This window comes from Chelonia mydas, chromosome 10 (assembly GCF_015237465.2).
Source record: "Chelonia mydas isolate rCheMyd1 chromosome 10, rCheMyd1.pri.v2, whole genome shotgun sequence".
Taxonomy (NCBI): domain Eukaryota; kingdom Metazoa; phylum Chordata; order Testudines; family Cheloniidae; genus Chelonia; species Chelonia mydas.
The window spans coordinates 23,306,057-23,409,910 of record NC_051250.2 but is presented as its reverse complement, the minus strand read 5'-3'; the positions used below and the strand labels follow the sequence as shown (position 1 = coordinate 23,409,910).

The window sequence follows — 103,854 nt, the reverse complement described above, 5'->3', positions numbered from 1 at the left end:
AGATCATACAGTACCATGTAACAAATCTCTAAAATAGTGGATGCAATATGACTTAGCTAAAAATTAAAACAACGAGGAGTCAGGTGTCACCTTAAAGACAAACAGATGTATTTGGGCATAAGTTTTTGTGGATAAAAAACCCCACTTCTTTAGATGCATGGAGTGAAAATTACAGGTAAAGGCATAAATGTACTGACACATGAAGAGAAGGGAGTTACAAAGTTTGCAGATTATACTAAACTGCTCAAGATAGTTAAGACCAAAGCAGACTGTGAAGAACTTCAAAAAAAATCTCACAAAACTAAGTGATTGGGCAACTAAATGGCAAATTAAATTTAATGTAGATAAATGTAAAGTGATGCACACTGGAAAAAATAACCCCAACTATACATACAATATGATGGGGGCTAATTTAGCGACAACTAATCAGAAGAAAGATCTTGGAGTCATCGTGGATAGTTCTCTGAAGACATCCACGCAGTGTGCAGTGGCAGTCAAAAAAGCAAACGGGATGTTAGGAATCATTTAAAAAGGGATAGAGAATAAGACAGAGAATATTGTCCTTATATATAAATATATTTTCCTTATATAAATCCATGGTACTCCCACATCTTGAATACTGCGTACAGATGTGGTCCCCTCATCTCAGAAAAGATATACTGGCATTAGAAAAGGTTCAGAAAAGGGCAACGAAAATGATTAGGGGATTGGAACGGATCCCGTATGAGGAGAGATTAAAGAGGCTAGGACTTTTCAGCTTGGAAAAGAGGAGACTAAGGGAGGATATGATAGAGGTATATAAATCATGAGTGGTGTGGAGAAAGTGAAGAAGGAAACGTTATTTACTTGTTCCCATAATATAAGAACGAGGGGCCACCAAATGAAATTAATGGGTAGCAGGTTTAAAACAAATAAAACAAAGTTCTTCTTCACTGAGCGCACTGTCAACCTGTGGAACTCCTTGCCTGAGGAGGTTGTGAAGGCTAGGACTATAACAGAGTTTAAAAGAGAACTGGATAAATTCATGGAGGTTAAGTCCATTAATGGCTATTAGCCAGGATGGGTAAGGAATAGTGTCCCTAGCCTCTGTTTGTCGGAGGGTGGAGATCGATGGCAGGAGAGAGATCACTAGATCATTACCTGTTAGGTTCACTCCCTCTGGGGCACCTGGCATTGGCCACTGTCGGTAGACAGGATACTGGGCTGGATGGACCTTTGGTCTGACCCAGTATGGCCATTCTTATGTTCTTACCTTATAAGTGGAGAACCAGTGTTAACAAGGCCAATTTAGCACCCTGACTGAATTGGCCTTGTTAACACTTTTCAGAGTAACAGCCGTGTTAGTCTGTATTCGCAAAAAGAAAAGGAGTACTTGTGGCACCTTAGAGACTAACCAATTTATTTGAGCATAAGCTTTCGTGAGCTAGAGCTCACTTCATCGGATGCATTCTGTGGAAACTGCAGAAGACATTATATACACAGAGACCATGAAACAATACCTCCTCCCACCCCACTCTCCTGCTGGTAATAGCTTATCTAAAGTGATCACTCTCCTTACAATGTGTATGATAATCAAGCTGGGCCATTTCCAGCACAAATCCAGGTTTTCTCCCCCCCCACCTTTTTTCCAAAAACCACACACACAAACTCACTCTCCTGCTGGTAATAGCTTATCCAAAGTGACCACTCTCCTTACAATGTGTATGAAAATCAAGGTGGGCCATTTCCAGCACAAATCCAGGTTTTCTCACCCCCCCACCCCCATACACACACAAACTCACTCTGCTGCTGGTAATAGCTCATCCAAACTGACCACCCTCCTTACAATGTGTATGATAATCAAGGTGGGCCATTTCCAGCATAAATCCAAGTTTAACCAGAACGTCTGGGGGAGGGGGGGTAGGAAAAAACAAGGGGAAATAGGCTACCTTGCATAATGACTTAGCCACTTCCAGTCTCTATTTAAGCCTAAATTAATAGTATCCAATTTGCAAATGAATTCCAATTCAGCAGTTTCTCGCTGGAGTCTGGATTTGAAGTTTTTTTGTTGTAAGATAGCGACCTTCATGTCTGTGATTGCGTGACCAGAGAGATTGAAGTGTTCTCCGACTGGTTTATGAATGTTATAATTCTTGACATCTGACTTGTGTCCATTTATTCTTTTACGTAGAGACTGTCCAGTTTGCCCAATGTACATGGCAGAGGGGCATTGCTGGCACATGATGGCATATATCACATTGGTGGATGTGCAGGTGAACGAGCCTCTGATAGTGTGGCTGATGTTATTAGGCCCTGTGATGGTGTCCCCTGAATAGATATGTGGGCACAGTTGGCAACGGGCTTTGTTGCAAGGATAGGTTCCTGGGTTAGTGGTTCTGTTGTGTGGTATGTGGTTGTTGGTGAATATTTGCTTCAGGTTGGGGGGCTGTCTGTAGGCAAGGACTGGCCTGTCTCCCAAGATTTGTGAGAGTGTTGGGTCATCCTTCAGGATAGGTTGTAGGTCCTTAATAATGCGTTGGAGGGGTTTTAGTTGGGGGCTTTAGGTGACGGCTAGTGGCGTTCTGTTATTTTCTTTGTTAGGCCTGTCCTGTAGTAGGTGACTTCTGGGAACTCTTCTGGCTCTATCAATCTGTTTCTTCACTTCCGCAGGTGGGTATTGTAGTTGTAAGAATGCTTGATAGAGATCTTGTAGGTGTTTGTCTCTGTCTGAGGGGTTGGAACAAATGCGGTTGTATCGCAGAGCTTGGCTGTAGACGATGGATCGTGTGGTGTGGTCAGGGTGAAAGCTGGAGGCATGTAGCCCAGCAGAAGCAGCTGTCCTATCTCAGGGCCTCTCTTTCTGCCCCTCCACCCCCACGAACATGATACAGTTCTGTGGTGACCTAGAATCCTATTTTCGACGTCTCCGACTCAAGGAATATTTCCAAAATACCTCTGAACAACATAATGATCCACAGAGGCCTGCCTACCAACATTACAAAAAGAAGGATTCTAGGTGGACTCCTCCTGAAGGTCGAAACAGCAGACTGGACTTCTACATAGAGTGCTTCCGCCGACGTGCACGGGCTGAAATTGTGGAAAAGCAGCATCACTTGCCCCATAACCTCAATAGTGCAGAACACAATGCCATCCACAGCCTCAGAAACAACTCTGACATCATAATCAAAAAGGCTGACAAAGGAGGTGCTGTTGTCATCACGAATAGGTCGGAATATGAACAAGAGGCTGCTCGGCAGCTCTCCAACACCACTTTCTACAAGCCATTACCCTATGATCCCACTGAGAGTTACCAAAAGCAACTACAGCATTTGCTCAAGAAACTTCCTGAAAAAGCACAAGATCAAATCCGCACAGACACACCTCTGGAACCCCGACCTGGGATATTCTATCTACTACCCAAGATCCATAAACCTGGAAATCCTGGGCGCCCCATCATCTCAGGCATTGGCACCCTGACAGCAGGATTGTCTGGCTATGTAGACTCCCTCCTCAGGCCCTACGCTACCAGCACTCCCAGCTACCTTCGAGACACCACTGACTTCCTGAGGAAACTACAATCCATCGGCGATCTTCCTGATAACACCATCCTGGCCACTATGGATGTAGAAGCCCTCTACACCAACATTCCACACAAAGATGGACTACAAGCCGTCAAGAACACTATCCCCGATAATGTCACGGCTAACCTGGTGGCTGAACTTTGTGACTTTGTCCTTATCCATAACTATTTTACATTTGGGGACAATGTATACCTTCAGATCAGCGGCACTGCTATGGGTACCCGCATGGCCCCACAGTATGCCAACATTTTTATGGCTGATTTAGAACAACGCTTCCTCAGCTCTCGTCCCCTAACGCCCCTACTCTACTTGCGCTATATTGATGACATCTTCATTATCTGGACCCATGGAAAAGAACCCCTTGAGGAATTCCACCGTGATTTCAACAATTTCCATCCCACCATCAACCTCAGCCTGGTCCACACAAAAGATCCACACAAAAGATCCACTTCCTGGACACTACAGTGCTAATAAACAATGGTCACATAAACACCACCCTATACCGGAAACTTACTGACCGCTATTCCTACCTACATGCCTCCAGCTTTCACCCTGACCACACCACACGATCCATCGTCTACAGCCAAGCTCTGCGATACAACCGCATTTGCTCCAACCCCTCAGACAGAGACAAACACCTACAAGATCTCTATCAAGCATTCTTACAACTACAATACCCACCTGCGGAAGTGAAGAAACAGATTGATAGAGCCAGAAGAGTTCCCAGAAGTCACCTACTACAGGACAGGCCTAACAAAGAAAATAACAGAACGCCACTAGCCGTCACCTAAAGCCCCCAACTAAAACCCCTCCAACGCATTATTAAGGATCTACAACCTATCCTGAAGGATGACCCAACACTCTCACAAATCTTGGGAGACAGGCCAGTCCTTGCCTACAGACAGCCCCCCAACCTGAAGCAAATACTCACCAACAACCACATACCACACAACAGAACCACTAACCCGGGAACCTATCCTTGCAACAAAGCCCGTTGCCAACTGTGCCCACATATCTATTCAGGGGACACCATCACAGGGCCTAATAACATCAGCCACACTATCAGAGGCTCATTCACCTGCACATCCACCAATGTGATATATGCTATCATGTGCCAGCAATGCCCCTCTGCCATGTACATTGGGCAAACTGGACAGTCTCTACGTAAAAGAATAAATGGACACAAGTCAGATGTCAAGAATTATAACATTCATAAACCAGTCGGAGAACACTTCAATCTCTCTGGTCACGCAATCACAGACATGAAGATCGCTATCTTACAACAAAAAAACTTCAAATCCAGACTCCAGCGAGAAACTGCTGAATTGGAATTCATTTGCAAATTGGATACTATTAATTTAGACTTAAATAGAGACTGGGAGTGGCTAAGTCATTATGCAAGGTAGCCTATTTCCCCTTGTTTTTTCCTACCCCCCCCCCCCCGACGTTCTGGTTAAACTTGGATTTATGCTGGAAATGGCCCACCTTGATTATCATACACATTATAAGGAGAGTGGTCAGTTTGGATGAGCTATTACCAGCAGGAGAGTGAGTTTGTGGGGGGGGGGGGGAGGGCGGGGGTTGAGAAAACCTGGATTTGTGCTGGAAATGGCCCACCTTGATTATCATGCACATTGTAGGGAGAGTGGTCACTTTGGATGAGCTATTACCAGCAGGAGAGTGAGTTTGTGTGTGTGTGTTTGGGGGGGGCGGGGTGAGAAAACCTGGATTTGTGCTGGAAATGGCTCACCTTGATTATCATGCACATTGTAGGGAGAGTGGTCACTTTGGATAAGCTATTACCAGCAAGAGAGTGAGTTTGTGTGTGTGTGTTTTGGGGGGGGTGAGAAAACCTGGATTTGTGCTGGAAATGGCCCAACTTGATTATCATACACATTGTAAAGAGAGTGGTCACTTTGGATGGGCTATTACCAGCAGGAGAGTGAGTTTGTGTGTGTGTGGGGGGGGGGGCAGAGGGTGAGAAAACCTGGATTTGTGCTGGAAATGGCCCAACTTGATTATCATACACATTGTAAGGAGAGTGATCACTTTAGATAAGCTATTACCAGCAGGAGAGTGGGGTGGGAGGAGGTATTGTTTCATGGTCTCTGTGTACATAATGTCTTCTGCAGTTTCCACAGTATGCATCCGATGAAGTGAGCTCTAGCTCACGAAAGCTTATGCTCAAATAAATTGGTTAGTCTCTAAGGTGCCACAAGTACTCCTTCTTGTTAACACTGGTTCTCCACTTGTAAGCCATTCTCAGACTGTAGTCCATACACCAATTGCTAATGTTTACATATCTGGCTTGGTACATGACATAGTCTCTCCTTTTCCCAGCTGCTAAATTGCCTTAAAAGACCACTACAACTTAAGGAAATCTTACTCAATTGTGTATGGCGTGAGGAAGGGATATTCTCTGAGACTATGTCCTCTGAACCAGAAAGTATTGGTTTGGGGCTCCGTCAGGCTATCTTGGCAGCAGGTCAGTGTGGAGGGAGCCAGGGAAGCTGCAGCTGGGACCAGGAAAAGGGACACATGGACAGAGGTGCCGGGAGCCTAGGGCAGAGCAGAAGCTAGGTAGCAGGCTCCCTGGACTGTGTAGCCCCCTTCCAGGCACAGGTAGGGGGTGGTGGGGATGGGACAGGCTCTGGGGGGAGCCACCCCACTGCTCCCCTAGGTCTCCCCCAGCATCCTCTACAACCTCCCAACTCCCCTCTGTTCCCTCCTGGGGCCTTCCCTTGCCCCCCACGTTTCCCACATTCAGAGCAAGCTTCCACCACCTCCCAGGTTCCAGCACTTCCTTTTTCAGGACTCCAACACTGCTTACATAGCACTTTCCATCAGTAGCTCTCAAAGCACTTTACAAAGCAGGTCAGTATTGTTATCCCCATTTTACAGATGCAGGAAAACAAGCCCAGGAAAGGGAAAGTGACTTGCCCAAAGTCACCCAGCAGGCCAGTGGCAGAGCCCAGTCTTCTGAGTCCCGGTCCAGTGCTTTATCCACTAGCCCACATTCCCTCCCTCCTGTGGTAAAAGGCTCACGGTAGATGATTTTCTAAGTTAAAAATATGATGTAAAGAAAAAACAGGAAAGAGAAATAAGCTGGTGTTGGTAAATTGGCGATGTCATGAAATGAGAAAATTCATCTTGTAGTCCTATGTAAGCAACATTCTTGTGTGCCTAAAGACTGTGGTATCTGGTCCTATACCCATGCCTGGACAAGTAGGTATGCTATTCTGTTGATATTACCAATGTGGTTCTCGACAAGTCCAGTGATTCCTGGTATTCAGCCAAAGACAACTTGAATTGGGAGGGGGTGTAATTTTTTAAACTTTTGTATCGGTGTTGTATAGCATGCTGGTCAGATCACAGGCCCTGGTCCAGCATATAGTTATGCATGTGCTTAACTTTAATCAAATTATTCACGTGTATAACTTGTCACAGGAATGGGGCCTTAGTTTAGAAGCAATATACAATATTTATGTGAAGACACACCTTCTTCATTCACTAGTCTTTTTTAATCACATTTCTAATTTTCACTAGCTTAATCATGGAGTCAAAATCCAAAAATCCTTTGTTCTTGGAGTATCTGTTAATTAACAGTTGAGATCACTGTTTGCTCTTTATGGTATTCAAAAGATCACAGCATTTCCCATACAGAGGTATTCTCTCTACATCAGTGGTTCTCAAACTTTTGTACTGGTGACACCTTTCACACAGCAAGCCTCTGAGTGAGACCCTCCCCCTTATAAATGTATAACACTTTTAAAATATATTTAACACCATTATAAATGCTGGAGGCAAATCGGGGTTTGGGGTGGAGGCTGACAGCTCGCGACCCCCCGTATAATAACCCCACGACCCCTGAGGGTCCAGACCCCCAGTTTGAGAACTCGTGTTCTACATCCAGTTCAAATGATGTAGCAATAGATTAACATGAAGTTAACTGTGTCTGGGTGGGTTGGTGTGTGCACACACACGCAACCTTTGTATTTCTAGACCAGTTGTGGTTCCATGAGAACATGTTCCTGCCTCTTCATTGCCACAACTTCTGACCGTACGACTGGTTAAAACGCATTTTTCGGTTTCCAGTGTGTTCCTTTTTCTTTGTCTCTCTGTGTATTTCTGCCCAGTGTCCCAAATGCCCTATTGGTACCTTCTCGGAAAGGGTATCTCTGTACTGCTCTCATTGGGTGTGACGTCAGTTTGTGTATATTTGCCCAATTTAGCTTTGATCTAGCTAATGTGGATACTACAGCAGTGAAGCCTTGGCAGGATGCACTTCAGAGCAGGCGAAACAAGCCCACCTAGGAATGCTGCATGCACTGATGCAGCTTCACAGCTACCAGACCAGTACCTGAACTAGCTAGATTAAAGTTAACTCAGGTATGTCCATACCTTGTGATTGCAATGCAAGCATATCTGCCAACTCTTTCTCCACTAAAGGGGCCCGAGTTCTCATTTCTTTGTTTTCTCTAGTGCTTGCGATTGTTCAAGATCCTACTGCAGTTTTTATAACAGTGGTATGTTCAGTGGTAACAAACAGCGTCATTTCATTTCGGTCTCCCAGCCAAACTCCAACTCGGGTAACTTACATTCTGTCTCCCTAAAATCCTCGTGCACTTTCAGTCTAATCTGGTATTGTTCATTTCCTTCCCTGTAACTGTTAATGTTGCTATGAGCTGTTAAACCACAGAGGGGGATTCCATGCTGTAAAAGGGGGTAGTAGTAGACAAAGTGATGCCTACATACAGTGATGAGCTGCCAAAATCTTAACAACCGGTTCCCTATAAAAAGTTCTGATTTAAGGGATGTGCCACAGTGTGTATTTTTTTGTACCTTTCTCCATAAGAAGTGGCAATGCATTGAGTCATTGAGAGTCATACTTAACAATAAAAAAAATTAAAAAAACATTTTTACATGTTTATTACAATAGAAACAAAGTATTGCTTTATTAAATGTATATCAACAAAATGAATGAGGCAAGTGCGACCCCTGTTAATAAAATAATAAACAAGACAGGGGTGGGCAAACATTTTGGCCCAAGGGCCACATCGGGGTTGCAAAATTGTATCGGAGGCCGGGTAGGGAAGGCTCTGCCCCCCCAAACAGCCTTTCCTGCCCCAATCCGACTCCCACCCACTTCCTGCCGCCGACTGCCCTCCTCAGAACCTGCAACCCATCAACCCCCCCCCCCGCTCCTTGTCCCCTGACCACCCCCTTCTGAGACCCCCCCCACCCTAACTGCCCCCCAGAACCCCACCCCCTACCCAACTTGCCCGGCTCCCTGGCTGCCCTGACCCCATCCACCACCACACTGACAGACCCCCGGAACTCCCATGCCTACCCCACCCCGTTCCCCGTCCCCTGACCGCCCCCCCCAGAACCTCTGCCCCCTCCAACTACTCCCTGCCCCTTATCCAATGCCTCCTCCCAGCCCTGGCCCAGCCCCCTTACCATGCTGCTCAAGGCAGTGTGTATGGATGCCATGTGGCCCGCTGGAGCTCGCAGCCCCACCCCCTTACCATGCCGCTCAAAGTGGCAGGAGCTGCAGAGCTGCCCAGGAGCGGTCCAGAGTGCTGGATAGGGGCCAGGGGAGCCTCCCTGGCCGGGAGCTCAGGGAGCCGTAACAATTTTTAAAAACCGGTTCTAAAACTGCTTCAAAATTTAACAACCAGTTTGCATGAACTGGTGCGAACAAGCTGCAGCTCACCATTGCCTGTATACCCCTCACAACTGCACAAGGGTGTGTTGCTGCAAGACTTCCAGTCATTAAAGGCCCTGTAGAAGTGCAAAACCTTATCTGCCATTTGGACGAGACCTCTGAACGCAAAACATTAGGGTCATTTCTTTCACCCAGCCTCTTGCCTGACTTGTCTCACTGACTAAAGTTTTAATGTGAGGTAGAAAAAATGGGGCTGAAAGGTCAGGGTGACTGTTATTTACTTACAAAATGAAGACTTAATCCTAAAATTTCAGGGACCGCTGGGTAATTACGTAACTTCAGGAAAAAAGCTTTGTGTTGTGTAAGTGAGGGTAAGGATGTCTATAGAACAGGGCAGTTTATCTGTATAATAACATGCGCATTGTGTCTAGTCTGAACTTGAGTAACTAACCAAATATAGTGAAGGCCAAGTCCTCATTCTAGTGTGAAGTCAAGGAAAGATTAGCCCTTTCTGCACACCATAAAACATGGTAACTGGGGAGTATCATCTCTTGTAAAAGATGTGCTAACTTAACTAACTGGTTCAAACAATGCTGACTCCTCCACCAATAACACAGCCTACTAACACTAATTACTTGGTGGTTAACCCTTTAGATATAAGTTGTACATTTCCTCATAGTTTAAGTTGTGAAAGCTAATTGTCATTGCACCCTGGGATAGCATGCACAGGTCTACTGCTGCCATAGGTGGAGACCCAGTTCCCTGGCTGCACACCAGTTGAATCCTTCAGGAGGAGGCCCTGCTGAACAACACAGTGAGCAGGCATTTTGGGGGTTAAAACCCAGCCAAGATTTAGTCAGCTCAGGGAGGCACAGCCCATCTACAGCTAATTACAAGCTGTAGAAACCACTTAAACTTCTCTCTGTAAAGAAAGGCTGGGGTCAGGCCAGATTAACCCATAGGCTAATAAGGCTATAGTCTTAGGACCTCCTATTTTTAGCTGTAGGCCCTCCATTCCATATTGAAGTAACAGCTGAGCGACGGTAGCGGGGCCATTGGAATTTTTTTGTCTTTGCACAAATGAATCCATCAAGATTGTGAATTCAATTTATGGTGGTTGTGATTTTCAATTTGTGGGCTAAGTAAGTGTTTGTGGGCCCAAGCAATATTGAACTTTGTACACAGAAGGCCTACATTGGACAATAGAAACCATATCGAAGAAAGGAGGATGGCAGAAATTGAAGGAGGCCAAAGATGGCAAAGACAAGATATAGTGCTGAAAGGTACTCCTTTTCTCTTAACGTTTTTTCCTCCCACTAAGTCCAGTGGTGAGGAAGTCCAGGCGAATACCAGCCCAAGTGAACCTGCTGCACCTGCGCCTGATGAAAAGGAACGGCCTCCTGTGATTTCTCTAGCTGCAGTCTCGCCCCACCCCTCTGAAGACTTTCCCAGTGATAGTAATATAAAAATGTCCTTCTCCAATGACCCAGGCGAGTGGGACATGACTTCTCAAGATCTCATGGCATATTGGACCAAGAAGGGTCCACAGAAATGCCAGAATCTAGATGCTGACTTTTCATTGACAAAGCGAGAGTACACCAATCAGAATCGTTATCTGACCAAATCAATGTTTGAATATGTGAAGCCTAACAAACAGACTGGCAAGCGAGAATGGCTCATCTCTTCACCTTCTAAGAAGAAAGTGCGCTGTTTTTATTGCCGCCTGTTTTCTGATACCAAAAAGTGGGGAATGTTCTGCGAAGGCTTCAGTGATTGGAAGAGTATTGCATACATTACCAATCATGCAATGAGTGAGCAGCATGTATTGTCAGTAAGCACCTACCATGCCCGAAAGAAACTTAGTGGCAGAATTGATACCCAAATGGAAAACCAGTTTTTGGAAAAGCGGCAGAGAGTCCTGTGGCACCTTATAGACTAACAGACGTATTGGAGCATGAGCTTTCGTGGGTGAATACCCACTTCGTCGGATGCATGTAGTGGAAATTTCCAGAGGCAGGTATAAATATGCAAGCAAGAATCAGGCTAGGGATAACGAGGTTAGTTCAATCAGGGAGGATGAGGCCCTCTTCTAGCAGTCGAGGCGTGAACACCAAGGGAGGAGAAACTGCTTTTGTAGTTGGCTAGCCATTCACAGTCTTTGTTTAATCCTGAGCTGATGGTGTCAAATTTGCAAATGAACTGAAGCTCAGCAGTTTCTCTTTGAAGTCTGGTCCTGAAGTTTTTTTGCTGCAGGATGGCTACCTTTAAATCTGCTATTGTGTGTCCAGCGAGATTGAAGTGTTCTCCTACAGGTTTTTGTATATTGCCATTCCTAATATCTGATTTGTGTCCATTTATCCTTTTACGTAGGGACTGTCCAGTTTGGCCGATGTACATAGCAGAGGGGCATTGCTGGCACATGATGGCGTATATTACATTGGTGGACGTGCAGGTGAATGAACTGGTGATGGTGTGGCTGATCTGGTTAGGTCCTGTGATGGTGTCGCTGGTGTAGATATGTGGGCAGAGCTGGCGTCGAGGTTTGTTGCATGGATTGGTTCCTGAGTTAGAGTTACTATGGTGCAGTGAAGTGAGCTGTAGCTCACGAAAGCTTATGCTCAAATAAATTTGTTAGTCTCTAAGGTGCCACAAGTACTCCTTTTCTTTTTGCGAATACAGACTAACACGGCTGCTACTCTGAAATCTGTTATGGTGCGGTGTGTAGTTGCTGGTGAGAATATGCTTCAGGTGGGCAGGCTGTCTGTGGGCGAGCATTGGCCTGCCTCCCAAGGCCTGTGAAAGTGAGGGATCATTGTCCAGAATGGGTTGTAGATCAGTGATGATGTGTTGGAAAGGTTTTAGCTGAGGACTGTATGTGATGGCCAGGGGAGTTCTGTTGGTTTCTTTCTTGGGCTTGTCTTGCAGCAGGAGGCTTCTGGGTACACGTCTGGCTCTGTTGATCTGTTTCCTTATTTCCTTATGTGGGTATCGTAGTTTTGAGAATGCTTGGTGAAGATCTTGTAGGTGTTAGTCTCTGTCTGAGGGGTTGGAGCAAATGCTGTTGTACCTCAGCGCTTGGCTGTAGTCAATGGATCGTGTGCTGTGTCCGGGATGGAAGCTGGAGGCATGAAGGTAGGCATAGCGGTTGGTGGGTTTTCGGTATAGGGTGGTGTTAACGTGACCGTCACTTATTTACACCATGGTGTCTTCTAGGAACTGGACCTCCCGTGTAGATTGTTCCAAGCTGAGGTTGATGGTGGGGTGGAAGCTCTTGAAATCGTGGTGGAATTCTTCCAGGGTTTCCTTACCATGGGTCCAGATGATGAAGATGTCATCAATGTAACGTAGGTGGAGAAGGGGCGTGAGTGTACGAGAGCTGAGGAAGCGTTGTTCCAGGTCAGCCATAAAAATGTTGGCATATTGTGGGGCCATGTGGGTGCCCTTAGCAGTGCCACTGGTCTGGAGGTATATATTGTCACCAAATTTGAAATAATTGTGCGTGAGGATAAAGTTACAGAGCTCAGCAACCAGTTGTGCTGTGGCATCATCAGGGATACTGTTCCAGACAGCTTGTATTCCATCTGTGTGTGAGATGTTTGTGTAGAGAGCCTCTACATCCATGGTGGCTAGGATGGTGTTTTCTGGAAGATCACCAATGCATTGTAGTTTTCTCAGGAAATCAGTGGTGTCACAGAGATAGCTGGGAGTGCTGGCGGCGTAGGGTCTGAGTAGAGCGTCCAAATATCTGGACAATCCTTCAGTGAGAGTACCAATGCCCGAGATGATGGGGCATCCAGGGTTTCCGGGTTTGTGGATCTTGGGTAGTAGATAGAATAACCCCGGTCAGGACTCTAAGGGTATGTTGATTTGTTCTGGTGTTAGTGCAGGAAATTTTTGGAAGCTTGTGCTTATTCGAAGAACGTTCTCAGACACATAGTTGATACCATAGTTTTTCTTGCTGAGCACGGTCTGCCATTCCGTGACTCAGATGAGACTGTTGGATCGAAACTCAGTGGCAATTACCTTGGTGTTCTAGAGCTAATCACTAAGTTGGACCCTTTCTTAGCTCAGCACATCAATGAACACGCAAATCTTGGAAAAGGCCATACATCATATCTATCAAAGATTATTTGTGATGAATTCATTGCACTGCTGGCAAAGAAGATGCTATCAGCCATTGTAGAGGAGATCAAAGATGTGGGATCTTTTTCAGGGTCCATTTACTCAACACCAGATGTGTCACGTGTATATCAGCTGACTGTCATCTTGTGTTATGTGCTACCCAGCGGCCTAGTTGAGCATTTCATAGAATCATAGAATATCAGGGTTGGAAGGGACTTCAGGAGGTCATCTAGTCCAACTCCCTGCTCAAAGCAGGACCAATCCCCAACTAAATCATCCCAGCCAGGACTTTGTCAAGCCTGACCTTAAAAACCTCGAAGGAAGGAGATTCCACCACCACCCTAGGTAACCCATTCCAGTGCTTCACCACCCTCCTAGAGAAAATGTTTTTCCTAATATCCAACCTAAACCTTCCCCACTGCAACTTGAGACCATTACTCCTTGTTCTGTCATCTGCTACCACTGAGAACAGTCTAGATCCATCCTCTTTGGAACCCCCTTTCAGGTAGTTGAAAGTAGCTATCAAATCCCCCCTCATTCTTCTCTTCTGCAGACTAAATAATCCCAGTCCCTTCAGTCTCTCCTCATAAATCATGTGCTCCAGCCCCCTAATCATTGTTGTTGCCCTCTGCTGTACTCTTTCCAATTTTTCCACTTCCTTCTTGTAGTGTGGAGCCCAAAACTGGACACAGTACTCCAGATGAGGCCTCACCAATGCCGAATAGAGGGGAATTATCATGTCCCTCCATCTGCTGGCAATGCTCCTACTTATACAGCCCAAAATGCCGTTCGCCTTCTTGGGGACAAGGGCACACTGTTGGCTCATATCCAGCTTCTCGTCCACTGTAACCCCTAGGTCCTTTTCTGCAGAACTGCTGCCTAGCCACTCGGTCTCTAGTCTTTAATGGTACATGGGATTCTTCCATCCTAAGTGCAGGACTCTGCACTTGTCCTTGTTGAACCTCATCAGATTTCTTTTGGCCCAATCCTCTAATTTGTCTAGGTCCCTCTGTATCCTATCCCTACCCTCCGGCATATCTACCACTCCTCCCAGTTTAGTGTCATCTGCAAACTTGCTAAGGGTGCAATCTGCGCCATCCTCCAGATCATTAATGAAGATATTGAACAAAACTGTCCCCAGGACCAACCCTTGGGGCACTCCGTTTGATACCGGCTGCCAACAAGACCTGGAGCCATCGATCACTACCCATCGAGCCTGATGATCTAGCAAGCTTTCTAACCACCTTATAGTCCATTCATGCAGCCCATACTTCTTTAACTTGCTGGCAAGAATACTGTGGGAGACCGTATCAAAAGCTTTGCTAAAGTCAAGGAATAACATGTCCACTGCTTTCCCCTCCATCCATAGAGCCAGTTATCTCGTCATAGAAGGCAATTAGGTTAGTCAGGCATGACTTGCCCTTGGTGAATCCATGCTGACTGTTCCTGATCACTTTCCTCTCCTCTAAGTGCTTCAAAATTGATTCCTTGAGGACCTGCTCCATGATTTTTCCAGGGACTGAGGTGAGGCTGACTGGCCTGTAGTTCCCCGGATCCTCCTCCTTCCCTTTTTTAAAGATGGGCACTACATTAGCCTACATCAGGGACCTCCGCCGATTGCCATGAGTTTTCAAAGATAATGGCCAATGGCTCTGCAATCACATGTGCCAACTCCTTTAGCACCCTTGGATGCAGTGCATCCGGCCCCATGGACTTGTGCTTGTCCAGCTTTTCTAAATAGTCCTGAACTACTTCTTTCTCCACAGAGGGTTGGTCACCTCCTCCCTATACTATGGTGCCCAGTGCAGTAGTCTGGGAGCTGACCTTGTTCATAAAGACAGAGGCAAAAAAAGCACTGAGTACATTAGCTTTTTCCACATCTTCTGTCACTAGTTTGCCTCCCCCATTCAGTAAGGGGCCCACACTTTCCTTGACCTTCTTCTTGTTGCTAACATACATGAAGAAACCCTTCTTGTTACTCTGAACATCCCTTGCTAGCTACAACTCCAAGCGTGATTTGGCCTTCCTAATTTCACTCCTGCATGCCTGAGCAATATTTTTATACTCCTCCCTTGTCATTTGTCCAATCTTCCACTTCTTGTAAGCTTCTTTTTTGTGTTTAAGATCAGCAAGGATTTCACTGTTAAGCCAAGCTGGCCGCCTGCCATATTTACTAATCTTTCGACACATCTGGGTGGTTTGTTCCTGCAACCTCAATAAGGATTCCTTAAAATACAGCCAGCTCTCCTGGAGTCCTTCCCCCCTCATGTTATTCTCCCAGGGGATCCTGCCCATCAGTTCCCTGAGGGAGTCAAAGTCTGCTTTTCTGAAGTCCAGGGACCATATTCTGCTGCTCTCCTTTCTTCCTTGTGTCAGGATCCTGAACTCGACCATCTCATGGTCACTGCCTCCCAGGTTCCCATACACTTTTGCTTCCCCTACTAATGCTTTCCTGTTTGTGAGCAGCAGGTCAAGAAGAGCTCTGCTCCTAGTTCGTTCCTCCAGCACTTGCACCAGGAAATTGTCCCCTACACTTTCCAAAATCTTCCTGGATTGTCTGTGCACTTCTGTATTGCTCTCCCAGCAGATACTGGGGTGATTGAAGTCCCCCATGAGAACCAGGGCCTGTGATCTAGTAACTTCTGTTAGTTGCCTGAAGAAAGCCTCGTCCACCGCATCCCCCTGGTCTTTTGGTCTATAGCAGACTTCCACCACAACATCACCCTTGTTGCTCATACTTCTAAACTTAATCCAGAGACTCTCAGGTTTTTCTGCAGTTTCATACTGGAGCTCTGAGCAGTCATACTGCTCTTACATACAATGCAACTCCCCCACCTCTTCTGCCCTGCCTGTCCTTCCTGAACATTTATATCCATCCATGACAGTACTCCAGTCATGTGAGTTATCCCACCAAGTCTCTGTTATTCCAATCACATCATAATTGCCTGTGCCAGGACTTCCCGTTCTCCCTGCTTGTTTCCCAGGCTTCTTGCATTTGTGTGTAGGCACTTAAGATAACTCGCTGATTGTCCTGCTTTCTCAGTATGAGGCAGGAGTCCTCCCCTCTTGCACTCTCCTGCTTGTGCTTCCTCCTGGTATCCCACTTCCCCACTTACCTCAGGGCTTTTATCTCCTTGCCCTGGTGAACCTAGTTTAAAGCCCTCCTCACTAGATTAGCCAGCCTGCTTGAGAAGATGCTCTTCCCTCTCCTCGTTAGGTGGAGCCCATTTATTCCTAGCAATCCTTCTTCTTGGAACAGCATCCCATGGTCAAAGAATCCAAAGCCTTCTGTCCAACCCCACCTGGGTAGCCATTAGTTGACTTCCACGATTCAATGGTCTCTACCTGGGCCTTTTCCTTCCACAGGGAGGATGGACGAGAACACCATGATCATGATCTTCATAAACATCTTCATAAAGATCACCAGCCACACAGGGGAGAAACTTGCCTCGTACCTGCTCAATTTCCTAACCAAAAATGGGATTGGCATCAGCCTTTGTCATGGCCAAAGCTATAACAATGCAATTAATAGGAGTGGCAAATATTCAGGGATACCGGCAAAGATAAAAGAGCACAATGCTTTGGTTGATTACATACCATGTGCTGCACACTCACTCAACCTGGTTGGCCAGTCTGCCATGGATGGTTGTGTTGAAGTAGTTTCTTTCTTTGGATTTGTCCAACAATTGTACAATTTTTTTCTCTGCATCAACCAGCCATCAGATGATTCTTAGAGATTTACTACCAAAGGGATGCCCAGTGCCCAAATCACTCTCAGGGGCATGGTGGAGTGCCAATGCTGATGCTGTGAATGCAGTTGTTCTGGGATACCCCAACATCCTTGAAGCACTAGAGAGCTTCAAGGATGATGAATCTCAAAAATCAGCAACAAGAAAAGATGCAAAGATCCTGAGTGATGCAATGCACACTTTGGAAAATGGTATTTTGTGTAACGTCTGGAATGATATACATTATCCATTTGGCAGGTGCAGTCTAAGCTTGCAAATTGCTCAGATTGACCTTTGCACTGCTTTAAACCTAATGAGGAGTCTTGGAACTGTTCTTCAAAAAATGCGGAATAGATTTGATGAGTATGAAATTCAGGGGGCTGCAAGGACTTCTAACCATGAGTATAAGTCAGCCAAATGCCACAAAAGACAGTGCAACTGCCCACTCATTCAGTGACAAGGAGGCCTTCAGAGTTAATACCTCCACCACAAACATTGACAAACTGAAGAGTTCATTAGAACATCGGATCGAGGCTTACAAAAATATTGACAAAACCTTTAGTGTACTGACAAATTTTTCACCTAACATTTCAAGTTCCAAAGTCAGTGAAGGTACCAAATATCTGTGTCAGAAGTAGCCAGACGATATCCTAGTAGATTTCACTAAAGAATGTCTTCAATTTGTTGAATTCACGTCACTCTCAAATACAGTGAGAAAAGATGACAAAAGCAAATGTATTTGGATGTACCGAGTTATCACTGAATCCAGTGTGATAGAATGTTTCCCAAATATTGTAACTGCCTTGCGGCTGTATTTGTCACTAATGATCATTACCTATAGTGGAAAACGTTCCTTCTCTCTTCTAACAAGGGTCAAAAATATCCTCCGATCCACCAGGACTCGAGCATTTCAGGGCTTTGTCCCTCTTGAGCACTGAGAATGAAATTGTCAGGTCTTTCAATTAGGATGACATCATTCATGACTTTGCCACCACTAAAGCTAGAGGAAAAAATTGTTTGAAGAATTGAGTGTAAAGAGAATAGAATAAACACATAAATAATATGTAAATATGTATGTAGATAAATGTTTGATGACTTCATAATTTTTTTTGCAATCTGTAATTCATACTTAGGCCCTTCCCTCCCATTAGCCTTAGGCCCCTCATAACCTTAATCTGGCCCTGGCTGGGGTGCTTCTATAGAAATAGAAAGATATCTACTGAGTTAGAAGCCCGGGGAACCAAATACCTGTTCTGCTTGGGTTTTGGTTTTGAAGCTTTCTGGCTGTGACATTCCATTGACATAATGCAATGCCAATGACTTTTTGCCTTGTTTGCTTAAACTAGAACTGCTGAAATGAATCCAAAGCCTCAGAGAGGCTATTTGTATGACACTCTGATGCTCTTGTTTAGACTCCTCTCACCATTCAGGCCCACCCTTGCTCCTGCCACATCCTTCGAAAACTTTTATCTGGGGTGTTGGTACAGACTGTTTCTGTGTCCAGAGATGGCTGCATTTTAGTGATGAATGAATCGCCCCACTATGGACAAGCAATAAAACAATTAGATGGCTGTGACAATCTTCTGGGGTTTCCAGAATTGTGAGTTACTGGGTTACCCCTCTCAGCCTCAGTAAGTGAGAGTTTTGATACTGCTAAGCTATGTGACAACTCCCTGACACACCAGCTTGTCTGCCCTGCCAGAAAACTCTTCAGGACTCTGCCAGTCCAAACCTTGCCTTGCAGGTAACAGATAGTGAGCCCTGACACAATACACTGCAGCTTGTTAGCTTAGTTGGAGTTAATAACCCTTCCTTTCTATCAGTGCACTGAACTGGTTTATGGTACAAATCAATTAAGTAAACAAAGTGTCAAAGGTTTAAGTGATACCAAGTACAAGGAGTAAAGATAGAAAGGTTTTGGTTTCTAGTTCCAGATGGCAATCTCTGGGAGTGCTGCAGAAGAAATGATCTCAACTGAAGGAAGGGAGAGGGAACCTCATGTTGCTTTCAGTCAAGATTGTTCTTACTAGATTTAACAGCTTGTGTCTAGCCTTTCTGACCAAAGAGATGTCTATGAGGGAAAACTTCCTCATAAGGGGAGAGACTCTTAATGTATTAGAATATTTTTTTAATTTAAATGTATGTGGGAAACTAGAGAACAACACCTTCCTGATGTTTAAATCTCCTAAATTCTGTATTTAAACTGGAAGTGGTCTGAAGGTGAAGAGATTTGGCTTTCATGTGTGTACAGGTTCCTTTTTTGTAGAAATAAAACCAGAGTTAGGGCTGGTTTGGATCTGGAGTCCATCTTGTGAACCACCAAAGTTCTCTGTATGAGCAGGATTTGGGTAAACAATGTCTGTGTTGGTCCATTTCTAACTAAACCGTTTGCATTATGAGTTGTGTCAGTACTGGAGCTGGAAGAATAACTTGTGCAAACAAAGAGATTGTCTGTTTTTTGTGATCTGCTTAAGATTTTCCCAGTGGAAATGTCCAAAGCTGTTTGCTCAGTAGGTTCTTCATATGATTCTTGTTCTGTAGATAGTTCATAAGCAGTTTGTTGTAAATGTTTTCATTTACATAGAAATCTGAGCTGTTTGGTAGTTTTGAGTGGGCACACCCATCATTTGACATGCTTCTACGAAAGTGTCCCTTAGGTCAGGGATCTCAAACATGCAGCCCGCGGGGTTATTTCCTGTGGCCTGCCAAGCTTCCCGCACCTGCCCCCCTGCCCCCGCCTACCTCCCGGAGTTATTTTCTGCGGGCCGCCAACCTCCCCTCCTCCCAGCACGCTGCGTCCCCGCTCCTCTGCCTACCTCCAGATGCTTCGCGCCGCCAAACAGCTGTTTGGCGGCGCTTAGCACTTTCCAGGAGGGAGGGGGGAGAAGCGTGGAGCCGCGCGCTCAGGGGAGGAGGCGAAGAAGAGGCGGGGCCGGGGCGTGGATTTGGGGAAGGGGTTGGAAAAGGGGCAGGGAGGGGGCGGAGTTGGGGTGGTGACTTTGGGGAAAGGGTGAGAAGAGGTGAGGCAGGGGCAGGGCCTCATGGAAGGGGTGGAGTGGGGGCAGGGCAGGGGAGGGGTGGTCAGTGATGTGACCTTCAGGCCAATATACTAGTCCTCATGTGGCCCTCCTGGTGATTCAAGTTTGAGATCCCTGCCTTAGGCTATGTCTACGCAGCAGCTGGGAGGTGTACTTCTCCACATACAAGCCCTAGCTCTGCTTGAACTAGTGTGCTAAAAATAGCAATGTGGGCTCAGCAGCTCTAGATAGCCACCTGGGTACATATCCGGAAGGTCTGCTGGGTTTGTACATGGGCAACTAGCCTGATCCGCTGCTGCCACTACAGCCACACTTCCATTTTTAGGCACTAGCTCGAGCAGAGCTAGCATGTATATGTCTGCCCCCGCTGGGAAATACATCTCCCAGCTGCAAGGTAGACATGCCCTTAGAATCAGCTAATTCACGCTGGCGTTCAAAATCTGTTGTGCCAAATACAGGTGAAGGAAATTCCCTTTTCTTATTACAGCAAATGTTCAAAAACTTATTTGGAAATATCCCTCCAGCTCAATACAAAGTATGACGAGAATGGTGCATGCTTTTTTACAAACCAGTATGAAACCATGCTCTCAGGCACTTTCCAATCTAGAATGAAAGCAGCAAGGGCTGCATCTTTTCTACTACAGTGAATGGAGCTATGCTAAGCCAAAGTACAGTACGTTATGTGAAATATTTACACCTCTAAAACAGTACAAGTCTGAAAGCCCCAGTCTCTTTTGTGTCTAGTACATATTTCAGGGGGTTTCCAAGCATGTTTCTCATTTTTGTTGTCCTTTACACAATTTGTGCCTCTTTCAGAGCTTCTGCTTAGTCTGTGCAATTCTGAAACTCAACGCGGCACTGTGGTTGTGCATGTCCCTTTCTTCGGCTATTTGAGTTTGGCCTTTTTACTGCATTTCCCTTTCTGATTTTGTCAGACATCAGTATGATAGTAATCTCCAGCTTAAGTGACAATTTGCAATTGACTGTACTTACACTATTTATACTCTATTGGTCACAGAATCTTATTAATTTCTCTGACCTTTTTCCTAATATCAGCAGTTATTCAAGTATCTATTTTAAAGCATTTTGTCTTAAGTTAGGTAACTCATATGTCAGATAAATGAGTCCATTTGTCTTGTTAACAAGATGATCTTCAAGCATTGGTTCACTCCGAGTATGGTGGTAAGAGACTTTTGCCACTTGCTATTGATTTATGTACAGCCTAGATCTGTAGTGAGATGATTTACATGAAATGAATGTGTGCAGAAGTTGCTACATCAGATACCACCCTTATTGGTGTCTTAGTAAAGAAGTAAAAATATTGACTTCTATGAGATCTTAACTCACCATCTCATGAGAACAGCCCACCTGTCTAAATGTGTCACTTCTTATGGCTTTCACTTGTTTCCCTAGTAGGGCCAACCCCAGCACTGGAAAATTATGATTAGGCCCCCAAAATCAGGAGACCAAAAAACTCCAAACAAACATTTTGGGTTCATTTTATTGGCCTTCTAGTTTCCGAGCCCTTGGGGAACACACCGGGAGCATCCTCACCTACATATGCATTGATATCTTCCCATCTTCCTGCCTAATGCCTTTCACACCGGGAGGAACCGCCTCAACTCCTTCCTTCCAAACCTACCATTCCTCTTTCCGACTTCACCCACCAGCTGGGGCTTTCCCTCCCCTCAGTGAGTGCCACCGTCCCCTCTGCTACTGGGGCCTACCATGGTCCTTCCCTTAACCCAATGCAATGAAACCCACAAAGGGTGGGGTCTGGGGTGGAGAGCTGGGGCAGAGGCATGTAGTCCTAGAAGTTACCTCCTAGAAAAAAAGCAACTCTTGGCTTATATCATCTTCAGTAAAAACACCTGAGTTTACACCAGACTTCTCAGAGCATGGGCAGATTGGCCGGTCAGAGTCAGGAAGCTCTTGTTGTTCCTGCCCATCTTGTGAATGAGATGGAGTCATCTCCTCCAGAGATGACTGTCAGGTGGCTTTCACAAGAACTAAAGTCACTCTAGAAATGTGTTAGCTAGGGATGGCCTTCATTCAGGATTGCAGTCTGGCCCAGTCCACGCTCACTGACCAGAAAGTATGTGATGCAATGTAAGACCGTCACTTTCTCCAGGAACTAGAAGAGAGCCTAAAATCTCCTTTATACTGTCTGAGCTCCCACGGGTCTTGATTCTTCTTTATAGTGAGGCCATATCTGGATGGCTCTAATCAAATGTGTTTGCTGCTGGTGCTATAAAAAAAAACTAGCCTCTGCGTGTAACTGTTAAAAACTGGAGGTCATAAAGCATTTTCCACTCTCAGAAGCAGAAGGGGGATTTAGAAAGGGTATGTCTCCAGGGCATTATATCCCCTTCCTACACAGAACTTCTGAGCACTCTGCCGGTAAGTTGAGAGCAGACTGCAGATGGAGTTAGACGGGTCTGGAAACTCTTTATGGCAGGATTATTGCCTCCACTGCCCCTGCTCCACCTTCCCCAGCCACTTTTCTAGGGACAGCAAAGGGCTACGTTGCCCAGAAGTGTGAGAGGACTGGGCTGGGGAAGGCAATGAGAAATTACAGGGCTACTGTGCAGATTGTTTAGTGGGTTGTCCTTCCCTTACTCCTGCCACATAGCACAGATCCACTGGGGATGTGGAGAGAATCCGTTGGAAGTTAGATGAGGGGGCCCCGGCATAAATAAAAGTATTGAATATTTATAAGTGAGTTACTCTTGCTCTTTGGGACACCAGCCCCAAAAGTGTGAGACTAAGGAGCATTTGGCATACAAGCACTGTTCTATTTTCTGTTTAGATCCCCTTCAGTTATTCTAGGCAGCTCCCACGTTACTGTGACACCCCAGTGTATACCATAGAGCAACCAGGATGCTGATGCTAGCGAAAGGAATGGATTCCAGGTGTTTGGGTAAGTGGCAGGCTGGATGACTTTATGCTCTTTGAAGTGTGCGTATTCCACTAGCAGGATATTTTAAGAAAAACACTGTATACCTTGCCAGCTTTAAAATGGCTGTTTATCTGTGCCCTCCGAAATTGGATCCATTCTCCACAGAGGACTTCTGGTAGCTGTAATATCACAGCATGGTGCTGAGTCCACAAAGTGCAGAGCAGGCCAGCATGTGTGCACTTCCCTTTCTCTGAGTTATTCAACTTGCAGGAAGGCTGGGATTTTGAAAGGCAAACGAAAGTTGGGTGCCTAAATCCCACAGAACTTCAATGAGTTAGGCACCTAGCTTCCTTGAACTCCTTTGAAAACCCCTACCTAACACACACAAAAAAACCCAAGCTTTGCCAGATCACCTTAAAACTTAAACACTGTCATCATTTTGCAGTGCCCCGATATGTGACCTGTTTTATAAGCTGATGGATGAAAGGGCCAAATTCAGCCTCCTGAGGCATGTTTACCTCCCATTGCTTTCAACAAAGAGCTGTATGCACAGCCTTCCAAGGGCAGAATTTGACGCTAGGCTTTTTTCGGATGGTAACTACTTACATAGGAGGGTTTTCATTTTTGTTCTGTAGCATCTACAAAACTAAAACCAGAAGCTGCTACTAAATAACCCATGCTGTAGCTCTGGGGGATGAGTGACGAAGGGAAGCTTGCCACCCGAAAAGGGAGAATGAAAGACAATAATTAAAGATTGGCAGTGCCCTCTTCAGCTCTATTTCTTATTCTCAGGTTTGATTTTCAGTTAGAGGTACAATTTAAATACATGTTGGAAATAAAACCCTGCATATGTGGTAATATTGCCCCCTTTTTACTCATGCCTATCCCTTTGGGTCTCAAGCTTATCCCAAATGCAGCCCACGCCCGTGGGTATTGTTCTGAAGTAGAAGTCACAAGAGACAAGAACTTCCTGATTACAAATTAGTTCTATTATTACTCTCACAGCTCTCTTATTACTCTCTTAGTCACCTGACTTGTCATTTCGCCCATGCAAACCCTGCTGGGAGGTCTTGGTTTGCAAACCCAGACAGATGCTTAACGTCAGTGATTTTATTAATATTCTTTATGTTGCATACAAAGCAAATGTCTTAGGGCTCAGAATCACAGCAGTGCCTCTGACTGGGGGACTCTGGCTCTGGTTAGTCATCAGTTTACCTTAAGGCTGCCTGTTGAAACTGTCTCTGTCAACCGCTTGGGGGCTGGTCATGAAAACACCCCTGCTTTTTCAGGATGTTCCATGGGATGTTGAATTGACCCTATGTGGTCAGTGCTTTCATTTTACTTGTTGTATTCTAGATGCCACCAGAAGCAACACTGGCAATGTGGGGGGTCGGGCGGGGGGGGGGAATGAGACAAAAATGATTGTGCTACAATCTGTTGCTAGAAAGGGATCTGGGCATCCGAGGGAAGGAAGTGGAGAGAAGTAATAGTCCAGGGAGCCGTGAAGAGAAGAGTTGAGGGGGGAAAAATAAATATATTCTAAACAGTAGGTTCACTAGGTTTCAGATACTTTCCCTACCATTGTATCTTGCCCTTCAACTGGAAACTATATTTCATAGTGGATTGTGCTGGTGTATCACTGTCCATCCCCATGAGGTTTTTAATTAAGGAGCCATTCACTAACCGCAGCAAATCATAGTGCGGTGGTGCTGGAAATACTGCTTGGCCGTGTGCTTTGCAATGCCCCCAGAAGCATGTATCAAACACTAATGCTTGCCCTGCTGTGGCTTATTGCTGTAATCAGCTGGCAGGGTGGTGGCAGTGGTCATGGTAAATATGCCAAGTTTCATCCACAGTAAATTCATATCAAATTTTCAGTGGTAGTACTAATAGAGCCTTAACTAGACCTGTGATTAGGATTACTGCAAAGGCATCTTCCAGTGCCCAGGGAAATCAGCGGGATTTTTTTCTCTATTGTCTTCAGTGGACATTGGTTCAGGCACTCATTCCTTGAGAATGACCTTTGTGTGTTAATGTAAGCTACTGCACAACTTGATGCCTTTTGTGTGATGCATAGAATCATAGGACTAGAAGGGACCTTGAGCGGTCATCTAGTCCAGTCCCCTTCACTCATGACAGGACTAAGTATTATCTAGACCATTCCTGACAGGTGTTTGTCTAAGCTGCTCTTAAAAATCTCTAATGATGGAGATTCCACAACCTCCCTAGGAAATTTATTCCTGTGCCTAATCACCCTGAGAGCTAGGAAATTTTTCCTAATGTCCAACCTAAACCTCCCTTGCTGCAATTTAACCCCATTGCTTCTTGTCCTATCCTCAGAGGTTAAGAACAATTTTTCTCCCTCCTTCTTGTAACAACCTTTTATGTACTTGAAAACTATTATCATGTCCCCCTCAGTCTTCTCTTTTCCAGACTAAACAAATCCAATTTTTTCTATCTTCCCTCATAGGTCATGTTTTCTAGATCTTTAATAATTTTTGTTGCTCTTCTCTGGACTTTCTCCAATTTGTCTACATCTTTCTTGAAATGTGGCACCCAGAACTGGACACAATACTCCACTTGAGGCCTACTCAGCACGGAGTAGAGCGGAAAAATTACTTCTCGTGTCTTGCTTACAACATTCCTGCTAATACATCCCAGAAGGATGTTCGGTTTTTTTGCAACAGTTACACTGTTGACTCATATTTAGCTTATGGTCCGCTATGACCCCCAGATCCCGTTCCGCAGTACTCCTTCCTAGGCAGTCATTTCCCATTTTGTATGCGCAACGGATTGTTCCTTCCTAAGTAGAGTACTTTGCATTTGTCCTTATTGAATTTCATCTTATTTACTTCAGACCATTTCTCCAGTTTGTCCAGATCATCTTGAATTTTAATCCTGTTCTCCAAATCACTTGCAACCCCTCCCAGCCTGGTATCATCCACAAACTTTATAAGTGTACTCTCTATGCCATTATCTAAATCATTGATGAAGATATTGAACAGAACCAGACCCAGAACTGATCCCTGCGGTACCCCGCTCATTATGCCCTTCCAGCATGATTGTGGACCACTGATAAATACTCTCTGGGGAACAATTTTCCAACCAGTTTTGCACCCACCTTATAGTAGCTCCATCTAGGTTGCATTTGCCTAGTTCCCTAGTTCCCATAGCTTGCACTATTTTTTATCTCAAAGTCAGAAACTGAGGGACATAGCGCTCCACCTCAGGCACAGAATAAACCCTTTTAAAAATGCACTGATTTAGATGAGAGGAATGCAATGAGTAATAAGAAGCAAAAATCGGATTTAGGACTTTTCTACATGGCACGGCAAAGCGAGCTGGAGGGGTGTGATTTGTAAAAGTCACTAATATGCTGCTCTCTAACTGCCCCCATAGACCCTACTAGCCCAGTCTAGATACCTACTTCACATTAGCGTGTTGAAACAGGACTATGTTAACACAAATTCGATACCTTTTAGAGCATAGCAGGGTCTACATGGGGCAGTTAGAGTACAGCTCATTAAAGCGCTTACAAATCACACCCCGCTGGTGTGCTTTACCTGCACTATGTAGACAAGGCCTTAGTTCCCTTTTTCACACGCTTTGTTTTTGCCGTGCTTGTTAAAAAAAATTCCAGCCATTGGAAAAGGAGAACTTGTGTTTTTGAATTCTCTGTATTCAGAGGAAGTGCCGGTTCTAAGTAAATCTGATATTAACATTTTAAAAATAGTCTTGAAATTAGAGCTGGACTTTAGATAATCTTGTTAAAGACAAAGCAGTCCATTTTATTCTTCAGAGGAAAACTATGCATGCAAGATTATGTCCATCTAGGTATTATATGTCACTAATTCCCATTTTGTCTGCACATCACAATCATGGGGTTTATCCTCAACATCATGGTTGTAAGGAAGCTGTTATCTGCATTTCACAGATGGGGAACTGAGGCACAGGGTAGATGAGGTAACTTTTTCAAGGTCACATAGGAAGACTGTGGTAGAGCTGGGAATGGACCATAGTCTCCAGAGTCCCAGTTCAGTGCCCTACCCACTGGACCATACTCTCCCCTCTCCCCCTCCCCCCTGCAATTCCTTGTTTTTACTATAGTGAATACTATTTTTTATGTTCAAGATAGACAGACTGCCCTGCAAAACTTTCTGGAAAAGCCTTGTAAAAGTAGCCTTGAAAACAACCTTGGAAAGGTTGTGATTCAAAAGTTAACCTTAATATTTTATCTATATGCATTTACAGTGTACAGTGCTTACTTTAATAGCAAGACTTGCTTTTAATCTAAGGTTCTCAGATCTTGGTCTGACAAAGGAAGCAAAACTATTTTTGCTGTTCAAAGCCTTCTGGTAAACCACTCAAAAGTCTCTCTGGGTGTTTCAATTTCCCCTGGACACATTGCATTTAGAAACTGCTCAAGGTGTTGGCTGATGAGACACCTACCAAAAAGTGAGCTCTTTTTGTGCCTGAATAGTACATAACTAAGTATTCTGGAACCACTTGTTCACCTGCCCTTCTGCATATGGAGGGGACTATCCACTTGGGCATTGTTCTCTGCCTGTGTGGCTAGCCACCACCACAGAACTGTATCTCCACCAGACCGGGCTCTCTAGATCCCAGTGTAAAGGAAGCGATGTTCACTGATCAATGAACTACATCTTAAGGGTAGAGACTGAGATGACAGCTTTAGAAAAGGCATCTCAGTTTAACAGTCTCAACAGACTGGAAGACTGAGGACACTCCCTCTCCCCCCAGGAAAGACTGTCAGTTAGTCAGCAGGAGTTCTCTGAGCTGCTGCCCAGCTGTGTCCTGACTTTCACTTCATTCTCTTTAAATAAGGGGTTTCTGAAGGGCTCCCTAGCAGAAGTGGGCAGGGACTCCACATGGTATGTATGATACCGTACAAGGACACAAATTCAGCAGAGAAGAACTTGAGATGAAGTCTTAAGCCCTCTCCCAAACCTGGGGTGAATCTATTCAGAATGTAATGCAGCCTGAAGATGTCGTTTTCCGAAGCAGAGCTTCTGGCATGGCAGTCCCTCACTCTGTTTCCCTCCCTGCCAGTCCCTTTGTTGGAAGAATTTGGAGGAAACCCATGACTGACCTTACTGCATGGCTTACTCTGAAATGTGACGATGTAAAAGTGGGCTCAGCTTACTCAATAGGCCTGTTCCTTGTGTACATTCAGCCTCATCTGCTTACTTCCATGACAAAAGCAGGGAAAAGTTTTTACTCTCCTTAACACTGCAGAGCTGGTGTGGCTATGAGAGAATGAGTTGAAGTCTATTCCTGCTCATGCATCAGCAGGATTGCCATGCAAACTTCAAATGGGCCAAATTCTGTCCTCACTTAACTCTCAGCAGCCACATTGAAGACAGTGGGATTGCATACATGTAATTAAGCCAAACTTGGCCTGCAAATTTTTAGTGGTGAATGATGTTTGAGAAATAAAGAAGCAGCCTTCAGGCTCTTGAGTTTGCAGGGCTGGCAGTTTAGAACAAACCAGCTTGGAAGATGAGCAGGCTTGATCTGGTGTTGCTGGGTATGTCTACACCGCAAAGAAATCCTGCAGCAGTGAATCTCAGAGCCTGGGTCAACTGACTTGGGCTTGTGGGGCTTTCACTAGGGGGCTAAAAGTAGCAGTGTAGATTTGGGCTGGAGCCCAAGCTCTGAGGCCCTCCCCCCTTGTCGGGCTTCAGAGCCCAGGCTCCAGACTGAGCAGGAATGTCTACACTGCTATTTTTCGCCCTGTAGTGCAAGCTCAAGTTAGTTGACCCAGGCTCTCAGACTTGCTGCAACAGGGTTCTTTTATTTGTTTGTGCTGGGCAGACATACCCATTGAGACCAAATAAGCTTGGAACACGTCACCCTTTCTAAGTCAGATGAAACCTACACTCCATAGGTACACACAGGGCCAGATTTAGGAGCAGGAGACCCAGGTGACCACCTGCCAGGGTCGGGGGGCACTCGAGGTGCAGTATTTGTTGTTAGCGACAAAAGGGAAAATAGACTGTTTGAATTAACATGTTTCAGGTATTCTGTGTTTGGATTCATTTTTCACTAACCTCCTAGAATGTTCTGAACCTTCGTAGAATCTTGTGAAACCTTCCAGACTTTCTGAGAACTACATTTCCTTGAACCTCCTAGAACGTTGTCAGCCATGATCTCGTCAGTATATAAGGGGCAGGGCATCGCCAGTCAGTCTGTGAGATATAAGAACGAACTGAAGTGAAGTGAGAGCCCAGCAAAAGTGAGAAAAGCGATCTTTTGAACTAAAGGACTAGGGTTAACATTCTAACCATCTATTGCCCCTCCGCAGTTAGGGAAGCCCACTTGTGCAAAGGTATTTAATTCTGTTCCACCCCGTATTGGTGCACAGTTCAATTTCTTAATGTTAGTACATTTCAGTTATTCTTAACAATAAAAATTTCTATAAAGCTTAGAGGAAACTAATTATTTTTATTTGCTTATATATGGCATGAATAAATACAGATTTACAGATCCTAGAGTACAAATTTATCATCTTATATGACAAGGCTAAATCATGCATCAAAGTTGTGAAATGGGCTACAAATGCAATAAAAAACAAGGTATTCAAAAGTTTAATAAATGGAGGTGGGGAGCACTGAAGATGCTCCTTGCCTGGGGTGCTATTTGGTCTAGGGCCGGCCCTGGGTACACATTTGCCTCCTTGCTCCCCTCCGAACTACAAATTGAGAGTGTGACACAGAAGTTTCACAGAACAAGTACCAAACTGTACTGACCTCTTACCTCCTCCCGTGCTTTGAGCCCAGCTACATCTGCACTTAATTTTATACTACTGGCTGTATACAACAGGGAATCAACGAGAGATCCAGTGGGAAAACCCCTGAATGTTTGTAAGGAAAAGTAAAACCAATTAACTGCATACTTTCCCCAGTTGCCAAGTTAAATACCTTCACTGAAACATATTATCTAATGCCAATGCAGCTGGAATGAATGCTGCTAGCTAGTAATCTCTTGATTATGTATCTTTCCGATATTATGAATTCATTTCTGGTAAATTATGTGTTCTGCCAACACCCTAACAATAAATGTTCGTCACTCCTTCAAAATACAAAGTACGTGATTAATGGAAAATTGCCATCAGCATATCAAATCCACTTATAAGATGTGGTGGAAATTCCTCTTGCTATACTAGTAGCAGCAAACTGAGTCTACAGACTCTTACGACTCTGAGTAGTCATATTTGAAATCAGTGGGAATATTCATAATACCAAACACTAAGCCCAGCAGTAGTTGTATGCAGAATTGGACTCTAAGTAGCTGGGAAACAAATTAGGTTAGTTTTTATTGCTTTTTCTTAAATGCCACCAGTTTTATTCTATAGCACTACAGCACTTCGCACAACACTATGAAACCACAGAGATCAATAAACTGGAAGGTATAAAAGGGGAGCAGGGTGAGGGACTGAACGGAAAACGAGCCAAGCTTTCTCAAAAAATGGGTGTCGTCAGTCCATGCTGAGCTTTAGGCACCTATTTTTGTAAATCTGTGCCTGATACAGTGATTTTCACCTTCGAAGATCATAAAGGGCAAAATAGATATATATAAATAAAAATATAATATAAATGGTTTATAAATATTTGTATAAATTGTACAAGTTCTCAATTACAGCATTTCAATATTTTACTAAAATTGTTAACTTACTTTGCACCTTTAAGTCATCGCTGACAAAAGTAGTTACTACTAGAAGTAGAACAATATGTGTAGTAAACTGGTTTGGTTAAATCATACTAATTGGCATATAAATTTAAAATACTGTTGTCTCATTTTTTTTTAATTATTGTAAGATATAGGCTAATATTTGGTTGAGAGGCATGAGTCTGAAACACTTAATAGATATTCTAGTAATCAGTTACTAAGCATTCACCAAAGGGAGAATGTAGAAGTATTTATTTTGTGCAGTGCATGGAAAGGGTACATTTACTTATGTAAAGTATAAATCTATAGCTACACCCTTAATATTAGAATTCCTTACTCCACCTGTAGAAGCATTCAATTTGGGATGCTTTAAACTGGCTCTTGGTGAGTATCTCACATTATGCTCTCATGCAGACTTGCTCTTTCTTTCTGAAATTAAAGGTGTCCAAGCTGAAAGTACATGTTTGGGTTTTTTTATCCATAGACGTTAGTTACAAGACAATTGGTAGGACAAAAGATTTTATGGACCGTTTTTAGATATCCAGGGTGAAAGTACATGTGTAATTTTTTCATAGATATTGTTTACAACATACTAGACATTTGTAAGGACAAAGGTAAAACTTTGTTGATTGTGTTTACATGTGTCTTTAAGTGTTGCCAGTCTATTCCTTTCCACCAGGGCCATTACCAGGGTGGGGCAAGCAGGGAAGCCGCCCACGGCACAAAGTCGTGGGAGCAAAGCCCTGAGGCATGGAAAAATGAGGGGGGAAGAGGTAGGGGGCGCAAATATGCTTGTTTGCCTCAGGCACCTAAATGCCTGCTTACAGTGATGCTTTCCAAGTATACATGAGAAATTCTAAACTTTTGAAGAAAATACCATATAATTTCTGCAGATCATTCCATGCTGTAATTTACTGGAGCTAAGCCAAGATGGCAGTACTAAAAATGAATCCTTATTAGGCTGAAGTTTCTAGGGCTCAGGTTTTAGTCTCATTTGGAGCTAGATCTCAGGTTGAAATTTGATGGGGCTACCATCTGGGAATATTTCATCTGTAGATTCCAAGATGATCTAGTCTGACCATCTGTATAACACAGACCATAGAACTGCCTTGAAATAATTCCTGTTTGAACTGGAGTATCTAAAAGAATTCACACTGTTGGAGAATGTTTTGGATTGGAGGGTCCAAATCAGCTCCTTTAACTTTGGTAGGGAGGGAAAGGAGTTTGGTTTTAAGTTATGATTTTGGCTCCTCTTGAATTTATAGGTAACTTTTTTATGTCTGACTGGGAGCATGGTTTTTATTTTTGTATTCTCCTGGCAAATACAGGGCCTGATTCTACCCCCTTACTTAAGCTGAGTAATTACCTTACTTTCCCCTCCATGTATTAGAGACGTAGCCTGCGCAATACCTTAATCCATCTAGATGCCTATCTGTGCTAATTTGCCAACATGTTTTCTTGAAGCAACACAGGGTGAAATCCTGTCCCCATTGAAGTTGATGGGAGTTTTGTCACTGACTTTAATAGGGTCAGGATTTCCTCTAGGTGATTTCTCCTATTAGATATAATTGCCTAAGAACAGACCACGTATCAAAATGCTCCTACTTGTACCTATGGGTAAGTTAGAAGATGGAGCTGTGCTAAAGAGGCTACTGATAGGAGGGTAACGGCTTCCAACATCCTTAGATTTCTGTATGATCTCTCAAGCTTTGGTGTCTGGTAACTCTGTGGTAAGGTGAGCATATTGTTATGGAAGTAAAAATGAATGCTTTAAAACTCTTTATAACTCTCTGTAACTTTATAACTCTTCAGTGCTCCTGAATGCTGTCCCAAATTCCCAGTCACCCTGGCTGAGCATGAGACTGAAGTGAGTTACATTGGAGTCAGCATATGCCCAAATTTCAGACCTCTCCTAGGCGGAGCCAACTCTCCCAAAGCTCTACATTTGTTCTGCTTTGAAAGGAAGGTTAGGCTGAGAAACAGTCTTGGAGTGCATCACTAATGGGCACAACATATGCCTATAGCCAGCTGTCACACAATTTCTAGTTGGGCAAAGGATCCAACTCCCTTATGGTCAGGTAGTCCCATGTTAATACCTCTCCTTAATTACTGAACATAATGTGGCCTTTAAAACTGCCTATTTTGGAATGTGTTTTGGAAACAACGGTTGCAGTGAGTTTTGTGTGACCACATCAAGAAGTTGTTTGTTGGAAACTTGAATCATAACTTTCATTGAATGAGGAAACACCTCAACAATGACACAAACCAAACTATTGTGTTAAAAAAAATTTCACTTCATCTTTTTTTGATGCTGACTGAGTGGATTTTTTTTATTTAACCAGTCGAGATTTTGGCTGAAATCTCTTTAAAACTCTTTAGGCTGCTGTTATGAATCTTTTCAAAGAGATCCTGCCTGAAGTCAGGGAAATTCTCTCCAGTGCCACAACGTCTGATGTCCATGCATTGCTCAGCTCCATGCTGGAGAAAGATGTTATATCCAAGGAATACCATCAGACCTTACTCCAGGAAAAAGACAGAGAAGACCTAGCAAGGAAGATATCTCTAACGCTTGTGGAAAAATGGGACTTGTGTTTGAACACCTTAGTTCCTCTCCGTTGTTTAAAACTGTACCGTAAGATGCCACAAGACATCACAGATAATGAGTCATCTCTGAACAGGGGTATAGCTGGTAAGTTTGCTTTTTATTTTACATTTATTAAACAATACTTTTCAATATTTCTTCCCTTTAAAATATTTACTGTATGGCTGTTTGATTTGGTACAGTGATGTAGATGAGCATAGTAACATAATAGATGTAGGACATGGGAGAGAGACCAAAATGCCATGTGACAATAATTTGAGTTTTTAAAATAAACACTCCCTAGGGTAGCTAAGCAGATAACAATTTTTATAATCAAGACCTATTGAAAACTTCTCATTTGTGCCCCTTTGCAGGATCAGAGACAGTGTGCAATGGGAGTAGAAAGAAGATATTGGAGACTATGATTAGGGCCGTACTTCTCAAACTGGTACACAGATTCAGGAGCATTTGCTGTGGTGGTCCATGGTGCCTTGGGCACATGGTGCAAGCTCCATCTCCTCTAAGTTTCTAGGTTCTTTACTGCAGAACCAGGATGCCTGTTAGGGGCAAACCTAATAACCTTCTCCAGGGACTGATGTGACCACAATTGGGGGAGGAGAGGAGTGCATAAGCACCCATGGGGCTAGAGTCAAAAACTTCATCAATTCGGCTATGTCTACACTATGGACCTTACAGCGGCACAGCTGTACTGCCACAGCGGTGCCTCTGTTAGGTTTCCTATGTAACTGCTCTTTGCCGGTGGGAGAGAGCTCTCCTGACAGCGTAATTAAGCCACCCGAAACGAGTGGCGTTAGCTATGTCACCAGGGGAGTGACATAGCACTTTCCTCACCAGCACTTTTGCTGGAGAAACTTATGTCGGTCGGGGTGTGTTTTTTTTCCACACCCCTGACTGACAAATGCTTTACTGACAAAAGCGGTAGTGTAGACAAAGCCATCATCAGTGAGCAGCAGGGGGAGACAAAACAAAGAGACCCAGTGGATTTGGGAAAGTTAACTAATGTGACTTTCAAGGTTGACCCATCACAGGGGTGGTGTGCTGTAGGATGGTAGATAGAAGTTGCTCAGGTGCTCATTCTCCTCACCAGTGGTCCCTACTATACGAAAACTAGATAAGCCTGGTGTAAGGAATAAAGAATGATAGCATCCTGGCAAACTTCAAATGTATACAAAGGGGAAAGACAAATTCACTTTGTAGTAGAAACATCAACTATGAGAGAACATAAAAGGAACAAACAAAATATTTGATGGAATCAGTGCTACCACTGCTGAAAGCACCTTCATCCGTGCGGAGTATAGCTGGGTAAATCATTGCCTCAGCAGGGCATCATTTTGGATACCATTTCTGAGGATGGGATAAAAGTACCAGCTGAGAACAAATTACCGGAGGAGCTGCAGTCCTCAAGAAGAACGAGCCAATCCCTTTACTCTGACAGAATTATTATTTTACAGATTGTTCGTGAGAAAGGAAATATTAGGTTCCTAATAGGAAATTCTTAAATATGTACTTATACACACAATCAGACTGAATGCAGAGGATTCACACTTGAAATGTAAAGTGCCTACAATAAATGAAAGGAAAAGGTATATTAAGGTTAGCCATTTGGGTTTCTGTTTTTTAGCACTTTAATTAATGGGTCTGCACACTTCATTCCCCAAACAATTTTCTAGCAAAGATCCTATAACTGGCCCCCAATTCTCCTGCCGAAATAATGGCACTTGAAGCTGCTGGACAAGAAAACTTTGCAGCTTCTCGACTTCTAAAAATGTCAGACAATCTCCCCATGTTTGTTCTGACTCTTGCTTTATTGACAACCTCATTGATAGCATTTCACAACTTTCTTTTTCCTGAATGAGTGTACTATCATAGCCGGTGCATATATATTCTAGAACAATTAGCTTAATGTCTGTCCCATATGGCCTCCAGAGAAAAAGTTTCAATTTTCTGTATAGAATTATAGAAATGTAGGGTTGGAAGGGACCTCAAGAAATCCTCATGTCCAGCCCCCTTTGCTGAGGCAGGACCAAGTAAACCTCTAGATGCATTAGCTAATATTTTAAATAAAGCTCAGCTTTTATGCACTAAATCTAAACTCCACATCTTCCAAATTAAGGAGTTCTGTCTTTCAGCCAGAGGCAGCAGCACCTACAGTAGTTCTCATGGGGGATCTGAATCTTGATATCCAGTCCTTTGGGGCTGAAAAAATAATCTTTTGATAGCTGGGTGGTCTTCTTTGTAGCCTTAGCTCTGCCTTCCAGAGCTCTAATTCAACCCGTGAGGTACAGCTACAGCATTCATTACTGTCACTATTTTACCAAAATTGGGGTGCAGATCTGCATCCTAGTTTTGGTTAAAAAAACAAGATCCTAGTCTATTTAAGCCAAAATAATAATAATTTCCAAAGTGGGCAGCCAGCACAAGCGAAGCCAATAGAATACGTGCGGAAACAATGGCAGGTCAGATGTAAGATAGACTAGGAGAGTTAAGAACAGAATTCACAAAACCTAGTTAGAGAAGTGTTTTAGGAGCATGTCTGAAATAGAAAGTTATGGGCCCACTAATTTACCAGGGGAGTAAAAGGATCAATCAAAGAATCATAGACTTTAAGGTCAGAAGGGACCATTTTAGGATCATCTAGTCTGACCTCCTGCACAAAGCAGGCCACGGAATCTCACCCACCTGTAACAAACCCCTAACTTATGTCTGAGCTATCGAAGTCCTCAAATCATGGTTTAAAGACTTCAAGGTGCAGAGAATCCTCCAGCAAGTGACCCGTGCCCCACGCTGCAGAGGAAAGCGAAAAACCCCCAGGGCCTCTGCCAATCTGCCCTGGGGGAAAATTCCTTCCCGACCCCAAATATGGCGATCAGCTAAACCCTGAGCATGTGGGCAAGACTCACCAGCCAGACGCCCAGGAAAGAATTCTCTGTAGTAACTCAGATCCCACCCCATCTAACATCCCATCATAGGCCATTGGGCATATCTACTGCTAGTAGTCTAAGATCAATTAATTGCCAAAATTAGGCTATCCCATCATATCATCTCCTCCATAAACTTATCAAACTTTGTCTTGAAGCCAGATATGTCTTTTGCCCCCACTGCTTCCCTTGGAAGGCTGTTCCAGAACTTCACTCCAAAATTTTTTCCAAGACCTTGCATACAACAGATGTCAAACTAACAGGCCTGTAGTTACCCGGATCGTTTTTTTTACCTTTCTTAAAAATAGGAACTATGTTAGCAATTCTCCGGTCATACGGTACAACCCCTGAATTTACACATTGATTAAAAGAGGATAAGGGCACAGAAGAGAAGGGGAAAAACTTATTAGACATGGAAGGAATTCCCTGCCAGATTTAAAAGATTAGGACTGTTAAACAGGAGATGAATAGGAGTTGACCTAACTGACACTATATTGTTTTTGACATTCTTCTATTGAGCGTTCCCTGTTTATTTCATAATGAAAGTAAAAGGGGACACTTATTGAAACTGAAAGGTAACAAATTTCAGAGTGATAAAAGGAATTTTTTTAAATATAAATTACCCTGTGGAATTCACTGACCAGACATTAGGGGAAAGAGCTTAGTAGGATTTAAAGAAAAGATCATTTCTTAAGGAGAAAAATATCTGCATTTACACTTGTCAGGATAAACTTATAAGGGGGAGCACCCTTTCTTTTTCAGGATGTAAGTCAACCCTTGCCCCGCACAAACACTGTTTGTGAAACAGACTTCCCCATGGACATGTCATCATGTAACTGACCACTATGGAGGTCTGACTCCTTCCTCTGAAGTGCCTGGTGCTGGCCACTGTTGGACATAGGATCTTTCTAGATCTTGGGAATATCCATCACCATTGAATCCAAGCGCCTCTAGTGCTAACAGATTTATCCTCTTCCACATCTGTGAGGTATGGTTGCATTATCACCATTTTACAAATGGAAGAATTGAGGCACAGATGATGAGCAACTTGCCTACGGTTACTTCGGAAGTTTGGAATTCAGTTCCCAGCTCTGTCACAATCTCCTGATTACCAGTTCAGTGCCTTAATCATAAAACCATCCCCAGACTGGTAGACCATTAATCTGATCTCAGCAACTCCCTTCTGCATTTCTGAGTGCATACTGCTTTGTATCAAAATAGGGCATAGGGCCTGCAAACAGCAATCAATTACCATTAGCTTGAGCAGTTCAGTGCCACGCTGTTTGATTATTATGCGCTTTTGTTCTCAGTTAGCCCTTGTAATAATGTTTTTCTCTCAATTTCTAGTGTCTGCCCAGCAGTTCCCTTTTCCGTGGTTTCCTGTGTAAGGGACTTCTCTCTTTATCTCCCATCCACACAGGCATAGCTATAAAATATAAAATAGCTGTATTTGGGGAAGTTGTAGCAGCAGCAGGGTATGGTTGCACTGGGATGTTTATCTCCTTCCAAAGCTGGGTAGAGCAGAAGCATGTAGGAAGCTGCTGGCCTGTCCCCTATCCCCAGCTTGTCACACTGCGCCCAGAGTTTTTCAAGCCCTTGCCTAAGGGCCTGGTTTATTAATTCGAATACAAAACTGGCAACCAAAGTAGGCTGCAGGGACCCCCAGCAGCCTTTCCCTCTGCTCCAGGGACTTCTGCAGGAGTCCACTTGCTTCCTGTGGCTTCTCTACAACTGCGGTTTCTCAGTCCTGTATAGAAAACACCCTGCTGAGAAGGGGCAAATCTGATACTCAAACATGGCTGCCCCAGGCCCTTAAAGGGGCAGATCATCCTGTTACATCTGTGTCTAACACATCTGTGCTCAGAGAGCCAGAAAAAAAGGCTTAGTTTGATTGGAAAGTGGGAGATACTTCTAGGCATCTGGTTGAGGTCCACAGCAGCTGACACAACTGTTACAGGGCAATACGATATGGGCTCACCAAACTGCCCTGGGGCTGGGACTCACCGGAAGTAGGAGTCCTGGTTACCCTGAAACCTGCTCTGGGTTGGCTTTAGTTTCAAGTGGGGGAGCTGCTAGGGTTGGGTGCCTGAAAGGGGCAGCTGACTGGTCAAGTGAAGGAAAGGCTGTCAGATCCCGCAGCTGCATGGATGGCAAAGGAGATGCTGAGGGCAGGGGAACTAGTGCTGCAAATCCAAGGCTGGCCCCATCTCTCTGCTTTTAATATTCTGTGTGGTGCGGTAAGCCTTCCTCCCTGATGTATCTAGTTGGCCTGCCCTGGGAATCTAAAATTTACTGTATTTGCCAGTTTGGGAGCATAAATTCAAATCAATAAAGGAATATAGTCATCTTAAAAAATGACATTACTCCCTGAAAATTTACATGTTCCAGATTCTATTCTAGTATTGTAACATTAGATGGAGAAAAAATTTATGCACTGGTACTTTTAAGGATTGTCAGTTTCCCATCTGGGTGGGTCTTTCATACAGAACAGGAAACAAAACAATTAACGAAATAGGAAAACACAATTGCAAAAATCACGCAGCACCACAGAGGTACCATGGGGCTGTTGTAGGTCCTGAAACCACCTTTAACTAGATTTCAAGACTGTGTCCCTCAAACCTGATTGTTGTGTGTTTTTGCCTTCCAGTGGCTGTGATGAGCCTGAAATCCAGTAGATACAAGTAGTTTCATAGATTCATAGATATTTAGGTCAGAAGGGACCATTATGATAATCTAGTCTGACCACCTGCACAACGCAGGCCACAGAATTTCACCCACCACTCCTGCAAAAAACCTCACACCTATATCTGTGCTATTGAAGTCCTCAAATCGTAGTTTAAAGACTTCAAGGAGCAGAGAATCCTCCAGCAAGTGACCCGTGCCCCATGCTACAGAGAAAGGCGAAAAACCTCCAGGGCCTCTTCCAATCCAATTTTCCTGGAGGAAAATTCCTTCCCGACCCCAAATATGGCGATCAGCTAAACCCTGAGCATATGGGAAAGATTCATCAGCCAGATACTACAGAAAATTCTTTCCTGGGTAACTCAGATCCCACCCCATCTAATATCCCATCACAGGCCATTGGGCCTATTTACCATTAATATTTAATTACCAAAACCATGTTATCCCATCATACCATCTCCTCCATAAACTTATCGAGTTTAATCTTAAAGCCAGATAGATCTTTTGCCCCCACTACTTCTCTTGGAAGGTTATTCCAAAACTTCATTCCTCTGATGGTTAGAAACCTTTGTCTAATTTCTAGTCTACATTTCTGGTGGCCAGTTTATGTCCATTTGTTCTTGTGTCCACATTGGTACTGAGCTTAAATAATTCCTCTCCCTCTCCGGTATTTATCCCTCTGATATATTTATAGAGAGCAATCATATCTCCCCTCAACCTTCTTTTAGTTAGGCTAAACAAGCCAAGCTCCTTGAATCTCCTTTCATAAGACAAGTTTTCCATTCCTTGGATCATCCTAGTAGCCCTTCTCTGTACCTGTTCCAGTTTGAATTCATCCTTCTTAAACATGGGAGACCAGAACTGCACACAGTATTCCAGGTGAGGTCTCACCAGTGCCTTGTATAAGGGTACTAAAACCTCCTTATCCCTACTGGAAATACCTCTCCTGATGCATCCCAAGACCGCATTAGCTTTTTTCACGGCCATATCACATTGGCGGCTCATAGTCATCCTATGATCAACCAATACTCCAAGGTCCTTCTCCTCCTCCGTTACTTCTAATTGATGCGTCCCTAGCTTATAACTAAAATCTTGTTATTAATCCCTAAATGCATGACATTACACTTCTCACTATTAAATTTCATCCTATTACTATTACTCCAGTTTACAAGGTCATCCAGATCCTCCTGTAGGATATCCCAGTCCTTCTCTAAATTGGCAATACCTCCCAGCTTTGTATCATCTGCAAACTTTATTAGCACACTCCCACTTTTTGTGCCGAGCTCAGTAATAAAAAGATTAAATAAGATTGGTCCCAAAACCGATCCTTGAGGAACTCCACTGGTAACCTCCCTCCAGCCTGACATTTCACCTTTCAGTAGGACCCGTTGTAGTCTCCCCTTTAACCAATTCCTTATCCACCTTTCAATTTTCCTATTGATCCCCATCTTATCCAATTTAACTAATAATTCCCCATGTGGCACGATATCAAATGCCTTACTGAAATCTAGGTAAATTAGATCCACTGCATTCCCTTTGTCTAAAAAATCTGTTACTTTCTCAAAGAAGGAGATCAGGTTGGTTTGGCACGATCTATCTTTTGTAAAACCATGTTATATTTTGTCCCATTTACCAATGACTTCAATGTCCTTAACTACCTTCTCCTTCAAAATTTTTTCCAAGACCTTGCATACTACAGATGTCAAAATAACAGGCCTATAATTACCCGGATCACTTTTTTTCCCTTTCTTAAAAATAGGAACTATGTTAGCAATTCTCCAATCATATGGTACAACCCCTGAGTTTACAGATTCATTAAAAATTCTTGTTAATGGGCTTGCAATTTCATATGCCAATTCCTTTAATATTCTTGGATGAAGATTATCTGGGCCCCCCGATTTAGTCCCATTAAGCTGTTTGAGTTTCGCTTCTACCTCAAATATGGTAATGTCTACCTCCATATCCTCATTCCCATTTGTCATGCTACCATTATCCCTAAGATCCTCTTTAGTCTTATTAAAGACTGAGGCAAAGTATTTGTTTAGATATTGGGCCATGCCTAGATTATCCTCGACCGCCACTCAATCCTCAGTGCTTAGCGGTCCCACTTCTAGTTTCTTTGTTTTCTTCTTAGTTATATGGCTATAGAACCTTTTACTATTGGTTTTAATTCCCTTTGCAAGGTCCAACTCTACTTGACTTTCAGCCTGTCTCACTTTATCCCTACATATTCTGACCTCAATAAGGTAGCTTTCCTTGCTGATTCCTCCCTTCTTCCACTCCCTGTATGCTTTCTGCTTTTTCTTAATCACCTCTCTGAGATACTTGCTCATCCAGCTTGGTCTACAACTCCTGCCTATGAACTTTTTCCCCTTTCTTGGGATGCAGGCTTCCCATAGCTTCTGCAGCTTTGATTTAAAATAATCCCAGGCCTCCTCTACCTTTAGATCCATAAATTCTTCAGTCCAATCCACTTCCCTAACTAATTTCCTTAATTTTTGAAAGTCAGCCCTTTTGAAATCAAAAACCCAGTTGCAGATTTATTTTTGTTAATCCTTCCGTTCAGTTTAAACTGAATTAGCTCATGATCACTTGAGCCAAGATTATCCCCTACAACCATTTCTTCTATGAGGTCCTCACTACTCACCAAAACCAAATCTAAAATGGCATCCTCTCTAGTCTGTTCAGCAGCTACTTGATGAAGGAATCCATCAGCTATCGCATCTAGGAAAATCTGAGCCCTATATTATTACTAGCACTCGTCCTCCAGTCTATATCTGAGAAGTTAAAGTCTCCCATGATCACACAGTTTCCATTAGTATTTACTTTATTAAAAACATTAAAAAGGGCTTAGTTCCCGGCGGTCTATAGTACACCCCAAGCACTATCCCAGGGGAGGCTCTAATAGTTTTCTTCCCCAATGTAATTTTTGCCCAGACGGACTCTGTCTTATCCATTTCATCGCTTCTTATTTCTTTACATTCTACCTCATCATTGATATACAATGCTACTCCACCACCTTTACCTTTATTTCGGTCTTTCCAAAACAGCACATACCCTTCAATACCTGTAGTCCAGTCATGACTACTATTCCACCATGTTTCTGTTATCCCTATAATATCTGGTTTCACTTCCTGCACCAGTAGCTCTAGTTCCTCCATTTTGTTACCTAGGCTCCTTGCATTGGTGTACAAACATCTTAATTTTTGCTGTTTGGCCTCACTCACATTCTGTACCCTATTAGGCACGGTCATTTTACAGCCAGTATAACCGATTAGATTGGTATCTACACTTCCCTTCCTCCTACCCACAGCTGTATCCTCTCTTACTTCGTTTTCTTTCCTCTTAATACCCCTTGATGTAATTGCATCATATTCCAACAGGTGACTGTTTAGATAATACAAATTCTAAATACTACAGCTATCATATAGCATGCGTGATTCATACATGATATAATACTTGTACATGTTTCTGGGCTGTTAGCAGGAGACGCTTGTGCTGGGGAGTGAATCTAAACAGACTGGCAGCATGCCTGGTTTTTAAAATACTTTCACTTTTGTTTGACGTTGTCACCATTTGGTGAGATGCAAGGTAAGGAGGCTCCCCGCGCTGCTTAATTTATTCTTATTGATTCACTGTTTGAAACAATGCAACTTTGGGACAGAGTTGAATTGAATAGGATTGTAACTGGGCTCTGACTTCTTGGGAAACTGGTTAAGAAAAGTTTATTTGGCCCATCAGGGGTCACTTCCGCCTACTGTAACTTATAAATCTGTGTTTGTAAGATTGTTATGTTACAGGCTTTCCTCGTCCCATGTTCTTTTTTTGGAGAGGAATGGAAGAGAATAAGGGAGGAGAGAATATATTGCAGGTGTTGGTCAGAGGTTTTCATGCTGTGATCTGTGCTAGAAGGGGACTTCCTCTTGCTTTTCTCTCTGGGATTCCCCACATTGATTTAACTCCAGCCTCCTTCCTTCTGCTATTATTTATTTGCCCACAAAGATTCTTCTCTTCCACTTACTTTCATTCTGCACAAGCACCAGCTAATGGTAGCAACTCTGGATTCTGCCCCTGGGAAAGAAGCACAGAGTGAGCAAACAGGAACTGGACAGTTTCTGCAGGTCAGTTTCTCCTTGACTCCTTAGATCAATGCTGTTGCCCTGACAGAGGGTGGTGCATCTAGGTTTTGCGGAAAGGCTAGACTCTTCGCTGTATGTATCCTTGTGGACACTGCTTGAAAAGTTGGTAGAGAACAGCAGGTGAAGCTGCATTTGCCTATGGGGAGCTCCTGGATTTAATCATGCCTCTAGCTTTGTGGTTAGTGATTTTTGCCAGATGGAAAACTTGCTAGAACGTTTCTTGTAAATTTTTGGGGGTGCGGATAAGAGGGTACTAGGAAATCTTACAGAATTTTTGGGAAAAATTAATTTTGAAAGTAAAAGTAGCAGTTCCAGGAAGGCTTCTTTACAAGCAATTTCTAAGGATGTGGCTTGTGGGACTTAAACCTTGTGTTTTTAGTAGGTGTGACTGGAGGACTGCGGTTCTGCCAGGTTCTGTCTTCAAGGGCCAATGCAGGCTGCTGCCAAGAGGCTGTGCTTTCTCGGTGGTATAAGGTGTCTTTTACTGCGCCTGCTAAATGAACTTTCACAGTGTTGCTGTATTAATCTCCTGGCAACAAGAAAACTTTGAACAATAAGAATGTAGAGGAGCCAGAATTCTATTCCCAGATGACACAGTGACTCTAAGTAACACATTGCAGGGGTGGGGGGAGGAATAACTTCATGTCTGTGCCTGAGTTTAACCAAGATGAAGCTAGTAGCAATTCCTACCTCACAGTATTGGTGATGGTGATACTAGCCTCGTCGTAAAGCACAAAGTTTCTTGCATGGAGGTTCCTAAAGAAGGATGAAGTGTAAATTACATCGCCATGGACATCCTCCTAAGGGAGAATGTGACAGGATACAGAGCAGTCCTCAACCTCAGCCACACCGAGTCCGCTTCCTCTGGAGTTACAAAAGTCATCTAATAATGCATAGGTTGCAGCAGGCCATCAGAATGGGATGGCAATATGCCTCCTTCCAGTGCTCCCTTTGTTATGGGTTGCTAGCTAAGCAATCTCATCTCAAAACCTACATGACCTACAACGGAAAGGAGATGACAGAAAGAGACTTCTTGATGTCTTAAGTGTTCAGTATATAACTTGTGAGTGTTGATGGCTCAGAAACATTCTAGGTACAGTGCAGCCAGACTGAGGATCAGCAAGTGCAGTTAACATCTGTACTGGAGCCTGGTCAGTATTGTGTATGGGGTGCCTACACATGTCTATGAATCTTGCTTTGACTTGGATCACCTTCTCACCCTGCATTGTTTGAGTATCAAACATTTCTACAAGCAAAGCTTGCTTCATAGAATCATAGAATAGCAGGGTTGGAAGGGACCTCAGGAGGTCATCTAGTCAAACTGCCTGCTCAAAGCAGGACCAATCCCCAACTAAATCATCCCAGCCAGGGCTTTGTCAAGCCTGACCTTAAAAAACCTCAAACGAAGGAGATTCCACCACCTCCTTAGGTAACGCATTCCAGTGCTTCACCACCCTACTAGTGAAAAAGTTTTTCCTAACATCCAACCTAAACCTCCCCCACTTCAACTTGAGACCATTACTCCTCATTCTGTCATCTGGTACCACTGAGAACAGTCTAGATCCATCCTCTTTGGAACCCCCTTTCAGGTAGTTGAAAGCAGCTATCAAATCCCCCCTCATTCTTCTCTTCCGCAGACTAAACAATCCCAGTTCCCTCAGCCTCTCCTCATAAGTCATGTGTTCCAGATCCCTCATCATTTTTGTTGCCCTCTGCTGGACTCTTTCCAATATTTCCACATCCTTCTTGTAGTGTGGGGCCCAAAACTGGACACAGTACTCCAGATGAGGCCTCACCAATGTCGAATAGAGGGGAACGATCACGTCCCTCGATCTTCTGGCAATGCCCCTACTTATACATCCCAAAATGCCATTGGCCTTCTTGCCTTCATGCAAGCATCAGCTAAAAGCACAATTCATACAATTGAAGTGATCAGTCAAAGTGTGAATGGCAAATTCCAAATGATTAATAATTTCCCTGAACAATGTGCAAATAATCTATGGCTCAAATATATTAAACTATTAGGTTTTCAATAGCAAAGGTAAAAATCATGATCTGATTGCCCAAAATTTGTTTAGAAAGAAATCAGTGCATTAGATAAACTGTTAACAAATAGCTTACCCAGCTTTAGCGTTGACTTCCACTAAATGTTAATGGCTTATGACAAGGCAACACTTAAAGTATCAGCAGTGAAGGGGTTAATCTGTATAGCGAACTAGTTGAAGTTTTAGTTTGAATTTGTGCCAGGGTCTTTTTTTCAGACAATTTCCTTTGCTGCTTTTTTCATGTTTTCATATCCCTTTTTTGATCCTGTCCTGCACAGAGGGCCTAAGGTTCTTGTTTGCCGATTAATGGCATAAGATAGCACTATTACTCATTAGCAGTCTCTATGGTTTTTTTAAGTTTCATGTTGGCAGCAGTCCTAATCCTCTAAATGGTGTGCAATGTCTCTTCTGTTTAACACAGATGTTCATGACGGGCAGCAGCATGTCTGTAACAAGCACAGGGAAGGATAGTGGCTATTAACCTCGAGTTCTAGGAGAGGTGTTTCGTTCATTGCATCAGTATTTGTTTGCTATGAATTGTTACATGGTCATCACATTTCATAAACTAGTCTGTGACAGCTGAAAGTCCAGGTCTTTTCCTCTGTCCTCAAAATGGCTTCACCCTTTTCTTTCATTTTACTAACTTGTCTCATCTGCCATGGAAGCACTTTCCTTCACCTACTGACTCCAGTCTGCTTACATCCACAGAGCAGTGCCTGGGGAAAGCAAACTCTAGGTCTTCTGAGAAGCGTCAACTTACTTTTTGAAGAGAACACTGCCTTGTCGCCTCTATGTAATCATGCCCTCTCATTTTATTAACATCAAATGACAGATTACTAAGGGACATGGTAAATCCTCCATCACTTGGAGTCTTTGAATCAGGACCGAATGTCTTTCTAAAACATAGGCTATCGTTCAGCCCCAAGTTATTGGGTTCAATGCACTGGTTGAAATTCCGATGGCCTGTGTTATCCAGGAGGTAACACTAGATCATCATAATGCTCCCCTTCTGACCTTAAAATTTGTGAAGGTCCAATCTTCTTGATTAATTAAATGGGTTCACTCAGACTCTTAAAACTTTTAACTTGTTCAATTAATGAATTTATCTTTTTCCCCCAGTCTTGCCAGTGGTTCTTTAGGTGGCTTTATTGTCCTTTTCTGGTAGCTCTTTTTTTAGCACTAGTCCTGTTAATGTGTCTCTAGCATTATGATTAAAATCAGTTGCAAGGATCATTATCCAGTTCTTCTTGGGGTGCTGGTAGGGTTGCTGTTACCCAGCACTCTGTCAGGCCTGTTCAGTTGTCAGTATTGCTCTGTGTAATTGAAATAAGAAGCTTATATGTAAAATAAAAACGATCTCATTCTGACTTGAGGCTTTGCTGCAGCAGGTGCTAGACTGAGCCATATGTTGAGGGCAGGTATTGGGAGGCAGGAAACTGAAGGGAAATGTTGCAGAACAGGGGTCTAAAATGGTGTATTCTTGGGGGGGGGTATAGCATTGTGAGGGGCAGGACACAGATGGGGGGCATGAAGTTGGGCTCACGGGGAGGCAAATGGAGCGGGTGTTTGGAGGCAGGGCATGAAGGATTGTGTGCAAGGAAACCCTAGGTCATAGATGGGGATGTGGGCCTACAGCACCTGCCTAGGGACCCAGCTTCTGGAGCACAAAGAGATCAGAATCCCAGCTTTCCTTTGAGTGAACTCTTTTTGAAGCTGTGAGGACTAGAAAAAGCTTGATATTGATATTGATGATGTGGTAATCAGTGTCCCAAACAGACTGTCTGCAGATTCAGTCAAACATTAACTTTCCCCCTTCATCTTAACTCTGAATCCTCTGCTCTGGGGGAGCCCCCCACCATCACCCAAGCAGAGTACATATTTGTGGGGGGGGGCTTTTTGCTGCCATGCTATCCTAGTGCTACTAGGATGAAGTATCAAGCTTTCCTCCCCCCGACCCCAAGTTTTCTGCTGTGCAGTAAGATACACTGCAGCAGCAAGCAAATCCCCTTGAGCCTTCTTTAATTTAACGTTATGCAAATCTTTTAAATCAGAAATAAGCCAATTTTCCAGTTTCTTACTAGCCATTGTCTGACTACTCGGAGGCAATCTTGGCTCAGCGGTTGTGGTTGCCTAGGTGGTTTGTGTGGGAGGAAATAGGAATTATGCAAACTGCCTTTGTCTCCAGTGTTGTTAAAAAGATTTCCTTCTGAGATTATGTCTACACTGCAGCCAGGGATGTAATTTCTGGCTCAGGCAGACATGCCTTCTCTAGCTTTGATTGAGTTAGAGAGCTAAAAATAGCAGTGTAGGCTGACAGTTCGTGCGGGTACATCTACCCGAGCCAGAAATTACCCTGCCCCTCCACCCCCCCTTCCCCCCCCCGCCCCGCCCACAGTGTAGCCATACCTTGAGTGTGTAAACCCTGGCTGCAGTTATGTGGGAGGAGGCGGCAGAAAACACCTTTTGTAAGTCTGCCTCGGACAGTGTCAAAATATTGAATAATTGAACTTCCTGCAATTTATGGGAGCACACAAGGAAGGGCATCTGCCTCGGTCTCCCAACACACTAACTCCCAGCTGTGTTTATGCTGCACTCTGGCTTTATTGTGCTCAGGCACCTACTGGCAAATTAGGCGGCAGAAGTGGGTCTAGGAGGAGTGCTGACCACCACATTAGCTGGCAGCAGTGCCCCTCTGGCTGCCTAAGGGGACTTTAACCCTTGGCATTCCAAGTGCCATGTGCAGTCCATCCTCCTCACCCAGACCACTCGCCTAGGCTTGTGAGCTGTAGCATTATGAGCCATTGTGTAACTTCCATTGGCATCTTTTAGCAGTCTGCAATGAGCACCCCAAGGCATAGGGATTGGATCAACCAAAGCAAAATGTTGCATGAAACCCCAGGGGAGCACAGCGCCAACACTGAGCACATCTGTGACTGCTGGCTTTGTGTGACTGCATGTAATTCCCGCTGAGTCTGCTTGATTGAATTAGGCACCCAAATTAGCTAAAACTATGGGAGCAGGTGGAGAGAAGCCAGCCTGCTCCTCTAAATACACTTGGCCTGTGATGTTCTGGGAATATCTTTAATTAGCAGCTTCTGTTTTCATTTTCAGACTGTCACATAAATCCACTCAGCAAAACCCAACTCCAGCCCCAACCTTCAGATAATAATAATAATAATCTCTGCTTGTGATGTGGAAAGCTTTTACTTGTGGTTTTTTGCTGATTTTCCTTTTTGAAACTAAATGCCCTTTTTTTAAAACCCTTTCCTTTACCATACACCTTGACAAGGTATATGGAGTGCTGTCCATAATGTCCCACAGAACAGGGGTCCTGCAGACAAGTTCTTGGTTCAGTTATAAAAGAAATGATATGCTTAATCCAATGCCCAATGAAGTCAATGGAAAGGCGGCCATCAGTGGGTTTTGTATCCTGCCCTATGTAGTAAAGCAGGGTGAGGGCATTTCAGATTGGTGAAATGAAAAGGATGGTGGTCAGATTTTTGAATTCCTGAAACTGTGGTCCTCTTTTTGGACTGAATAACTGAACAAATCATCCATTAGCTGTATTATTCTTTTCTACTGATGCAAGGCACTTTCCAATACAGGTAACACACAATCGTTCCCTTGCGGGGCCCCCCAACTAGTGTCAGACTTGACCTAATGAGACAGGGTGAGGACCCGATAATGTCAATAAGCTAGTGCCCTAACCCATCATATCACAGTCTGGTGTGGAGAAGCTGTTGTTTCTTTTTTTAAGATGCTATCATTTATGTAGCTAACTCTGGAAGACTTTGAAAAGTGTTATGAGGTTGAGGGTAGCAGCCTTGTTGCTCAGCTCAGGATGGGGAGTACATGTGTGCAGAATGGCATGGAAGAAAGTGCAAAGACAGTGGGAGAAGTAGACAAAAGGGGCAGTCAGGTGGCATTACTGGGGTCCAGTGTTGCTCTCTTCCACCAAACAATTGTTTTATAACTCCTGTAGATGTTCTAAATTGTGGACAAGAAGGGATTGTGGTCAAAGGGATTAAGGCAAGGGGCATGAGTCAGGATAGAGTCATAGGGTATGTCTACACTACGAAAATAGGTCGAATTTATAGAAGTCGTTTTTTTAGAAATCGTTTTTATATATTCGAGTGTGTGTGTCCCCACAGAAAATGCTCTAAGTGCATTAAGTGCATTAACTCAGTGGAGTGCTTCCACAGTACCGAGGCAAGCGTTGACTTCCGGAGTGTTGCACTGTGGGTAGCTATCCCACAGTTCCCGCAGTCTCCGCTGCCCATTGGAATTCTGGGTTGAGATCCCAATGCCTAATGGGGCTAAAACACTGTCGCGGGTGGTTCTGGGTACATATCGTCAGGCCCCCGTTCCCTCCTTCCCTCCGTGAAAGCAGCAGCAGACAATCGTTTCACGCCTTTTTTCCTGAGTTACCTGTGCAGACGCCATACCACGGCAAGCATGGAGCCCACTCAGGTAACCGTCACCGTATGTCTCCTGGGTGCTGGCAGACGTGGTACTGCATTGCTACACAGCAGCAGCAACCCCTTGCCTTGTGGCAGCAGACGGTACAATAGGACTGGTAGCTGTCATCGTCGTGTCTGAGGTGCTCCTGGCCACGTCGGCCAGGAGCGCCTAGGCAGACATGGGTGCAGGGACTACATTAGAAATGACTTGACCAGGTCATTCTCTTTAGTCCTGCAGTCAGTCCTATTGAACCATCTTATGGTGAGCAGGCAGGTGATACGGATTGCTAGCAGTCCTACTGTACCATCTGCTGCCGGGCAGGCAAGAGATGAGGATGGCTAGCAGTCCTATTGTACCATCTTCTGCCGAGCAGCCATGAGATGTGGATGGCTTGCAGTCCTTCTGCACCGTCTGCTGTAGATGTAAAAGATGTAAAAGATAGATGGAGTGGATCAAAACAAGAAATAGACCAGCTTTGTTTTGTACTCATTTGCTTTCCCCCTCTCCCCCGTCTAGGGGACTCATTCCTCTAGGTCACACTGCAGTCACTCACAGAGAAGGTGCAGCGAGGTAAATCTATCCATGTATCAATCAGAGGCCAGACCAACCTGCTTGTTCCAATAAGAACAATTACTTAGGTGCACCATTTCTTATTGGAACCCTCCGTGAAGTCCTGCCTGAAATACTCCTTGATGTAAAGCCACCCCCTTTGTTGATTTTAATTCCCTGTAAGCCAACCCTGTAAGCCATGTCGTCAGTCGCCCCTCCCTCCGTCAGATCAATGGCAGACAATCGTTCCACGCCTTTTTTCTGTGCAGACGCCATACCAAGGCAAGCATGGAGGCTGCTCAGCTCACTTTGGCAATTAGGAGCACATTAAACACCACACACATTATCCAGCAGTGTATGCAGCACCAGAACCTGGCAGAGCGATACCGGGCGAGGAGGTGACGTCAGCGCGGTCACGTGAGTGATCAGGACATGGACACAGATTTCTCTCAAAGCATGGGCCCTGCCAATGCATGCATCATGGTGCTAATGGGGCAGGTTCATGTGGTGGAATGCCGATTCTGGGCTCGGGAAACAAGCACAGACTGGTGGGACCACATAGTGTTGCAGGTCTGGGACGATTCCCAGTGGCTGCGAAACTTTCGCATGCGTAAGGGCACTTTCATGGAACTTTGTTACTTGCTTTCCCCTGCCCTGAGGCGCATGAATACCAAGATGAGAGGAGTCCTCACAGTTGAGAAGCGAGTGGTGATAGCCCTGTGGAAGCTTGCAACGCCAGACAGCTACCGGTCAGTTGGGAATCAATTTGGAGTGGGCAAATCTACTGTGGGGGCTGCTGTGATGCAAGTAGCCCATGCAATCAAAGATCTGCTGATATCAAGGGTAGTGACCCTGGGAAATGTGCAGGTCATAGTGGATGGCTTTGCTGCAATGGGATTCCCTAACTGTGGTGGGGCCATAGACGGAACCCATATCCCTATCTTGGCACCGGAGCACCAAGCCGGCGAGTACATAAACCGCAAGGGGTACTTTTCAATAGTGCTGCAAGCTCTGGTGGATCACAAGGGACGTTTCACCAACATCAACGTGGGATGGCCGGGAAAGGTACATGACGCTCGCATCTTCAGGAGAACTCTGGTCTGTTTCAAAAGCTGCACGAAGGGACTTTATTCCCAGACCAGAAAATAACTGTTGGGGATGTTGAAATGCCTATAATTATCCTTGGGGACCCAGCCTACCCCTTAATGCCATGGCTCATGAAGCCGTACACAGGCAGCCTGGACAGTAGTCAGGAGCTGTTCAACTACAGGCTGAGCAAGTGCAGAATGGCGGTAGAATGTGCATATGGACGTTTAAAGGCGCGCTGGCGCAGTTTACTGACTTGCTTAGACATCAGCTAAACCAATATTCCCACTGTTATTACTGCTTGCTGTGCGCTCCACAATATCTGTGAGAGTAAGCGGGAGACGTTTATGGCGGGGTGGGAGGTTGAGGCAAATCCCCTGGCTGCTGGTTACGCGCAGCCAGACACCAGGGCAGTTAGAAGAGCACAGGAGGGCGCGATACGCATCAGAGAAGCTTTGAAAACCAGTTTCATGACTGGACAGGCTACGGTGTGAAAGTTCTCTTTGTTTCTCCTTGATGAAACCCCCCTCCCCTTGGTTCACTCTACTTCCCTGTAAGCTAACCACCCTCCCCTCCTGCCTTCGATCACCGCTTGCAGAGGCAATAAAGTCATTGTTGCTTCACATTCATGCATTCTTTATTCATTCATCACACAAATAGGGGGATGACTACCAAGGTAGCCCAGGAGGGGTGGTGGAGGAGGGAAGGAAAATGCCACACAGCACTTTAAAAGTTTACAACTTTAAAATTTATTGAATGCCAGCCTTCTGTTTTTTGGGCAATCCTCTGTGGTGGAGTGGCTGGTTGGCCGGAGGCCCCCCCACCGCATTCTTGGGCGTCTGGGTGAGGAGCCTATGGAACTTGGGGAGGAGGGCGGTTGGTTACACAGGGGCTGTAGTGGCAGTCTGTGCTCCTGCTGCCTTTCCTGCAGCTCAACCATGCGCTGGAGCATACTGGTTTGATCCTCCCACAGCCTCAGCATTGAATCCTGCCTCCTCTCATCACGCTGCCGCCACATTTGAGCTTCAGCCCTGTCTTCAGCCCGCCACTTACTCTCTTCAGCCCGCCACCTCTCCTCCCGGTCATTTTGTGCTTTCCTGCAGTCTGACATTATTTGCCTCCACGCATTCGTCTGTGCTCTGTCAGTGTGGGAGGACAGCATGAGCTCAGAGAACATTTCATCATGAGTGCGTTTTTTTTTTTCTTTCTAATCTTCACTAGCCTCTGGGAAGAAGATCCTGTGATCATTGAAACACATGCAGCTGGTGGAGAAAAAAAAAGGGACAGCGGTATTTAAAAAGACACATTTTATAAAACAGTGGCTACACTCTTTCAGGGTAAACCTTGCTGTTAACATTACATACATAGCACATGTGCTTTCGTTACAAGATTGCATTTTGCATCCCCCCACTGCGTGGCTACCCCCTCAACCCTCCCCCCACCCCGTGGCTAACAGCGGGGAACATTTCTGTTCAGCCACAGGCAAACAGCCCAGCAGGAACGGGCACCTCTGAGTGTCCCCGGAAAAAAAGCACCCTATTTCAACCAGGTGACCATGAATGATATCTCACTCTCCTGAGGATAACACAGAGAGATAAAGAACAGATGTTGTTTGAACACCAGCAAGCATACACTGCAATGCTTTGTTGTACAATGATTCCTGAGTACTTGCTACTGGCCTGGAGTGGTAAAGTGTCCTACCATGGAGGATGGAATAAGGCTGCCCTCCCCAGAAACTTTTTGCAAAGGCTTTGGGAGTACATCCAGGAGAGCCGCGAATGCCAGGGCAAATTAATCCTTTCACATGCTTGCTTTTAAACCATGTATAGTATTTGAAAAGGTACACTCACCGGAGGTCCCTTCTCCACCTGCCAGGTCCAGGAGGCAGCCTTGGGTGGGTTCGGGGGGTACTGGCTCCAGGTCCAGGGTGAGAAACAGTTCCTGGCTGTCAGGAAAACCGGTTTCTCCACTTGCTTGCTGTGAGCTATCTACAACCTTATCATCATCTTCTTCGTCCCCAAAACCTGCTTCCGTGTTGCCTCCATCTCCATTGAAGGAGTCAAACAACACGGCTGGGGTAGTGGTAGCTGAACCCCCTAAAATGGCATGCAGCTCATCATAGAAGCGGCATGTTTGGGGCTCTGACCCGGAGCGGCCGTTCGCCTCTCTGGTTTTCTGGTAGGCTTGCCACAGCTCCTTAAGTTTCACGCGGCACTGCTTTGGGTCCCTGTTATGGCCTCTGTCCTTCATGCCCTGGGAGATTTTGACAAAAGTTTTGGCATTTCGAAAACTGGAACGGCGTTCTGATAGCACGGATTCCTCTCTCCATACAGTGATCAGATCCCGTACCTCCCGTTCAGTCCATGCTGGAGCTCTTTTGCTATTCTGGGACTCCATCATGGTCACCTCTGCTGATGAGCTCTGCATGGTCACCTGCAGCTTGCCACGCTGGCCAAACAGGAAATGAGATTCAAAAGTTCGCGGTTCTTTTCCTGTCTACCTGGCCAGTGCATCTGAGTTGAGAGTGCTGTCCAGAGCGGTCACAATGGAGCACTCTGGGATAGCTCCCGGAGGCCAATACCGTCAAATTGTGTCCACAGTACCCCAAATTCGACCCGGCAAGGCCGATTTAAGCGCTAATCCACTTGTCAGGGGTGGAGTAAGGAAATCGATTTTAAGAGCCCTTTAAATCGAAAAGAAGGGCTTCATCGTGTGGACGGGTGCAGGTTTACATCGATTTAACGCTGCTAAATTCGACCTAAAGTCCTAGTGTAGACCAGGGCATAGAGTCGCAGGTCAGAAGGAACTCTTAGATAACTCTTATCCGCTTGGGAACGTTCTGTTAAAATGCTCTCTTGCTAAGTGCCCCACTGCTCGAGGCCTCCACAGTGACAGGGGAATGATTGTGAGATATACCCAGCTAATCCTGGCAAGTAACCCACACCCAGAGGCTGCAGAGCAAGGCAAAAATCCCCCCAGGTCACTGCCAGTCTGACCTGTGGGAAAATTCCTTCCCAGTCCCACATGGGGGATCAGTTAGACTCTGAGCATGTGAGCAAGAACCAGCCAGACAAGCACCTGAGAGAGAATGCTCGGTGTCACCTCAGAGCCCTGTCCCATCTCCAGCTGTGGTCATCCCTGCTGCTTCAACGGATGCTTCTTCCAGTGAATACCTCTCCAAGTCTGGGATCAGAACATCTCTAAGTCCTGGTAGCACTATTAACACCCTAATGTCCCTCAACATTAGTACAGCTAATACATTTCAGCCACTGGTCTATTCTGGCAGCTGTTCCCGACCACTTGTCTGCCTGGTTTTGCTCCATCACTAATCTTTATCAGCACAATGCACCTTTTATGAGAGGCCCTGCTTGCTACTTACCACAGACCTCTCCTTGCTACTTACCACAGCAGAGAGTAACAGTCACTTGCCTTTCCTGCCTATTTAATTAATGTCACAGGTCTTTCCAGACATCCTGGCAATGACTGTATAGCTCAAACACCCTACATTTCCTCATATTGAATTGCTGTTAAAATCAGAAAGTGTGAAACATACATTCCTCATTATCCCTACTGGATGAAGTTGACACACATTACAAATCTGCAATAGCAACTCAATACTCCCAGTTTTGATAATTTCCAATATAATCCTGTCTTTTTGCACAGAAGCTGCTGAGAGGAAGAAATAAAAAGCTTTCATCTAAAATTTCATATGCTTAGTTGTAAACCAGAGGATGGTTTTTGGAAAGTTTGAGGTTAGTGTGGGTACGAACAGAAGAGTGATTAAATATCAACTCATCTGTTTACTTGGATTTGTTCTCTGAATCATTCTTGTTTTGTTTTAATAAAGTGAATTTACCTCTTCTGAGAATACTGCATTGCCAGTTGATTCTGGAGGAATGAAGTATTCTATTCTGGCTAGCACATCATAAACAATTATTAACTGCAGGTGTTTGACTGGTGCGCATTAATGAACCAGAAAAGCTTAGTTTTCAGATTTCATGGCAAGTTTGCTGGGCTGATAGGGAAAAAAATATAAAATGATTTGATATGGAAATTAACATGGCACACCATAGTGCCATTTGAGTATAACTCTCTGGCATGACCATATGGTAATCACATACTTTTGAAAATATACTATCTAGAAAAACTGATCATTGTCCAAACTTAAACCTCCGATTTTTAACTCAATGAAAACTATGCCTCCAGCTTTCATCCAGACCACACCACACGATCCATTGTCTACAGCCAAGCTCTACAATACAATGGCATTTGCTCCAACCCCTCAAACAGAGACAAACCCCTACAAGATCTCTATCAAGCATTCTTACAACTACAATACCCACCTGCTGAAGTGAAGAAACAGATTGACAGAGCCAGAAGAGTACCCAGAAGTTACCTACTACAGGACAGGCCCAACAAAGAAAATAACAGAACGCCACTAGCCATCACCTTCAGCCCCCAACTAAAACCTCTCCAGCACATCATCAAGGATCTACAACCTATCCTGAAGGATGACCCATCACTCTCACAGATCTTGGGAGACAGGCCAGTCCTTGCTTACAGACAGCCCCCCAACCTGAAGCAAATACTCACCAGCAACCACACAACAAAAACACTAACCCAGGAACCTATCCTTGCAACAAAGCCCGTTGCCAATTGTGTCCACATATCTATTCAGGGGACACCATCATAGGGCCTAATCACATAAGCCACACTATCAGAGGCTCATTCACCTGCACATCTACCAATGTGATATATACCATCATGTGCCAGCAATGCCCCTCTGCCATGTACATTGGCCAGACCAGACAGTCTCTACATAAAAGAATAAATGGACACAAATCAGACGTCAAGAATTATAATATTCAAAAACCAGTCGGAGAACACTTCAGTCTCTCTGGTCACTCGATTACAGACCTAAAAGTGGCAATTCTTCAACAAGAAGACTTCAAAAACAGACTCCAACGAGAGACTGCTGAATTGGAATTAATTTGCAAACTGGACACCATTACATTAGGCTTCAATAAAGACTGGGAGTGGATGTGTAAAGTAAAGTAAAGTAAAGTGTACACAAAGTAAAACTATTTCCCCGTGTTTATTTTCCCTCCCTACTGTTCCTCACACGTTCTTGTCAACTGCTGGAAATGGCCCACCTTGATTATCACTACAAAAGGTTTTTTTTTCTCTCCTGCTGGTAATAGCTCACTTTACCTGATCACTCTTGTTACAGTGTGTATGGTAACACCCATTGTTTCACGTTCTCTATATATAAAATCTCCCCACTGTATTTTCCACTGAATGCATCCGATGAAGTGAGCTGTAGCTCACAAAAGCTTATGCTCAAATAAATTTGTTAGTCTCTAAGGTGCCACAAGTACTCCTTTTCTTTTTGCAGATACAGACTAACACAGCTGCTACTCTGAAACCTGTCAATGAAAACTAGTGCACTAGCCTTTACATTTACTTTTTTGCAGACTTTTAGTTTAGTGAGAGTTCATTCATTTTAAATGTTAACATCTATAAGACTTTTAGCATGTCAGTTTATTTCTGGAAGTAATCAAATATATTCAGCATTTTGGATAGGACATATTCCATAAGCTCATCCTTACCTGTGGCTTTATTGTTCTATCACCAGCCAGGTATTCTGATCTGTTAATCAATAACCTTATTACTTATGTCTTGCAAATACTTGGCTTTACTAATTAATAGCAGCTTTAAAGGGATGATTCCAATATTATATATGCAGGCAACATTGTGAATTTTATGTTGGAGACCCAACACTGGGTCTACCCCTTCCTGGGGTATATTTCATCTCCTACCCAACTGGCACATGAAATTGCAAGATCAATAGCAAGGATTTTTAATGAATCTGTAAACTCAGGGGTCATACCCTATGACTGTAGAATTGCTAATATAGTACCTATTTTTAAGAAAGGTGGGGGGAAGTAATCCAGGAAACTACAGGCCTGGTAGTTTGACCTCAATTGTATGCAAGGTCTTGGAACAAATTTTGAAAGAGAAAATAGTTAAGGACATAGAGGTGAATGGTAATTGGGATAAAATACAACATGGTTTCACAAAAGGTATACTGTGCCAGACCCACCTGATCTTCTTTGAGAAGATAACTGATTTTTTAGACAAAGGAAATGCAGTTGATCTAATCTATTTGGATTTCAGTAAGGCATTGGATACAGTTCCACATGGGAAATTATTAGTTCAGTTGGAGAAGATGGGGATTAATATGAGAATTGAAAGGTGTTTAGGAGCTGGTTAAAGGGGAGACTACAATGGGTCATGCTGAAAGACTGGAGTAAAGTTACTAGTGGAGTTCCTCAGGGATCCATCTTGGGAAAGTCTTATTTAACATTTAATTAATGACCTTGGCACAAAAAGTGGGAGTGTGCTAGTAAAATTTGCAGATGAGATAAAGTTGGGAGGTATTGCCAATACAGAGAAGGACTGGAATATCATACAAGAAGATCTGGATGACCTTGAAAACTGGAGTAATAGAAATGGGAGCACAGGCATTGGCTTCCTCTAGGCCCCAGAGGTGCTCAACCCACTGCTCTGCCCCAGGCCCTGACCCCTTCCCCCAATCCCATGCCCCGCCTCTTCCAGCCCCTGCTCCACCCCCACCCCGCCTCTTGCCACCCAGTTCCGCCCCTCCCCCGAGCATGCCCTGTCCCCACTCCTCCCTCTCCCTCCCACAGCGCCTCCTGCATGCCGTGGAACAGCTGATCCGTGACAGGTGGGAAGAGCTGGGGAAGGGGGGAGCTGGCTACTGGAGCACCCACGGCGTCGGCGCCTATGAATGGGATGACCTTACAGACTAACAACAAGAATTTTTGCTGTAAACTGTGGATTTATCAGTTGGAAGAGACAGAGGAGGAGAAAGACCTGGGTGTATTGGTAGATCACAGGATGACTATGAGCTGCCAATGTGATGCAGCCGTGAAAAAGGCTAATCCAGTCCTAGGATGCATCAGGTGAGGTATTTCTAGTAGAGACAGGGAAGTGAAAATACCATTATACAAAGCACTGGTGAGACCTCAGCTAGAATACTGTGTGCAATTCTGGTCTTCCATGTTTAAGAAAGATTAATTCAAACTGCAACAGGTGCAGAGAAGGGCTATTAGAATGATCCAAGGAATGGAAAGCCTACCTTATGAGAGGAGACTAAAAGAGCTTGGCTTGTTTAGCCTAACAAAAGAAGGTTGAGGGGAGATATGATTCGTCTCTATAAATGCATCAAAAGGATAAATACCAGGAAGGGAGAGGAGTTATTTAAGTTATGTGCCAATGTGGACACAAGAACAAATGGCTATAAACTGGCCATCAACAAGTTTAGGCTTGAAATTAGGCAAAGGTTTCTAACCATCAGAGGAGTGAAGTTCTGGAACAGCCTTCCAAGGGAAGCAGTGGGGGCAAAAACTGGCTTCAAGGCTGATCTTGATAAGTTTATGGGGAGATGATATGATCATGTTGCCCACAATGGCACATAAGCAATCTGCAACTTATAGCAGCAAATATCTCCAGTGGCCGGTGATGGGACACTTAGATGGGGAGGGCTCTGAGTTACTACCAAGAATTCTTTCCCAGGTGTCTGGCTGGTGTGTCTTGCCCATTTGATCAGGGGCTAACTGATCACCATACATGGGATCAGGAAGGAATTTTCCCCCTGGTAAGATTGGCAGAGATGCTGGGGGCTTTTTCGCCTTCACCTGCACCATGGAGCATGGGTCACTTGAAGCTTTAAACTAGTGTAAAGGGTGGATTCTCTGTAGCTTGATTTGCGGAGTTCAGTAACTCAGCCAGGGTAGTGGGTGGGTGAGGTTCTGTAGCCTGCAATATGCAGGAGGTCAGATTAGATGATTCTGATAGTCCCTGTGACATTCTATATCTTGGGGGAGCGAGCTATAACCCCCATATTCCTCATTTTCATGTAATCATGATCTTACGTATAAAGCATGCCTTGTAAGGTATCAGGGGAAAGGTCATGATCTGCTGAAAGTCATTTCTCTATTCATATATGAATATCATTAATGCATATGAAGTTATGAGAATTGTGTAGTATGGTTGTCACTAAACATGTTGTAAATTGGGGGAATCAGCCAGATTTTAGCTCCCCAGAGGCAACAGCAAGGAAAGTAACCAACGCCCGGGTGGGGGTGTCAAACAACCCATCAACAGCCATTGTCTAGCAAGGGAGTTACAATGCAATGACTCACCTACATGAGGCCACACGAGGGGAATTGCTCAACCTTGCTTGGAGAGTCTTAGTAATGCTCACCTGACTCTGAAGGGGGAGGGGGGCACAGCCAAAAGGGAGGAAAGGACATGATAAAAGGAAGAGACGTTTGCCATGCTCTTCCTCTCTTCCACCTACATCTACAGACACCACACCATGCAACTGAAGCGCTAATCAAAGGGGAGAGCCTGGCTGAAGAGCAACTAGCCAGCCTGTGGTGAGAAGCATCTACGTTTGTAAGGGCACTGAAAGTGTTAAGATCAGCTTAGAAAGCATTTTGTTTTTATTTCATTTGACCAAACCCAACTTGTTATGCTTTGACTTATAATCACTTAAAATGTACCTTTGTAGTTAATAAATCTGTTTCCTTATTCTACCTGAAGCAGTGAGTTTGGGTTGAAGCGTGTCAGAAACTCCCCTTGGGATAACAAGCCTGGTACATATCAATTTATTTGTTAAATTGATAAACCTATATAAGCTTGCAGCATCCAGCAGGCATAACTGGACACCTCAAGATGGAGGTTCCTAGGGTTGTGTCTGGGACCGGAGATATTGGCTAGTGTCATTCGGTTGCACAGTCCAAGGAGGAGCTTACATGCCAAAGGCTGTGTGTGAACAGCCCAGGTGTGGGGGTTCTCACGGCAGAGCAGGGTAAGGCTGCTCCCAGAGTCAACGATTGGAGTAACCTAGCAAATCACTGGTCCAGATAACACCAGAGGGCAACGTCACAGTCCCCTTCTACCCTCTCCAAGGGTACCCAGAAGCACCTTACTACCACCTTCCTTTAGTGGAGCCTTGTCTGCACCTGCCGGGGGTCACCTCCCTGACTCTCCCAGCCACAGGCACCACAAACACTCCCCTCAGCCCACATAGGCTCTGCTGTCCCTCGTGCAGGTTAGGGATAGACACATTCCAAACCTGAGTCCTCTAAGTGTCCCCCTGCAGTGTCTAGCCCCTTTGCCACTGGACCCTTACAGCATTACCAGGCCTGCTGTTCTCAAAGGAGTAGTGCACCACAGCTTAATAGTTACACCTCAGAACACTGCTCCACTTAACCCAGCGTGTAGATTTGTTTATAGAGAAAGCAAGTATAAGTTTATTTAACAAAGAATAGAGATTCATAGGATGGCAAACAGAAATACTGGAAACAAAGGGCTACATATAAAATAAATCCTGCCACACATTCTAGAGTCTGAACTCAACTCACAAAATGCCTTCTGATCTGATAAGTAAGGGTGCGATTCTGTCACACAGGTCATGGAGTCTGTGACTTTCTGGGACCTCCATGACTTCTGCAGTGGCAGGGCTGGAGTAGCTGTCAGCCCTAGGGCTGCCAGAGCAGCGTCCCATCAGTGCTGCCACAGCAGCTGACTGGTGGTCAGCCCCGGGGCCACCGGAGCAGTAGTCCCTGGGCTGCTGGAACAGCGGCCGGCGACAAGCCCGGGGGCTGGAGCAATGCCCCCTCCGTCGGCAGTGCTCCCACTGTTCATTCCCTCTCCCCACCCCCTGGGTATTTTTAGTAAAAGTTAGGGACAGGTTGTGGGCTTCTGTGAATTTTTATTGCCCGTGTCTTGACTTTTACTAAAAATACCCGTGACAGAATCCTAACCTTACTGCTTATCCAAAGTCCTTCTTACAGCATTTTTCAACCAGGCTGGGTGAGACCCTTCTTTCATGAGCCCCAACCCACTGGCAACTTGTCTCCCCTTGATGAAGGATGGCAGGGTGTCTTTCTGTACCCCCAGATACATCAGCTCAGACCTTTGATCTTCATCTGAAACAGGGTGGATTTGATTTAAATCAATTTGATTTAAATCGTGATTTAAATCACTCATCAGGCAGACTCGATTTAATCATGGATTTCTACATAAAAGTGCATTCTTGTTGGTTGTTATAACCTTAATACATATTCTTCACAACTCAGAGATAGATGTAGGTTTCATTTTTAGAAGGTACACACTATACATTGTTAAGTGATTTATTTTGAAAACTTTTCAGATTAGTTTTACAGCTATATCAGAAAATGAATGATTGGTTATTTCATTTACCAAAGGTAATTTAAGCAGCTATTTATGAAGTCAATGGGAGGTGAACTATCTCCAATTCAATAGGTTAATCATTAATATTTGGAAGATTTTCTTGCCATGCTGTATTAGGAGGAGAACATCACCAGACAGACATTTAAATTGTTTTATTTAAACTAAAACAACAACATTATGTATTCTGGATTTTTTCTTCAACAGCAAATATATAATATTTTAACAAAACACGCATATGAATTTTTGAATTTAGCTAAAAACATTGAAGTTTTTTAAATCAGGTTTGTTTTTATTAAAATTGTTTTTAACTAAAATAGTTAAATGAAATATTAAAAAAAATCAATCAACTATATCAGCCAGGTCAACATGGGAAACTTAAAATATTGGCTTCTGTAGCTAACTCAGTTGTCTTCACCTTCATTTTTCTGTTCGTTCATAATCTGGAAAAGAAAAACAAGCTTTCCTGCTTTTTCAGGTCCCGACGATTTCTCAGTTTGGAATTAGTCCAAAGGAAGAAAATATTCTTTCTACACTGGCAGAAGAAGCTACTGCTGTTAAAAGTGAGATTATCACTCCAACGGTTTCCGAATCCAAGTGCTTAAGTGACTTCCACCAGTTCACTGGTGTGACTTTCTTTAAAACATCATCAGCAAACACATATTTCTTGAATGGTTCTTATTCCCAAACTGGGTCTCTTTTACAGCTTGCTGCCATTATAGGTGTTGCCTTCTAGTGAGAGAATGGTACAGTAGATCTCAAATCAATGAAGGCTACACTCAGAAAGACCTCAAGACTTCTGGAATATGCTGCTCAAACAGTTTCACTTTTGTTTCTACTGCCTGTCCCTCCTTTCTCACATTTATCTCCAGACTTCTTCTCCTTGTCCAGATCTATTCTGGCCCCAACAATCAGCTATTCATTGAACTTTTGGAAACTTTGCACTTTTAGAAAGAGGTAAGGGGTTGACTCTGTGTACACAAATTTGCAGAGGGACAATAGGGTTGAGGTCTGTTATTTCTCACCTCAATATTATTTATTTAAAAACATTTTTGCTGTTAACAAGCATATTATCTCTGGAGACACAAATCCACAGTTTGAGAACTGCAAAACTAAGCATCTCTGATGGTATCTTCTTGACTGAGCACTAAGTTCCATTGGGTAGATAGAAAGATTAACCTAAATAATCTATACAGAAGTCTGTGGAAACCCATAAGATTGGTTCCCTAATCCATGAACTATTGGAACTCATTTACAACTTTTCCTAAACATTACATTAATATATTGTCTCATACTACAGAATTAGAAGTTATAATCCCTATTCCATGATGAGATATCTTTGAGTTATAATGTATCTCAATTAAAACTAAAACTTTTAGATAGATATTTTCCTCAAAAAGCATTTCATCCAAAAAAAAAAAATCCGATTTAAATAAAAAAACCCACAATTGTATGGATGTTTTTATCATTGCTTTTTATCCACCCTGATCTGAAAACAGGGTCCTCTCCCACTCCCCTGTTTACCTCTTCCTATTAATTTCCTTCTGAAGTCCTTGCAAGCTCTTCATTAACATTTGACTCAGTGCGCTAGTAGACTACATAGTGGTCAGCTAGGGAGATAAGTGTCTCCCATCGTCTGTCTGGAAAATTTTGTCTCAAGGCACGCTCGCTACCTCTGAATGACCTACCTTTTAACTACAAGGCCTTCAGAACATATTTTTCCAATAGATAGATACACACACATCTTCTTATATGTTATCCGCTCATACATTTGCAAAGATTGTGATGCCCAGTGTGACACAGGCTTTCAGAAAAAATCTTCCATGACACTCTTTGGTGAATTAGAATGTAAATACCAGACTGAAGGGATCCCTGTGTTGTTAAGTGCTGAGGAATCTTGTCGCTGCAGCAGCTCTGTCAAGGCTGCTAAGCTATTGCAGCTGCTCAGTGATTCCATTCTTGGAGCTCCGATGTTAGTTGCACAAGCAGAGAGAGCAGACTGCTAATTCAGCAAACTCAATGTTACTCCTAAGGAAAGGCCACATGTATAGTTCAGTGACAAAGGCACTTGGCCAGGTTTAATGCCCTCAAGACACAGTCCTAATGACTCGCACAGCTTGCACAATTACATTAACACAATTGCCCCGGGGCAAGGAGCAGTTCAGTCAGCAGCGGGAATCTTTGCTGTCCCTCAGCCATACAGAGGGTTAAGGCGAGGTACCCACCATTTATAGACTGAGACAAGCAACTGAGATAAACAACTTACGTACCACATTATGTGTTCCTGACGTCTATTTGTTGCCTCCCCTTGTATCCTGCTCCTGATGTCTCGAACAAAACATCCCTATTCATTATTCTGTCAAACCAGCTTATTTTACCAGGGGTCAGTGTGCTCCTGTGTCATCTCCTAAGAATTGGTTTACGCAGTTACTTGAGAACTCTTGATGTTTTTGTACCATCCTCTCCTGTCAGGAATGTGCTTACTTGGTTAGCCAATACCTGCTGTGTTATTTTACCAAGGCCAGGCCTACTGTGGTTCACACTGTTAGTTATGCCGAGGACTCCAGCAAGGCCTGAACCCTGTAACCATTATGCACCTCATGCCCTCTGCCAGTTGGCACCAACAGGTCCTTGGGTCACAATAAGACATAAACACCTTATTCCAGCCCCCCAACATGTGCTACATTACCTCACATTTTCAGCTACCTGACAAGGTGTAACCTACCCCTCCTGAGTGCCTTGCTGCCTTTCTTTTTCTGGACCCTCAGTGTGTTATACTACCTTCAACTTGGAGCTAAATTCAGAGGTGATGTGTAAACACAAGCAGGTGTGGGTCTAAACTGAATAAGCATTTGTTTCCCCTACACCCAACACACTTTCCCTCCATACCAGCAGTTATACCCAAGGAAAGTTAAGAGAGGCTGCATTATCTTTGCTGGAGAGTCCTCTCCATGTTGGGAAACCACATAGGACAGACAGGTGCCAGCTGTAGCATTCTTTGCAATGCTGTCCCATTAGGACTGCACTGTCAGCAAGCAGAGGTAGAGATGCAGACGGCCCCAGAGTTGTAAAGGCACGCGGCCTCACATTAATTGCTCTGCATCATGGTTACAGTGTTAACTGCACCTGTGACCCCTCTTCTGGTCTCTCTCAAGTGTGCCCCTTTAAGTGCTGGGGCCTATGCCTTCACTCTTCCCAGTGAGGAAGCCCTCGATTCTCCCCGTCACAGACCCAGGTCCCTGAGCTATAAACATCCTTGTTCATCAACCGTGATTCCTCAGCAGCCCCAGTTGGGTTTGACACCGGTTAAGAAACTTCCTTTCAGAAGCTGTCACCAGTAGATAAATGCAGTGACCCAGAGCAGCTTCTTCAAAACAAGGTATTTATTATTTATTTATAGAATTCAGAGAATAGAGTTGGAACAACAAAAGGCCTACATGCAAATGGCTTACCTACAGCTTAGCATTTCCCTCAGAGCCTTGGGAGGCCCAGCTCTTTAAGACCCATTCTGCAGAGTCTGTCTCCATGTGTCCATCAGCTCTCCTTGAGCAGTTTCCTAACAACCCAGTCTCTTCCCCAGACTCTGGATTTTTATCTAGAGTTCTTTGTTTCAGGTGTTCAGGTCCCTCCTACCCCAGTCAGGGTTTTGATGCAGATTGGTCAATGAGAATAGTTCAAAAGCATTGACACCTGTATTGTCAGATAAGTTCCAGTGACTGGGTTATATAAAGCCACTGTCTGCCTTCCTGCAGACCTGCAGTAATCTTGTGCAAGAATTAATCCTTTGAACCGTCTAGCAAACAGCATAACACTCAAACAGAGGTACGCAATAGTCATAAAACAAAATGCAGCTATCTCCCATGTTCTTCACACTCTGTGAATCCACATGGATCTGAAGGAAGGGGAAGCTGCCTTTTGTAGGCTAGAGTCCTGGTCTCTTCCATGAGGCAACCTCCTTCTCAAAAAGGTTTCCTGGCCCCTTGATGTGTGTCTCTGTGTAGAATCACAGTCTGGCCATGTGATCCTGGGGACCAAACATGCACTCTTTATATCCTTTTTCTTGGGTGCAATCCACTCTCTCTAATGCAGAGGAGAATGTTTCACCTTTCTTTGACTCAACCTGTTCTACATGTGAAACTCAAGAAATAGTGCCTCGTGTTTGTGTTTATAAAACCATATCCCCTCATGAGGTTCCAGGAGATTGTGTTTAGCACTAGATGAATTCAGTAAAGGAAATTGTATAGCATGCAGCTTTTTCTTTTCTCTCTCGCTCTCTTTTTTTTTTTTCGTTTTTTTTGTTTTACTGTCACAACAAACTATAATCTACATTTTATTTTCTTAACTTCATTCTTGTTTCCAATGAAAGCTGAGTTAACTGCTCTGCTTTCACTTTGCTAAGTCAGGCACTAGTTTCAAAGGTTTGTACAGGGTCTAAAGAGCCACATTCATCACTATCTGTGTTTGATCTCTAGACAACATTAAGAATGCAAGAACTTTGCAGACACAGTTGGGTCCCAGATGATCACATTTGCTAACCATGTATGTACAAACACACAAAGCCTAGCTATATATACACTGCTGCTCTGTTAGGTTTTGTTGACTTCTGCAGTACAAGGCAGGCAGGCTCACTAGTGGGCTCCCAAATGATTTAAAGGGATACTACCCAATTGCTCTATTTTACGCTAGCCTGTGAAGTAAATTAGGATTGCTTTTTTTGTGGCAATTAAGGTTTCCAGTTGATTCTTTTTCAAAGAAAAAATGTAGTGATGAAACTAGCACTTAATGTTCAGATTTAAAGTTGCTGAACAGCAAATCCTACATTTTAGAGCAGTTTTGCAAAGAAATGTTTATACTTAACACTTGTGATTGGCCTGTGCATAGGTTTTAGTGAGACAGGAGGCTGCACAGAATTTCTCTCCGCCCCTACCTCCCCACACTTCAAACCTCCTACTTGAAAACCAGCCACCCGGGCAGATCCTGTGCTTAGAGAAGTCCCTACTCCTCCCTCCAACCTCCCCAATACTCAAACACCAGATCTCTCATCATTGTCTCAGCCCCCTCCTGCTGCATTGGAGAAACACAGGTTCTCTGAAATGTGACCCTGTCATCTGAAGTGAACATCCTTCCACAACTTTGTTCCTCCTCACTGAACCTCTAGGTCTTTTCTGTGTATTCCCTGGTCTGTTCCCTTCTTACTCATGACCTCTGTTCTTTCCTCTCATCCAAACTCCTCCCTTCTCAGCTGCAGTGTGGTCTGTCCCACCATGCAGTCATTTAAATCAAAGGTGTGCGAGCACTGCTAATAAAACTTATACACCTGTTTCCTCTGGTCAGTGCTCTGTACCTGCTGCCTGTAACATACGCACAGAGGGCAACATGGCAGACCTGAAGACACAGCAGCCTGCACAGCACTTTCAGTCCATAGGAGGATGGAAGGGCACAATGGTGGTGGACATCCTACTATGACAATTTGGGGACTATGTCTGTACAGCTTATGAATTCTTGTTGGTATTTGGGAAGTTGTTTTTAGGAAAACTGCTGTGTCATGGAATGCCTCTGTGTATCCATTATTGCTGACACGCCTGTAAGCTGGTCTCTGTCTGACTAGCTGCCAGGGAGAATAGTTAACCTTAACCATTGTCCTCTGACCAGTCAATAGGTATGCTAACCAGTCAATAGGAGGTTGGCTGGAGCTGGGAGAAGCCATTTCTAGCTTCTTGGGTTTGGAGAGTGGGAAAATTAGCAGCAGCAGCAGCAGCACAAAGGAACTAGGTGGCGGTCATGGAGACAGGATGTATGAACTCCAGGGCCTCACGTTGCAACTTAAGAAGCTTTGGATAGAAGGAGAAGGGGGAACAGTCGGGCATAGTTTTGTAGCAGGGATTTAGCTAAAGACCATCCAGGGTCAGAGAAAAGAAGCTGACTTAGAGAAGGAGGAGGAGATGCTCCATGTTTCAGAAGTCAAGTCATGAGCTACAGCAGAAGCATCCCAGACAACACCCCCAGAGGACCCAGACCCCAGCCCAAAGAATGCTTCAGAGTGGTGGTAATCTGAGGCAGGGAAATGTGTGCGTGGTTTATTGTTGTTGCACAGGTCTCTACATTTCTTTTTCTTTTAAAGAAAAAGCAATGGTGTTTTAGAACCCTGTGCAAAATCTATCTTTATGTGTTTTATGTGTTACACCTATCGTATGCTCTTGAGGAGTTAACCTGTGGTCCCACAACACCCACATGGCTGGAGTAGGGCGGCAGTTCTATAGTACCTTCCATCTTAATACTCCATGCTTGAAGTCAGAAGAAGTAGCAGCTGTTCAATGCCTTTAGGATTTGGCTTTTGAAAGTGAAATATAAACAGACCGCTACAACATCCTTGTCTGAATAATCAGCATTCTGTTTGAGATTTCAGCACTGCCTGCTTTAGAGTAGATTTGATGGTAGATGCCATGACAAATTATAAAAGTTATAAACTATTGATAAACATCCTTTACTTTATTCTGTTCATCATTTTGTGCTTTGATTTCAGCTAGTAAAAGACAAACCATGGATTCGGCAGTTTTGACTGAAAATAGCTTTCTTGATTTGCTGCACAGCAATATTGATCCACTGCATCTATACAGCCTCTTGGACACAAGGTTATCTGATGAAGATGAAGAAAGTGAACTTTCAACAGGTTAGTAATGCAGTGAATTGTCCTGCTGGTTAGCCAGGACATTGGATGAAAGTAGAAGATGCCATTACTTAACAAGCGCACTTTGTTGTGATGGTGGAGCGAATCTAAATGTAGATATGGAATTCTGATGTCATGGCTCTAATCCACATCCAGATACAGTAGTTGGTTCCAGATACCATCCTGTGTTAAATTTGTGAACCTGAGTTACAACTCTGTTTGTTCAGCTTGTAGTTTATAACACACTTCTTTACATGTTGCTCATAATGAGAGGCTAATATCTTTGGCATGCATCTCATACAGCATAACTAAATGCTATGTAAAAGCTTCCCTCTGCTGTCCTGGTCAGGCTAGCAACTGGCAACCCCTCTGCAATTTCAGGCTGGTGCCTTTACTAAACAGAGACTTTAGCTGAGCCAGACTGAGTGAGGACAGACCTCCACAAACAAAAACAGCAAATTAATTTCCTCTGGTGATCAAAGATCCAGGATTTGACCTTAAATCTTGAGGTAGATGACCAGTGTACTAGCAGCTGCGGGGAATTTGGCCAGTTGCAGCATCATTTCTTAAACAAGGTTGGGAGGAGCCATCTCTCTATGCATCTGGGGGTTTCCTTCCCAATTCCCAGGACCAGCTGGTTGGAGGCTGATTCCTGTCCATTCCCTGACCCTCAAACCCAATCCTACCTGAGGATGTCATTGTGATTGCAGTGGTAAATCTGCAGTCGTAGGCTAGTGGGCTACATAATTGTTGACCTCATGCAGTTTCCTGCCCTCACTGTACTCCTCCTCTGGGTTTCTTTGGGGGCAGGCGGGAGGGGATCAAATGTAGCTCTGTTAATTTGGTGTCTTAGTATTTCCACCAGACTCAAGGTATATTGAATGTTGACACCGGACAAAGGCCTTCAGGCCTGGCGGGTGTTCTTTTAAACACTATTTACTATCAATTGATTCAGTACCTTGTACTTAGACAGTAGCTAAATAGCTTTTTTAAAACGGACAGAAAGTCCCAGCTCTTAACAGAGGGGAGCATGATTCTCCCTTGCCTTCACCTTTGTAGTCACTTTATGTCTGCGCCAAGTGAGTGTAGAATGTTACTGTCAAGGTTCCTTCCCCACTCTGAACTTTAGGGTACAGATGTGGGGACCTGCATGAAAGACCCCCTAAGCTTATTCTTACCAGCTTAGGTTAAAAACTTCCTCAAGGTACAAACTTTGCCTTGTCCTTGAACCATACGCTGCCACCACCAAACGTTTTAAACAAAGAACAGGGAAAGAGCCCACTTGGAGACGTTTTCCCCCAAAATATCCCTCCACGCCCTACACCCCCTTTCCTGGGGAAGGCTTGATAATAATCCCCACCAACTGGTACAGGTGAACACAGACCCAAACCCTTGGATCTTAAGAACAATGAAAAATCAATCAGGTTCTTAAAAGAAGAATTTTAATTAAAGAAAATGTAAAAGAATCACCTCTGTAAAATCAGGATGGTAAATACCTTACAGGGTAATCAGATTCAAAACATAGAGAATCCCTCTAGGCAAAGCCTTAAGTTACAAAAAGACACAAAAACAGGAATATACATTCCATTCAGCACAGCTTATTTTACCAGCCATTAAACAAAAGGAAATCTAATGCATTTCTAGCTAGATTACTTACTAACTTTATAGGAGTTGTAAGGCTGCATTCCTGATCTGTTCCCGGCAAAAGCATCACACAGACAGACAAACCCTTTGTTCCCCACCTCTAGCTTTGAAAGTATCTTGTTCCCTCATTGGTCATTTTGAGTCAGGTGTCAGCAAGGTTATCTTAGTTCTTAACCCTTTACAGGTGAAAGGGTTTTGCCTCTGGCCAGGAGGGATTTCATAGCACTGTATACAGAAAGGTGGTTACCCTTCCCTTTATATTTATGACAGTTACCAAATCAGAATGGTATAAAGCAGTCAAGAATCAGACTTCAGAATCTGGAGTCATCTCATGCTTAATTATTGCTGGTCTGAGATCGGGGCCCACGTTTGCCCTCTGAACTGGCAACTACGATTGATACCTGCAGGAATTCGTCTGTGCAGATGGGGCCTTGCTTATGCACCAAAGTCGGAAAGCAGGATGAGTTAAGGAGCAAAGATCTGGTTGTCCTCTTAGTTACAGCAGTGAAGCATCACTGATTTGATCAGTTACTTTACTCCTGATTGTCACCAGTGTGAGCAGAAAAATCAGGTCCAGAATTTTAAGCAGTTTACTTAGATTTGTTAGCCCAATGTGATTTCTGTTCCTGTGCAATGAGTTGGCCTTGAGTCAGTTCCTAGTGAACCAACATCTATCACAAAACCACCACAGAATGAATGCTTGAGAGAGAATGAATAATTCTGCCTTTTTGACTTGTCCTGCCTCCTGGGTTTCTTTACCCTGGCCATGGCATTCACTGACCTAATTATAACATTTTTTTATTCTTTTTTTATTCTAGACCCTGAAATTGATACCATCAACCATGATCAGTTCAGCAATTTGGATGTCTTTTATACAATGGAAAGCAATGGAAGTGTGGAAGAATCTCTCTTTTCAAATACAGGGGAAGCTTATTCTAGAATAGGTATGAGATTTTTTGGGGTGTGCGTGATGTTTTGGAGATAACTAGACCAGTAAGGGGTTCTTCCCTGTATAACCCTGAATGCATTTATGCTGTGCCACTTTGTTTCCGACCCTTGACACCAGTAGCCTGGCCATAAGCACAAAATCTTACCTTGGCTTCCATCAGCCTAGTTACTCCTTGCAGGGTAACACCACAATCCTTCCGGTCCAAAGTCACCCCAAATCCATCCTTTCGGTGTTCTTACCTACCAGACACATGGATCATTCCCCTCTGGTTCATCACCCCCGAATGCGTGAAACCAGCCCCCCAGTGATCAGCTCATTCTGGCACCCAAGCTCCACACAGGTTGAGCAACAGAGGTCTGCTTGGGTAGAAATAAACAGGCAGTTTATTTAATAGAAAAACCATAGACTCAAAGATGAACTAGTAAGGGAGAGCGAACACATACAGGTCACAGAAAATAAACACAAAGACGCAACCTCAGGCTTTACTCTTCCATATTAGATAAAATCCCTTTTCTAATATAAGTTACCTATTGCCATTAAACCAGCTTATCTTATTTACAGGAAAAGCAGATGGAGCTGGGGCTGTCCCTGTTGGCTCCTTGTGCACATGCATAGGGCCTGCCCCATGTGGGAGAGGACTGGGGAGGCACAGGGTGCAGGTCCCATCTTTGTCCCCTGCAAAACCCCTGCAGCCGGGATTTAACAGCTAGAATCTTGCTGTGGCTTCACCAAGCAGTAGTTTCCACAGCAACACCCTTATAAAGTGACACCTGAGAATGGTATATTGCCACGGCAACAAGTCAGCTTAATGAGGCACAGTTAGCTATACCAGGGTTTGAGCCTCACACAGCACTATGTTCTGCAAACTCTCTGGCTTCACTACCGGATAGAGGGAGTTGTGATATTTAAATCAAATCACAATTTATCCTTAAATTTGTATATATTTATCAAATAAATAAAAAAGACTATACAAAATGTATTCTGTAGCTTGTGGGAATTCTTTATTGGCTGTGCCTCACTTGCCTATGCTGATAAGCCACCCCAACTTTGAACAGTTTCCTAGCGACCCCCCTAGCTAAGCAGGGGTCCAGTGTTTCGCAGACAGCTTCCTGCTTAGAGGCTCCCCCTGAGATTCCAGGTGAAAAACTCACTTTCCAACCTCCTTTTCCTCCCCTCCCCCATAGGATCCTAGAATATCAGAGTTTTAAGGGACCTCAGGAGGTCATCTAGTCCAACCCCTGTTAAAAGGGGGGCCAATCCCCCAATTTTTGCCCCAGATCCCTAAATGGCCCCCTCAAGGATTGCACTCACAACCCTGGGTTTAGCAGGCCAATGCTCAAACCACTGAGCTATCCCTCCCCCCATCATGGTGAGTAATGGTCATTCTGAAAGGGAGCAATTCCCTCTTAACTTGATAGCTGGAAAGTCTCATTGTCTTCCCATTAACTTTAATTAGGGTGACCAGATGTCCCAATTTTATAGGGGCTTTTTGGGGCTTTTTCTTATATAGGCGCCGCTTACCCCCACCCCCGTCCTAATTTTTCACACTTGCTATTTGGTCACCCTAACTTTAATGGTCCACCATAGTCTTTTCTTGGGCTGGAAAATGGGGTGAGTACTTGAAGCTGGTTTCATTGTAAACAACTGGCTTTGAAGGTGACCCTCCCTGCTTGGCTGCTTCACCACCCTGCTGTGAGGTGAGGTTGAGCAGATTCATAACCACAGTCTGTATACATATCTTGACCATCAAATTCAGAACATTACAAGCTTTCACAAAAGATTTTACTCAATATATATATATAGAGAGAGAGAGAGAGTACAATAATACAGCATGTAATCTGTTGGTTTAACCTCTCTTTTGGGGGGTTTAAACTTCCTATTCTGTGTTTGGCGTGTCTGGACCCTGATTATCATAGGGGGGAAGTGGCACATCAGCTATGAATATTGTTACTTTTTCCTTCCTCTGTATACTGGTTCCTTACAAGTTATAATTTGATCACAGTAAATTAGTAATGCCTAACTTTAGTCTCATTTTGTCTAATATAGTTAATATTTTAACAATTACATGATTAAGAGCTAATGTTTTTCAATAAAGCCCACCCTGATAACTCCCCTAAAAATATTCAAAACACCTAGGTCACCCAAAATTGCTATATTTCTTAAATATAAAAAGTATAAATTAGTTTAACAGTCACTTTCATAAGATGTGCCACATCACAGTGGCAATTCTGTGTCCCACGCTTTTAGAATTAATGATGCTAGATACATATATTGTAATGTGAATATATGTATGATTATTAACTGTCTTGATAAATATAAGTAAGTAGGGCCATTTCCTGCTCTCAATGAAAGCAATAAGAGTTTTCCATTGACTTGCTAAGAGCAGAATGATCCCACAGGACCTAAACCACTGAAGTGAGTAGTCACTCATATGAGTGAAGCTTGCTGGTATGAATAAGAGCTGTAGGTACCAGACCCACAGAGTGTATGGCTGGGAACCCTAACTTACTGCTTTTCTAAAGTAGTAATGGGTCTTTCCAGTTTGAGTTTTATTAACAAGTACATGTGAAATCCTTTTGCTTGGCTCTTAGGTGACTTCTTCCCAATCACAGGAGTGAAAGTTGCTTTAAACAACACTAAATAACAGTCCTTCTATGAAATAAAAGAGCTGTCTGTACTCCCCCCTCCACGCCACGCCACCCTCACCCCTCACACACACAATATACCAGCTAGTGTTATTTTAATCAGTTTGTACATCTCATGAGCGAAATGGTCACCCTTGACTGCTGGATATGTTTTGGTTCGCACGGAGAAAAAAATCTCCATTAATTATACTTTCCTGATCAACACTTGCTGTGTTAACTTCCTATTTCTAGTGCCCTGCACTTCCTGAACACTACATTTATTTAATAAGTAAAACTAATGGACATTTCTTACTCTCCTTTCAGACCTTGGACTTTTGTACATGAGAATAATCTACAATAATTTGTTCTTAATTGTGTCATTTAACATACCATTGTGCTCTTTTTCCCCCCTTCTTGTTAGCTGGATTAGCAGAATATGTGCTCAAAGATCAGCAGGAGAGACAGATGGAAGACATTTTTGGTAAGGTTTTAACACATGGGGCAAAGTTTAGATATGACTGCTCTCTATAAATACATCAGAGAAATAAATACCAGGGAGGGAGAGTTATTTAAGTCAAGTGCCAGTGTTGACACAGAACAAATTGATATAAAGAGGCCATCAATAAGTTTAGGCTTGAAATTAGACAAAGGTTTCTAACCATCAGAGGAGTGAAGTTATAGAACAGCCTTCCAAGTGGAACAGTGGGGGCAAAAAGCCTATCTGGCTTCAAGATTGAGCTTGATATGTTTGTGGAGGGGGGAGGTATGATGAGCTCAGACTAGATGATTATGATAGCCCCTTCTGGCCGCTAAGTCTATGAGTCTAAATCAGTGGCAGAGCCAAGAGTAGAATCCTGGTTATCCATCCATGGCAGTGTGGAGCAGCAGCCAAATGACTGGGACAATATTTACTTGCTTCCTATTAACACCTTTAAAAAGTTGCATGACTTATTTTTATCCTGCTTTGGTGCATTTTTGGCTTGGATTTTGCTCTTATTAGTTAATGGCAAACTTCCTGTTGACGTCAGTGGAAACAAGATTGGGCCCAATGGTTGGACTGAAGTATTTGTTGTTTAAATTAAAGAATGAACCTGGTAACATGTCAGTTCTGATAACACAAATGATTTCACTGAAAAGATCTGTATGACTCCGTGATGTGTTTTTAAAATAGAACTAATCCTTTGGGATATAAAACTGAGGCACAGATTAAATGACCGGCCTATGGTCACATGGCAAGTCTGTGATTCAGATGAAGGGAGAACCCAATAGTTGTGATTTCTAGTCCCCTCTGCTAGTCACTAGACCATTCGGAACCACTTAAATTTAACAACTAGATTCCTGAGTGTGTGATGATCTTCTGCACTGTGGAAGTTCACCAAGGTGGCCAAATCCGATTTCTGTGGATGTTGCATCCTTTGCAGATTTGGATGTACACTTTACTGTACACATACACTCCCCATTTTTTATTTACAGAATTTATCCTGATTTCAAGACACTATGCATTTGGTGCTTGAAATTCGTTTTTAACAGTACCCTTTGGGATCCAATTGATTCAGATTTGACAGTAAGTTCTTTTTGTTTAACAGGAAAACTTATTTTGGATGAAATGTCCAATGAAACCACAGAGGGTTTTACAGAGATGAAGAAGCAGAAATGTCAGAAACGATGTAAGTGAAACAGCATTTGTGGCATCGCCAGAAACAATTCACCTAGGGGGCTGGAGTCTTTTAAAGCTCCTCCCATGCAATCATAAACTACCTGCATGGCAGGGACATTTGTTTTTAAAGGAACATTGTTGCTCCTCTCATGCCAAATTCTTCATTAGCATAAGTAGCTGCAACTCTTCTGAATTCAGTGGAGCCGTGCCCAGTTAAACCAGTGGTGACTTGTCCACTCTTCCTCTGATGTGCATTTGAATCAATTAAAAAAATGCTCCTTATATTTTCAATGATTTGTTGGCATGTAACATGGCACGGTGAGCATGTTTTTAGCTGTTATAACCCCTAGCCTTGCTTTGCACCAATGTGGCAATGTTTTAATTTTGTTTTCGATTAATTCTGGCTTAGTAAGTATTATTCCTTTTTTATTAAAAAAAAAACCAAACCAATCAACCAAACGCTCAGGGTTATCATTACAAAAATCTGCCGCCTATTCAAAAATATAGGGTCAGAGTAAAATAACCCTACTCACTTTCATATTTAATATGCTGAAAACCTCTACTTCTGAGGTAATTGAAGCTGCCTCAGAATTTCTAGAGACAAGGCAAGTGAGGTAATATCTTTTATTGGATCAACTTTTGTTGGTGAGAGAGACAAGCGTTCGAGCCACACGGAGGTCCTCTTCAGGTCTGGGAAAGGTACTCGGAGCATCACCGCTAAATGCAAGGTGGAACAGATTGTTAAGCATAAGTAGTTAGCACATATTCTAAGGGACCAGAATTTCTAGTCTGCCACAATGAAATGTGCAGCTTTTAGGAGACTATGCCCCAGAAAGCAGATCTGGTTGGCTATACAGTGCACAGAACTCTGGTTATGCCTCTGCTAACTCCCCATCTTATTTAACATGCATAAATTAGACTCCACTAACAGAAACCTTAAAATATCAAACTAGATTCAACCTACATCAAGGATTATAAACTTTCTTACTTTTAGCATTCGTGAGCACTGCAGAGAGTTACTCTGATGCTTCCAAGCTCAAATGCAGGAGAACGGGTGAGTTATTGGCTGAAGGATTTTGAGTGTACCTTGTCTGTTGTTCTGATGTTCATACCACTGTCGAGGTATTAAACAGAAGGACTGTAGCTCCTGCATGCTTGAGAAAGGTTGGATGTACTAATATGGTGACGTATCATGACAGTGGGTTTCTCTGGCTTAATGCTAAAGAATAGCACAGGTTGGGTTATTCTGCCCTTAATCCATACACCCACATCTAATTGTTATTGTAACAAACCTATGACCACCTAGATGTATCAGTGGTCATAATACTGCACACCTTGGAAATGCCTCATGGCAGGGCAAGACTTGCATCCTGCTGTTCCAAAAGCACAGGCCTCCACTGTTTGAGTGAAAGGAGAACTCCATTAGCAATTAGCAATAGAACGCCTATGAGAAGGGGAGGAACCAAGCAGAAAGGGCCAAAACAATAGCCCAGATAAGGAACATCCTAACAAACACAAAAATAGCCAGGTTACTTCCTGCAAAGAGGCAACTCCTCACTCGATCCTGGTTACTCAGCTCTTCTGCCAAGGCAGAGAACCTGGAGGTCAGAAGACACAGATCACTTAAAAGATCTGCCCTGCAGCTGTGGAGAGGTGGGGGGAGTTACTGGTTGCTTTAGGCTAACACAGACAGATCCAAGGCAGGATCTGCAGTAAGCAGGCTATAACTTGGTCCCCAAGAGAATGGGAGACACAAAGGCTAAGATCTGTCTATCTAGAAGCTTGTGTGGATGGCCAGGTGTAGATAAGTCACTTGGTTTAAAATTCATTGCTCTGAGTGCTGTGAGCCTTTTTGCAAATAAATTGTACGTTGTTTTGAAGAATCATACATTGGTTTGCTTCTGTGTCACTGCAAACTGTCAATGCCCACAGACTCCCAAATGGAAACTCTTGCAGGTACCAAGCCTCCAGGGCCTGCTAAATATCACAGAAGCCCAGTCAGAGAGTGGTAGGATTGCAGGATCCCCACTGCAGGAGGCATGGGCCTGTCACTTGAAAAGGGTGCACTCAGACTGGGAAAGGGTCTCAGGAGGGCCAACCACACATAAGGTAGCCCATCACAGTGTCAGTTGGAGTTTTGTGAACAAAGCAAGGGAATTGTGCCACCCCTAATGTGGAAAATACACTTGCTAGACTTGAAAAACTAAATAAAGTCCTTGGTGAATTCCTACCTGCTATTTGTGGTTTATTCAGGTAGCACATTCCTTATTTGTACTGAAGCTCCAAGATTGGTGTGGATTAACCCACAGTATTGACTTTAAACCACCCACACAATTTCTTTTTTATATCGTGCATTTCTGAGGATGTATTTGTATTTCAGTAATGCTCACAATCTCCGTTGAGGATTGGGGTGCTAAACGCTGTAGATGCACGGAATGAAAAGATGGCCCTGGGTCCAGAGAGCTCACAGCCTGTGAAGGAATGTGCAATCTAAAGCACAGTTGTAGAGCTAAGACTTAAATTTTTCAAAGTAGGACATAGTTTTGTGGCATTTATGGAGGTTGCTCAGACAGTGTCACTGTCTCCATCTTCACAGATGCAGCAAAGAGGGTGAAGGAAGGAGTATGTACAGAAGGCAGCAGAGCTGTTGGGGATGTAAGAACTAGTTGCCAGAAAAGAGGTGAGCACTTTGAAAATGCCTCGTAACTTCATTTTGCATTTGATAAAGTGAGAACAACTGTGTAACTCTGTAAAGCCAAACATACCAGTCCTTTGAAAATTCAATAAATATGCCAGCAAAGAACGAGGGGGTTATATTTACCCAAGTTCTAAATAAAATAGGAACACCTGTTGTTATTACTTATTATTTATATATTTATTATTTACAGCTGAGATTACTCCAAGGAAATCCTACTGTATTGGTACCCTCACCATGAACTAGAGACTTGCCCAAACATATTGGAAGTGTTGGGATCAGCAAAACCAAAATGTATAGTATTGTATCTGTATCACGAGCAGGTTATTTCAAAATAAACAAGGACAAATATTTCTTACATTTAAAACTATTTCTCTGATTGCTTTAAAGAGTCAGTGGTGTGCATAGCAATACAGACTATCAAACTGTTTACTTTTACCATGTACAGAAAGGTCCTGATCCAAATACTGGATGCCGGACAGAGCACCTTTTCAAACCCTTATAAGTTATCAAGTTTGTATAATCAGGCAGGCATAAGAGGTGGTTTCATTTGTCTAGAAAAAGTTTGTCATTGTTTATGTGAAACTTTTCTAAGGAAGCCTGGCCATCCTTACTTCCCCAGTAAGACCTAGGCAGAGAGCCAAGATGAGGGGCCTTACTTTATGCTGCTTCCTCGGTCTTGTACTGCAGTGTATAAGGCAGTGAACAATGTCTGGGAAACTGAGCACAACAAGCTATCATATTAGCTCATTACCTCATACTTGGTAATAATTTACACTGAGTCTGAATATTTATGTGCCTGAAGCTATTTAGGAGGAGGACGGGCCAGGAACACTGAATGTGTTCTTTTAAACTAGTGAAGACACTGCAGAATCTTCGACATACACACTGTAGTCCTACGGCCATGTTAGCTGGCTGCGTCATGAAGTTCTGCTAAACACATCAGGTCACTTCAGAGTTTGGATACCAATTTTTGGGCAGCTCTAAACACTTTGCTGATTTGATGACTATCAGGTGACTTATGTCTTATGCTGTGAGATCTTCTGTGGTCTGTTTCAGAGTAACAGCCGTGTTAGTCTGTATTCGCAAAAAGAAAAGGAGTACTTGTGGCACCTTAGAGACTAACCAATTTATTTGAGCATAAGCTTTCGTGAGCTACAGCTCACTTCATCGGATGCATGCATGCATCCGATGAAGTGAGCTGTAGCTCACGAAAGCTTATGCTCAAATAAATTGGTTAGACTCTAAGATGCCACAAGTACTCCTTTTCTTTCTGTGGTCTGTCTGACTTTTGTAAGAAACTAACATACTTTAACCCTGTTTGCTTTTTAAAGTGGAGTCCCCTGGGTCTACAGTGAATGGAACTTTTGTAGCGGTGCCTCTGAACAGCTCTCCAGCTAACTCCACCTCTTTGTCTCACCTGCACATGCAGTTTTCTGTTACCAGTATACATCCAACTGGAAAAAATGTCGTGATGCCCGGTATGTACGGTATAACTGCAGCTTTCTACCCCTACACAATAGAGAGAACATGTGAAACTCTTCACCCAAACCCTTCACTGTAGCATGCATCCATCTCCTTCACATCAGGACATGGTGGTGGGGCTTCTCTCTACCCCATACAGTTGCAAGGGGCTGCTGTTTCCTCTCAGATTGGGGCAGTAAAACTGGCTCCCCTTCATTCCTTGCTAATAGCATGTGCCACAAGATGGAGAGGCAGGGATTTCTCCTTACCCTCCTCCTCAATTAGAAACTACTCTTCCTCTGCTCAGTCAAAGGGAAAGTGAACGTGAAAATCCCTTTGAATGCAGCACTCAGAAACTGGTTGCTTAATTCATTCCTTGGTGGTTAGTAAAATTAAAGGTCACTGTAAGAGCAGTGCTTCAACATGTTTTTGTAATTCATTTTGACTTTGGTTTTTCTGGCAGCGTCCCTGGGAAAGGCTTTGTAGACTCAGTTAGTTTTGCTATGATTTATACAACTGCTGTATTTGTCAAAATATAATGAGCCAGGGAGTGTTTGGAGTTACAGCTTTGAGTCTGGAGGCAACTGAGAAACTGACTTTAGGTAGCTGATATTAGTCAACACAGCAGCAGCTCTACAGAAGCTCTACCTGCTGCAGAGCTGTGACAGGTGATCAAGTTACAAGCAGTGCATCATCAGAACACATTCTTGGGCTGATTCTGTCCAGAGGAGTAATGCTTCCTTGCTGCCGGTGCAGTGTGAGCGTAATCACATGGAAAGGCTGTAATAATGTGTGAGTCTCCTAATCGCTTTGAGGGCAACATAGCACCTCAGACTCCGTAATGCGTTCATTTACATACAGTCGCCTTATGCAAATTAACCTTCACTGTCACAAGCCACACCAAGAGCGGCATCAGCCTTAATATTTTATATACACTGTAAATAGTATGTCTCTCTATGGGATGCCTTTGGCAATGAACTCTTTAATCTTTACAGTACCCTATGAATTTTCAATAGGTTTTTGCCATTCTGAATGCTCCAGCTGAGAATGTACATAAAGAACACCACTGAGAGCAGGAAGGGCTGTAGCCCACGGTTAGGAATCGAGGTGCTTAAAAATTGAGTAACTCTATTACTCTTAATTCCAGTGTCTTCTGGAAATTCCAACCCAGACTGTCTGCTTGTTGGTGCTAAAGGGATCCAGGTGATATCCGGCTTTGCAGTTCATCCTCAGCAGATAATTAATTTGCCTGTAGGGAATGGTGCATCCAATATTATAATATATCCAGGTGAGTTATTCAGTAGTGTTTCAATTTTTCAGAGACAGAAAGTAAAATAATTTCTATCAATAAAGTACCATAGATCTTCATCACATTTGTTTGTAGATGTACAGAGAAAGCTATTAACATGCTTGTTTTATTTCTAGTGTCCTCCTCCCCCACTGAAACATTACAGATATCACCAGTTTACCCCACAACCCTGGCTGGTAAGTGCAGGATGGCTTTTCTTCTGTCCAGTATCTCTGAAAGGGTAACAACATAGACAGTTTCAGAGTAACAGCCGTGTTAGCCTGTATTCGCAAAAAGAAAAGGAGTACTTGTGGCACCTTAGAGACTAACCAATTTATTTGAGCATAAGCTTTCGTGAGCTACAGCTCACTTCATTGGATGCATACTGTGGGTCGCATCCGATGAAGTGAGCTGTAGCTCACAAAAGCTTATGCTCAAATAAATTGGTTAGTCTCTAAGGTGCCACAAGTACTCCTTTTCTTTTTGCGAACATAGACAGTAGATGGTTTCTCTGTACACAGACACCAGTTTTTCCTGTTTCAGAGTAGCAGCCGTGTTAGTCTGTATCCTCAAAAAGAAAAGGAGTTCTTGTGGCACCTTAGAGACTAACAAATTTATTAGAGCATAAGCTTTCGTGAGCTACAGCTCACTTCATAGGATGCACATTTTGCTCATGTTTTTCTTATAACAAATTACCTGCAGTTCATAGATTCATAGATACTAAGGTCAGAAGGGACCATTATAATCATTTAGTCTGACCTCCTGCACAACGCAGGCCACCGAATCTCACCCACCCACTCCTGCGAAAAACCTCACCTATGTCTGAGCTATTGAAGTCCTCAAATCGTGGTTTAAAGACTTCAAGGAGCAGAGAATCCTCCAGCAAGTGACCTGTGCACCATGCTACAGAGAAAGGCGAAAAACCTCCAGGGCCTCTTCCAATCTGCCCTGGAGGAAAATTCCTTCCCGACCCCAAATATGGCGATCAGCTTGTTAATGTTGCTGACAGTCCTTTCCCTAACAGCTCAGTCTAGTCCAGGGCACTAGGCAGAACTGTCTGTTTAGTGCAGCATTAGAGCTACAGAGTCATGTGTGTCCAGAAGTGGCCATATCCTTTGCATTACCCCCCAGAGTCTGGCACTTTAACCTTTCCAAAATAGTTATAGAATCATGCTTTAACGCTTATCCCATTACCATCAAGATAAGGAACTGTGTTGGTGCTTTATATACTAACTGCTTTACTGGGCTTTTAACTGGCAGTTAACATGGTCCAACAGAAACAACAGCAACAACACAGAAAAGCCAACGTAAACGTTTACTAAAAAGTTTTCTCCAAAGTCTTCTCCAAAGTCTGATTGTAAAAGTCAAACACATACAGAAATCGGTTCATATTAAACAAAAGAAAGTCTTGTTCAGGCTACAAACAGTTCCCAGCTGCAGTAGCAGTCTGCCCTCATTGTTAGTTACTAGTGCAGGGAGCTCTGCTGTAAGTTTTGGGTTGTGTGTTTACTTCCAGGCTTTGGTGCCTACAGGGTATCTCCATTGTTGACTGCTGCTATTGCTGCTTAGTTACAGTAGGTTGCCCCCTAGTGGCTATTTATACAGCTAAAAGCACCGAAGAGAAGGGTGAAATTTTTGAAGGTGACCCAGTGGATGGATCCCTAAATACCCTCAGGTTTCTGTAGGAGTAATTGTAAAGGTTACATGCAAATTTTTGCGGGCTCACCAATTGCACTCACTCATTTTTGTTAATTTACACAGCACATCAAAATACATCGGGCATTTTCCATCCTAAAATGAGTCCTTGCCTTGAGCTTACAGTCCAACTGGAAAACAGGCAGACCCAGGAGCAGAGAAGGAGGCAGCATGACAACTATTTATTTGCTTTCCCTCAATTTTCCATTTTGCTATTAACTTTTGCCTTATTTGCCTTATTACCACTTAATCCTTCTCTATCTGCCTGGCTATAGACTCCCTTTGATTTTCCATTCTCTCATTTTTATTTATTAACTCCTGATCAGTCCTCTAACCCCTCCCATTCACTCACTGCCTCCTTCCAACCTTTCCCATAATTGTGTTTAATCCATTCCTGCATTCAGTACCTACTTACCACCTAATCTTCATAGAATCATAGAATCATAGAATATCAGGGTTGGAAGGGACCTCAGGAGGTCTAGTCCAACCCCCTGCTCAAAGCAGGACCGATGCCCAATTAAATCATCCCAGCCAGGGCTTTCTCAAGCCTGACCTTAAAAGCTTCTAAGGAAGGAGATTCCACCACCTCCCTAGGTAACGCATTCCAGTGTTTCACCACCCTCCTAGTGAAAAAGTTTTTCCTAATATCCAACCTAAACCTTCCCCACTGCAACTTGAGACCATTACTCCTTGTTCTGTCATCTGCTACCACTGAGAACAGTCTAGATCCATCCTCTTTGGAACCCCCTTTCAGGTAGTTGAAAGCAGCTATCAAATCCCCCCTCATTCTTCTCTTCCGTAGACTAAACATCCCCAGTTCCCTCAGCCTTTCCTCATAAGTCATGTGTTCCAGTCCCCTAGTCACTTTTGTTACCCTCTGCTGGACTCTTTCCAATTTTTCCACATCCTTCTTGTAGTGTGGGGCCCAAAACTGGACACAGTACTCCAGATGAGGCCTCACCAGTGTCGAATAGAGGGGAACGATCACGTCCCTCGATCTGCTGGCAATGCCCCTACTTATACATCCCAAAATGCCATTGGCCTTCTTGGCAACAAGGGCACACTGTTGACGCATATCCAGCTTCTCGTCCACTGTAACCCCTAGGTCCTTTTCTGCAGAACTGCTGCTGAGCCATTCGGTCCCTAGTCTGTAGCGGTGCATTGGATTCTTCTGTCCTAAGTGCAGGACTCTGCACTTGTCCTTGTTGAACTTCATCAGATTTCTTTTGGCCCAATCCTCCAATTTGTCTAGGTCCCTCTGTATCCTATCCCTACCCTCCAGCGTATTTACCTCTCCTCCCAGTTTAGTGTCATCTGCAAACTTGCTGAGGGTGCAATCTACACCATCCTCCAGATCATTTATGAAGATATTGAACAAAACCGGCCCCAGGACCGACCCTTGGGGCACTCCACTTGATACCAGCTGCCAACTAGACATGGAGCCATTGATCACTACCCATTGAGCCCAACAATCTAGCCAGCTTTCTATCCACCTTCTAGTCCATTAATCCAGCCCATACTTCTTTAACTTGCTGGCAAGAATACTGTGGGAGACCGTGTCAAAAGCTTTGCTAAAGTCAAGGAACAACAAGTCCACTGCTTTCCCTTCATCCACAGAGCCAGTTATCTCGTCATAGAAGGCAATTAGATTAGTCAGGCATGACTTGCCCTTGGTGAATCCATGCTGACTGTTCCTGATCACTTTCCTCTCCTCTAAGTGCTTCAGAATTGATTCCTTGAGGACCTGCTCCATGATTTTTCCAGGGACTGAGGTGAGGCTGACTGGCCTGTAGTTCCCAGGATCCTCCTTCTTCCCTTTTTTAAAGATGGGCACTACATTAGAAGATTACAGTCTTCTGCTTTACCCTTTCCTAGTCAGCCACCACATCTCCCTTCAACAGTGAACTCCATTCCCCTGCAGAAAATTGAGCTAAGTGAAGTTGTCTGGAGGCAGTGAAGGTGTTTCCTTGTGCGGCTGCCATACTTCCTTGTCTCCTGGAAAGCAAAGCCCATTAATAGGCTACTCCAGGAGGTGCTGGTGGGGTTTCTACTCTGTAAAGTCCAAAGGACAGTTTACCCCACTGTCCAGATGATGCAGGTAGAGTTTCTGGCTCCCAGTAGAAGATCTGCAGCCTCGTATAGTTTTCCAAAGACTCGTAGATGATAAGGCCAGAAGTGACCATTGTCGTCATTTAGTCTGACATCCTGTATAAGACAGGCCAGAGGACTTCCCTAAATTAATTCCTGTTGGAACTGGGACAGATCTTTTAAAAAAACCATCCAGTTTTGATTTTAAAATGGCTAGTGACGGAGAAGTGGTTCCAATTGTTAATTACCTTCATTGTTAATTTGTGCCTTATTTCCAGTCTGAATTTGTCTAGCTTCAATTGTCAGCCATTGGATCTTGTTATACCTTTGTCTGCCAAATTGAAGAGCCCTCTGTTATGAAATGTCTGCTCTCCATGAAGATACTTATAGACTATGATCAAATAACCCCTTCCCTGTCTCTTTGTTAAGGTAATTAGATTGAGGTTACTCCTCAGAAGCGATGGTAGGACTCACTCTCACATGACTCACATTAATGAACTGTTTGTGCGCGTCAGCAGGGCCCACGCAGGTAGTTAGTGCACATCAGGCTTCTGCGGGTTAGAGTCATATCCCAGCATGCCACAAATTACATGTTTGTGTAGACAAGCCCTAAGGGTGATGGCAAAGAAAAGAGTCTGGCAGATGAGTTGGTAACTGTGGCAAACTCAGACTGGTATCAGGGGTTCAACTCCGTTAGCTCCTGTAGGAAGACACCACTTCCAGTTGGGTCTGAGTTTGTCCTAGATGTCTATTTATGACCTCTGGGCAGAACTTCTGACACTGAGATGAAAAGGCCTTCTGAGCCTTTACCAAAGCCCATGGTTAATGTGTATTCCAGAGAAGATGTTTCTTACAATATTGTATAACACCTCTACTGAAAAGGGATCCGTGGGAAAAGGTCCCTTGAGCTGTCCCATCGAACAGGAAATTACTGAATATTCTTAAATCCTTTTAAAATGTAACTTTTACATGTCTTTATTAGGGATTGTCTTTTCCCAAATGTAAGGTATTTCTAGGCACTGACTCATTTGAGAGGAATTTCTGTCCCACTCAGCTGTGTTCAATGTGACATCACAACTCAGAAAACACTGTAAGAAAGTATTGCAGTCCTTGGATGTACTCCATTTCCATCTGTTTTAATGGAGGCTTCAGTGTGCCTTTAGAGGCAGCATTTGACTCCCTGAATGGATAGTTTGTTTAATCATGTTGAAAGAGTTTCTCAGAATTTTTGACTTAACTAAAATTATGCTGTGGACAGAGTCCTCTTTAGTATTTTGTCTGCTAACTCTTTGCTGTCATTAAGAGATAATACTGATAACAATTTCATTAACTGTATAAATAACTTGCCAAATGCATTATTTCAGCTCAAGTGGACTTGGCTGTCCAAAGCATTTTGGGGTCTCCTGACAAAAACCCCTCCATGGGCCCATTTACTTATATGCCAGAGACTGCAGCTGTGACTGATCATACAGGTAGATACTACCCTATTTAAAAACCCCTATATGCTGACTTTACAATTATAATACTTTGTATGTATGACATAATGCAGTGAATCCCCCAACTGAGTTTTCCCAGGGATGTTACCTGTATATAATGCTCACCCTACGTACCTAGCTACTCAGCTCTAACTAAAATTGTGTGATTACGCTGAAGCTATTCCTTTTGATTACATAAATAAGTCTTAAATGTGAACATGAATCAAGCCAAAATGCTAATATTTGAAAGGGACAGTGGGTCTCATGAATAGAGCTGTAATGTTTCTCCATGGCATTGCTCCATGTAGGGTATCAGAACAGTCATGTTCTTCTGTAACATTGTAATAGCTACAATAATTAACCTCGCGAAATGATGAATACTGACTGAAGAGTCTGCTTTATCTGCAGGGTTTTCTTGCCTTTTGTCTGTCATAAGTTAACATGATTTGTGTGCATTTTTATCACTGAAGTAGACAAATATTTCCACCTTAAGTTAGGACATCAATTGTTATGTAGCAAGGTTCTACCCCATTTAACTAGTCACATTGCTGAAATTGGAAAAGTTCAATCAGTGAATGTTTAAGAGTCTGTTTCTCAAATTGATTACTTGTTTTCCTCCAGATGAAGAAGAAATGTCCAATGAGAGATCACAGATTCCTGTTGTTCCTTCTGAACAAATTCTCAAAAGACCAAGTGAGTTTCAATCCCCTTTAACCTTAAATTGCTTTGCAAATTCTGTGAGATAAAACCAAAAGATCAGTTTTTGCTCTAGAATAAGTTGTCTGTTGTGGGGAAAATGTTTTGTACAACAGTTGTGGAGCTGTTCAAAACTTTCTGAGTGGAATTCAATCATTGCTATATTTTAGGAACTAAATGTTTTCTGAAAACTGCCAGGGGCCAGAATGTTGGTGCATTTAAAGAGCATTATAACTTACATATTTAAAACATCTAAAAGTTATGTTGAGTCTATATTTCCTTTCAAATACTTGATTCTTCAGCTCACTTGTGCTTTTGTTTTTCTAGAGCCAGTAGAAGCTTTCTGCACGTCACTTAAGGATTATTTCCAAGATGTGTGCAAGTTCATGGCCATGGACCGTGAAGTAACCCTTGATCACCTTTACATTGATGGGGCTCTCATGCAAGGTCAAACTGAAACAAAGAGTGGGAAAAATATCACCAAGGTGATGGAGAAGGAGCTGGTAATATATAATTTAGAAGAGAAGGAAAAAGCAGCTATAGAAAGAAGCCAAATATTTCAAGTCCTGGGAGGGAAAGAACTAGAGACAAAAGTCGTTGTGGTGTTGGGAAAGGCAGGAATGGGTAAAAGCATTCTTGTTCAAAAGATCTGCCAAGACTGGTCCAATGGAAAGTTTTCTCAGTTTGAATTTGTCTTTTGGTTTGAGTGTAGACGGCTGAGCCTGCCTGAAAAGCAATACAGCTTGAAGGACCTGCTTCTTGAGCTCTTTGTCAAACCTCGAGAGGGAAGCGACGAAGTCTTCGAGTACATACTGCAAAATCCCGATAAAGTCCTCCTCATCTTTGATGGTTTCGAAGAGTTGCAGGATCATGATGGCTTTACACATTACTCAGACTGCCAGTCTTACAAGGAGCTGTACAGCATCAGAGAGCTATTTGCAGGGCTCTTCCAGAAGAAGATACTCAGTGGCTGTACTTTATTGCTAACAGCAAGACCCAAAGACAAATTTAATCAGTATTTATCCAAAGTGGACAAGATTATCGAAATGATAGGGTTCTCTCCACAACAGGTAGAATCATATATAGCCAGATATTTTGAAGGGCTACCATACAGTGATGATGCAGTGAAATTAATCACAGATTGTCAATATCTGTTCAGTCACTGCTACAGCCCTGTCATGTGTAGATTCATTTGTTTTCTCTGCGAAATGATGTTTGAAATGGGAGACAAAGACCTGCCTTCAACACTTACCAGCCTCTTTGTAAAATACCTTCAGCAAAAGCTGATACCTACACAAACAGATGTGACAGCCATAGGAAATCAACAGCACATTACCAGGCTAGCTCAGTTAGCCTGGTATCTTGGAGAAAAGAATCAAAATGCCCTGAAGAGCAGTCTTTTTCCCTCTAAAGAAGTTAAGGAGTTTGCTCTGAAATATGGCTTAGTACTGCCATTTACGTTCCCAAAACATTCGGGAAACAGGGAGGAAGAATTTGGGAGTGTGTTCTCAGATTTTGTTATCCAAAATTTTTTGAGTGCGCTTCATCTGGTGCTCACAGAAGAGATCAAGGATAAAAGCCTCACAAAGTACCTCTCACTACCAGCCAGGAAGAAAAAGCCTCATAATTGGTTAGACTTGGTGCCTCGATTCTTGCCTGGGTTATTGTATCTCCAGCATGATCCATACCTCTGTTCTCTTTCAGATGAGCATGTAATGAAAATCATAACCAAGAAGCAGAAGACACTCTTAAAATACATTAAAAAAATACAGATAAGTGATCTCTATCCAGAAAAACTACTTGAGCTCCTCCACTGTGTTTATGAAACACAGGACAGCTATCTTTTGCAGCATGTGGCTTTAAGGCTCAAGGCTGAACTTTCTTTTCTGGGCACTCTTCTTACACCCCCTGATGTCTATGTGCTGCATTTTATTTTAAAAAGATCCCCAAAGGAGTTTTCCTTGGATTTGAGGAACAGTGGCATTAACCTACAAGGGCTGAAACACCTGGTTGGCCTAAAGAGTGTGACATCATTTAGGTTAGTTATTTCTTGTTGGTAATTGTGTCATGAGCATTATAGTGGGACAGACCTTTTCATGCAAGGGCAGGGACTCAATAAACTTGTGTTTTGACACTTTACAGGGCCTCCCTTAGTGATACAGTCAGGCTGTGGGAGTCCTTAGAGCAAACAAAGGAATATGAGCTGCTGAAGATTTCCGTTGAGAAATTTGGTATTGATCCCTTTAAGGCAGAAACTATGAAGGACATCAGTGACCTTTCTGACCTTGTACGAGTACAAGAGAAAATGATCCACTGGTAAGATCCTATCAGAATTAATGACGTATTTACACTTCAGTGCTTATAAATTATGAAAGGCCCTGGTTTAGTAACAGTCTAAGAGAGTGAAGTCCTCCATTTGGAAATGCAGGAAATGCTCTGTTGCCCCACCCATGTTTTTCTGCTGTAATACATCGTGAAAGTTTGGAGGTGGGGGGTGAGGGTCCCACTCAATCTCTGTACTGAGATGCCCACAAAGAAGACAATTGGCAATTTGATTATTTTAGTTCAGGCCTTTTACCTATAATTTTTAAATCCCTTATCTTCTAATCCCTTTTAATTATATATCCCACATTGTCAGTGTGGCTCTGCCCTGTAGTGGCTAGAGTCTGCTATTGGCTGTGAGCTAGGAGAGCCAGTCTTTTATCTCCGACAGCAAAGGCTTGTACTTTCAGAGGCAGAGGTCCTGGGTTCAGTCCCTTTAGATGATCCAGCCAGAGGGCTAATTACAATTTCAAGCATGCACAATCAAAGCAGTTACTGGAAGTCACTGTTCTGATCTTGTATTTTGTGAATGTTGTGTGTTCCATCTGTTTGTTGTTTGTTATATGATTACAGGGGTTCATTCAAGCAGAGATTAGCTGCACGTAGGCAGGAGAGAGGACATTAGCTCTAGATAGTCCCAAGTTCCTGACACTGCAGATGTTACTCACTTTGAAGTTTTACCTCTGGCTATGCTGAACTCAACCACCTAGCTTGGCCCTGGAGGAGTGGGTGGTTTGGTGTCCTACTTTGTAACCCCAGAGTGATCCAAGTGAGAAAAACTGGAACTAAGACCTTTAGGCAGACACTGCTGCAGAGCACACTGGACCCCCAGTCCCCTGAGGCAAAGCAGTCAGGGGAAAGATAGGCCTATCTAAGCCTTTATGCACACAGACTGTCTATACCAGGGATCGGCAACCTTTGGCACACAGACCGTCAGGGAAATCGCTGGCAGGCCGGGACTGTTTGTTTACCTGCAGCATCCGCAGGTTCGGCCGATTGCAGCTCCCACTGGCTGCGGTCCACCGTTCCAGGCCAATGGTGGCCGCTGGAAGCGGCAGCCAGCACATCCCTCGGCCCACGCCACTTCCCGCAGCTCCCATTAGCCCGGAACAGCGAACTGCGGCCAGTGGCAGCTGCAATCGGCTGAACCTGCAGACGATGCAGGTAAACAAACCATCCCAGCCCACCAGCGGATTTTCCTGACAGGCCACGTGCCAAAGGTTGCCGATCCCTGATCTATACTGTAGTTTTGAAAATACTTTTTCTGCTATATTTTATTTTCTTCCTCCTGTTAAGATCAAAGAATACTTTGTTTTGAAAATGCTATTTCTAATAAACCTTTACGGCAAATAACCTGGCTCTGCACAAAGTATTCTTTGTGAAACAATGGGGTTTTTTAGTTATTAAAAACTGTTTCTAATAGATACAATTGTTCCATTATGGTTTATTTAGCATGGAAGATGCATTTGGCTGCAATATTAATGAAATTCCTGCCATCAAAAACCTCAGAAAACTAGAATTTGCGTAAGTAACACCCCTCCCCATTTGCTGAAATACTTCTGAAGTTTATAAGACTCTAAAAATAATCATTTATGTTATCTAAAGTTTGTTACAGTAAGTTTATGGTAAAAATATGAAGTAAACCCCATTTTATCTGTATTTTACTGATCTAAACTAGAATTATTAATTTATGGGCAAAACCCAGAAACTCCTAGTGCCATACCCTCAACTGTTGTAAATCAACATATCTCCATTGAGTTTAACAGAGCTATGCTGTTATACAGCAGTTGAGGATCTTGTTCCTTCAGCTGTAAAATACACTGAAGATATTTCCCTCATTATTAGCAATGTCACTTTCCATTTCTCATTCACGCTAAATTTCGATGATGTAATCCAATGGCTGACAAACAAATGAGGTCCCTTTCCATTCACATTAAGCCAGCTGAGCTGCATCATTACTCAGTGTCTATGTTAGTGTTGTACCATGTTTTGGCCATGATCCAACCACTTGGGAAAAGATTCCTGCACGAAACTGCTCTACTTTCCCATCTAAGTCTCTTGACATGAATGAGTGTCTGTGCTAAGCCGTCTGTTCTAGCTGATTATGTCATGTAGGTGACAGCAAATACTGGGTGTCAGTGTATATCTGCTGACTAAAAACTATTTGCTTCCCTCTTTCTGAGAAAGGAATAGGAAGAAATAATGTTGAATTGGAAGGAAGGATTAACTTATGCACACTTAAACATCCAGTGGGAATCACTCTTATGGCATTCGCTCCATGGCGCTTACATCCAAATATTTGTTTTTAATGTAATTGGGGGCCGATTTCTCCTCTCAGTTGCACCAGTGTGACACTACTGTAGTAGATAATATAGCCTCCAGTTCAGAAAAACTACTTCAGTGGGGATTGTACCAGTGTAATGGAGTACATGTGACCACATCCTCCACTCCCTGCTGCCTACATAGAATTTAAAGTTAAGTCTAGCAGGTTTCTCTTTGCTTGGCCCCACCTCTGAACTCTCAGTATTTTCTCTCCCCATTTCCTCTTCTTTTCTTTCCCCAAACTTGTCTGTATTCTGGGTCCAAATCTAGATGTCCTTACTCAGCTGAATTCTCACTGAAATCCAATGAGTTTGGTGTGAACAAGGACTGATTAAAAACCAAGGGTCAATTCTGTTGTTAAGTTGGTGTAAATCTGGAGTAAGAACATTTAAAGTCAATGGATTTACTCAGTTTACACTGGTGTAAGATGAACTGGAATGTGACCTGTTGATTGAAATGGGAGTTAAGTGCAGCCAGTGGTAGAATTTTCTTTTAAGAAGAGGGGAGACAAAAATAACCTTGATCAGGTTTTAAATACTTAAAATGAGAGAAATCTGAAATAGCAGGAAATACACAGCAAGGTGAGATCAGATATGAATGAAAAGCATGTTGCAAAGAAAAATGAGGGAGAGGAACATGTGTGCAAAACTTCCCCTGTGTGAACCTCTGCTATATTTGATCTAATGTTGTAGGGCCATATTATGCAGCTGCCAAAGCAGAGCTAAAGAGGCAGTAAAGAGTTTTGCTTAAATACAATTGCAGAATCTTGTCTGTGGTATGGAAAAATGGATGCTGGTAACAAAACCAAAACCACATGTTGTGCTGTTTATGTACTGTGAAATGACCATAGTTTTTTCCTTGCAGGCTGGGTCCAGCCAGCGGCCTTCAGGGATTCTTAAAGCTTGTTGAAATTCTTGCAGCATTCCCATCTCTTCAGCATTTAGAGTGAGTGATATTTTTTTCCCAACTGTCCATGGAAAGTGGTGGGTGGAACTTAACAGTGAACAGCCTCCAGGATCCTGCCTTACTGGCTCAGCTCATTATCCCATTATGTCCCAGATCCTGCCTTATCAGTGGTCAATCTCTGATGCTTCAGGGAAAGGCCAGCACAATTCAAAGGGGCTCCTGCTCCATGGCTCCCAGTGTGGCCTGTAAGATTAGGAGGAGATTAAGATTGGCCTCAAATCCAGATTCCTAAAATTAGGGTGGCCATATTTTCCCAAAGGGAAAATGGGACACCCCACAGGGCCCGCCAAAAGCCACTCTCTCCTCCCTGTATATGGGGCAGTCCGAGCCCCCCTGCTGTCTGCCTGTGCGGGGCCAGCCCAAGGCCCCCCACTCCCCTCCACTCATGGGGTCAGCCTGAGCCTTCCCTGAGCTTCCCACCCATGTGGGGCCAGCCCAAGGTCCCCTCATCCCCCAGCACCTGGGGCCAGCCTGAACCTACCCTGCCACCCACCCACATGGGGCCCTCCCAAGGCCCCCTTCTCCACCCCATGTGGGACCGGCCAGGACAGAGCTGCTGTTGAGCCCTCCCTCCTGCATTGGGCTGGCCTGACATTGCCATGTGCCCCCCCTGCAAGTTCTTCCACCTCCTGCTAGGGGTCGCACCACCACTTTTTTGGCAAAACTCTGCATTTGTCCCGTTTGCCAAAAAGGTCAGGACGGCCGGGACAGGACTTAAAAAAGGGACTGTCATGGCCAAAATGGGACATATGATCACCCTACCTAAAATCCCTTCCACCCGAGGGAAGTGCAGTGAGAAGATGTTCAGTTTTTCTCCTCCCTAATCCAGGAGGGGAAGCAGTGGAGATGATTGTTATCGCATCTTTTTTTTTCTGTACACGTAGGGAGGAAATGCAGTTGGGACGCAACTATTTCATAACTGGTTTAACAACATTCATTTTGTAGTGTAAGTGGGGCATTAAGTGCTGCTGTTTGCATATCAAAGGAAGTGGGTCATGCAGTTCTACTCTTCTTTAAAATCTTCTTAGGCTCAGAGTTTGAAAAGCAACGAGAGCTGCTTATTTGAAGAGCTCGAATACGCAAGATTGCTCTTACCCAGGGCTTAAATTCTTATAGAGTATTTCCCTCAGCGTGCTCCTCCCCCCAACATGCTATAAAAACTCCAGAGGGTTTGAAAATATTTACCAGGCCTCCACTCCAGACAGCTCTGGCTGAATTTAAGTCCTGCACTTACCTGATTGCCTGGGTCCATTATAAAGAAATAGCCTCTCAAATTTATGAGCAGATATCTTAGATGGTCAATGGACAGAAAATAGTTAAAAGGAAACCTAGTAATGTCTTGCTTTGTGGTCCTGCAGCTTGGATGCTCTGAGTGAAAATGAAATAGGAGATGAAGGAACAAAAAGCCTCTGTGAAGTATTGTCTGAGCTGACATCACTGGAAACATTGAAGTAAGTTGCAAGGTTAACAGTGCCAACTTCTGGGAGCCAGGAAGGAGAAATAGTTTAATCCTATGGCACTCAGAGTTGGGATTGTGCTTTGGGGCTTCCTAATTCCGCTTCAAGGCAAGCAGTTAATTTTTCCCAAGGTTGCCTTATCAATTTTTTTACAAGAACTACAGAGAAATATATAAAATGCTAAGTAAATAGTAAGAGAAATTTCTTAATGTCTGATCCTGCCATTGCTCCAGATGTGAAATACCCATTGGAGTCAGTGGTGACTTTGAGTGTGGATGGATGGCAGGGTCTAGCCTAATGAGCAATATATATATATATTGTTCGTTTAGATACATTAGACACTGAAAGTCACCAAGAGGAGATTTCAGGCTTTTGTTTTTCAAATAGGGTTAAATCCTCTATCTGGTTTATCTGCTTTCAAAAGAAATATTGGTTACTTCCCTCAGGACTGCTCCACATTGACCCAGTCTTCTCTGGGATAATCTGGAAGGACAACATTATCTTAAATGATTCTGGGATGGGAAAATGGTGGTTATAGGGTCACATTCTCATGTTGCATCTCAGTGTCAAATTTATAGAGCTACATGGAAAAAAATTACCCAACATTGTGATGTCCTGGTTGTATTAAACTCTATTAACAAGAACATCTTATTTGTAATAGCTTATCACAGAACAAGATAACAGATTTGGGGGCAGAGCAACTAGCTACTGCTCTTCCTTCCTTATCCTCGTTAAAGACACTTAGGTGAGTGTGTGTATTCTATTCTATTGCTTTGTATAAAGTGTCCCTGTGCCTTAGTTCGGAAGATAATGACTATACTTGGAATGAATAATGCCCACATATTGTAATGAGTTCACTATGGGCTTGGTGCTTCAGGCCTTATTCATACAATTAGTCCCACTGAAAGTGGTGGGACTGCTCCTTTGAGTAAGGGCTCCAGGACTGAGGCCTCTGTCTTGATAGTTCCTATACACCAGCAACACCGGATCTTATTTATTTGGGAGAAGATAAATGTAAAATTTAATCTGATATGGAGATACAATAGTTCCGCACATGGAACTGCTATCCAGGACCCCAATCCTGTGACAAGGGATTGCACAGGGGTCTACTCGGCAGAACCAAGGTCTAGACTACACCCAGCAGGCTGGGACTTGACGCAGGGTATATGGTTCATTTAGCCCAGTATCCTGCCTGACATGGGCCAGAATTAAGTGCTTCAGAGGAAAGCACAATAAACCCGACAGTTCAATTATGGAATAACTTGCTTCTAAGGGAAGCTTCTTCCTAACCCTTGTGCCCTGAAGCATAAAGATTTAGCCTCTGCAGGTTTTTAAATCATATCTAGTATAGCCAAAGTTGTTCTCATTATCCATTTAATGTCTAATCCTATTTTTGATTTGTGTTTGTAAACTGAACAAGGGGAATACCTGACTCTCAATAGGACTGTAAGTTGATATTTAAAATATCTTGAAACCACAATCTACAGAATGGTTGCAAATTAATAAGAATTAATCATACCCTAATGTCTGGAATTTTTTTCTTTAACTACTAGTGAACATTTTGCTTTATTTAATGGTGATCCTGCTGTCTGTGTTTTCTGCAGTTTGTACAATAACTACATTTGTGATGCTGGAGCGGAAAATATAGCAAGAATACTTCCTGCAATGGCATCTTTAAGGGTGTTACAGTAAGTAGGAAATCTTCAAAGAGGATAAAGGGGGGACAAAAGCTTGCTTAGATACTATAAAATCTTATCTTGAAGATTAATATTTTATTGCTGTTACCTTCAGCTGAGGAGTTTCAAATGCTTGAAAACTGGGAATTTGCACCCCTGTGTTCATAGGAATGGGAAGAAGAGGGGAAGGAGAGAATTTGAGGGGGAATAACTGGGGAAAGCTTTGTGGTGACAGGTTGGGATAGGAAGAGGAAACACAGGGGGCAATGAATACGACATAAGCTTGGAGGGATGGTTACAAGATGGAGCCTAATAAAACATTAGTATTTATAGTTAAGCCTGAAAGACAATTCTGCTCCCCCTTTCAGAACATAAACAATTCTTACCCACTACAAACAGTGATAGCCACAGGATTTTGAGAGGGCCAGTGAGTAGGGCAACCAGATGTCCCGATTTTATAGGGACAGTCCCCATTTTGGGGTCTTTTTCTTATATAGACTCCTATTACCCCCACCCCCATCCTGATTTTTCACATTTGCTGTCTGATCACCCTACCAGTGAGATTCTCAAGGGCACTGACAGGCTTATCTGACTCATTTGTTTTATTTAAAAAAAAAAAAAAAAGAGCAGTTTCCTTCCCCAGTCTCCTCAGACAGGAGAAATGTGTGTGTGCTGGGTCCAGGTGTAGTTACCAGCAATTAGAAAGATTTTAGGGGCAGTTCCAGATATAACTGTATGTCTGGGAGCCACTAAACCACACAGAGTCTGAAGGGATTTGTGGTGACTTCTAGCACTTTATAGCACTTCAGATGCTTTATAATTAACTGTGTAGCGTGTCACAGTTAGTCTTGCCAGTACTAGATTCCTAAAATCAGGAGGAAAGGAGGCTGGTGGGGTGGAGGTGGAATGGAGGTGGGGGTGGGAGTGGGATTTTCCAGGCCCCACAACTCAACTTTGGACGGGAGAACATTTATCAGAGTAGAAGATTGAGTTTGGGATGGGAGAAAAGTGGTAGAGGAAGGTGGAATATTAGGAGTATGGAGAACTTGGGTGGGCTGAAGGGATGATTGCTCAGGAGATCAACTGTCTTAATCAAGGACCAGATGGCAACCTGAGTTTTCCTTTGAGGACTAATTGTATTTTTTTTAATTAATCCCCATATCTCCTTTTATCTCAAGGATGATGTTTGATTACTGTGATGGTTAGTGTGTCCTAGACTAACAGCCAGAAAATGTGTTTTTGCCTTCAGTGTTCAGTGTAACAAGATAACTGATGCCGGAGCCCAGAAGCTGACTGATAGCCTCAGAAAATGCCCCCACATCAAGAGTGTGGCGTAAGTCTCTGGACTGTGTCGTTGTAGCTTAGATCTATAAACTGGGTTTTGATTTGTTCTGATGCTCGTCAGTGGATTCACCATATTTGCAACAGGAACCAAAAATATCACTAATCCAAAAGTAGCAACTGACTGGACAGAAATGTCTTCACTGCACTCGGTTGGTTCTAACCCCTTCTGTGACAACAAGGGCTAGGCTGTGCCATTTACACAGCCTGCATAGAGCTTTCCACCATGCAGCTTGCTCCCCACAATGTACCTGGCCTGCTGTGTGGGCTGGGAGGGGGGAGATGTGACCCACCTCCTGCCTAATGGGGCCACTCTGCATTCTAGGGTTCTTCCCAACCAAAAGGACGCAAGGGGAGGCTGATGTTCCAAAGTCACAGTCTGGTCCCCAGTGTCTGTACATGAGAACGTACCTTAAAAAGCCAACAGCGAGCGTTAGCACTATAATCTGAGAGGCTAAATACCATTGTTTGGTAATGACAGCATAGTCAATTAAAACATTTTGATAGTGGTGATTTCATATGAAGTGTAACAGGCTGTCAGGGGGAAGTGTGTGAGGACAGTAAACCTTTACTCTTCCATTTGGGAATTGCATGCCACTGGTGTTGGAAAGTAAAGGTTTACTGTCCTCACACACTTCCCCTCGACAGCCTGTTACACTTCATATGAAATCCTCACTATTAAAATGTTTTATTTGAACTCTGCTATCAAGTCAAACAATGGCATTTAGTTTCGTTTTCCTTTGTGTGGCACTGACTGGATTTACATTTCTGTACTCACTTCCAGAGCTCAAATACCAGGCTTAAAAAACATTGCAAATAGCATTTAGTTCACAGGCCCCAAGAAAACTGTGCTAATGCCAGTCTGATGCAGCCTTCATCTTCTAGGGGCTGCAAACAAAACAAAGCAATGCAACCTTTTTTAAAAGTGCAGTGTCTGATGCTGAAATGTCTAGTCGAAGCCTGCATTTTAAAAGGCACTGCCGAGGGTGTTGGGCTATGGCATTAACTTACTTGGGCACCTATCCTACATCAGGTTTCAGAGTAGCAGTCGTCTTAGTCTGTATCCGCAAAAAGAAAAGGAGTACTTGTGGCACCTTAGAGACTAACCAATTTATTTGAGCATAAGCTTTCTTGAGCTACAGCTCACTTCATCGGATGCATCAGGGATTGTAGTCACATAACTAACTTTAAACTGGCCTTTGCTACAGCACTAACAAATGGACTTACCGTTAATTTAATCTTAAACAAATCTGCCCTTATAATAGCTAGAGAAGGGATATTAACCTGGATCCAAACACTCCTATCTGGGGAAATCCATGTCTGGAACTGAACTTTGTGGCTCAGGTCCATTTCTGATAACAGCATTCAAGCTAAGGTTTGTTCACACTAAAAATACATGCTTTCTAATGTAAGAGCTACAGTATAGGACAACTCTCAAGACAGTTATGAGACCCACTAGCCTTGTCACTGCCCTTTTTATGATGGGTTTCTAGTGCCCTCCTCCCTATGTCCTATCTCTGCTCAGGATCCCCACAGGCTCACCAGAACAGGGAGCAATTAACTCCTCTGGACTAGTGCTTTTGCATGTAATGGGGATTTATAAAATTCTTACTGGGATGAAATCAGATTCTATAGAAATTGTACTAAACTCCTGTACAAATATAGAAAGCACTTTCCACTAAACCATTTGGTAGAATTCTATAGCAGGGATGTAGTTGTCTGGTCAATTCTATAAACAGGAACTCGAAGCAAACAGTTGAAAAGTTACCATTTTCAGATGTACTCTAGCCTTTTCCTTTCACCTTCTTCTGTGCTTTTATGGCACGCTGTATGCTCCTTCTCACTGGCTGCAGTCTCCCGCCTCTCCCCTAACAATGGTGGGGGGAGCTGTTAACTAAGGGGTAGAATTAGAAAGTAAGCCGGTTGTGGCTTGCCCATTGCATTGTGTTCTAGCTAACTTTGCATATGTTAATACTTTACATTACATCAACTTTTTGTGGCGTGTGAGGCTGCCCGTTCTGAAAGGCAGGCAGATGGGCAACCCCTTTTGGTGGCTGACCAATGCTCTGGGGGAGCGGAGCTGTCACTTCTGACAAACCCTCGGGGTCAGGGTTTTTGGTGGGAACTCAATACTGCTCCCAAAGAGGTGAATGTAGCTCATTCTATGACCTGAGCCACAAAGGACTCTCTAAGTGCATGGTTTTCCCTTCCTCTCTTTCTTCCACCGAAAAGAATACAGTAAGTCCATTTGTGGTCATTAGAACAAAAGGAGGGAGGGATGAAATGTAACAACTTCAAATATATTTGAAAATGAAAGGCAGCTGTTGCAGAGAAATAGCAATGGAAGTTTGCAAGTTAAAAATTCTGCTAATCTTTTGTTTTCCTTTTCAATTCACTGTCTCTTAGGATGTGGAATCCTACTATTCCCTATGGAGTTCTTGAGCATCTTCAACAGCTAGATTCTAGAATCAGTTTGCTGTAGAATCAGCTTATTCTGAGAAGGTAGCTGAACTATTTTATTTTTTTAAAACCCTGTAATCTGGACACTCTGTCTGGGGAGTTGGTTATTCAGAGGCTCATCGTGTGGGGACAGGGACATTGCTGGGTTGCAATAATTCGGGCCCTGAGGGGCAAGAGTCCTTTTTGATGAGGGTGGGAAAAGGCAATGTTTTAAGGGAGTACTGTCGGTTTTCATGGAGTCCTAGAGACATGGGGAAAGGGATCAGCTTTAATGCCAAGATCCTTGTTCTCTCCAGTGAACCCAAGGGAAGCCTTGCTGTGGGGGGGGGGAAAAAACAAAAACCAAATGATAGGAAAGCCAGTAAGTGGCCGGTAGTCACTATGGATCTTACAAAGTTTGAGAGAAGAGTCTGTCAACATGTAAAGATTTGAGCTATCTCCTGTTATGCCTTGGGAAAAAATTGACTACATTTGAAATCAGCACTCACATGGTTGCCAAGCCCCACCTCCATGATGGGGTCTAGTTAGAATTTCTGGAAGATCTTCTGAACACCATGCAACACATGCACTGTCCTGCTGCTCTGCTCCACCAAGAGGTTTTCACCAACCCACACGCTCCCAGGATTTGCTCCAAAAACACAGTGGGTATTCCCCAAATCCTTACACAGGCAAAGTTGCTTCTTAGGCAAAGTCGTCACTGATTCCTCCCATTTGGTTTGAGGTGAGAATTTCAGGATTAACCCACTGTGTAGTGTATTCTTTCAAATGTTGCCTTACAAAGTGGGAGCTTCGCCACAAATTGACAGCCGAAATTTTCCAGTTCTACAAACATGTTTAGAAAAAATGTTCACAGTATTTTCTACTGTTTCCTTTCATGCTTAGTAAAAAAGCAGAGGATCTAGAGTGGGAAGGCACAGTAGTTTGGAAAGTGAGGGGGGGTGATTTGACAAGAGACGACTTGATCATATCTAGTTAGATCATATCTAGTCCCTTTTTCCCTTCTCCATTTAGTTTGTGGCTGGGAGGCAATATGGATTCAGGCTGTAAATCTTAATCCTAGGTGGTTTCTATGAAAGTATCCAGCGGGCATCTCTGATACTGTGCTACTATTCCATACAGTTAACGCTTTACTTGACATCATGCTGCAGGAAGCATATATACTGTTAGCCAAGCATGATATATTCAGCATCTTCCACTCTCCCTCCTGAGCTACCAGACCTGCTCAGAGCACAAAATCTTTATGCATTCTGGTCATTGAATGGCCCTCTTTTCTCTCCACTGCATTTTATTATTAGATACTGTGTCTTTCAGTTTTTTCAGAGACTGTAAATCAAGACTCTGGCTCTGAAGTGTAAAGCAGTTTGCAGACTCTGATTCCACAGTTTGTTTGCCCAGTTCCCTGGCAATAAATTTGCAAGCCATTTTAAAACTGTGTGAGCCTGATTCCGATCTCGCATACACTGAATTAAATCAGAATTATAACCCTACTGACGGCAGTGTCACTAACACCAGTGTGGGCAAGATAGCTTTGATTTCATGGTGATGATAATTGGTGATGAAGCTGAAGGGCACAGAACTAATATTGTGCTTTCATTATTTTCACAGGTAATGTTAAGAAGAGGTAAAAGCATTACTGAATTTTCCCATCTTATTTGCTGCTTTATGAATGAGGAAAAAAACTAGCAACTACACTAGCTTTCCTCAGAGCTACAGAATGGAAAATTATATTGGAGCTTCTGAGGACCATTGAAAACAGTAGACAATGAGGTCCAAATGCTTGTAGTTAAGCAGCTCCATTCAAATGCTGTTCAAATGGACTGATTCTGCTCCTGTTAAACAAGCCATTAAGAGTTATGTAGGATGAAGCTTCACGGGTGTAAAGAAGATCACGCTACAGCCATCACCATTAAAAAATAAACAGGGGGTGCTTCCATCATATAAAACTGTATAATAACCACACTTCCCACACAGCGTGAAGGAATTAAGTCTATGGGAATGGTGAACTATAGCTGTGGATGAGGTGATTCTTTTTGTGATGCCTACTGTATCTGAAACTGAGCTGGCATGCTGAGTTTGAACTACCAAAGTCCAGTGTTGGAGTTTTTCACCTTGTAAACACTAGGATTTAGAACATTAGCAAGATAGCTCAGCCTAAAGATGGAAGCATACTGACATAGGGGCATGAAAATCCCGGTATATTTACCCAATCCTATGAATTTACAGGTGGCAGCGTTTTTGTCAGCTGTTACACTAATCACATCTGGAGTGATAATGTTGCTTTCTTATGGTGTTTCGCCCAAATCTGTTGTTCACTTATTGTTGATGAAGAGCCCTTTAAGATGACAGAAGGGAAAAAAATTACAGGGAAAGGTGAAATTACAGGTAGAAAATGTGAATGACTTTTAACAAAACAGCTTTACAAAAATCCACATACATTTAAATAGGTTCAATCTGCTGCACAGAAATCCTGAAAAATGACTTGTGGAAATATGCAAACAGATTTTTAACTGGTCTTGAATGAGATCTGAAAACTGACATATCTGAATGAATGGAACTGACTATGGGGAAGCTATAGAAAAACCTGAGGGCCCAAATTATTAACACAAAATATATGTCAAACTAGACACAATGCTTTTGTGAAGCAAAAGATTTGAAATTGAACGTTTTGATTTTGAAAACAAATATGTATTCTCTGTCCTATTCATGTTCAGGAATTGGATTCAGAGTTCTGAGATCTCTCACTTACCCTTCCCAACATGATAGTAGAAACAGACTGTTCAACAATCACAACTTCAGTATGAAATCACAACTTCACATTGTTTCATGGACCACATTTACAGAGTCTCAAAGAACAAGGCGTGCTAGACAAGTCAATTTCAGTGTATCAGCACATGTTTAGCTGCTAGCCTCTGTATTTAGTTATCAAAATTCTGATCCTACTGAATTGAGTGGCGAGATGTTGATTTCCTGTTTATTTCAGTTTGCCCCTATGATATTGGAGGGATTTTATGGTTTTCTAGAGACACAGTGTCAGGACAAGCATAATGATTTCCTGTACAAAGAGGGACTGGAAATGGGAAAAATTAGATTAAATAGGAGAAGCTGGAGATGCCTTTACATACTCCAAAAATTGTAAGGCTAGATTCTTGCACCTCATTCTGGTGTTGCAAAGTAGCTCAAAGCTAGCTCAACCAGCAGCTGAAAACTAGCTTAATCAACTACTTGAAAATTTCCCCTTGGTAAGAGGAAACCCAGAATGGCATAGAGACTCCACCATCTCCCTCGGGTATAAGGACCAAAGTACAGCTGCATTCCAGCTATTCCTGGCTGCTGGAACAGCTCTTGGAGGTCAAAGGCAGCCTGCGGTAGCCTACTCTAATTTAATCTGATGACCAGCCCTTTGCAGACCCTAAATTCTAGGACAGGTCCTGGTGACTGCACATAGTTACCCATCGGGGCTAATGTTTCTCATTGGAATAGCTTTCCCATACTGTCACACATTGGTTGGCTGATACCAGCCACGTGCAAAACACTTGAGGCAATGCATCTTCCTGTTGAACTTGAAAGGTTAGTGAGACAGTCATCTGGTCATGAGCAACCACAGAACCCTGGTCTCTGCTGACTTCAGAAACACACTCATATGTTCTCATGCCTTTGCCTAAAGGCAGCCCACCTTGAGATGAGACTTCATGTTCTTTCAAACAACTTATATCTTTCTGCTGACATTTCTCTGTTTCCAGAATCTCTTCAGAGGGGATGAAGAGAGGACCAAATAAAGAAAAGGGGTAAAGGACGATTGAACCAGCCTAAAAAAAAAAGGGATGGAGGGTGGGATAAGACCAGCTAAATGGAGGTAATGGTGAGAGGGAGACAGGACTGGCAGGAGATGGAATCCAGGCGATTGGAAAAGGAGCCAATTTCTTCATTTTGTGCCAGGCTTTTTAATACCTGGTAGGACAGGGGAAAAACTCTCTGTGGGGGGAAAAAAAACAAAACCCATCCCTGCTGCCCTTCCCCATTTCATCTTCATGAATGGTTTTATAGTCTTGGGCCAACTCCTGTGTGTTAAATTCCCACCAATATCCGCAGAAGTTCTGGACTGCACATTGGTGGCAGCCCTATGAGTTGTCTTTTCTTAACTAAGTTGTGGCATGGGACAATGGATGCTATTTTAGGGCCATATTTTGCAACTGTTCCTCACAGAAAGTTATAGCAAGATCTTACTCAACAGTTAGTGAGATAACTGAATGTTACGGAGCTTTTACACTGGATTGTATAAAACGTTTCTAAGCTGCACTGGTATGTTCCTTTAACAAGTCTGAGTCATGTAAAGATAATGTATAGTTTGTATAAACTCAGGTTTTGTTTGTAAACTTTTTAAAATGTAATAAAATTACACATTCTTTTTCCAGTAACTCTTTCATTTGCTAAATAGTTTTGATGTTCTGTTTAAAAGTTACTCAATTATCTGTTGATTCCCAGTTGTAATGTCAGGCTCAGGACTTCCATCGCCTCAGCCAATGGAAAGCTGAGCAATGGCTAAAGTCCTTTAAAGATCTGGGCCTAAATCCACTGTAGGGAACAATCATGAACTGGCAAAAGGCTGGACGAGACAAGCTAATAGGTTTTCCCCTGGCTTTACCGTCAATGAAACACTCACCCAGAGACTGCATCTTAAAGTGGTGTCAGGGTTATCTGCCAAGAATGGGGTCAAGAACCATGGACCCGTCTTTGGTGTTCCATGAAAATACATTTCTTAGATGTATGGCCATCGGCTTTTAGTGACTGCTGGAACCTCTTTGTGGTAAGTAGGAGGTACATAAGCAGCAGATACATCATTCTCAAACCTGATCAAAGACTGAACTGATTCAATACTTTCTGTGTTTAGACTGCCATTG

The 103,854-nt window shown here is 43.4% G+C and overlaps 1 protein-coding gene across 7 annotated transcripts; it reads left to right on the top strand.

The window, feature by feature from the left end:
- The first annotated feature begins 32,607 nt into the window (after nucleotides 1-32,607).
- Nucleotides 32,608-103,371, top strand: CIITA (class II major histocompatibility complex transactivator). Of its 7 annotated transcripts, none has more exons than XM_027820624.3 (22): nucleotides 32,608-33,393; nucleotides 67,994-68,140; nucleotides 70,600-70,725; nucleotides 73,776-73,835; nucleotides 74,941-75,021; nucleotides 76,006-76,065; nucleotides 77,608-77,691; nucleotides 79,041-79,187; nucleotides 80,318-80,458; nucleotides 80,596-80,655; nucleotides 85,606-85,713; nucleotides 86,338-86,409; nucleotides 86,740-88,450; nucleotides 88,555-88,728; nucleotides 90,187-90,258; nucleotides 91,921-92,001; nucleotides 93,381-93,473; nucleotides 94,141-94,224; nucleotides 95,084-95,167; nucleotides 96,405-96,488; nucleotides 98,903-98,998; nucleotides 100,562-103,371. In XM_027820624.3, exons 1-21 carry the CDS (start codon nucleotides 33,093-33,095, stop codon nucleotides 98,976-98,978), a joined length of 3,846 nt encoding a protein of 1,281 aa, XP_027676425.2. In that variant the 5' UTR covers nucleotides 32,608-33,092; the 3' UTR covers nucleotides 98,979-98,998; nucleotides 100,562-103,371. The 7 variants fall into 7 exon arrangements, with proteins under 7 accessions (XP_027676425.2, XP_043379145.1, XP_037766889.1 ...); XM_037910961.2 differs by lacking the exon at nucleotides 32,608-33,393 and adding an exon at nucleotides 42,350-42,497; XM_037910962.2 differs by lacking the exon at nucleotides 32,608-33,393 and adding an exon at nucleotides 42,817-43,027.
- The last annotated feature ends 483 nt before the right edge of the window (nucleotides 103,372-103,854 follow it).

Coding starts and splice junctions, on each gene's coding strand:
- CIITA (XM_027820624.3), top strand. CDS start 33,093: ATGAATCTTTTCAAAGAGATCCTGCCTGAAGTCAGGGAAATTCTCTCC. Junction 73,836..74,940: donor ACAGATGGAAGACATTTTTG/GTAAGGTTTTAA, acceptor TTTGTTTAACAG/GAAAACTTATTTTGGATGAA. Junction 85,714..86,337: donor AGCTGTGACTGATCATACAG/GTAGATACTACC, acceptor GTTTTCCTCCAG/ATGAAGAAGAAATGTCCAAT.